Consider the following 144,179-nt stretch of genomic DNA (forward strand, 5'->3'; position numbering starts at 1 on the left):
TGCTAACCTCTTCATCTCAGAGTAGCACTTGCAACCTACGTCCTCAATTATTTGCTTGACATATTCCAATCTCTGTCTTCCTCTACAGTTTCTGCCCTCTACAGCTCCCTCTAGTACCATGGAAGTCATTCCCTCATGTCTTAGCAGATGTCCTATCATCCTGTCCCTTCTTCTTATCAGTGTTTCCCACATATTCCTTTCCTCTCCGATTCTGCGTAGAACCTCCTCATTCCTTACCTTATCAGTCCACCTAATTTTCAACATTCGTCTATAGCACCACATCTCAAATGCTTCGATTCTCTTCTGTTCCAGTTTTCCCACAGTCCATGTTTCACTACCATACAATGCTGTACTCCAGACGTCATCCTCAGAAATTTCTTCCTCAAATTAAGGCCGGTATTTGATATTAGTAGACTTCTCTTGGCCAGAAATGCCTTTTTTGCCATAGCGAGTCTGCTTTTGATGTACTCCTTGCTCCGTCCGTCATTGGTTATTTTACTGCCTAGGTATCAGAATTCCTCAACTTCATTGACTTCGTGACCATCAATCCTGATGTTAAGTTTCTCGCTGTTCACATTTCTACTACTTCTCATTACCTTCGTCTTTCTCCAATTTACTCTCAAACCATACTGTGTACTCATTAGACTGTTCATTCCGTTCAGCAGATCATTTAATTCTTCTTCACTTTCTCTCAGGATAGCAATGTCATCAGCGAATCGTATCATTGATATCCTTTCACCTTGTATTTTAATCCTACTCCTGAACCTTCTTTTTATTTCCATCATTGCTTCCTCGATGTACAGATTGAAGAGTAGGGGCGAAAGGCTACAGCTTTGACTTACACCCTTCTTAATACGAGCACTTCGTTCTTGATCGTCCACTCTTATTATTCCCTCTTGGTTGTTGTACATATTGTATATGACCCGTCTCTCCCTATAGCTCACCCCTACTTTTTTCAGAATCTCGAACAGCTTGCACCATTTTATATTGTCGAACTCTTTTTCCAGGTCGACAAATCCTATGAAAGTGTCTTGATTTTTCTTTAGCCTTGCTCCCATTATTAGCCGTAACGTCAGAATTGCGTCTCTCGTCCCTTTACTTTTCCTAAAGCCAAACTGATCGTCACCTAGCGCATTCTCAATTTTCTTTTCCATTCTTCTGTATATTATTCTTGTAAGCAGCTTCGATGCATGAGCTGTTAAGCTGATTGTGCGATAATTCTCGCACTTGTCAGCTCTTGCCGTCTTCGGAATTGTGTGGATGATGCTTTTCCGAAAGTCAGATGGTATGTCGCCAGACTCATATATTCTACACACCAACGTGAATAGTCGTTTTGTTGCCACTACCCCCAAAGAGTTACCGCCATATAACGCTTTGTTCAGGGATTAGTGCGAGTTCCAGTCTGCGTGTCGTATGGACCAGCTGGCGGTGAGGCAGCTGACAATGGTAATGGGGCCCAAGGAAGCATAGTGCAATCTTTTGGACACCGGAGCATAGTGCAGCCCAGCAAAGCGGTCGGGGCATGTGTGCACAATGCCCTGCAGTCAGTGCAAAAGTTTTTAACAGAATAATTATGTCTGGTGAGTTATGTCGATGTCGATTTCGCGATGGTATTCCTTGTGCGATCAGAAGAAAGCCATCTATTTAATTACTTCTTTTCGATGTATTTTACAAGATCTGCATCTTCCAAAACAGCAGACAATGATGGACAAGAGAGATCGAACTGCTGCAAATTGAATTTAATAAATAAACAGTATATCCTTTGCTATGCAATTCACATTGATCTGAATATCCTGTTGCGAGTTCCTTCCTCTCTATTACAGACTAAGAACATTTCCTACCAATTTCCAGATGGGAGAGGGGAGGGGGGTGGCTGGGGAGTTTCCCAGAGAGGCGTGAGAGGAGGAGGAGGTGGGGGAAGGGTGGGGGTGTTTCTCAGAAGGACAGATTATCCACAGAGGGTCATAAAGCAATCCCCAGGGGATCATAAACCACTTAGCAGAACAGTTGATTAAGGGAAGTAGAAGGGGTCATAAATCAGTCAAGTTTGCCCATGAATGTATGCAACCAGCACTAACAAAACGTGTTGACATTCCCTCTGCCCCACTACTTCCATCTTCCATAGCAACACAGGTATGCATACATTGTCATCTGCACTGACATCATCAAGAAAGACAGCTGTGGCATTCCCTTTCTGTCTAGCTGTTTCATACATGTCAGAGTTTAAAATATTTAAATTATCAGTTGGCCTCTTGGTTTTCAAAACCCATACTGACTTGACGGGAGGATTTGATATGATTCTAACCACCATTCCAAGCTATTTTTATCCACATGCTCTAAAGTTTTGCTGGTGGATGAAGAAAGAGAAATAGATCTATATGACTTCGCCCACTCATCATCTTTATGTGGTTTCAGTATAGGAATCACTACTTGAGTTGTCCAATCTTCTATTAGTGCATCGTTCTCCCAAGGTTGGTTAAATACCTGTAACAGTTTTTGGAGTGCTATGTCAGGGAGATTTTCTGTCATTTGTTAGTAGGTACTGTCCTTGCTATGTGAGGAATTTACTGGCCTCTTAATACTCCTCATTAGTTCTTCATACGAAAATGGGACCTCAAGAGGATGACTGTGATCCCTGTGTTCTGGGAGATGAAACAGCTGCTTGACTGCAGAAGCTGGCACTATTAAGTTCACAAATTCTTCTAGCCAGACATCCATTAATGGCTGACGGTTAGTCGAATTCTTATGTTTAAAAAACTTAATTTTTTCCTATACATCAGCAAAACTGACATTCTTAGTAAGAGAGTCACAACAAGTTTTCCAGCTGTTCTTTTTAATGTCTTTCAACTGTTGTAGAACTCTCGAAGCTATTTTCTGGTATGCTAGGGAGTTTTCTAATGTCTGTTTTTCCCAAAAGGTTCTGTGCACAAGTTATAGCTGTGCTACAGCCCTAGAGAACTCTGGTTTCCTACAAAGAGGCGTCATTGCTTCAAAACGATGATTTCTTTTCTTCCTTGGAATGGACATTGTTGCAGCTTCTTCAGTACCTGAAAGGAACTGCGGGTGCACTTTCTTGGACCTAATGTTGTAAAACTTCCCCTGGACTTTAGCAGTGTACAATGACCAGTCTGCTTTCTTAATATGACAGCTGCTGGTTGGATATACAAGATTAACTGTATTTATGGGGGAAGGTATCGCAATATCCATAGTGAAATGATGCAAGCCAAGAGACTTTTTTTGTCTGTCCACTCTGTTACACAGTGAAAGTTAGCATAGCACAATGTCAACTCACTCGCTGACTGTTGTCTGTGTGGGTCACGTAGCATGACAGGTGAGTCATTGTTGAGAAGTACGAAACTGAGATTGCTAAGAAGTGTAAGCAAATCTCTGCCATCTATGTCATCTATTTCACAGCCACATAGAGAGTGGTGTGTGTTGAAGACTGCACAAAGCAGAAATGGCGTTTAAATCCGGCCAAGAATCTGATCCAGAGCAAGATTTCGTAAAAAAAAATGAAATAAGCGTATGGCATCTTTGGCCAGGAGGCCCCATTAGGTTAAGTCTTATTTCAATCGACGCCACATTGGGCAACTTGCGCGCCGGTGATGATGATGAAATGATGATGACGACAACACAACACCCAGTCCCCAAGCGGAGAAAATCTCCAACCCGGCCAGGAATTGAACCCGGGCCCACTTGCATGGCAGGTGAGCACGTTACCACCCAGCTAAGTTGGCGGAGAAGGTTTCTTAATTAACACTGCTGAGGTTTGTATGTGGTGACAATGGTAAATGCTACATTAGGAGAGTAAATTACAACAGCCACTACATGGCAGTCCATCGTCCTAAGAGTGATATCAAGTTTTGTAAAGTGAATCGTATCCCTAATTAAAATGGTAACACCTCCATTTCCATCCTTTCTGTCGTGTTGAAGAACAGCATAGCTTTTGAAGTACATTTGCTGGGATGGCTTAAACCAAGGTTCACAAATACGAGTTACCGATATATGATTGCTGCCTAAGTTCTCTATAAAGTCTTTCACTGTTCGAAATAGCCAATTGTGCAGTACACTGGAGACCTTTTTAAAAACCATTGTCAGATTTGGAGAAGTTTCCACCATCATTCAGTGTAAGAACCTGTGTCGTTACCATGTCCATTCCATTGGGAAATAAAGATCTGCAATATTAAAAGGTGACCAGAGGACCAGGCAGGTATGGAGTGCTTCGTATTCAGCCCTGAGGACCTTGAAAGTTGTAAAACACATCAAAATAAGCATACTTGTGCAGAGTGCGAATGAAAGTCTCGGTTTTGTACGATCAGAGAGCTGGAACTGATAACTGTGTGCTTAGGTCCCATGTGGAGTCGGTTTTTTGTCATTTTTAAACCCTCTGGTTGCTCACATACTTTAGGCCAGTCACTAGGGGAGGGCGCTGGAGATGGAAGAATATCAGCAGCAACTTGTGCAAATGATGGACACTGTGAAAGAGTATCAAATCGTGTGAGTAACACCATAGGCTTCGTTGTGCCTGGCCTTCCATGTACTCCTGGTAAATTGGGCAACAACAGTCGGTAGCAGCGTGATTTCCATTGCAACACAAATATCTGAGCACTCCGCTATGGGAGCACTGTAAAGTATCTTGGGCTCCCACACATTTAGCACAACATACGCCACTACAACATTGTGTAGTTAAATAGAAATATTGAAGGCAATTGTGACCTTGCAAAACTGACTGGGCATACGTTGCAAATAACGCCCTACCCCTTTGTGAGAAAATTAGGGATGTATATCACTATACCTTTCTGCCGAAAGACATCAAGCAACCATAACTTATTTGATGACTGCCCAGATTTGGGTTTAATTTAATACCTGTTTCTGGCAATAGCGGAGATATTAAGAATTTTCCGTCTCAAATTGTTACTTCCTTTAAACAACATTCTGCCCAGGGCCAGGATGCGAGCAGCGACAAATCAGTAGTAGTGTAATACTGAGCCATCGCCGTCTAGTAGGGATTAGGGAGGATACTTCGCGGGTTGATGATTGGGCTCGCTGACAACGTCTCTGTACAACAATATCTCTGGAGTTCTCAAAAGTAATCTGTGTTGTGTTTACTGTCAAATGTTGGCAACACGTTTGTTTAGAAGTAGTAAGTGATCACTTGTCAACTGTTGGAACATTGTGTTTTGGTATTAGGGACTATCGTCATGATGGTAAGCTATCGTTATTGTTTATTGCTGCTTTATTACAGACATTATTGTATTTTTCACAAATAACCGAACATTTTTATTATGTAAAGTGTCTGTATAGCTGTTGCGAAACATGGAATTGTGACGACGGTTTATTGAGCCGTTATGTTTTCTTTGAGGAACTTTACAAAAACTGCAATCCTTATAAAACTGACAAATTCTCTGCTCTGTTTTACTTATTATAATACAGGCTCTAACTAAATGAGCAATGGATGTAGCTACCCATTTCAAAATTTAAGGTGATTTAATGCATTTTGCATTTCCATGTTTCACTTTAATTGTATTTCGTAAGCCCTTTCCACTATAAGATGCTTCTACTTTTATTATACTGTTACAGCAGTTTAACTCAGAATTAGCAGTAAGTTTTAATGTTACTATGGGTCTCTAGTAGATGCCGGAGAAAATGTATTTGTTTCATCCACTGCTAAAGGCTATATTTGTGATAGTATTTAAATGCCGCCTTGGTCATTATTTTGTGTAGTATTTGCATATTTCTTATTCACCATTTTGACCGGGCTTATACCACGAGTTCAGTGTAAAAATTTGAAATTTGTTTTTAGTGTCAAGTCGTAGTTGTTAAAAGTGGTTAGCGGTTTTGTGTAAGTAGTTCCCGTCATTGTGTGTATACAATTGAGCATATGTGTTCTGTATATTGACATTTCTCTGCTATGATAGTGCCGTGTTGGTGTATCTAAGAGATCCATTTTATTGGCCGTTGTGTAGGTACTTGCAGGCTTAAACGTTCTGTAAACTGACCGTCTAGCTCTGTTTGTGGCCAGTTGCAGATGTCTTCCCACGCAATGTCACCTAGATGATTCTGTCTTTGGTCAGCTTCCTCGTTGTCCAGTGGTTTTTGTCAGCGCCACAATTTCAAATTGTTTGGATTCGTCTCTCGAAACTGTAGACCAAAACAAAAATCTGTGTTTGCTTTGTGAGTGTATTCGCAGTATACAGTGTAAAGATCCTGAAGTTGCCTGAACAGATAGGGAATGGTCCAGATGATACAGCACTACCTGTTACCATAAAGCCAGAGAAGGTTGTGTGTGTCTACTGCATATTTGGGAATATAGTAACCCAGTGAAATGGATATCCTCTTATAGTGACTGTAGCAACTTATAGTGTGCCGACATCCATGACATAATATCTTGCAGTTGATGAACAGAGCTTTCGATCCAAAGATTTCCTCATTTCAATCATTGAAACAGAAGAAACTGGCCTCGACCTATCACCCTTAGAGCAGTGACTTCTAAAACATGGTTTTTTACTTCAGTGGGAAGATTCACATGTTGCTTATGACATGCATATTTTGGTACACAGTGTATATACCATATGGCATACAGGTTCTATCTTATTTACTTTCTTGTTTTCATTTCTCATGCCATTAAATGCTATGTTTTTGACCATACTTCAAAGTTGATATATGTAGCTGCTATACCATTAAACTATTACCTAACATAATAACAGTGACATTATTTTAATTTTAAAATTTGGGTTAAGGTTGCATAAATATTTCTTTATTTAAAACAATCAGTTTCAGCAGACTTTGCTATTATCTTCAGACCTTAAAAAATCTTTTTGTGATGAAGCATGTTCATTTCACATTGGCTCTTGTGTGGAGTAGTCATGTGGATAAAACTCAGCAGAAACCTTTTATAATGTGCTGATTTTTGTCCAGTGAACATATTTCATAACAAAAAGTTTTTTAATATGTGAAGATGACAGCAAAGTCTGTAAAAACCAGTTGATTTAAATAAAGAAATATTTATGTGATCTTAGCTGTTGAATGTTTTAGCATGTTGCATTTGGTAGGAAGGCATTCAGCTGACAGTTTTCACTGCCCATATATTTCAAAATGATGGTCTGAGTGTGATATCATCCTTCTGTTGAAATCTTGGTAGCATTGGCAGACAGATCTGTAGCATAGCCCGAGATCAGGTGTAATGTAACCTGACAAGTTGATTGCAAGTTGGAATCCAGTGAATATGAATAAGGAATAAAGATTTTGATAAATTGATGTGTTCCAGATCCTGAGGGCTATATTCACTCCATATGTAGCACATTTTTTGTTACAAGAAAATACGCAGAAAATCTGTATACTAGACAGATCTCTGGCAAGTATTACAGTTGTGACCAGAAACGACATAAAAACAAACTTACCCCTTACAGTCACTCATCAAGATGAGATTGTAGAATAGAAGAGATGCTCTTCCCCCTCCCTTAAAAGAATTCATCACCGCCCAATGACCCTCTATAGTTTTACAAACCGCCATTTATTATCTTTAATCTGTACACTATGATTTACCATTAAATGATGAAAAGGCCTGGAACCCAAATTCCTATATGAAGAAAAATAACCGGAAACTATAGGGGACACCCTGCTACACACTACTCTGTTGACGTTAACAAAACCCCTTTAGTGCCCCTTCTACCATAGAAACCAAATCATAACACCCTTCCCCCCCCCCCCCCCCCCCCCCACACACACACACACACACACAGGTCAATCATGCCTTCCATGCCTTGCCTTCCCAATTGCTACTCATCAATTCGTACAAGTACCACCCCCACCTCCCCTTTCCAGAAGACACCATGTACTAACTCCATGCACATCTCATGGCAAAAAGAACATGTGTGAAAAATACACCCATCATTTACAAATGCATCATATGCACGAAAGCATTTGACACAAGATGACACCAATGTTACAATAGCAAAGCAACGTCTTGAATGGCCAACCTAGATTATTCATACCAGATACCCCTCCTAATGGACCTCCAAATATTATGACAATGGCATCACCATGTGTACTGATTCCTGGTTCGAGAAGCATAAAATTTCGTCAGCTTCATCAGTTCACCACACTGAAGACACCTCGCACACTTTGTGATTAGGCCATGTAGCTGTAGAAATTTTGTAGTAGCAGCCATATCCTCGCTCATCACAGACACTAATGAACAACTGTTAAATTTAATCATTAGATCCATACCTAGCAATAAATGACAAACACACAAAATTAAATTCAAAGAACAAACCAATTTGAGATGACAAACCAACAGTTCCACGTCCGATAATAAATCGGTAGCCAGTAACTACCGAGATTAACATACATCACTAACAGGCCAGTAATAGCAACAACAACAACAACCACCACCACCACCACAACCTATACCTCCACCACCACCTCTGAAAACACCAAGTACTACACAGCGAAAAGTCCAGTGACACACTGACATCACTTACAAATAAATTAGGAACACAAGTATTGTATACTAGAGTGCGCCATCACGTCCTCCAACATGCTTTCTCCAAACACAATCCATTTCATTAATGCCATGCTTCGGTGATGACACACAACGCAGTTATGTCACGTGTCAAATCCGATGGGTAGTATTGCAATTATCGGCTGATGCAGCTCTTACTTTAAAGGTTAGCAAGAGAGGTGCAATAACTGGTAGTGCCATTTTGAACGTGGTCAGTCACTGATGGTTACATTTTGCAATTATTAAAAAAAAAAAAAAAACACTGTAATTATGAATGTTCAATATTGAAATGTTTTCATTTCAGAAAGCTGAAGATGGAGTTGTTGAGAACGTTAGAGTTGTTGTGCGAGTCCGACCAATGAATGAGAAAGAGAAAAGTTCTGGTTATCGACAAATTACTACTGTAGATTCTGTTAATGCAACAATTTCTGTTGTAAATCCTCAAGCGGATGAGCTAGAACCACCAAAAATTTTTACTTTTGATGTTGTATTTGATACCGATGCAACACAGGTAATTATTAATATTTTTGTTATTAATTATTGCAGAGAGTTAATGAAAGCTTTGTGTTTTTGTGTAGCATTACATTTCTTGGATGTTGCTTTGATACATTTATCAATTAATTTTTTGCAAACTGTCATAATATTATCAGTGTAGTAATAGTTGTTTAAAGGATTTAATAATATTTTTGTAAAAATTATGTAAACCTATTGTGGTTGTCTTTCAGCTTGATGTTTACAATGAAACTGCTAGGCCAATAGTAGACAAAGTAGTGTTGGGTTATAATGGAACAATTTTTGCATATGGGCAGACTGGAACCGGAAAAACATATACAATGGAAGGAAACTCCTCTGCTCCTGAACTAAAAGGCATAATTCCAAATTCTTTTGCACATATATTTGGTTACATTGCGAAAGCAAATGGAGACAGGAAGTAAGTTCCAATGAGAGAAACTTTAAACTTTCTACTTTTTTGTATATACTCAAGGAATGGATCCTAATTTGTGTTTCTTATTTAAACTGTATGTTTAGAAATTATGCAAAACAAGGGAGTTATTTACATTTTGTGTTTAGCGCATTACTGACAAGAACACTATATTGAAAGAGTGGACTGTTTCGATCAGGGGTAATGCAATGTTCACATGACTACCATCCCTGCAGTTCAGGCCAGAATGCCATTGCATTCCAGTCCAAGCTGCTGGAGGTGGTGATTTTTTTTTTTTTGTGTGTGTGTGTGTGTGTGTGTGTGTGTGTGTGTGTGTGTGTGTGTGTGTGTGTTTCCATTTCTGCATCTAGTGCTCAAAGGCTGGTGTGTAGGTGTCATTTCATTGTGCCTGTCTGCAACTTCATGTGTTACTTTTACAGTAAGTGACAATATGTCTTTTCCTTATCTTGTGGTTTTTCCAAACTGGATTTTCTGTTGTTTAAAAAACCCTCAAATATCTGTGATTACCAATCAGTGATGTAAATTAGAAAGGTCCACCACACTCCAATCTCCAGTGCAACCAAAAGAAAAGTTAAAACAGTTGTGGCTGGGAGGGATGTAATGTTAGTCTATCTGGTACTTGGTAACATAATTCCAAAATATGAAATGATAAAATTTTCACCATTATGTCATCTGTAAATGTATTTTTGTGTGAACAAATAATGATGGTATTTGTATCATATGCTGTAAGATCAGTAAATTCAATAATGCCGTATCTATCAGAATTGTGTGTTAGGACAAGTACAAACATCCAATGTCATAAGACATTTGCAATGCTGTTTCCTTTGTGTGAGATGTGCTTTCATTTCCTGGTGTTACAGACCATATGTATAAATTTTGTTTTTAATTGTTCTGAACATTGATGATCTGAGTTTTAAACTATTGGTCAGATCTCACTATTACAAAATATTGTGTGTCTGTTGCCAGTTCTGATATTCCTATTATCAGTTCACAGATGAGTGAAGCTATTATTATGGACCCACTTAGATTCTTAATGTATTTGTGTGGTGTGTTAATGAAAATGGTGTTACAGTTGGTAGGAAATATTTGAAATACATTCTTAGTTTTGAAACAAAACAAAAAAATTTAAAAGGCTAGTTGAACAGTATGATGCTGAGATTTGATTATTAGTCAGCTTGTCAAATGTTGGTTTCAATATAACCTACTGTGATTTGATTCTCAGTGGCCACAGAAATATGGCAAATAGCATAATGGAAACAATAGTATTAAAGACTTTGTAAACATTATGGAAAGATTTGCAAATTTTAATTTCTAAATCAAATAACTTTCTTGCATGTGCAGCTTATAGACAACTGTTGTTTCTGTTTCACCTACTGTTTATGACCTTATTAAGAACATGGGTTCTTTATATTTTCTTTTATGTCCTTTAGCATTGATCAGCTTAACTGCAGAATTATGAGCCTAACCATTTGAACAATTTTCCTGCAGGCTTCATTGAATGATAATGGCTGATATTTTATAATGACTAATGCACAGATGTGTGGCAGTGAGATCTGCTTGTCCTACGTATACAGTTTGAGACATAAATGAGGACATTATTTTAAAGACCTCATTGTTTGTCGGATGAGTTACGGACTGTGTTTAATGTTTAGTGATATTAAATCGTTATGAAGTGAAAATGTAACAATGGAAGGTCTAGGTTGAAATGAAAATGTATTGGAGAAACAAGTGAAACAGTGGATAATCCACAATTTAGCTATACAATGTTCCTAGAACTCCAGTATCAAAGGTGCCATTTTCATAATTTGCATTGGTTAGTAGGCAGAGTACATCTAAGAAAATGGCTGCAGTGCTGTAATCCATATGGCTCTGCATTTGTGCACAAAAGTACACTAATTTTGCAATGGAGCTGCTTCTCATTTCATGGTTTCCTGTATGGAACTGCAGCTAAGCTCCAAAGTACATTACTTATTTGTAGGTTTTTCAATGTACAGTTTTCACTGTTTATTGATGTTGATATACGGAAATAAGAATTTGAGTTTATGACTTAGCGAGAGACCATATGCAGGAATAGAGACCATATGCATGAATATTTCCCTATCTCTGATACTGTACTGATACTTCCATGTCGTGGTGTACTACTGCCGTTGTCATCACAAAATATTGAGATATTGACATAATATCTTTCTATATGTGAATACTCACAGGGGATAGGCAAAGTAACATGAACACTTGTACTTAATTTGGAATGGTTTATTAATAAGGGGTTGGACCCCATTTGCCCATAATACAGCTGTGATTCTTCTTGGAATACCGGCATATAATAATGTATAGTCTCCAGAGGAATGTTGTGCCACTCTTCGATCAGAACTTCTTCTAAACCCCTGTAGGACGAGGGAGATGGAAATCTGCTTCGGAGTCTGCACTCCAATACCGCCCACAAGGGTTTGATAATGTTCAAGTCTGGGCACTGTGCTGGCCACAGAAGACGCTGCAGTTCAGTTACATGCTCCTCATTTCACGATTGTACTGTCCTGGCTGTGTGAATGGGTCCATGATCGTCCTGAAATGTGACATCATTGCTGGGGGCAGCATTTGAATTGTGGGGTGCACCTGATCACCTGAAATGTTCACATAATAGTTGGCTGTAACACGGCCTTTGAGAGTAATGATGAGACCAGCAGAATACTATGATGTGGCTGCCCACACCATCACACTTCCACCTCCATGCTTAACCATTGGAATCAACCAATCAGGATTGTAAGCTTCTTTTTGCATTCTCCAGATGCAAACCTAGCCTGATGTTGACTCATTGCCCATATGACATGTTTCTACTGATCAGCTGTCCAGGATTTATGCCCCTGACACCATGTTTTATGCTGCTTTGCGTTGGTTGTTGTCACTAATGGTTTCGGTATAGCAGCTCGTCCATGAATATTAGCTTTATGGAGCTCTCGGCAGACAGTGTCGATAGATACAGGGCCTAGAAGATGGCTATTGAGCTCAGCAGTCACTTAAACTGCTGTAGTTTTGTGTTGTTCTGACACAATTCATGTTAGTGTAGGACGATCTCTGCCATTTAGTTTTGATTTGCGCCCACTGTTATGTTTACACGATGATGTCTTTCATATTTTGTGTAGGCTGTCATGACTGTTGAAACAGTTGCTCTTGAAACTTTGGCCTCTGTGTGCAAATAAGAAGTGTGCACTACTTGTAAACAACCTGCACTGATGCCTAGTCTGTACTGAACACGCACGACACGTGTCTTACTTGTGTTGTTGACCGTCAAACACACACATCCCATTATTACCACTGTTCACTTATTTTGCCTATCCCTTGTGTAAATACAAGATCAATTTGGATTAAAAATATAAAGGTTTATAAACTAACAAAGAGACCACACATCAGTTGGATTTTTGTATTTTTTATGCTTACAGTACGTGAAGTTTAGAACTCAAATATCAGTTAGCCAAAGCAGTTCCATGCAACTCCGAAGTCAGGTCGACTTTTTGGCAGGTTGCATGGTTCTGTGGTAAAATGCATGCCTGTTATTTGGGCAGCACGGGTTCAATTCCTGGCCGATGCACATTTTTAAACAAAGGTGCATGTTCTACAAGTATTTCCTTGATGTGTAAAATGCTTAAAAATGGGGAAGAAATCGGTACTGATCAAGATTGGTAATAGCTGGTTTGAGTCTAATTTTGTTCATTGTTGTTTTTCTTTTTTTTCCATTCACTTCGAATATCTACATCATTTAAATATAAATTCATCAACTATGTTCATACTTAACACATACGTCATTATAATTTTTATGAAAAATGAATATCTTATTTCTAGTTACATATTTCATGCAAAAATACAGTTTCATCGCAAATATAAATTCTTAATTACTTTTTATAAAACTTTGGTAATAAGGATTGTTAACATTAAACATGTACAATTTTTTCATCTTTATGTACTTTATGTATCACAAAAATTCTTGTGGAATATGCACCTTCGTTTAAAAATTTGCACCAGTTAGGAATCAAACTGTGCTCACCTGTGTGGCAGACGTTCATTCTGCACAGAGCCACGTGGGGTGTCGAATAAACTGATCCCGTACGTAAGGTATTAAAGATGCTTGAAAAACTCCAAACTCAATTTTCTTGAGAGCTTTTCAGAGTTGCAGGATATGCTTTGGGGAGTTAATAATTGAGTTCTGAGCTTCATGTACCATAAATATAAGTACACTCCTGGAAATTGAAATAAGAACACCGTGAATTCATTGTCCCAGGAAGGGGAAACTTTATTGACACATTCCTGGGGTCAGATACATCACATGATCACACTGACAGAACCACAGGCACATAGACACAGGCAACAGAGCATGCACAATGTCGGCACTAGTACAGTGTATATCCACCTTTCGCAGCAATGCAGGCTGCTATTCTCCCATGGAGACGATCGTAGAGATGCTGGATGTAGTCCTGTGGAACGGCTTGCCATGCCATTTCCACCTGGCGCCTCAGTTGGACCAGCGTTCGTGCTGGACGTGCAGACCGCGTGAGACGACGCTTCATCCAGTCCCAAACATGCTCAATGGGGGACAGATCCGGAGATCTTGCTGGCCAGGGTAGTTGACTTAAACCTTCTAGAGCACGTTGGGTGGCACGGGATACATGTGGACGTGCATTGTCCTGTTGGAACAGCAAGTTCCCTTGCCGGTCTAGGAATGGTAGAACGATGGGTTCGATGACAGTTTGGATGTACCGTGCACTATTCAGTGTCCCCTCGACGATCACCAGTGGTGTACGGCCAGTGTAGAAGATCGCTCCCCACACCATGATGCCGGGTGTTGGCCCTGTGTGCCTCGGTCGTATGCAGTCCTGATTGTGGCACTCACCTGCACGGCGCCAAACACGCATACGACCATCATTGGCAACAAGGCAGAAGCGACTCTCATCGCTGAAGATGACACGTCTCCATTCGTCCCTCCATTCACGCCTGTCGCGACACCACTGGAGGCGGGCTGCACGATGTTGGGGCGTGAGCGGAAGACGGCCTAACGGTGTGCGGGACCGTAGCCCAGCTACATGGAGACGGTTGCGAATGGTCCTCGCCGATACCCCAGGAGCAACAGTGTCCCTAATTTGCTGGGAAGTGGCGGTGCGGTCCCCTACGGCACTGCGTAGGATCCTACGGTCTTGGCGTGCATCCGTGCGTCGCTGCGGTCCGGTCCCAGGTCGACGGGCACGTGCACCTTCTGCCGACCACTGACGACAACATCGATGTACTGTGGAGACCTCACGCCCCACGTGTTGAGCAATTCGGCGGTACGTCCACCTGGCCTCCCGCATGCCCACTATATGCCCTCGCTCAAAGTCCGTCAACTGCACATACGGTTCACGTCCACGCTACCGCGGCATGCTACCAGTGTTAAAGACTGCGCTGGAGCTCCGTATGCCTCGGCAAACTGGCTGACACTGACGGCGGCGGTGCACAAATGCTGCGCAGCTAGCGCCGTTCGGCGGCCAACACCGCGGTTCCTGGTGTGTTCGCTGTGCCGTGCGTGTGATCATTGCTTGTACAGCCCTCTCGCAGTGTCCGGAGCAAGTATGGTGGGTCTGACACACCGGTGTCAATGTGTTCTTTTTTCCATTTCCAGGAGTGTATTATAAAAAACCTGATTTCCTTGTAGTCTCCTTGTCAGTACATACAAAAACTACTGATACAAACACGTTATGTAGATTGCAATGTTCATACACAAACAAACATATATCTCAAACTGGCCAATCTATATTACTAAAATGCTATACTGGAACCCATTACTGATTGCGGTGTAGCGGTAACAAAAGTTTGATTTTTAATACTCCACATATTTAATGACAAAATTTAAAATGCTGTTATACTCTGCTCAGTTAGAAGTATGCTCTTACATTAAAAAATAACACAGTAAGACATGTATTACAGCTAGAAACTGTGTATTTGTCTTGAGGCAACGTAACTCACAGCACAAATATACAGACTAAATTCATCCAGTATTTGAGAATGAAAGTGCTTGTTGTCTTCCGACAAAGATTACATGTAATTTCAAACACTTACGAAACTTTTTCTCGCTGGTACCAACCACAAAAATGATGGAAGAAAAGAAGTTTATCGTTTGCAGTATTTTTGCTGTTTTTGAAATAAAACTTCAGCATCAGACATGATGTTTTGATTTATTATTTCTTTACTACTAACTCTGTTCACAACACAGTTTACAGACAGTATCCATATATACCATTTAACTTTCATGCAAAATTATGTCATTGTACAACATGCAGTTCAGGAGATATGAAGTCTAAACATTTAGATTCATAAAAAAAAAGAAACAGTTTCTACTTAAATCTTCAGCATCAGGCATGACATTTTAACTTAGTACTTCTTTAGTGTGAACACTATTTGCAGACAATATCTACCTATTGTTTCTTGAAGTTTTCATGGGAAATCAAATACTTCCTCTTTTTCAGGAGCGCATGTAGGATATTATTAACTAGAGTATCATTATATTGACTGACAGCCTTTCAACCATTCTCAGTGTGAGTCATTTGTGTTAAAAGTTCTGCAAGAGACTCATCTCAGAAATGGCTGAAAGGTTATAAGCCGAAAAAATGGATACACCAGTTAAGGATATCAAGGATATCCCACGTGCACTCCCAAAAGGTGATGGACTGTAACATTATATCACTGAATGTACCAGAAAAATTATGTCATTGTACAACACATAGTACGGGAGATACGACATTGTAAACATTGAGTTGTGTGAAAACTAGTTTTGCAGCAATGGGGTGCTAATTACCCAGTTTATATTCATCTGATGTTTTGTAATGAGAACACTTAACAATGCCCGACAAACTTTAAGCACAATTTCAAACATTCTGTAAACTTTTTTTTTCACTTACATGCTTAAACGCAAATATTTAACACTTTTGTAAAGTAATCAGATGTTTGAAGCAGTTTTATGCATAGCAGCTAGGTTCTTCAAAGACAGGAGGGTGAATACTATTGTAGTACGCGAACACTAATATATTACAGTATTATTAAAATAACCACTTTTAGAATATAACGTGAACATAAGACTTCCTTTTTGTTTGTTTAATCACCTGATAGCTATAGACCGTAGGCATTGTTTGAGGCGCTTGCCTCCAAAGTTTCATAAAAATGAAAACCTCTGTATTAAAAATATGTAATAAAGTGAGAATATGAGTTCCAGCTTCATCAAATTTTTAACATGATTAAGTTTTGGAGACCACTGTAATAAATAAATTAAAGAAAGGACATTCCTCGCTTAGATAAGCTATAACAGGCATAATAAATAATATAATGTGCAGAAAGTTGGTGTGTGGAGTTTTCTTTGGGATGAACATGAAAATGCGCTGCTGGGGAAAAAACTAGGGTAAAATACTAAGTACACGTATTTGGTGTCACATGTTTGCTTGCAGTAAGCATTAAACTTTATAGTTGTTTCATTGTTATGTACATTAATGATTACTTTTTTTTACAGAAAAAGAAAACATGGTAAAGTTTATTAAAAAAAAGATTACTACTTAGCTGTGGCATTTTATTTTCTGTTTACATTTAAAATTTATGATCTGAATAAGAACATGAATTGTAAACATATCTGGAACAGTGTTTCAAAGAAGATGCACGTTCCTGTGACAAACAATAACATAATCTCATTCAGATTCATTATTACAGTATAAAATTTCATAGCAATTGATGACTTCATCTTTTAACATAACCCTCCCTCCTTCCCTATCAACGTCCCTATCGTCTGTGTGGACATGTAGGCTTAATGAAAAAGAAGTATTTTTGGCATAGGAACTTGGTTAAGGGAAACTGTTCTCTGATCAGTCAAGACTGTCTTAATTTTTATTGTTGGAAGCCTAAATGTGACAAGTTTTACAACAACTGTTACTTCTGTAGGATTTAGGTTCTGCTTTGGGTTTTATTCTGCAAGTTGTAGTGATGGTCGTTCTGAGAGTGTGACATACGAAACAGATAGTTCGTGTCCAGTGTGAGAGCAATGATTGTTTGACTTGGGAGGATTTTCTCTGAAGATTTCTATCATCTTGTTGGGGAGTGGTTTTTTTTGTGGCACAAATATAAAGCTGGTAGCCAGTAGACAAAAATTAATAAATTGGACTATAGACTGAAACATATTCTTTCCCTGAAAATGAAAAGTTCAATAGTATTTTAATGTGGCGATGTGCGAGTTGTTCAAGAATAATGGCTTCAATGTGCTAGGTCTTGGAAAAATGTGATATCACAGTGTAGGAGTGTCGTGCAGAGCAAGCAGAGATAGTTTGGGATTGCCTCTGCTATATTAATGTATCTCTGTAGAACTGTCTTGATAGGTGTAATTACTGTCTTTATGGTAGAAACTATCCTTCAATGACGAATCATAAATTCCTCACCCCTAGCTGTGCTTCACCTTATTCACGCAGATCCCTTTTTTATGACGCCAATCTCATTGTGATTGATAAAGCTATCATCTTCAGCATTGAAATAGGTCTCAACTAGCCATCCTCCTTGTAGACATAGGATTTACAATTGTCATAACGTCCACATTGAGTGAGTTTCTACCAACTTTGTCACCTCCACCTACAAGCTTTGCTGAATCCAATTTCACAAGTCCACCTTGACCTCCAGTGAATGCTTATATACCTTTCTGGCCACCCCTTAAATTAGCCATGTCAAATCAGTTAATAACTGTGCTGATGTGGGACAATGGCACAAGAAAAATAAGAATAATTCTACCTTGTAAAGGCTACAGACTAAGAAGCAAAACCAAAGTGTAAGTCAAATGGGGTTTTTGTTATCTACATCCTTTAAGGAATCCATCAAAAATGCTGGCATCAAACTGACAAGAATGCCATGTACTGCACATTGCAAACACTGTCTGTAGGTGTTAGAGCAAAGGATAAACTGTCACAAGAGTCCACCAGTGGTACTACATAAATTATAACAAACATATAATCACAATTTGACTCCTGTGGCAGCTTATCACAGTCAGAGGGTTCAAACAAATTCCAAGACAGTTACTGTAAAAAAATCAGGAGAGAATTCATTCCTCATTATTGCCAAATCCAGTTTGTGCCTCGTCTCTGATGACCTTGTCGTCAATGAGATTTTAAACTCTATCTTTCCAAGTGTCATCTTATTTTTCCCCTGAGATATGATATAAGAGAGTTCTTACTTAAGGATCTGAAAACTGTATAATATTACTAGTCTCATATTTGTATACATGGAACATGTACTTACAATGAAATGGAGTTGCAGTATTTGAAGAGGAAACTGTGATACATCCTTTTTCTGTCAACATTGAGTTTAAGAATTGACTGTCTGAGGAGACTTTTTTAGAATAACCCACAATCATAGCTCTGAAATTAATGTTTTGAGCTTATTTATTTTTTAACTATATGATTTATCCGAGGTAATATTTGAAGTTATGACACAATTTGTCACCATTTCATGTACGAAAAAGTATATTATACACTGATTTACATGAAGAATAACTACAGAAATTGCTTCAGAATTTGCAAGCATGATATCAGGATACAACTGACAGGAATTCAACCTGACACTATAACTCATTAATGAGCCATAGCATCAAGGTCCAAACATTTTTTTAAATTGATTTGAAATTAAACTGGTGCTTTTGTAACTCTATTCATTGTTAGTACATAAACAACAAGTAAGTAAATGGTAATTGAGATCTTCATTTTCAATTTTTATCAACTTAAGACTGATTGGTAAGTTGGCCTTGCTGTGCCATATATATATATATAAAAAAAAAATCAATAGTGTCATATCTCATAGGGGAACTTGAAACTTTAGCGCAGGGTAGGAGCATGTAGAGGAACTATGGCTCAACGAATAATTGACCATGCCCTGGATAATACGTACTCAGTAGAACAGTTCATAATGGGAGGGACCCTCACTGGTATACAGTCAGGTTTCAGTGACTACTGTAGCATAATATCGTCAAATGATCTTTCACAAAGCCCAGAGGAATTGTGGTTGTATGTAAAGGCTGCCAGTGGCCCCTAAGTTAGTGTCCAGTCCCTAGCGAATGAGACAGGAACTAAAATTGAGGATAGCAAAGCCAAAGCTGAAATCCTTAACTCTGTTTTCAAATGTTCCTTTAGAGAGGAAGACCCAGGGGAATTGCCCCAATTTAATCTTTGTACCACTGGAAAGATAACTGAAATCAGTATAAGTGTCATTGGTGTTGAGAAGCAACTGAAATCATTAAAATTGTACAAAACTCCAGGGCCCGATGGAATACCTATCATATTCTAAATTGAATTTGCAGTTGAGTTAGCCCCTCTTCTAACTATAGTATCATTGATCGCTTGAACAAAAAACTGTGCCCAGTAGGCAGAAGAAAGCACAGGTCACACCTGTCTACAAAAAATTAGTAAAAGTGGGCCACAAAACTACTACATTTGACAATCTCTTTGTTGTAGAATCTTAGAACATATTCTGGACTCAAACACATGAAGTATCGTGAACAGAATGACCTCTCAATCGATCATGTGAAACCCAACTTGTACCTTCCTCACATGACATCTGAAAGCTTTGGATCAATTTAGTCAGGTAGATGCGGTATTTCATGATTTGCGAAAAGCATTTCACTCATACTACACCTATGCTTATTGTCAAAAGTTCAATCATATGGGGTATCAAGTGAAATTTGTGACTGGATTAAGGACTTTTCAGTAGAAAGAGTGCAGCATGTTATTTTGGATGAAGAGTCATTGTTAGATGTAGAAGTAACTTTGTGTCTGCCCCAGGGAGGTGTGTTGGGACGCTTGCTGTTCATGTTGTATATTAATGACCTGGCAGACAATATTAATAGTAACCTGAGACTTTCTGCTGATGATGCAGCTATCTATAATGAAATACTCTCTGAAAGAAGCTGCATAAATATTCAGTAGATCTTGATAAGATTTAAAAGTTGTACAAAGATTGGCAACTTACTTTGAATGTTTAGAAATGTAAAATTGTGCACTTCACAAAACAAAAAAAACATAGTATCCTGTGACTACAATGTCAATGAGTCACAGTTGGAATTGGCCTACTCATACCTGGGTGCTGGGTGTACACTTTGTAGGGATATGAAATAGAATGATTACATAGGCTCTGCTGTGAGTAAACAGGTGGTACACGTCATTTTATTGCTAGAATACTGGGGAAAAGCAATCAGACTTCAAAGAAGATTGCTTACGAATCACTCATGTGACCCATTCTAGAATATTTCTCAGTTGTGTGGGACCTGTACCAAACAGGACTAACAGGATATTGAACATGTACAGAGAAGGGCAGCACGAATAGTCACATGTTTGTTTGACCTGTGGGAGAGGGTTAAGGTGGTGCTGAAAGAACTGAACTGGCATACTCTAGAAGATAGATGTAAACTATCCCAAGATAGCCTACTAACAAAGTTTCAAGCAGCTGCCTTAAATGATGACTCTAGCAATACACTACAACCCCCAATGTATCACTCACATAGGGATCATGAGGACAAGATTAGAATAATTACAGCATGCACAGAGGCATTCGAACATTCTCCCCATGCTCCATTCTTGAATGGAACAGGAAGAATCCCTGATAACTGGTACAATAGGACAGACCCTGTGCCATGCATTTCACAGTGATTTGCAGAGTATTAATATAGATGTAAATTCAGACCTGAGGACTTCTAAAGATTTACATTTCAGTGGGTCTGCCATTAACAAAACGGTAAGAAATGCTTTTGTAGAACATCCTTGGATTGTTTTTTCAATGAAATATTATATTTCATTCACTGTTTGCATTTTCTGCTTCTTTATAAGTCTATCTGTAGTTGTTTCATGCCAAGTCAACTGCATCAATCACTATCTGGACTGTGAGGTGTATTCTTGTGTTAAATCCTCTTGTTGTTACATCATATGTCACATATCAGTGTATCACTGCTAATCAGAATGGCAGAAGTATCTTTATCATTTTGTATTCATGCATTATATTTTCTTTGAAAAGATGCACTCAATATGAAATCTGCTCTGTTAGTCATTCTTTGGGAAGGCAAGAAACAAGATCATATTTTTGTGAATAATCTCCCATGCATAGTCTGGAAATGTGTCTTCTGTTCTTACTGCCAGATTTTTGTTGTTTTTCTGATGTCTTGTTGTAGGAAAATAATGACAGATATGCAATGGATCTATTTGCGCAACAGCTTTATTTAGTGCTCAACAAACAGTTGTGCTCTAAGTTGCCTTCAGCTGTCACCATGCTTTCATTGCCATTTCTCATTGCATGTGACAAATGTGCTACAATTCATTATTGATTAATTACGACATTCACTGTGATATAGTTTTTGGGTTGTGTATGTGAGACAGTGTATGATTTACAGATTTGTGAGAAATGTGGTTAAATAAATTTCAAGAATATATTGTGGAACAATGAGGGTTGAATCATCAGAAGTAGTGTTATGAAATGTTACAGAAATTTTTATTAGTCAAATTCTTCCACTTAGTCCTAAGACAAAAAAAACTTGTGTATGTGGAAATGCAGTATCCAACAGTAGTAGTCAGACTGAAAAATCGGGAAATGTAACTGGAAGATATTCCCAATATTAGTGAACAAGCCCTTGATGTGTTACATGCAAATTGAGCTTCATATACAAAATGTTATGAAAAGTGGAGTATACTGAAAAAAGGATTAATTCTTATGGAAAAATAAGCTACTTGTGAAATATTGGACTGTTTACCAAACCGCTTTGCTTTAGTGCTTGCCAAAAAGTTTGGTTTATAAACTTTTTATAAAAAAAAGAAAAGAAAAGAAAAAACGAATGCCCTGAGGCATCAACGAATGGACACAGTTCTCACAGATTAGAGTGCAAGAATGAAATGGAGAGAAGAATAGACTTCAAATAATTTTTGATTCTGAAAAGAGGGTTATAATACACCACATCAGATATGGATACTGGTTTGTTCAAAATGTTACTTTTATTAAGCAAAAAGGTGGTTGATATTGTGAGTCATTAAAGAATATGAGACACTACAAAGTGTTTCAAGAACATTATTGATAAATTATTCAACACATCTGGTTTTGTAATAGATCAAGCTCCACATTGCACAACTATAGCTCCATTATCATGAAATCCATCTATGGAATTCAGGGAGGGCTCTATAATTAGATAGTTGCAAACCAATAACTTTGAGATTCCATCAAATGCCATGTCTTGCAACAAATTTTCGAAGCTAGATCTATTGAAACAAGTGTAACCACAAACTTGTAATGTAGATTCAGCCCCATACAGTTTCTCAGGGCAGTTAACAATGCCAAAATGGTAAAGGAAGACATCATTTTTAAGTTAACTGACACACTGCAGCTGTTGGGCTGCCCTCTCTGAGATGTTTCCCAAGTATCTGGTAGAATTCTGTGACGCATGTGCATAAACTCAAAAAAGAAAGTGAAAACAAGCTTGTTCTGACATTAGTCACTGCTGACAGGTGGATAACTAACATAGTATCAGTGTTTCAGATAGTTGTGAAAGGTGTAGATGTTTAACTTGTAATTCTCCTCCGCAAAATTAATTAAAATTAATCACTAAATTTAGCAGCATCAAGTTTAAATTACTGTTACACATATCCACATTTCAATTTTCATACTGGCCAGTTGATTCCTCACCTTAATATTATTGTAGTACATAGTACCTACCCGAACATGATGCATGCGTTTCAGCCTCCATGTATTACTGCTTTCCTTGTATGAAAAGACAATAAGAACTGTGTTGCAGAGTGGCTTTATGAAGTCTGCTTGTTTTAAGTAACGATAAATTTCTTCAGTGTGTGGCAACTTCATATCTCAGGTAATTTGCATACCACTCGATAAAGAAGTGTCAGTTGAAAGTTTGTAGGTACCTGTCTTTTGCAATCCAACTTGAAGTGTTATTGGTTCACATGAAATAAATCTTTTCTTTTTTTTTAAATTATGTATACCATTAGTGCTGACTGATTCCTCTGTTACTTCGTGGTAGCACAACCTCACAAATATAATGAAATGCACAAAATTGTGGGTTTTTTAAATGTATTTAAAGTGTTTCAAAAGCAATGCTGGCCATTGCCATGAATTCCTTGGTATAATTGGGAAATGTATATGGAATATGTAGTGTCAATAAAAAATTTGTGTAAGACTGTGACTTTAATCCACATTTCCTGCAGTCACTTCAGACATCAGGCTCTCCGAGCCTTGACTATAACTGCCATTGTTCCATATGTTTCCAAACAATACTACCAGATATTTTCATTACCAGAAGTTTACTCATGGGTTTATGCAGGATAAGCATCAGCAGAGGAATGGAGTCTGAGGAAGTCCATTGCTTACCATGCCACAAGGGATGTACAGGGTGTCCCATTTATCTTGACAACCTCATATAATTTTTGTTCAGAAGCAAAATAAAAAGAAAACTGATTTTAACAGTGTCTGCTTGAACATTTACACACAACTTTCCTTGTGATTCTTTTCTTCCATTGTGGCCTGTGTCTTTCTGAACAGGAGTTAACCAAGACCTCCTGACAGAACACTTCTCTCAGATCTGTAAAAAAAGTTTACAAGAAAGGATACACAAACTTGATGATTAGAAGTACCCTTGATATCAGCAGTGGAAATCTCCATTAACTTGTTGCATTATTTTCTTGTTGAGAGGCCATAAAATATTATGCATGAGTGTACTAAATGTGAACATTTTAAATAATGATGTGTATTCATTACATGTCCCTGTAACTGACATAATTAGGGTATTTTAACAGTTCTCAGCTTCTTTTGTCCATTTAGTGATTACTTTAAGGGGAGTATACATAAATAGGAAGGGCATATGCAACTAGAAATGACAGTCATTAAAGAGTGTGGGCATAAGCACAAGTTATTCAAAGACTGCATGTAGAATGTTTAATTTTTATCATTTTTAATGTTTTTAGACCTTTGTTTCATTGAAATATGATTACAGAATCGGTCACTAAAATAACTCAGAAATGCCAAAGTAATAATAATAATATCACCAAATGCATGAGAATTTATTTCATTTTATGAAGTTTAATAATGGCCGAGAAAATGAGAAGGTGTAGGCATGACTATCAACAAGAAGCGATGTGGAACAATGTCAACAGTAAGTGTTACACAGCCTTGTGTTCATTGAATTGGTGCTGCTCTTTCTTTGAACTATTTCTTGTTGGTGGGCAGAAATCTCACAAACGAGTAGCTGCACATTCATGTCAGGATTTTAAATCCCAGCTTGTTAACAACTGGCCTAAACGAGCTTTGTAAATTAACACTGTGTGTGGGACTGATGGATTGCTCTAGACTGACAGTATATTTTGTGCCTCATAAGAGCTTCAACAAAATATTATTTGAAATTAATTAAACACAATAAAATGAAGTGAATGAATCAATGGGGATGCAATCAATGGAACTACTATTGCATGAAATGATACCTGAAAGCAGGAACCTGGATTTGAGTTCCAGCTCTGCACAAATATATGCTACATATTGAGCATGTTTCAGTGGTTTTCACAGATGTCATTCATATCATTGCATTTTCATTATTTCTCCCCAAACAGTCCATCATTTCATACTCTTTGCATTTAATTCAATTCATGTACAGGGTGTACCATTTATCTTCACCACCTAAATATTTTTTTGTCCAGAAATGAAATATGTGTGTAAAGCAACTGTTGTTTACCTACCCAGGGGATATTAACCAGCATGATTGTCTTTCTTGTAACTTCGTTCATTATGAATACATGAACAGTAGTACATTTTTTTTTTTTTTTTTAACAGTGCCTTATATTTTTTATTTGGTAATCCACTTCCTCTTCCAGGCCAGTTTCATGGGCTTTCCTTTCCATATATACTGCATTAAAGTGAGCAAGAAATAGACAAAAGAAGCTGACAAGTGTCAAAATATTGTAATAATGTTAGTAATGAACAGATCGCACATCATTATTCAAAATGACGACATTTAGTACACTCGTGCATATACCTTAATATTTTATGGCCTTTCAGCAAGTGAATAATCCAACAAGTCATTGGAGATTTCTACTGCTGCTATCAAAGAGTTCTTCAAATCACAAATCGTCAGTATTTGTGTATACCATTTTGCAAACCTGAGAGTAATGTTCTACTGTCAGAAACACTTGGATAAGCCCTGTTCGGAAAACCAAAGGCCACAATGAAAGAACTAAGTCACAAGAAAAGCTATGCGAAAATGATCTGGCACTATGAAAGAAATTCAGACATGGACATGAATGAGAACTTGAACAATTATTTCTTTTTTCAGGTTTTTAGTAAGAGTTTCATATATAGAAATATACAATGAAGAAATACGTGACCTTTTGGGAAAGGACCAGGCAGCACGTTTAGAAGTGAAAGAACGCCCTGATATAGGTGTATATGTCAAAGATTTATCTGGATATGTGGTGAATAATGCTGATGATATGGAGCGTGTAATGAAACTTGGAAACAAGAATCGTAAGTTGATTGATACTTTTCACTTTTTAAAGGGCTTATTAGTGTGCAACTAATGAGTAGTGCTCATCGTTTTTAATGTAACTACAGAAAGAACAATGCAGTTGTTTTTTCAAAGGTTGCACCTTCATAAAGTGAGTTGTAATGGAAAATTTGATTGTGTGACTTCCATTTTCCCAGCATATATAGATAAAGAAAAGACTGAGATAGTTGGTTGCATGTGAAAGAAATGCTTTCCCTTGTTTAACAAAGTGTGAATTTTGCATTCTTGAAGTACGATAAATTATTTTACTGTAACACATTTCCAGTTTGAGACAGATAATCGGCTACATTTTCCAGAGGATGTTGATATGAAAGCATTATGTACAGTTTGTTTTGTCACCTGCATGTTTAGACATAAACCTGATTTTCAAGACTAGTTGTGACACATTATCAGAGTCTAGTATTCCTGCCTATTTTGCAGATACGAATGAACAAAAGGGCAACAGGCCTGTTCCCTTCATTATATCATACTGAGTTAATGATTTATATGTATTCACAGAAGGCATTAATTATTGATCATCTAGCATAACAGAAACTAAGGCTATTTAACAGTATTCACTTGTAATTTATCACCATAATATCACTTTTTCATAGTTTCTTTCTTCCTACTAGCCATGTATAGTTGTTGTCACACGTTAACTGCAGCTTTTCTGGATGAAATGGCTGACCTGTGGCTGCTTCCTGTGTATGCCAAATAATTCCAATTCTTGATTTTTGTATGTTTATGGATTTTGTATCCTTTTATATATGGTTAAGAATGAAGAACTTAGAAAGTATATGGTCCAGGATGCTTTGTGCTGCATAATGAAATTCCATATCTGCTTTAGTTGCTGCCGAAGTTGTTGCTGTCTGTAGCCACCGTTCATCCATACGTCATTTTTGCAGGTGTCACAGTCATTTTATTTTGTGTTCTTGGATGTCCATTTCTCATTGTGGCAGCTTTAGGAATTCCAGATATGTGTAGTAGCCAAGAGGTGTCCGCATAATGAGCTCTAGTAAACTAACCAAATTCCATGAGGAAAAACAAAGTACCATTGCAAGATTCTTCATCATTGAACCTGTCTGGTAGCTAGCAAAGGCAAACAGAATAGATGTAGTCAACAGTGCTGGTGCTGGAGTGGTGCATCCTTCCCGCCCCCCCCCCCCCCCAATCACCGCCACCAACGTAACTATCTCTGACAGGTATGTAGTAATAGCACTACCAGATACTAAAGATAGCTATGGGTTTGATGTTCAAGACTGATAAATCCTAAGTTCAAAATATTGTACGTACTTCAAAACTTCTTATCGGTTTTCAGAGTGTGAAATGTTGTATTTGTCTCATTGAGATCTATAATACTTGTAGTAGGTATTCTTCATCTCAATCTGTACCCCACAAGCCACTGTGTGGTGTGTGGCAGGGGGCACCACAGACTAGTTGTTTCCTGTTCCACTCGCAGATAGATTGAGGGCAAAAACGACTGCCTATATGCCTCCGTATTAGCCCTAATTTCTCAAATGTTATCTTTGTCGTCCTTACGTGAAATGTATGTTGGTGGCAGTAGGATCATTCTGGAATCAGCTTCAAATACCAGTTCTCTAACTTTTCTCAATAGTATTCCTCAAAAAAATGTCGCCTTCCCTCCAGAGATTCTTAGAGTTCTGAAACCATCTTCTGAATCCATCTTCCGAATTGCTTTGCTGTCTTCCTTTAATCTGAGCTGGTGTGAATCCCAAACACTCAAGCAGTACTCAAGAATAAGTCACACTAGTTTTTTATGTGCGGTCTCCTTTACTTTCCCAAAATTCTCCCAATCGACCAAAGTCACCATTCATCTTCCATACAGCAATCCTCAGATGCTCGTTCCATTTCGTATTGCTTTGCATTATTATGCCCAGATATTTAAACAACATGACTGTCTCGAGCATTAACTTAAATTTTTCTGTGTTTAGAGCCAGCTGCCCTGTGTACCAGAGAATGGTCAGCAAACAGCCGCAGGTTGCCACCCACCCTGTTCACCAAATCTCATATGTATATATCATTTGAAAACATGAAGTTGATACTGATATCTGTGTAATTAATATAGCTGTAATGAGGAATTCTTGAAAGAAACAGATAGTTAGTTACATGTTCCATAGATAATTTGAAAGATTTTTTTATTGAAATGATGTAGAAAAAGTCCGTTTAGAAGGTATGTAAATATTATTAGTGTTAACATTAATGAACACATTATTTTTTAGTCATACTCCAACTACATTTAAAAACAAGTTTGTTTTTAAAAGCTGTTAGTTGTTAAATAGAAATTCGTCCATGGAATAGAAGGAGTTGTCCAGAAGAAATGATTTAGATTTAAAACTTGCTTTGCTACCCTTCAGACATTTAATGTTATGGGATAAATGTTCAAAAAAAATTTTTACTGCATATTGAGCTCCTTTCTGAACCACTGACATCTTTCATAATGGGTAATGAATTTCACTTTTTCCTCTAATGTTGTAGGTATGGACATCACTGTTCTTCTTAAATTGCGATGGATTATTTATAATGATAAACATGTCTGTAATATTAAAATTTTATTTATTATATTTATGTGGTATTGTCAAGCAATGTTGCAAGCTTGAAAGTTGTTAAATTGTTGTCATGGTTTCAACCTTCAGGCGTCATCGGTTCGACAGCGATGAACTCTGCGAGCTCCCGTTCTCATGCTATTTTCACAATTACTATAGAGAATGGTGATCTGGGGGAAGATGGAAGGCAACATATAAAAATGGGAAAGCTCCATCTTGTAGATCTTGCTGTAAGTTCCACTAATAATTAGTTGTAGATTAAGTTAATTATACTGTGTTATAAATGAAAGAATATTTACGTTATCTTTCATGTAAATGGTAAAGGTAACAATTTATTTTTTACGCGAGGCGAGACTTTTGGAAAATGTAGCTCTCTCTCTCTCTCTCTCTCTCTCTCTCTCTCTCTCTCTCGGGTGTGTGTGTGTGTGGGGGGGGGGGGGGGGGGGGGCGCGGCATGCGCGCGAGCTTGGTGGCTGAGACATTGTAGCCATGTACTAGTGAGCTCTGAAAAGTTTAGCAGAACATTGTATGTCTTCTTTATGTGCTTATCACCTCCTTAATGCTTCAGATCTGTATGGTGAGTTGTTACTTCTTCCATTACTCATTTGTTTTATAATTTATTTGAAAGCTAAAATTAGAATATTAATGTGGTACTTGTATGAAAAAGTGATGTAGTAACTTTGCAATGTAGTCAGGTAAGTTTGCTAGCTATTAAAATTAGTGTTAATGAAGTTAATTCCTGTTGTGACATCTTACAGTTTTGGAGCAATGCATGGATAGTATGTTACAGTCCTGAGTGAGAGGAGAATGCAGTTCATATGGTTTTCTTGTAAACTTACTTTGTAGGAAATTACATGTAAGTAGGTGACTGTTGAGTGAAAGTTGTGTCCGTGAATGTAGTTTCACGTGGGTTCAGGGCAAAAAGAATGCAAATAAAAGGAGATTATATTGTGAATAAAATAGTGCTCTCACAACCCTTTACCCTCAAAAATGTAAATGGATATAATTCATTGCAAGTCAAGAGTTATAAAGAAGTCTTTAGCGGATTTGAGTCACCCTGGAGTCTGCTGCTAATAGGCGTGCAGAGGTATTTAAAACAATCATATTTTCATCATTATTGTTTCAGGATTGCGTGAAGTCACACTCAATAATCACACAACGTGTTTGTGGCCCCTTACATCTCTGTCTACTGTTATAAGTGAATTGTATAATCACTTGTGTATCTTTGGGTAGGAAAAATCTTTTCTTATTTAGTCTAGGTTTCTGATCAGCCTTTTATCCTCACAGTTTATTTAATGCACTTGATGAGGGTTTCAAAATGTCAGACCATAAGACAATTCTGTTTATACAAAAACGTACTGCACTTCAATTTTTAATGTTTCTGTTCTGCCTCATTACAGAAGCAATACACAATTAAGGAAAATATTTCATCTGTACTGCCCTGTAAGAAATCAAAGAACAGTTTTCTCCCCCAGAAATGTTGTTTGAACTCTTATTATTTTCATGTTAATCCATAGCGTTACTTCATGTACATGTGCTGCCAACAGGTTGCTATACGCAACATATGTATATGAATTCCATGTAGGATTGTGAGTATCATCAGATTATAGTATTCCACATCAACTCTGTAGTGTTTGTCAGTGATGTGTCGTCCAGTTTCAAGATGTCTCAAGATGATTTTTCAAAGAAGTTTGCATAATATTCTGCTATCCTGCTCCTTTAACCTGCGTGTAAAACAATACGTTGTAGCTGAAACAGGTGTTGAAAATAACCCAAATTCTAACAGATCTTTCCTTGCCATACCCCTTTATAACACTTGATGGAAAATTAGTTAAGTCTGTAGAGAGATGTCGTCAGTTGTGATACTGGTGGATAATAGGTGAAGAAAGTATTCAGCAATGTCACGCCATGTTGTGGCAGAATTTTTATAGAAATACTGAAAAGATTGTTACTTGCAATTAATACATTACATATGTGTTAAGAGCCTTAATGATCAAATGGTGGAGGTCTCAAATTATGAGAAGAGGTTGTCAGTAACAGGATGTTGGTACAAATTCCTTTTGGGTGAAGGTCAGCATATTACACCATATTACTGCCCAGCTATTTTCACTAGTAGCTTGTTAAATTGTATTCAGACCAGTGCTGATCTTGTGCGGAATCTGTAAACTAATAGGCCTATTTATCCAAATTACTGTTTTACTTAAAAATATGTGTTGCTGTCTTGTGCAGGGTATTCCATCTCCCTCTTTCCCAGTACGTACAGAATTTGTCATACTACCTACCCAGTCAATCACCACTGTCATTTATGTAAAATGTTATTTGTCATTCATACACAAGACGCAAAGAACTATCTTCAAACTAGAATACTATTAAATAAGAAGATAAAACTATCAGTATCATATGAGAGTGCTTGTAACTTTATAGATCCATGTAAATGGCCTGACATACGTGCAGTTCGAAGCTTTGCATAGCTACGCTTATTGCCCATGCACAGTCCAATATAATAAGATTTAAAACAGTGTGTGATGTTTTATCCCTTATGTTGTGTACATAGTTCCGCGTAGTCAGCACGTACACAACTTTCCCACTAGAGTGCGCCCTGCTAAGCACAACAGCGCAGGCGCAGCGCTCGTCCATCTCCGCACTACAAGATGGTGCTGCCATAGAGACGGACCAAATTCTGCTTCCGCCAATCCGCGTATTAATATGTAACGCAGCCAATGAGATTGCTGCTAATGTAGAACCTTTTCTCCTCACGGATCACACTCGCGCAGTGATACATGAACGCGCGAGGTATTATAACGAGTGTACAGACCTCCGATTAGTCAGTCAGCATTAGTCTGCATTTGTCTGTACCAGTCTGCACGAGTTCTACATTTGTCTGTACCAGTCTATAGTCAAGTTTCCATCTGCGCCTAATAACATTACCATATTCCTGTACATAGCCATGAAGATAAATGTATAGACACTTTTGTCAAGTATCAGAGATATGTGAGAATAAGATTAACATACCAATACCAAGGGAACTTCAGATTGTCAATTGTCAGTAGCATCCAGAACCAAGTTAAGTAATTTTTATGCTTGTTATCATTTTAATAAATGTGTGTGAAAATTAATCAAGTTCTGTTTAAAGTTGGTCACTGTCAATCTGCTACTCTAAGCGTGCAATTGGCATTTCTATCGTCTGACCTAACAGCAGAAGATAAACACGCCACGATAAGACCACGAGACATAGTGCTGACACTCGCCTACTTCGTTAGAGCGACAAGTCGAATAATCTGATGGTGTGTGTACTGAAGGTCTTACAGTATGCACACTACACCTTAGAAGCTGCAAACAATGAAAATCATCTTATCTACCAGTGTTCACTTGCAGATAATGCTGGATGCAAAGGAAGTATGTAGCTTGCCCACTGCAGTGTGATGTTTCAGCAAAACCATCAACCGAGCAAGGTTGTGCAGTGGTTAGCACACTGAACTCGCATTCGGGAGGACGACGGTTCGGACCCGTGTCCGCCCATCCTGATTTAGGTTTTCTGTGATTTCTCTAAATTGCTTCAGGCAAATGCCAGGATGGTTCCATCAAAAGGGCATGGCTGACTTTCTTCCACATCCTTCCCCAACTGATGGGACTGATGACCTCAGTGTGTGGTCCCCTCCCTCAAATAAATCAGTCAACCAACCAACCAAAAACGATCAGTTACAGTTTCAGCGAGTACGGGCTATAGGCTAGTACCTGATACAACAACACAATTTGGAAAAAGAAGTTGGCTTTTGGACATAAAGACAGTAGTACATTTAAGTCTCTGATTCCAGCTTTCTCCCTGAAAAATGTCAAGGTTCAACTGATTCTGGCTCACTGATGAACATACTGTCCCTCTAAACAGACTTACAGTTGTGTCTGCCATCATTCTTGTATTTTTTGAAGTTATTTTTATTGTGCAGAGTCTGTTAGCAAACAGAAGAGCAAGAAGGTGAGTCCTCACACTCTCTACCCAGCTATGTCACAAACAACACCTACAGGCTGTTTCAAAAAGTTATACTGGCCCTTCTGTGGTACGCGTTTTAAATCAGTGGAAATGCAGAGTGCCTGGAGAGTGTGTATTTTTCATAAATGCATTAACAGTATTGGAATACAAAAATTCGTAACTGATTTAAGTAACACAAGAAACACACACAAACAGAATTTATGTGACTACAGTGGCATTCTTATTATTCCTGTATGACACTTACAGCATTATCCTAGGAAAGATTTAGCCCCCCTCTTCCCAAAAGTGCTGCTCACTCTTCAGTTTACAGTTGGACTATATCAGTATATTCACAAATCTCCACAACCCTGTATGTTGAAACTTTGTTTTATCTTGATACTGCTTACACCTGTAAAGCTAACTGCATCCATGAGATGTTAATGTGCCTGTGTCTGGGAGTTAACCCAGCCACCCATTGCATGTGTGTGGAATGCTCTGTCCCAGTGTCAACCATGTATACCCAGCCTGAAATATTCTTGTACGAGGTTTGTTCAAAAAATCCGGAACTTTGTCCACAAAATTTTTCTACATTTACCATTTACTTATTGTGTGTGGTCTTGTCTGAAATACTCTCCTTCACAATTGATAAGCTGTTCCCAATACTGTTTCCACTTGCAGAAGCTGTCTTGGTGTGCCTCTTGCTTGATCACATGAAATTCTGTTTGCAGATTTTCTTTTCTCTCATCTATTCTTGAGAATCTTCATCATTTCAACGGGGTTTTCAACTTTGAAAATAATAAAAGTCCGCAGAGGCCAGGTCTGGAGAGTATGGAGGATGAGGCACCACAGTGATTTAGTTTTTTGTACAATTGTCACACACCAACAGGGATGAATGTGCAGGTGCGTTATCATGATCCAAGAGCCACGGATTATCTCGCCACATTTCAGGCCGTTTCCTTGTAGGCATCGCAACATGTCCCAATAGTACCATCGATATGTCCCTATGGCACCAGTTCATAATGAACTAATCCTTCAAAGTTTAAGAAAACTATCAGCATGACTTTGACATTTGATCTGACCTCACGAGCTTTTTTTGGTCTTGAAGAAGATTTTCTGACCCATTGAGAAGACTGAACCTTCGCCTCAACACCATAACTATAAACTGCTGTCTCATCTACAGTTATGATTATCTTAAGGAACATCATATTCTCGTTTGTGCGATCCAAAAGCTCTTCGCAGATTGTGAGGCAAAGGTCTTTCTGGTCTTGACTCGTGAACCATGGGATGAACTTAACGGCAACATGATGCATTCCAAAATGCTGTGTCAGGATTTCATGACATGATCCAACTGAAATGTTACATTCTTCTGCAATCTCTTGGACAGTCAATCTTCAATTGGCACACACAATTTCTTTGACGTTCCTTACATGAGCGTCGTCAGTAGACTTCAAAGGGCCCCCTAAATGAGGGACATCTTTAACTTCCATCCAGCCTTTTTTAAACCGTGTGAACCTCTCATAACACTGAGTTTGGGTAAGCACTCGTTACCATAGGCTTCCTTCATCATCTGGTTTTCTTGAGTTTCATGCAAAATTTAATGTAGATGCTTGCTCCTCTAACTCTGCCATCTTGAAATTCGTGAACTATGCAACACAATGTGCTACTGATTACAGCACTGAACAATAACTAACAGACATACAACAATGAAACTTCCAACAGTTGCACATTAAACAGAGACTTGCAGAGGGATGCTCTAACACACCATTGCCACAAAATTACGAATGTTCCGGAATTTTTTGAACAGACCTCATATGCAGTTGTGCAAAGAGTGGTGGATGTACATGAGAGACTACTTGGACCCCTTGTGATGAAGCCTTTCATTGAATTGCTTTCTTTACAGATGCATATCTACAGTCTCATTAACGTTATTTGTAAGTTGACATCTGTCATTATAATGTTATTACTATGGCTGTCATTCATATGCTTCTCAGGTAAGGTCCATAAAATAGGTAGTAGATGGCCTGCACAGGTAGAGTATTCTATTGCCTGCTGCAACTTCAGAAACTTATACAAACCCTGGACAGTGCTTAACTTTCCAGTTGTTAAATAAGATTTGTTCCAAGTGTGTCAGATGCTGTACACTGTTCGAATGCAGCAAGTGAACTGATGCTTCGTCATGACAAAGTGGCAAGGTCAGCCTGTTGATGTTGAAAGTAGTAATTAATTTTGATCAGACCATATGTTTGTTTCATACTTGAAGACAAAACACTTCTAATTTTCTGTCAACATTGAAAGGAAGGCTACATTTTAATGTTATTGTTAGTGGGGCACAGATAGAGAAGAGAATCAACCATACCTTTGTTGAAGAAATTGTACTGTCATTTACACAAAGTGCATTAGAGGATACCATAAGGCACCTGTCTTTATAACTGAGTAGGCAGCATGTCTGACTGCAACGCAGTAGACCTAGGTTAAATCTCCAATACTGCCCTTGGTGCAAGGACTGGAGTAGAGCCCACTCAGTCTCATATCAAGAGCTGATGTTAGTGGCTGGGAGTAGGGTGCTGACCATATTCTCTCCTGGAACTACCATCCAATAAAATGAGCCTGTAGGCCTCGTGTCTTTCAAGGACAATTGTGTCATAGTATTTAATTTGGTTTGGATACTAGTGTCCTGAAATGCCTGTTTTTCTTATTCTTTTTCATTTGAATTTGAAATGGACAGGTCTGCTTATTTTTCCAACCTTGTTTGTGGAGGGGATGAGGTACAAAAATTGACTCATGATTAGAACTGTGGAACCCATTGTTAAAATAATTGTAAACAAATAATTTGTAATTTTTGTTCCAGTAAATATGTGATAATTTTGTATCGTTCTATGCAGAGAAGATGTACAATATTTGTTGTTCTTTCTAGGGCTCTGAGAGACAGAGTAAAACTGGAGCAACTGGCATACGTTTCAAGGAGGCAACTAAAATAAATCTTTCATTATCAACACTTGGAAATGTAATATCTGCCCTTGTAGATGGTAAATGCACACACATTCCCTACCGCAACTCAAAACTTACAAGACTGCTTCAAGATTCACTCGGTGGAAACTCAAAGACTGTTATGGTATGATTTCAACTTAAGGGTGTTTATTGTCAATGAAAAAGGCTAATTGAAATAAATTGATTCTGGAAATACTGCCTTCTATTTTTCACACTAATTTCTTTGCAACTCTTAATAAAATTTAGGCCTAGAGATTTGTAGAGAAACCACTGAATTGCAGTAGTTCATAAGTCAGTACAACTTCAAAAATGTGACCACAGTACCTGAGAAAATAACTATACAATATACGATAGATTTATTTGATGGGCACAAAATTACAACTCGCACTCTTTCTGTACATCACAGTTTTTTAATTTTTATTTGTGTTTGCTTCAGTGTGCCAATATTGGACCTGCAGACTACAACTATGATGAAACAATAAGTACTCTGCGGTATGCTAACAGAGCCAAAAACATAGAGAACAGAGCTAGAGTCAATGAGGATCCAAAAGATGCTCTTCTAAGACAGTTCCAGCTAGAAATTGAAGAGCTGCGTAGGCAGCTTGAAGAAACCAGTGGGATTCCAGGTCTGTGCACTTAACATATTTATTGTACTTTTTTACCTGTGTTGCAGTGTATTGCATGTATTACATGTTTTAGGGTATTGGACAGTGTTATGTATTTGGTTACTCTCTCTCTCTCTGGGTGTGGAGAGGGGGCAGAGGTGGGGGGGAGGCGGCAGGGTGGGTTAGAAAATGCGTCGTCCTTGTTTGTTCACTGTCTCTTGTCATACTGTTCACTAAAAAAGTTCTACCTACCTCAGTACGGCATCAGATCACCAGCCCGTTTCTATTCAGACCATGTTAAAAGCAGTGTTGAAGAAAAACACCGTCAATACTTACGTTTGCAAAGTCTACTTCAACTCTGGTGGCAAGCTATCCTGTAATATCTTATAACAAAATTTTCGGGTGGAGGGCGATTGCTTCAACTCTTTAAAAAAATGACAAAATTCTGTGAACTTCAGTAATGATTCCAAATTATACTAACAGACAAACTGTTATGAATCCTAACTGACTTTAATCTTACAAGTGTCAGTTTGGGGTGTTTTAAGTAATTTTCTCTAAATCTGAAAGTATGCCAGCTAGAAAGCGGAGATTTTTACACAATCTTCTTATTATTAACTAAGGGCAGTATATAGACTTTAATTAAATTGAATAATATTTAATATAGTTTATTCAAATTCTTAGGGGTTTGAATATACAGTTGCTCAAAGTGACTCAGATACCGCTTCCCATGGCTAGCGTAGTGACAGGTGCGAATGAGTCGCACTAAAATCCAAGTGGCTGTTTCTGTCACCCCCCAACAGCACCAAAGCTACGAGTCGTACTGCAAAGTAGTGCAATAAATGCTATTGCGTATGGACTTGCAACGTTACAGGGGAAGGGGGGGGGGGGGGGGGGGGAGTGTATGAGAGCATGGAGTTGAGCACAACTTCACATGCAGCAAAGGAGTGAGGCTGCAGACTTTAGTCACAAAAATTCTCTGCTTGGCCTGATTTTCCACACATACATGACACTGTGACATCATCTGTTCTATTTGGGTGTCCATACCCTGCCAAGTACAGTGTCAATGCACAAACTGTTTCGTACAAACAATCCCCCAGTGTCCTTGGTGAAGTAACTGCAACACTTCTTTGTGCAAAGCTTTAGGGATCAATACACTGTACTGTCCACTGTCTGTTTGAACACGAATTACACCTTTCTGTACGACAAGACTATGCCAATGTGCAAAGTATCGGCGCACTACAGACTTCTTTATGCTATTCGTTGAGTGAGGCCAAGATGTGTGAATATAGGACCAAATGTTCAAATCAGAATCAGCTTCTGTGGCCTGTGCAATTTTCTTGTAGTTCAGTAGAAAAGACTGAAGCACTTCAGAATCCTGAGCATCAATGTGACAACAAGATGCAGCAGAAGCATCAAAGTCTGTATCAGGACCAATCAGAAGACATGTAAGTGCGTCCGCATTACCGTGTTGAACTGTCGGATGATACACAATCTCGTACTGATATTGAGACAACAACAAAGCCCATCTTTTGCAATTTTTGGGCAGTTCTTGTCGGATGAAACAAGGATTGCAAAGGCTTGTGATCCGTTACTAAGTAGAATTTTCTGCTGTACAAATAGTGATGGAATTTGGTGTCACCATACACATAGCCAATGCCTCTTTTTCAATTTGTGAGTAGTTATGCTGAGCTTTGGACAACACTTTTGATGCAAAAGCAATAGGTCTGTCTTTACCACCAATTCTGTGTGAAAGCACTGCATCGATTCCGTAAGAGGAAGCGTCAACTTGCAATACCACTGGGTTGTCAGGATCAAAGTGAACTAGGCATCGATCACTGAGCAATGCATCTTTAAGTTTTAAAAGCTACTTGGCACTCATCTGTCCAGACAGAGGGAACATTCTTGCAATGCAAGGGATGCAAAGGAGCTGAATTTGTGGAGCATTCAGTGTGACATTTCGAGGAACAGGCAAATCTCGTACGGCTAACAAATGTGACTGAAGAGGATGTACACCTTGACTTTTTATGACATGACCAAGACCCTGCAAACCAGGTTTAAAATAATCACACTTGCTCCATGTACAGTTTAGTCCTGTGTCAGATAACGCACGAAAAAAAAAGAACATAAATTGGCAGTATGTTCTTCAGGTGTGTTACCTGCTACTACAATATTGTCCAAATAGTTTGAACAGTTTGGCACTTATGCAGTCAGCTGTTCCAAATACCGTGGAAAAATGGCAGGTGCGGAAGCACTGCCAAAAGGCAAATGCAAATATTTAAACAAGCCCAAATGAGTATTGACTACACACACTTTTTTAGATTCTTCATCATGCAAATCAATTTTTGAAAAGTAGTGTCCAGTGCCTAATTTGGATGAGATCTTCTGGGCGTGGCAATGGATAAGTATCAGTGACAGTTTGTGGGTTGACTGTGGGTCAACACAGAGGCGAATGTGACCTGAAGGTTTGGGGAGCAAACCCAGTGGACTTGCACATTGACTAACTGATATGGGCACAATAACTACGTTATCTTGCATTTCTTTAAGTTCAGCAGCGACTTGGACATGTAATGCAATGGGAACAGTTCTGGCCCAGCGAAATTTCGGTAGAGCATTGTCTTTCAGCGTAATATGTGCAAATAACTTGTTATCCTTTTCCTAAACCTTCAGAAAAGAGTTCTGGGAATTCTTTTAGCAAGCTAGCTACACTGTTTTTTGCATTGAATGCAGACACTGACAACACATTGTCCTGAATCTTCAAGCCAAACACTTCAAAAGAATCAAGACCAAATATGTTCTTACACTCGCATGATTGTAGCACTGTAAAAGTCACTGTCCACGGATGTGAGCGATATGTAGAAGGCAAAGTAAATGTTCCGAGAATGGGAATGTCTTGTGTGGTGTCACCGCCAGACACCACACTTGCTAGGTGGTAGCCTTTAAATCGGCCGCGGTCCATTAGTATATGTTGGACCCGCGTGTTGCCACTGTCAGTGATTGCAGACCGAGCGCCACCACACGGCAGGTCTAGAGAGACTTACTAGCACTCGCCCCAGTTGTACAGCCGACTTTGCTAGCGAAGCTACACTGACAACTACGCTCTCATTTGCCGAGACTATAGTTAGCATAGCCTTCAGCTACGACATAGCAAGGCGCCATAGCATTTGATAATTAATATTGAGAAGCTTGTACAGTAACGAGAGATGTTCACCAATTGTGGATTAAAGTTAAGTATTCCAACAGCTACGTACTTTATTTGCTAGACTCAAATCCTTTAACTGTTCCAGACCTCACGCCAATCTGTGTGAGCTTAAAAGCGTGCATTTCGGCCGCCTCTAGCAACACGGTGTTGGCTCTTCTGCCAACACTACATCTTGTCCATTATAAGCTGCCAGTTGTGCGCTAGTTTTAGACATGCATGGGGAGCCCAACAGTTTATATGTGGTACGATTCAGCAGTGTGACAGAGGCTCCTGTGTCCAACTGAAATTTCACACATTCCCCTCAAATAAGTAAATGTACAAAAAGTTTGTTTGACTGATGTATCACTTACGAAACTGCTTGCTTGCTAGTTGCAGGCCTTGAATATACTGCATTAATGACATGGGACTTTTGATGAGATTTTTGGTGTGGGCCGAATTCTGATGTTTGTTCCGTTGCAAACATATGGATTGTACATGTTCTTTCCTACCACAAGCATAACACTGAGCTTGTTGGGAGGAGCAGTCTTGGCGTTTGTGCCATGAATAACACCCAGGGCAAGACTTAATTCTGTTCGCCTGTGTAGCCACCTGTTTACCAAACTGCTTACGTGGCATGGAAAGTTGTTTACTCACAAGGGAACTTCCCCATCGCACCCTCGTCAGATTTAGTTATAAGTTGGCACAGTGGATAGGCCTTGAAAAACTGAACACAGATCAATCAAGAAAACAGGAAGAAGTTGTGTGGAACTATGAAAAAAATAAGCAAAATATACAAACTGAGTAGTTCATGCACAAGACAGGCAACATCAAGGTTACTCTGAGATCAGGAGCACCACGGTCTCGTGGTTAGCGTGAGCAGCTGCAGAGCGCGAGGTCCTTGGTTCAAGTCTTCCCTCGAGTGAAAACTTTACTTTTTTTTATTTTCGCAAAGTTATGGTCTGTCCGTTCGTTCATTGATGTCTCTGTTCACTGTAATAAGTTTAGTGTCTGTGTTTTGTGACTGCACCGCAAAACCGTGCGATTAGTAGACAAAAGGACGTACCTCTCCAATGGGAACCTAAAACATTTGATTGCAAGCTCATAGCTCAACCGATTCCTCCACAGGAAAACACGTCTGATATATTCTGTACGACACTGGTGACGGCATGTGCGTCGCATGACGGGAATATGTTGTCGACCCATCTAACTTGTACACTTGGCGAATGGGTAAAAAGATTCTTCTACCTTGCCCGATTTAGGTTTGCTTGTGGATGTGATAATCACTCCCAAAAAAAGAGATGAAAACATAAAGAGTTTGTCACATAAACTGCAACAAATGAATGCAACAGTTTCACAGTCGCACAGTTTTCCCTGTGCTCAGTCAAAACATATGTTTTTAGCGTTTTCAAATTTTTCCGTGTGTAGACCGTCAAATCCTGCATATGTCCAAGCAAATCTGAACATGTCCTGGGATTTTGGAGAGCGAAGTTGATTATGTGTGGGCGCCTGAACTTTGATAATTGACACACGATCACGTGAACAATACTGCTCTGTGTACCTGTGCAACTTCGCAAAATAATTGCCTGAAAATAAAAAATTAAACTTTTCACTCAAGGGAAGACTTGAACCAAGGATCTCTCTTTCCGTAGCAGCTCATGCTAACCACGGGACCACGGCACTCCTGAGCTTACATTCTCCTTTATGTTGCCTATCTTGCACATGGACTACTCAGTTTGTATATTTTGCTTATTTTTTTCATAGTTCCACACAACTTCTTCCTGTTTTCTCGATTGATCTGTGTTCAGTTTTTCAAGGCCTATCTGCTGTGCCAACTTATAACTAAATCTGAGGGGGGTGCAATGGGGAGGTTCCCTTGTCAGTGTGGCTAGTGTACACAGCTGGTGCAGAATGGGTGATCGTTACTAAGGGACTCAACCCGACAAATAGCTGGCTGCTCAAATTTATGAGCCAACAAGGCACCAGAATGCTACTGATCTAATACTTGCACTATCTGCTGAAATGATGGATCGGATTGTTCCAAAACCTGTTCTCTGATTTTGACAACAGGTACATTGTTCACGATCACATCATGCAACATAACATCTGAATATAAAGCACTGCAAGCACATTTGAATTTACATTTCCTTGTCATACCCTGCAAATCTGTTATCCAATCGCAATAAGTTTGTTCTGGTGGTTTTTCAATTAAAGAATTGATACCTAGCTGCTACCACAGTCAATTGTTGGTCATAATAGTTAGTTAGGGACTGTACTACTTCGTCGTATGACAGTTCGCTCAGAATGGTGTTAAGAAAAAGTTTTTGAATTAATGTGAACACTGTACTTCCTGCCTTTGATAATAGGTAGCGAAGTTTCATAGTACCTGGCACATTGTGGGCGATGACGTGGGTGTCAAACTGAGACAACCACTCGAGCCATTCCTCGTCTCGTTCACTAAACTGTCGAAAAGGTGGTGTAGCAGCTGTTGTAGGCTGTGCTTGTTCTGTCAGGCGTGGTGCGTTGGCCAGTAGCTGCTGCATCGTGTTGAGTAATGCAGAAATCTGCTGTGTCTGAAACTAAAACATCTACATTAACTGTGTGACATCTAACGCTTGCGCCTGTGGTGCCAGAGCAGGGAGTGGGACAGGATTGGTGGGCATGTCAGAAGACACAAATGCAACAAAAAGACAAAAATATGTACAAATAAATTTTCTGCAGTGCCCACCTGAAAACACAGATTAACAAAAACTACAAGAAACTGTTAAAGCAATGTGTGCCCCTACAAGGTAAAGACAAGAGAGAATTAAGGTGCCAGCACAAAAAAACACACAAATTTTTGTGGCTGTCAGCATGTAGTTTGTTTGTAACATCTCGTCACCAGTTGTTGGATCATGCCCACTCGTTTATAGGGTGCCTAAGGGATGCTGTGTTCTCAGAATGCTATAAAACAATTCAAGCAAATAACATTAGTAGTTTTATTTCTATAAATCAAATTTACAATACTTAACTTTGGATTTAGGACAAGTGTCGCAAACGATGGGTGACATGCAAACGGTAAATGATATTCTCTATAAACAAAGTCGAAGTAAGCACTTGATATGGGTCACTACAATCTGTTCTGCGAGTGCTGGTCTCCAACTGTCCATTGATGTCTGTATATGGAGCCGATCTGAGCGGCCGAGGCTGCCAGGAGCGGCGCTTATATTCACTTCGTCATGAGGGCACTCCTTTCGTAGTGCGGTCCTATTCCGTGCACCATTGGCCAACGTCGTTTCACTGCCTTCTCTGGTCTTCAATTCTTCTTCTTCATTCCGGTGCTTGTGTTTACACTTTTGGTCTGGAATGGTAAGACTCCCATCATTGAACTCATATAGAAGAACAGAGTATCTCAGGGATTGTTTTATGAGTGACAACCTTTTTGCAGTCATAATTAATGATATTGTGACCACTGTGGAATTCACAATCCCTTCATCAATATTTTTTGACACCTTTTGCCTATGTTACAGTTCCACACCATTTTGTGTAGCATCAAACACCAACTCCAAGGAGTTATGTGGAAGGTACAAAACTATGCCTGAACCGTGGGTATCAATTTTCTCGTATGAAAACTTGTGCATTTTAGCAGACTCAGGTCTGTGTGTCCAAATAGTTAAATTTAAGTAATTAATTACCTGTAGTAGTTGAACAATTCTGATTTTTTAGGCTTTTTTATTTGACAATTTGTAGTCTGGTGGTTGTGTTTTAGTTGAGGTGGTTGCCAGTAGATGTCATCTTTACTGTGTGCAGCTTTGGATACTTGCACAAAAAATGTGCACTTTCAGACTCTCTTCTGTATTGTAATTTAGGCAGTGCTTTCAAAAAAATGGCTACAGTGATCCTGAGTTTGGCATTGAATTTAGCAGCTCAGAAAGTTAAGAAGAATGTAATGTTACTTCATCAGAGACTGAAAGTGACGACATTTCTTCAGTTGAGTGACAAGTGCTCGGCAGTGGTATGAGAAAAATACACTCACTGTGCTCCAGCCAGCTCCTCCAAGAATTATGGTAACAGGAAACTTGTGAAATGCATGCTTTGACTTCACAGTGAAAAAGAAACTAACAAATGATGTCGGGTTTCAGGATATTTTAGTCAAAGTCCAGTGCGCAAGTATACTCGAGATTTTATTACTGGTGATCTTCAAAGTTTTGTAACTAATTGTTTTGAGCTTTAAAAGCTGTCTTTATATGTGCATATGTAATGTCATTCACTATAGGATGCTTCTTATTAATAAAAAAAATTGGAAAAATATCATTACAGTATTAATATCCTCCAATTCCTTAGCAACACCTCGTAGAGAGCATCTGAGATCTGAGTTTATAATAGATTTTAGCCTACCTGCACTATGGATTCACTTCTTATGGATCAGTGATACAATCAGTGCTAGGCTTATTAGAGAGAGAGACCAGCAACTGTGTTTTCAGAATTCATCTGATTCCAGACCGCTTTGGTTATTACATTCTGTTCCACAACCAACAGTTCAGACTTTTTATGTGAATTTCTCTAGACCATGTAGACCAGTCCAGTTGCCACTGGAAGCCATCCTTGGTATTTAACCTAACCTGTTCTGTGGCTCTAAGGAAAACTCTGACTTCACTCTTTCCTGGCACCTAGTTTGCTCAGTTCTCCACAAATGCACCAAATCAGATGATTCATAGTCAAGGCACCCCCCCCCCCCCTTTCCGTTTATTGGCATTTGCTGCTCATCAAGTCCATGTTGGTTAAGCTTTTGGATGCTATAAACAGCAACTTCAACCTAATGTCTGCAGCATGTAGAGTTGATGACTATCTATGTACAGCAAGTTGTTCCAGCTTGCCCAGCTAGAAGGCAGCTAGACACCCACAGGCTGAGATGTGCAGGGTTAAGCAAAAAGATGTGTTCAGTCAAGGATGTGGGCTGTAGCCTATGTGACTGTATGCCACCAAAGTACCAGCAGGCAGCGTTGGACAAATGACTGGCACTTGTGACAGAATGTGGTGCAGTAGGACTTCATGGGTACAACCTGATCTACACCATTGCAATACTTTGGAACTCCAGCAACTAAAAAATTCCCGTGTACAGCAACTACATGTCCTGTCTGCAAGTGATAGATCAATGTTATTCCCCTGAATATTTTGGTCTCTAACAACAAAGTGTTTTTATTCAGCCCCCACAATTAATGATCAACCATCAGATTCACTAGGACACTGAACCCCTTAAGCAGTTTGTGAAATGATCTTTCTGATATATTGGCTAAGAAAGCAACTACAGGGGTAATACTTGCACTTGCAGTACCATACAGTGACTTATTATCACAACTGAGGTACCAAGTAATTTGAAAGCTTGAGATATGGAATTGGAAGCTATCACAACATCCAACAAACTGAAGATAACCAAGGGATCATCTACGGCATGGCAGACTTCTATCAAAAAAACCACACACACACACACACACACACACACACACACACACACACACACACACACACATATATATGCACGCACCATAGTATCCCAATAGGTAAGCCAGATCATACTTACCCATGACATCATGTTATGGCAAAAAGTGGAGTGGCACTTACAGTAACTCCTATTCTCAATGAGTGTGACTCTTCCACTTAACTGAAGCGAGAATGAAACCTGTGCATTTCCCAACCTCCTGATACTCAGATGACAGAGAACAGTCAAGGAAGTTGTAAGTTTCATGAATGAAAGTAAAATTTATTGTCGTATGCAATTTGGCAGATTTAGGGGTGGATATGGAGGGGGCTCTTCTTGCCAGAAAACATATTCTGAGGGGCCTGCAGCTGTGGTCCACCCCAGTACTGACCTTCCCAATATAATTTTTAACTTTTTAAGTTAATAACCCATGTAATTTCTCCTACATGCATTAAGTTTCTCACCACAGTTGAGACAGAATAAATGTTTATTCCATTTAGATGGCTCTTTGTGTATATCCTGTATTGATGTTTATTTGGGATGGATACAGAGGATGCACATGTTACCACAGGTATCAGACCTTGTTGGGAGACCTTGATGGGAGGGGGAAGGTGGCAGCCTGGAGCTGTTTCCAAATTGAAGTCTTCCCTCCTTCCCCCTCCTTTAACTCCCTTAAACTGCTATTGGTTCTTATCAACTTGGTGCATTAGAGTAATTAAAAGTGAATGTTGTCAGTAAATCCGTAATGGTATTTACTGTCATGTAAACTTGGCAAATACTAAGCTGGTTTCTTCATTTTTCAACTTGGTAATTAGCTTCACATTTTAATTCCTTGAGTGGAAAATCTATTTAAAGTAGAAAGTTGCATTGCCAGTACTTTAAACTGCAACTTAAGTGCTCTTTTCACGAGCTCAGAAAAATAGAAACTGTAAAAGAATTCTGTCTCTCCTTAAGATGTTTCTGTTGAGTGAAAGTCCAACTTACTGGCATGGTGACAACTCCCCTTTTAATCATGTGTACTCATTGATTCACACTACCCAGATATTTACTGCTACAGGTCTGTTTCGCAGCTCATCATGTATCAGCAGCTACATTTTTTGATGTGGCTTTGTACTTTTTAATTACAATTGTAAAATTGAGTCCCGCATTAGCTCCAGATGTTCAGTCTGTCATTGTACTTATTGCCATTGTCCTTTATGGAACACTGCTAAATAGAAAATGATGTGTCAGTTACCACACAACTTTTTCAGCTTTTAGAAATACATTGACACAAAGCTGTCTCCATCTTGAGCAGATCTGACACCCTCTCTTCCATCTTCAAATTCACTAAATCATCGGCAAAGCATAGAGCTGATGTGATGAGCAACCTTTCTACACTGTTGACAGTTTGCTCAAACATTTCAGTGTAGAATGAATCTTCCAGTCTGCAGCAGGATGTGTGCTGTTGTTTACTTTGTGACAGATCAAAAATAGTTTTATTCTTCCAGGAAGTTTCACAGTAGTGTACATTCCACTGCAGAGTGGTAGAGTCATTCTGAAAACAGTTCCCGAAGTTCTATCCTAAATGATTTCCTTTATTCTAAGACTGCTAGCCCGCAAGGTATCCAGGAGAACATCTGTGAAATTTGGAAAATAGAGGATAAGTACTGGCAGAAGTAAGTAAAGCAGTGATGGTGGGTAATGAATCTTGCCTGGATAACTCAGTTGGTAAGAATATTGCCCACAAAAGAAAAGGTTCCAGATTTGAATCCCTGCCTGACACACAGTTTTGATCTGTCAGGCAGTTTCATCTCGGTGTGGTTTAGCTTTGTGTTCACCTGACCTTCCTGTCCACTGCAGTTGCACAGAAGTTAAGGCAATGACTTGTCTTCAGGAGGAGTGGAGCTCAACTCATCATTCAGTCATGCTTATTAGGTTTTCTGTGGTTTGCCTAGGACAGATTAGCTGAATTCTTTCACAATCCCTGCATTAAGGCAATGATGAGTTTCTTCGTCCTTTTTGCAGATGAACTGATGTTTCATCTCTGACTGAATAGTCTGTCTGGAGATTTTAATAGATTGTCAGTGTAATTGGCTCATCCATTTATTTCATTGTCATTTTTTTAGTAGCCAGTCAACCTTAAACTGTTATGTTAATTGTTTAGGATATTTCCATTACCTTTCCTGTTATTTCAGTAATATACTGTTTATTAACATTGTATTAATGACCTTAGAATTTTTGTAACAGATTTTCAGTGTGTAGGTGTTTGTGAGTGTTGGGCAGCAAGTGACATTTTGAACAAGGATATTACATAGCTATCAAAAAAATTTTAGATTTTATAATAACACGCATCTCTAGGTATTTTATTAGGATGCTGGTAACTTTGTCGCTGAGTATTCCTTTACAAAATTATTGTAATTTGATACTGCAGAGTGTGAAAATTCTAATATTACTCTGTCTGGCCATCATGTTCTGTCTGTTTTACAAACACTAATGCTTGTACAGACACCAAAAGTGTTTTAAGTCACAAAATCATTATTCTGAGTGTGGAATTTCTGATTAGTGTGTCATAATTAAAAAATCTTCAAGTGAAAAGTCCTTTGTCAGTAGAAATCCAAAACTGTGTTAGTCATATCTTGCTGAACTTAAAGAAAACCTTATACATCAAATGAAGAGCAGAACAGAAAGTTTGTAACACCAGTGCCTTGCTAACAACTTGCGCTTGAAATATTTTTGTTTGCTATATGTAAAAAGCATGGAGTGTGACTTTATCCCTTATGTAAAAATTGAAATGTCTGTTAGGAAACTGGAAGTATAACTAATGACTACAGCTGCAATACTATCTACATTCAGTGTATAGGCTTGTATTAAACGTTGCTATTTGCAAGAAGATCGGTTATCATACAGCCACATCACATACTTTGAGAGAGAGAGAGAGGGGGGGGGAAGAGCGTTTGTTTGCTTCCAGATAAATATCTATATCATCATCATCATCATCATCATCATCATCATCATCATAATCTTGGACAGTTTTCAGTCTCTGGCTGGGTCTGTATGGAACACAGGCTTCTCCATTGTCTTCTGTCTTGCCACCAACTCCCCGTCTTCACCTTGGTCCACTCTTCTCCCTTCTTTTGGACGCATTCCTCTACTCCTTTCAGCCATCTGTCTCTCGGTCTTCCTCTTGGTCGCATTCCTTTCAGTTTCATCTCGTGTATCGTCCTGAGTATCCTCTTCTCCTCCATTCTCTTAACGTGTCCATACCATCTCAGCCTTGATTTCTCTATCTCCTCTTGTAATGGTTTCACCTTCATTAACTCTCTGAGATGGATTAAAAGAGGAAGTGAAGAGAATAAGTGATAGGATGATGATGACCAAAACATCACTCAAGGGGATGACCATCGAGATAATACGAGTGTAAGCACCGCAGGTGGGTTGCACTTCTGAGGAGAAGCAAGAGTTTGAAGAGGAAATGCAGAAACAGATGGGAAGGAAGAATATGATAGTAATGGAGGATTTGAACGCACACATTGGAAGAGAAAGACAAGGCTGCAAAAGTGTGCTTGAACCAGAGCTCCCTAAATAAGGAAGGTGAAAGACTGTTGGAGTTCTGTCAAAGAAATAGCTTGCTTCCTTCTTGGTTCAGGAAAAGAGAGAGCCACAAGATCACCTGGTACAGTCAAGACTTAAAGAGAAAGTCAATAGTTGACTACTTCCTGTATGATAGTGAGATGAATAGGAACATCATTGACATCAGAGGCCTTGGATAGTGACCACCGTTTGCTGGTAATGAGAGGGACGAAGGATAATAAAGGGACAGAAAACCAGGAAAGACGCATAAGGGCATGGAAGTTGAAGGAGGAAGAAAGCAGGCTACAGTACCTACAAGTAGTAAAGGAAAGTATCCCAAAGGATGAACCAAAAACGGTAGAAGAGGAATGGTGGTAGATTCAAGGGAATGTTAGTAAGTGCGGTGGAAGCAATATGTGGGAGGACAAGCAATAAAAAGATATGGAAAGAAACACCCTGGTGGAATGATAAAGCAAAGGATATAGTACAGAAGAAGAATAGAGCCTTTAGGGTATGGTTCCAGAAGAGAACAGTAGAGACAAGAGAAGAGTATCAGGTGAGAAAGAAAGAAACAAAAAGAGTGGTGATGGAGGAAAGAAGAAAGTAGATGGAACAGTGGACCAGAATGATGGAGGAGGATAGTGAAGGTTAAAAAAGGTGAAAAGGTGTTATATGGGATGATTAAAAGTAAGGGGAAGAACGGTATGACAGATTATGCTCAAATGGTGAGCAAAAGTGGACAATATGTAAAGAATAAGGAGGAACTCAAGAATATGTGGAAGGAGTATTTTGAAGGGCTCCTGATCCCGAATGGAGAACTGGATGAGGAGGAACAAGCCGAGGAGAGAAAAAAAGAGGAGGAGCAGCAAATAGAAAAGGACCTTACATGGGGAGAAGTGGAAGAGGCATTGGGCAAGATGAAGGGAGGGAAGTCACCGGGTCTGGATGAGCTAAGTGCGGAGATGGTGAGAGCAGCAGGAGAAGTGGGGATACAATGGCTATATTGAGTAATAAAAATTGTGTGGAGACAGAAGATGATCCCAGAAGACTGGAAGAAGGGAATAATTGTCCTGATCTTTAAGAAGGGAAACAGAAAAGAGTGCAAGAACTATCGGGGGATAACATTGATGAGTCATTGTGCAAAGATTTTTGAGAACATTTTGGAAGCACGAATTCGGGCAAAATTAGAAGGAAGAATGAGAGAAGAGCAACATGGCTTCAAAACAGGAAGGTCCACAGTGGATCTAAGTTTTGCTGTGAGATAACTGCAGGAACAGCACTATGAATATGAAATAGACCTACTAATGACCTTTGTGGACATTGAAAAAGTGTATGATAGTGTACATAGAAGCAAAGTGTTGAAAGCCCTGGAGAACAGAGTAGTAGCAAAACAGATTATTTGGAGGATAAGGGAAATGTACCATGGAAGTGTGAGCACCATAAGTAAAATTCCTGTTTCACTGCCCTTCCTGGTGTTGCAAATTTAATGGCCAGAAGTGTATTATTGCTGTTCTACTAGGTGTACCGGTATGAAATGAGCGTTTTTTGTGAAAATGAAACACTAATTTTGAATTGAAAAGTAAAAACATTTTATTCAAAGTACTGACCGTTGCTTTCTATACATTTTGACCACCTTTCTTGCAATTTGTGGACACCACGCCAATAGAAATGTTCGTCTTTTGAAGCAAACCAATCAGACACCCAATCTTCAACTTCTTCGTAGGAATCAAAGTGTTCCTCAGCCAATGCGTGTCCCATTGATGAAAACAAATGGTAGTCGGAAGGGGCCAAGTCTGGTGAATACAGTGGGTGGGGTAGCAGCTCCCAGCCAAGTGTTTTGATTGTATCATGAACCAGTTTTGCTTTGTGTGCAGGTGCATTGCTGTTAAAAAAAATACTTTGCCATGTCTTCTGGCCCATTCTGGTCTTTTTTCGATCAATGCATAGTCCAAATTGATCATTTGTTGTCTGTAGTGATTAGTATTCACAGTTTCACCAGGTTTTAGAAGCTCATGACACACCACACCTTTCTGATCCCACCAGACACAGAGCATTGTCTTCTTGCCGAATCGATCTGGTTTTGCAGTCGATGTTGATGGTTGTCCCGGATTAACCCATGTTTTTTTCCCATTTAGGATTCTTAAAAGAAATCCATTTTTCATCTCCAGTAACAATTCGATGCAAAATTGATTTTCTTTTATGTCTTTGAAGCGAAATTTGACAAATGGTTTTTCGGTTTTCCATCTGTATTTCATTCAATTCATGTGACACCCATTTTCCACACTTTTGGATCTTTCCCATAGCTTTCAAATGGTCAGAAATTGTTTGTTGTGCAACATTTAGCATTGCTGCCATTTGCTTCTGACTCAAAGTATCATCTTCATCCAATATTGCTTGCAATTCGGCGTCTTCGAACTTTTTTGGTGGTCTTCCATGTTCCTTATTTCTTACATCAAAATCATTATTTCTGAACCGTTGAAACCATCTTTTGTGTGTTGCTTCTGATACAGCATGATCACCATATGCCTCGACAAGCATTCGATGCGAGTCTGCAGCACTTTTTTTCAAATGAAAACAAAAAATTAATGCTTTCCGCAAATCATCACTTTCTGGTACAAAATTCGACATTGTTAACATGATGAAAACATATGATGTTGTTTGTTCCTTGACTTGATGTATACTAAATATCTTTGACAGATGTCATACCAACCAAACAAAAAAAATTAAGGCTCGTTCACAGCAAGTTTTCCCTATCGACACATTTGTATCTTAACGCTCATTTCATACTGGTACACCTGGTACACCTGGTACATGCTAGCAATTGCTTGGTTTCCCAGCTTGTTGGTCCTGAGGTAACTTCTCCAGTGTAATTATTATTTGTAAGGGTGTCCTAAAGAAATTTACAACAGTTTACAAAAGGTGAGGAGATTCATTTTCTATCTCATCAGTTTTGCTGATGCACATTTGTAAGTTAGTAATTATGGGAACGCAGTGTGGTACAACTATCTGTGTAGTGATTGAATGGTTTTAGGGATTCTCAAGTCTTGTGGGAGCATGTAATAAGGAATTCAAAAACCATTAAGCACACTGATCATTTGATGTACATATTTTCCTTCTGATAAACTTTGTGGAGAAATACCTCCAACTTTTCATGTCTGTCTGTCTGTTTGGTATGAACTATAATTTTATTTTTTAGAATTTTTCTTTTGTAGTAATTATTTATGAAATAGAATTAATAATTTGTTGTCTTAACCTAAAACTTACTTATTGGTCTAGAAAAGATGTGCAGCTTTATTGCAATGGAAATGTTAGCTATTTTCACTATAACAGATAACACACATCACAGATATTCAGCTGTGTGGTGGTTATGAGGATCAGATGGTGGGAATGTACACTTCTGTACAAGTTATGTAATTAGCCTGAATGTGGAAATGCATTCTGTGGAGTATGTATCCACAAGAAGGTTATTAAAACATATACTGTTTTTTTGTAGACTTGTAAAAGCAATGTTGAATTAAAGCATGTAACTTTGTTTTTGTTATCGTATGTTGTTATGATAAAGTGGATAATCATAATAATATTAGACTTTCCCCCCATAGTGCAGAGTTTTTTGGGACACTACAAATTTATTTTTCTCTCCATAAGTATTCTAGTGTCAGACTTTCAATGATTCTGTAAATTCCACAGGAGACGTAGATGGCAATACAGGTGCAGTGAATGAGAAAGAGAGTGAGAAAAAACAGATGAAGAGATCTCGATCCAGCAAAAGGAAACCAAGTCAAATATCAGTCACAGAGCCTGCTGCTGATAAAATCGTAAGTAGTTTGTCCTGTAAGAAGGCTCAGTAAAGGTATCCTGATGAGTCCTAGGAATTTTGCATCAGGGCCAGTTTAGAGTACCAGATATTATTATTCTTTACTTTCTCAGACGTTAAGTCTGGTTAAAAATGGAAAGTGACGCGGACCTTGATCAAGCGTCACTTCCTTTTAACTGTATGGTATGTGTTATATTGCATTTAGGAACTTTCGGGTAATTGAACATGTATCAATAATTACTGATTTCTGTAGTTGTATATATAAGTTTGGATGTAGCTGTATTGCATTGATGTACTGGTTTATTATTATTATTATTATTATTATTATTAGAGGAAGGGAAAAGTGGCAATTCCCCTCACCTAAACACATCAGCCAGATATACTACTAATAAAAGGGACATGTCACTGATATAAAGGAAATTCATTAATTTGCAAATGCCATGGTCTTTAATATTCAGTGACAGTATTCATTTCAGTACTCATGAAGATAGTGTATTGTCTGTGATGTGAGTTAACAATCTGTGGAGTGGTGAGCCATTTCTAAGACAGAAGCTAGTTTTTAATAATGTGAGATAACAACTTCTATTAGAGTGTATCATTGTGTTATGTCAGAAATGTTTTGAAGTGGTATGAGGTGTTCAAAGACTTGAAGGAATTATTCCTAATCTGCAATAGTCACATATGATAATTAACTCTTGTGTACATACTGACAGAATAAGCATCAAAACACAACTCAGCTGCATTCAGCCTTGTAAGTAGATGCAGAAAGCAGGATATTAAACCAAATTTTCTGCATCCATCTCCATGAAGTTAGCTTTAATACACTTAGGCTCAGTGTGTTAGACTTAACAAAGATTGCAACCACATAATGCCAAAGACATTGGTCAGAGGAACAACGTGGATGGGTGTGTACTGCATGGAGTGTCATGTTCTTTGTTGCGTTGAATTTTGATGTTAAACATGACAAGGATGTGTGCATGTCTGATGAGGCAGTGAATGTGGTACAACTCCATATTTGCACTTCAGATGCCCCAATATTGCAGTGGTCAACATGTGTGTGGAACTCCATGCCACCCGAAATGATTCTTTGGCTGTGTGGAGTTTTGGAGAGAAAAATGTCATATTTTTTTCTCCTGTTGTGTAATGATGCTATTAATGACTCTTCCACTGGACCTCCTTTTGCGTGGCATGGCGCAGCAACTCGACATGGCATTTACTCAGAAAGTCGCTGGAACTTCCCTGCAGAAATATTGAACCATGCTGCCTGTATAGTCATCCATAATTGTTAAAGTGTTGTGGTGCAGGATTTTGTGCACGAACTGGCCTCTCAATTATGCCCCATAAATGTTTGATGGGATTCATGTCAGTCAATATGGGAGGCCAAACAATTCACTTGAATTGTCTAGGATGTTCTTCAAACTGTTCGCAAACAAATGTGGCCCAGTGACATGGTGCACTGTCATCCATAAAATGCCATTGTAGTCTTGGAACATGATGTCCATGAATGGCTGCAAGTGGTCTCAAAGTAGCCTAACATCCAGAGAACCCAGTTCATTCCATGTAAACACAACCCACACCATTATGGAGCCACCACCAACTTCCACAGTGCCTTGTTGATCACCTGGGTCCATGGCTTTGTGGGGATTGCACCATACTTGAACCCTACCATCAGCTCTTACCAACTAAAATTGGGAGTTACCTGACCAGGCCACAGTTTTCCAGTAGTCTAGGGTCCAACTGATATGGTCACAAACCCAGGAGAGGCACTGAGGTGATGTACTATTAGCAAAGACACTCGTGTCGGTTATCTGCCGCCGTAGCCAATTAAAGACAAATTTTGCGCAGTGTCCTAATGGATACGTTTGTTGTGTCCCACATTGGTTTCTGTGATCATTTCATGTGGTGTTGCTTGTCTGTTAGCACCAAAAACTACACAAACGCCACTGCCCTCGGTCAGTAAGTGAAGTCTCTTGGCTAGTGTGTTGTCTGTGGTGAGAGGTAATTTGTGAAATGTGGTATTCTGAGCATGCTCTTGACACTTTGGGTCATAGAATATTGAATTCCCTAATGATTTCCAAAATGGAATGTCCCATGTGTCTAGCTCTAACAACCATTGTGTGTTGAAAGTCTATTAATAACCATCGTGTGGCCATAATCACAGTGGAAACCTTTTCACACACGTCACCTGAGTACAAATGACAGGTCCATCAAGCACTGCCCTTTTGTACCTCATGTACACAATACGACCACCATCTGTATATATGCATATTGCTATTCAATAAGTTTCGTCACTCCATTGTATATTATTGTGACGAAAACAGTGCAGACATGCTGCTAATGAACAATTCCTCATTTTAGGCCAAGTCAATCATAAGACAGCAGTACATATTTCTTATGCAATTTGCGTAGTGTTTCTCATGTAAAAATAGTTATAATGGTAATAATTGTGCATTTGCCAATGTGAGCGGTTTTTAATATCTTGATCCACATTGCTGGTTGAGCTAAGTAATGTCTGTTGTAAATGATTACACGTTTAGCTTCCTTGATAACCAGTAGTGATGCTATATTCCAAAGTGCATGAGCTGCACACTTTTCTCTCATGACTACCCCTTGGTGCTGTTAGTGACCACCCAAATCCTTTCAGAATCTATGAAACAACTCTTGTATCTTGCACCATTTGCACCCTTCACTGATAGCAGTTACTTCTCAGGACTGACATGTTCAGATGACAAACATGTGGTCACATTTCTTGAACATTCCAGAACACATTAGCCTCACAGATCTCAGCAAGCTTCTGCTTGCTTGTTGCTGCATCTCTGAGAGTAGCTGTATTACTGTAGTGGCATCATAATTCCACATAGTAAGATATTAGGTATGTTAAGTGTTGTTTATATAGCTTTGAGATTGGAATATTCATACTTGTTTCCTTGCTATGGTTTTTTTGTCTTGCCACCATTAGCACTCCCTCACTGAATACAAGTAGCAATCATTTAAGTGGTGTTACGGTTTCAGAAAACTCTGTGAATTAGCTTTCATTAGTAATGCCTCATTGTTATATGTTGTTTCTCAAACAAAAATTGATGATTGAAAATGTAACATGAGTACCTACACTATTGCTCAAAAGTTTTTGAACGCCCTGGAAGTAAGATAAAAAAAGGCTAGTTATCAGATACAAATACAAATTAGCCATATTGTTTTCCCAGTGTCATGCTCAGTATAACGTTGAACACTAGTGTTCCAAGTTTTTAAAAATGAAATCGTTCAAAGCATAACTTTTCGTTGTTATGCTGTTCATGTTCCAAGCATTGCATGCCACTGATTTTGTATTATGCTTGCATAATATAATCTTTCCTCACTAGATGGCATTCATAGGACCTCAATAACTCTGTAAACACGTTTACAGGTAATAAAGGGACATATAGTTATGCACGAGATATCATGGAGTGATCTTCAGTGAGTGCTCAGTGTAAACGTCGATAATGGGATGAAGAAAGGAGCTTTCAACAGAAAACATTCTGCAGTTGTGTCTTCACATCCAGCCGGTCTTACTATGTGACAAATAGCACATCAAAAACATGTTTCCTGGGGATGTGTCCATTATACCTTGCAGAAGTGTCTGAATACGGGCCAGAATATAGACGCCCTCGAAAGGGTAGGCCAAAAGTCACATCAAAAAGTGATGATAAATATACAGTAGTCACAAGTAAACATGTTTGCTTCAAAACTGCCAGTTTTAGCAGCAGAACTAAACCATAATAGGGAAAAGCCGGTGAGTGTAAGTACTGTGAAAAGACGTCTTCAGGCAGTGAACCTAAGACACCATTACTGCCAGCTGTTAATAGGCAAAAGAGACTACACTGGGCAAGACAACATGAAAGTTGGGCAGTAAATCAGTGAAAAAGGTACTCTTCACTGATGAATCCAAATCTGAGGTCTTTTGCACAAAGTGACACAAGATTATTCACCGCTTGCCAGGTGAACGAATGTTACACCAATGTGTATCTCCAACATTTAAGCATGGATGGATCTCCCTCATGGTTTGGTATGTTTTGGAGGTGGTAAGACTGGTGATCTTGTACAAATAAATGGAACAGTGAAGAAAGAGGATTACCATCTCATTTTAAGTATCATGCAAAGCCTTGTAGAAGACACGTGATTGGCAAGGGATTCATTCTACAGCAATATAACAACCCTAAAGACTCTTCAAAGTTGGGTAAAGCATATTTGGCAAATTTAGAAAAAAGAGGAGGAACTGAAAAGTATGATATGGCCACCCCAATCCCCCGGCTCTAATGCTATTGGACTGCTTTGGAATCACTTGGATAGAGCAGTTAAATCAAGGCCTATTACCAACGTTCACCACCTCTGGATCCGAGTAAAAGAGGAATGGCAGCATATCACTGAGGAAACCCTGATGGAGCTGACAGCAAGAATGCCTTACGTAAGCAGAGCAGTGATTAAAACCAAAGGAGGCTGCTTTGAGAAGATTAAAATTTGATGCATATACAGGGTGACACAGAATGGTGGGAATGTTTGAAATGAGTAGTGGCTGCCATGGGCAGGTGGCAGCGCTGCGGGTTCGTGACAATTAGCGAGTAAACAGTCCGCCATTTCAGTAATCATGGCCCAGTGGAATGGACAACAGCATGCGTTAGCCATAAAAATGTTTTGTAACAGGGTGTATACGACCCGGGACAGCCGGGAGATCCAGAAAAAAACCGGGAATTTTTTTCATCCGGAGAAAACCGGGAAAAACCCGGGAATTTTTTAGAATTCCGGGAATTTTTTGTGTAGTTTTCAGTTAAATTTTTGTAATTTTGACTGGAGAGAATCAATACTCTAACAAAGGATATTACTGTATCGCAGAATAATACTGCAACAATAAAACGTGAACGAGGAAAAAAAAAACAAAAATAAAACATAAATTGCAAAGGAAATGTGCCATATACAACAACAAAACACAGTGCTCATACAAGCATTTGCCAACTAGCAAAATGTGTCAAAGGCTTTAGGATACCATGCAATGCTACATAACAACAAATTGCCTCCGATGAGCGTGATGTCACAACTGTTTACATTAGATTCATTTTAGCAGTTACGAGTGGTCTCATGCGCATGCGCAGTTGAGTGGCGTGTAGGTAGTACCTTCTCCCGTTTCTGGCTACAGAAATGTGACTGCTGCTGTGTAAGCAGTCACAGCAAGCAGCTAGATGCAACCGGAAAAAATTTTACTGCTGCGCCCAAGCTGCCAGATTCAAGCATGCGCAGTGGCTCGGGTGCCAAATTCATGTTCTTGAGGAGTAAAAAATGTAGTTTCACAAAGTGCCTAGCATCCAGCGCACGTTGTTCTATCGATTACTCATATGATTTTAATGCGCATCCGTGTTGGTTTTTGAACACACTCTGTAAATTGATTTCTGAATGAATCATAACCTGTGCGGGGTAGCCGTGCGGTCTCAGGCGACTTGTCACGGTTTGCGCGGCTCACCCCGTCGGAGGTTCGAATCCTCCCTTGGGCATGGGTGTATGTGTTATACTTAGCGCAAGTTAGATTAAGTAGTGCATAAGCCTAGGGACCGATGACATCATAATTTGATTTTTGAATGCGTGCATAGTGTACGTGATGTCTCTGTCAGGGGAATCCTCGTCACATCTAGAAATAAACTTTCCTGCAGGCAAAAGGGGACCGGACCATACAAGCTGAGCGGAGTAAAGCAGAACGAGTGAACGCCAAACGCTGTCGATTTATGTGGTTGATTGGGTTTGCGAATGATCAGCGTTGTTATAATTACTAGGGAAATCCATAGATTCAGACTACCAGACTGGAAATAAATGACTAACAGGAATAACAGGTAAGAAAGATTACGTATTATCATCTCGGTGTATCCAGGAAAATGAAATTTTTGCCCAGATCGCTACACTAGTAAGGGCCAGTTGTACAGTCCCCGCCTAGCAGCCGCTTAAGTTCTATTCTGGAAGTAGTGCGGAAAATGGTTTGTAGGAACTTTTCTGACAGCTATCCATTAATCGCCTTGTAGAACAATGAAGTTTTTTTGTCTGTTTGCTAAAGAAATTTGGCTTTTATTAATCTTTTATGCTGAGGCAGTCAACGTGTTTGAAACAAAGTGTTTAGTTCCACACTGTTGGCTAATTTCAACTGCTCACTGCATTTCAAGTGCACGTTTTGAACTTCTAGCACATATGGCATTATGCCATAATAAAGAACCAAACATGATATAATACAGTACTGGTGCTCCAAGAAAATTTACATCCCGAAAACCAAACTGAAAAGCTCAATATCAGGTCAAGGCCTACTTCATTGGGAATCAGGACATACGAATGTGCACTTTAAGCCAAATTATGCATTTTAGTATGGTTCACGAAATTCCGATGCCCTTGGAGTATCCTCTGATGTCTTTTTTTCTTTTCTGATATAATGTAAGAGCTCTTAATGTTTTACACATACAAACATACGGGCTTCCTGCGTCATAGCGGCTGCCAAAGTGCGGTGGCTCCTGTTATCTGGCGCACACAGAATAACATACTGCTAAGGGAGGGGGATAAGGTAATAAATGATCCACAACACGTAGCAAACAATGTAAACGAGCATTTTTCAAGTATTGCAGAGAAGTTACAGCAAAAATTCCCCAAAAGAAATATAACACCTGTAAATAATGTTGCACTAAATACAATGATGTTACTTCCAATCACAGAGAATGAAGTCAATAAAACTGTTCAAACACTAAAAAATAAGAAGTCAGTAGGCTTAGATGAAGTACCAATGTGTGTACTGAAACAGTGAATAGAGTTTAAACAAGGCCCCTTAACAAATATAATAAATGAATCCTTCACATCAGAGACATTTCCAGAACAGTTAAAACAGGCAAGAGTTGTACCTTTGCTTGAGAAAGGTAATGCAGAAGACATAGTAAATTATCAGCCCATTTCCCTGCTGTCACCATTCTCAAAAATAATAGAAGCAATTATGAAAGACAAATTAATGAATTACAATCTTTTAAGTGAATCACAGTTTGGTTTCTGAAGTGGCAAAAATACAGGTCAGCCATAGTATAATTCACATAGTTTGTACTTGATGCTCTTGACAAAGATGAGTGTGTCACAGGAACATTTTTGGATCTTTCTAAGGCCTTTGATAAGTTGAACACAAGATTCTATTAAATAAATTAGAAGCATTAGGAATAAGAGGGGTAGCTAATGACTGGCTTCGATCATACTTAGCAGATAGGGCACAAAGAGTAGAGATAACACATACTGCAAATAGATCTAAACATTTAGTAAAACACTTAGAACCAAAGGGGTTCTGCAACATAGCATATTATGACCAATACTATTCCTGATATACATCAATGACTTTCCCAGTAGTGTTACTCATGATGAAAAAATTCTCTTCGCTGATAACAGCAATATTATAGCCACTGAGAAAACATGAGAACTCCTTGCAGAGAAAGCAAATGAAGCTCGCAAGGAAGTTTACAATTCGTCAATAAGCAATAAAGTGACATTGAACATAAAGAAAACTTATGCCATAAATGTCAGTTTGAAGAGGGAAAATGACAATGTTAAATTAAATGTAGATGGCATCTCTGTAGACTGTGTTACAAATGCAGAATTTCTTGGAATGAATATTGATTCTCAGTTTAAGTGGTGTGAACACACACAAGTTCTTGCAAACAAAATGTCATCAGCATGTTATGCCTTTCAAATCCTATCATCAGTGTGTAACATGCAGTGTCTTTTAGTTACATACCATTCATATGTACACTCAGCTCTTAGCTATGGCATTCTTTTTTGGGGAACAAATGCACAAAATATGAACACAATGTTCAAACTCCAGAAAAGAGCCATAACCAAAAATGGTAGTCAAGCTCATTGTAAAGATCTGTTCAAAACACTGGGGATTTTAACTGCTCCATGTGAATACATTTACCAATCAGTTGTACACATCAAAAATAACATTGGTAATTACTGCACAAACAGTTCTGTCCATGACCATGGAACAAGAGCTAGACTCAACTTACATTTTCCATGAAAAAATAAACATAAAACTCAAAACAGCATTGTCTACCAAGGAATAAAACTGTACGATAAATTACCAAAAGAGATAAAAGAAATTTCAAAAATACACTTATTTAAAAAGGCAGCTAAAAGTACTTGTTATGCAATACATTTTATATTTTGAAGGATTGCTTAGATAAAACAGAGTAGGGGTTTGGTAAAAAAAAAGTTATACAAATAATTAATAATAATGACTATAAAACATCCAACATTCCACATAACACCTTCACACTGTGTTTTTTCCTTATTTTTTTTCTTTTATAGAAAAACTTACCACCAAGCTATGCATTGCACAGTACTAACACATCTTCCTCTTTCTGAGCTCAACATCTCACTCATTATAGAAGGATGCTGACTCAGTTTTTCAGGATAGCAAATGGGTAGTCGTGGTACAGAAAATGACCCAGAGATCACCACTTTGTGTGTGTGTGTGTGTGTGTGGTGAGTGAAGTGTTATGAAATAATGTGTGTATAGTGTGTGCAGTGACTGATAGTGAGATATGAGTGAACAGTGTGGCATTACATTATTTAATAAGTTATTTGTAAAAAAAGTATTGTATACCAGGAGTAAATCTAATGATTGTCTCTAACTAAAAGTCTGTAAATGTATGTGTATACGAATTAGCTTATTTTAAATTGGTCTAAACTTGTAAATACTTTGACATGTCCTATATCCCTGTAAAAAGAGATCCACAGATGAATAAAGCTGCTGCTACTACTACTACTACTACATACCCTGGCCCCCTAGATTACCAGATTTATGTGTTTGTGATTTTTTTCACTTGTTGGGCTACCTCAAAAGCAAAGTCTACATGACTGAACCAAGAACCCTGGATGAGTTAAAACAGAGAATTCAGGATGCAATTCACAGTATCCCAGCTGAGATGTTGCAGCGGCCAATGAGGAATCTCAACAGCAGATTTCAGGAAAGTATTCATACAAGGGGAGGCCATCTAAAGGATGTAATTCTTAAAAAATGATAAATGCCATCAGTGTTTCGTAAATGGCAAAGTTGTAAGATTTCAATTACTATGAATGCAATTTCTTTCCTTCATCACTTCTAGTTTTATTGGATTGTGCAAATGTTCCCGTTTTTCTGTGTCGCTCTGTATTTACTTTCAATAAAAGATTATTCCAAATGTGACTTATGAGTATTTCTAACATTTCTGGTTCCAGTTTGCATTTTTTCCTCAAAATCTCTAATGTCCAGAAACGTTCGAGCGATAGTCTATCTGTTGTATCACCTGAGTTTGAGTGTGAGTGATGAACAATTTGTGCATTTTAAAAGTGCAAAAAAAGTTTTCTTGTATCTGAGGTGCAGTATGTGAATTTATTTGTAAACAGAATTGAATATATAGTAAATAGTAAATGCTGAATTACATTTATGAATCATATGTACTTTATCATTACAGACAAGTGTTGAGACAGAAGTTAATGTACCAGAGGAGGTGGGAAATGTTGATAGAGACAAGTTGGCCGAGGAGGAAGAAAAACATGAACTGGAGTTGAAGAAAGCCCAGTAAGTAAACAAAATGTGTTTATCATATCATTTCCCTCTCACTCTAGGTTACAGTGAGAAATTGATTACAATACTTAATGACAGTCTTGAGCAGTTTATTTTTTATCTTCATAAGTGAAGGCACTTGATACAAGTGGTACTTTATGCACACCAGCTGCAATGAAAAATGTTTGTGACCTCATTAATACACAACGTTGTTTGATGGAAATCAATGGAACATTCAGGATGGGATTCAGTTACGTGCAATAAATAAATCACTATTCACCAAGTAAAAGAGACACTTATGAGCAAATATGCTTGTGCCTTTCTCTTGTTTTACTTATGTAAATCTATGTGCCCGCTTGATATAGTGGCCTCAAATTATTCTGATACAGTATACAATTAAAGGGTATTCTATTGACAGGGATAGCAAAACACATGTTTTGAGGTTACTTTGGATAAATATCCTTGAACTGTAAGTGACCCCACATTAATTAGAGGTCCCTCTATTGATTTGGAAAATAAAATAGCATTATAAATATAATTTTACTTTTAATGAGAACCCAAATGAGGTATTCAGTTGGCACTGGATGTTCATGAGATATTTCATGAATGGACGCTGTTTAGATTGATTCCACCTACATGTCATGAAAACAAAATAAAAAATTAAAAGCCACTAGTGACTTCTGAAGAGATGTTCAGTGCAAAATGGATGTTACAGTGATTTATTTCATAGGAAGTGCAAAGGATTCTGCTCTCGCCCTATATGGCACATGTCACAGTAGATGTGCAATTCCACCTTATTTATATATGTGAACACCCCATTTTGTGTAAGGGTGGGGGGGGGGGGGGATATTGTCGAGTACCCATCTGCTTTCATTCCCCTCTTGAAAACACATGCAACAATTATCCAAAAGTTATCCAAAAGAACTGCATTGGCTAGTTTTGTCATCTTGTTGGACTTAATGCCTAATAACACACTGGCCAGTTGTTGGTATAGACCTGTAGGAAACTTGAGTTACAGCAGACTACTCTCGTAGTCTCTGGCATTACGAAAGCTACTACAAAATTTGAGCTTACTCGGGGATGGAATAGCGTAGGGTTTGTATGCTGGTTCAGGAGACCAATTTTACTGAAGAGATACCTCTCTACACTCCCCTGGAAGCATTACCATATATATACTGACACTCTGATTTTACACTTTATAATACTTTTATACCTCCAGAGGAATATGTCACACACCGTGTGATCACTGATTTGATGTGTTGACTACCTCTACCCCCTTCATCATCTTGGAGGATTTTGATGTCCAAAACCCTTTGTGGGGTAGTTTCAAAATTTCTCAGTGAGGCTGTCTACTGGAACAAGTATTTCTTCTTTTTTAAATTTTGACAGTATTATAAAAAGGATAGATCGCTACTAACCAAATAGCAGAGATGTTGAGTCACAGATATGCACTTTAGAGGCCTTCTTGCAAATTACAGAACACCCAAACACACACTCAAGCAAATGCAATTCACACACACATGACCACTGTCTGGCTGCCGAGGCCAGACTGTGAGCAGCTGCATGTGATGGGAGGAGCAGTCTGGATGGTGAAGGCAAGGAGGAGGTGGGGGCAGGGAGGGGAAGGGATAGCAGGGTAGGCAGTGGGGACAGTAAAGTGTGCTTGAGCGAGCATACAGTGATGAGGTTGAGAGAGGATAGGTGCAGACGATTGGGGAGGGGGGGGGGCAGCATAAAAGGAGATAAGTAAAAGACTGTGTGTACATTGGTGGAATACAGAGCTGTGTCATGCTGGAGTAGGAACAGGGGATGCTGATGGACGACGACTAACAAAGATTGAAGCCAGGAGGGTTACAGGAATGTATGATATATTTCAGGGATAGCTCCCATAGGCACAATTCAGAAAAGCTGGTGTTGGTAGTTAGAATCCAGATGGCCCAGGTTGTGAAGCAGTCATTAAAATGAACAACAACCTGTGCCATCTGGGTCCTTCCTGCCAACACCACTCATTCTGAATTGCACAGGTGGGAACTCTCCTCGCTACATATCCTACAGTCCCGCAACCTTCCTTGCCTTAACCTTCATTAGCCATTGTCCTTCACCACCTGTCCCCTTCCATGTTCCAATTCCAGCAATACACAGCCCTCTGTTCCACCAACATTCTCCAGTCCTTTTACTTCTCTCCTTTTCCACTGCTGCAACAAAGAACTACTGTAAAGCAGCAACAGCAGGTAAAATCAAGTGGTAAACCATCCAATCATGTCAATGTGATTCTATCTGATGCTTCATCTGACTCTTTCCCAGAACTGATGGAATGTCAGATATGTGTGGGGCAATCATCTCCCCCACGACTGAATCCCCACCCACTGCAGTGAGACAGAATGAGGTGCTACCCCCGTGATAGTTGGCTCCCATATTTCAGTGGAACAACTTGCAGGGGTTCAGGAAGCATGTAGAGGACTTTTTCTACTGTCTCAGGATAGACCACTGTGTCTGTGTCTCCAGGTCACTAATTTCCACCAGTCGTATGCCCCTGAGCTTCAGTGTTATGTACTTCACAAAAGGGACAACCTGAGTGGAACGGGAGCTAGAGGAGGAGTAGGTATTTTCATCAGTACCGACTACCACTTCTCGCCTCTCCCCCTGACAATGAATTTACAAGCAGTTGCCATATCAGTGCACGTACGTCATCCGTTGACAATATGTTCCCTTTACCTGCTGCCACGTGATGCGCTCGATGAAGAGGCTATAATTGACCTTCTTACTCAGCTCCCCACCTGTTCATCTTCTGTGGTGATTTTAGTGCACACAGTGTGCTTTGTAGCTCTGCAACTACCTGTCTCAGGGTACAGCAATTGAGAGGCTCCTCGTGTCATCATGTGCATATTTGCTAAATACGGAACAGAGCATGCACTTCTGCACTGCAACTGGGGACCATTCTCTGCAATCGATCTCGTACTTTGCTCTCCAGCCCTCGATCACCCACGGCTCAATGGGAGTGATCAACGACTTGCATGGAACTGATCACTTCCCGATCTGGATTCACCTGCCAGATAGAGTATAACCCAAAAGGAAACTACTGTGTTGTGTGCTCAGTAGAGCAGACTGGAAACTTTACAGGTAGCCAACCCAGTTTGAACATCATGTCAATGCTGAGGAATGGGTCCACCGCACTGCTACAGCGTCCATTCCTTAGTCCTCAGGACAGTTGAAGAGGCAGCTCGTCCCTTGTTGGAGTGATGAATGGCACTCGGCAATCAGAACTAGGAATGTGGCTCTGCATAGGTTCAAATGCCAGCCAACTGCAGGGAATCCTGCAGCCTTTTGGGTGGTGAGAGCAAAGTGTCACCAGATTATTCAAGAGAGCAAGAATAGGTCACGACAATAGTTCCTGAACACCATTAATTGTTCCACGAAGAGTTCTGTTGTGTGGGAGACCACCAGGAGAATTTCTGGGAGAGGAGGGAGGTGCCCCATGGCTGTTGTAGTAGGGAACGGCACAGCACTCTCCAGACCTACCTGTGAGACATTACCCAGATGGTGGTCGCCTGTTTTGCCACAGTTACTTCAACCACTAGTTAGGATATAGGTTTCCAGTGCCATATTGTGGTTGCTGGTCCTTTCTGTCGCCACGGTATTTTTGATACAAGTCGGTGATATCTTGTCTCATCACTTTGAGCAGGAGAACTGTGTTCCTCAAGGTAGTGTTTTAAATGTGGCTGATTTTGCCATAGCTATTAATAACATTACGTCAGTAGTGAAAACTCCTGTCCAGTGTTCTTTGTTTGTGGATGACTTCTCTGTGTTTTGTTTGCTCTTCTTAAAGCCTTGCAATGACAAACGTGTCAGTTGCAAATAACTCTTCGAAGTTTGGATGAATGGGAGGAACACTGTTCTTAATTTTAAAGATGCAGTGAGGTTTCTGGGCCTCATATTTGACTGTAAACTTACATATTTGCCACATCTTAAGGACCTGAAAAAACTTGTCCCATAAGTCTCTAAGTATTTTAAAATGCCTTAGCCACAGTACATGGGGAGCAGACAGGACTTACAGCATTTGTGTGCTCTTGGCTAGATTATGGGTGCACAGTGTATGAGTCTGCAAGACCCTCTTATTTAAAGATGTTGGATATGGTGCACCATGAAGGGATTTGGTTGGCCACTGGGGCATTCAGAACAATGCCTATACCAAGCCTCTGTGTAGAGGCTGGTGAACTGCCACTTCCTATCAGGTGATGGCTACTTGCAGTACGCCAGGTATATAAAACACTGTCTGTACTGTACACACCCACACACCATACTGTTGCTTGACCTCCAACGGAAAGGCTTTTTTGCAATGGACAATGAGGCCCTATGGGATTCACACACAGGATTGCCTTTCAGAGATGGGTGTGGCTGGACATAATGTTTTACATCATGGTTGGAGATTATTTCTACCCTGTCTCCTCCGGACGTCCAGACTTATTTTAGACTTGACCAATTTTAAGAAAGATAGTACACCATATTTTACATTTCAGTGTCTGTGTTTTAACATTTTAGATACGCATCACAGTTTCACGGTAGTAGCTCCAAACAAGGGAATTCCCGCCTGTCGTGTTCCCTGACCAAGTCACCAGGATTAGCCTTCGTGCTGAGTATACTGTTTTCTCAGTGGAGCTCCATGCAACCCTGAAGGCACTGGAGCAGATGTGACATATTCAGGGCAAATGGTTTCTCATCTGCTCAGATTCTCTTAGTACCTTACAATTGTTTCAGAATCTGTACCCAGCTGAGGAGTTGGCCCAGCTGATAACTGACCAACTATACTTGCTCCAGTGGGAGGGAAAGCAGGTGTTATTCTGCTGGGTGCCAGGTCATGTAGGGATACAGGGCAATGAACAAACCAATGGGGCTGCCAAGGAGGTGTTGAGAGGACAGGATGTGGCACAATGTCATGTTCCCATGCAGGCTGTTGTTACTGCACTACACAGGAAGTTCATGTAGTAGTGGGATGAGGGATGGCTGGTATTAACAGATAATAAACTGCAGTTGGTGAAGTCAGCTATCCAGCTATGGCATTCCTCTTGCGAGTTGCTCAGGCTGTATGAAGTGTCCCCTCACATGTCTTTGAATTGGGCACTGCCCTCTTACACATGGCTTTTTACTACAGCGATAGGATGCCCTGTTTTGTGATGCGTGTGGTGTGCAAATCTCTGTATGCCATATTTTAACAGAGTCTATTTTATACTATGGTGCAGAGGCAGAAGCAAATATTGATGGGGATCTGCCCTCTATTTTAGCTGATGATAAGGTGAATGTGACTAAGGTTTTAAAGTTTTTTGACATGTCTGGAAAATGTACTAAGCTTTTGGGTTGGAGGTTTTAGTGTATTATATAGTGGCTGGCTCCTCCTTTTTTTATTCTTGCAATCAGCCAGCCACACCCATCTGCTATATTGTTTAACTCCTTATTTCACTTTCTTCCTGTTTAGTTAATGTTATAATATTGATGCGATATATCATTCCGTGCTTCTGTATGGGTACGCACATAGTTTTCCATCTTTTATTACCTTTATTGTATGTGCTTTTTTATACTCCTGTTTAGTGTATGTTACTGATACTCATCTCAGACAGTTTTTGCACGTGCGCTGAAGACCATGCTTCTGTGTGCCCATACCAACATATCTGTCCCACCTACCCCGACTGCATCTAGCTGCCATACCCTCTTTTCATCTCATACCCATATGCACCCACAAGCAATGCTTTATGGTTCCCCACCTCTACCCTGCTATCACTTCCCCTCCTCCTTGCCCCCACCACCCAGATTGCTTCAATGTGCAGCTTCTCACAGTCTGGCCTCGGCAACCAGAGACAGTAGTCGTGTGTGTGTGAGTTGTGTTTGCATGATTTTGTGTGTGTGTGTGTGTGTGTGTGTGTGTGTGTGTGTGTGTTGTCTAATTCGGAAGAAGGCCTTTTTGGCTGAAAGCTTACTTGTTTGACAGTCTTTTTGTTGTGCGTATCTGCAACTCAACATCTCCGCTGTATGGTGAGTAGCAATCTATTCTTTTCATAATGTTGTCATTATTCCATCCTGAATTTTCCATTTTTTAAAATTTTTTAACTTTGTTCTTTGTGTTTTAAACTGCAGATAGCATACTTATTTTAGCCCAATACAAAGTGCTTTCTCACTTACTGAACTGTTGATGTGTAGCACCGGTTGTCTCCTATCTACTTATTGGAAATTGTTTTTGTGACAGCAACTGCTTTACAATTATTATTCCCGTGCCACACCGGTACCCTTAAGAACACTTTCCTCATTGAAATATAAAAAACACCAAATGGAATGGCTTCACCATTTCTTTAAACCCTGGTTTCCCACTGCAGAAATGAAGTTATCCTCCAACAACATTACAAGCAACAGAAGTAATGATCCAGCTCTCTTCAGGTCCACACCACAGAAACTTGTAATGTGCTGGAACTGTGAAACAGCCATGGCCAGTAAATATTTCAGATGGACAGTTGAACAATATAAGGGTACACTGAGGGATACACTTATTGCCTTCAAAAGATTCTGTGAGTCCTGCTGTCTAAACACAAAAAAAGGAGTATTGAGAATGATTTGTGACCACTACTGGCACCTATTCCTCCACCTCTCAGGTACGAGTCAAACCGCGCAGTGTTTACAGGTACCAATCATCCTCTGGTATTCTGACATCTATCAGGATGGCATAATTCTATCTGACCCTTCCATTGTCACTGAACAACTAGCAACTCACCTTGCCCAATCCTCCGCACCTGAAATTTACCCTTCCACCTCCATAAAATGTGAGTAAAGAGTATTTATCGATCCTTAGATTCTCAACTCTCGGACGCGTCCAACAAAATGGAACTGCTCAGCACAGCACCTTGAGCAGTGCTGCAACACAGCACCAGACAGACCCTGATAGCATGTGTAACTAGGTACTACAGCGTTTAACTTTAGTATACAAACATCATATTCTTGCTCTGTTTTATCACATCTGATGTGAGGATGAGCTTCCACTCTATTGTTCATGTCGTGTAGGAAGGCGGCCCAATTTTCAGCCATTTCTGCGCATCCCCCTCCACTAGCCACTGGCAGCAAATAATATTCATTCTCTTTTCAAGCAGCCAGCAGCAATTTACAGCTAGAGAGCAAAAATCTCACTCCTGCATGCTGCACTGTTGCTGTCCTTTGCAACAACTGAATTATTCATTCAACTGTCCCTTCTCTCTCCCCCCCCCTCACCCCCACCCCCACCCCCACCCCCACCCCCACCCTTGCAGCAGAGAATTGTAAATGAAAGTGTCAGAGCTGTAGGAACTGTAGAAAAAGTTGGTTTCGTGTCACCTGGAAAGCACTGAAATCACGAGGAACCTGTAACAGAAATGGATGGTTTCAACAATGATGTTTTAAACTGCTCCATGTGAATGGTGAATGCCCGACATCACAGAAACGTGTTACAGTTATGCAGGAGAAAATTGTCTTCAATGGTAAGCATTTTGTCAATGTAAAGAATTTTAAAAGGCGTTGGTTCCAGACACGTTAAGAAGAGAGTTTTTAGTTCAAAGAAGTGACATAGGTGCAGCACAAACTACATCCCATATAAAGATTCATGATACAAGAGAAGGAGGTAGTTCAATTGTGTATTACTTTAATGAAACATGGGTCAGATAGAATCATTCCAGGAAGATCTGCTGGAAAATGAGTGATGGTACTGGCAGTTTTAAAGTTCTCATAGGAATTTGTTCTCAAATAATCATTCTACACGCTGACTCTTCTTCTGGTTTTGTTTCTGAGAATAAACTTTTATTTACGTGTAAGAAAAATGGCAGTGACTTTCATTCAGAAATGAACGCTGTCAGTTTCATGATGTGATTCACAATTCTTGTCATACCTTGCTTTGAAGTCGGTCATTGCCAGTTATAATTCAACTGTTACAGAGAAAACGTCAAGTACAAACACCAGAAAAATGGAATTTTTCCCTGGCTTCAGAATAAAAATATAAAGCACAGTATAAACCAGGCTCATGCTGATCTCCTGCAGCTCGTTAATTTGTACATGTCATGTGACAGAACATACAAACTTGGCTTCCTTGCACATGAATGGGGTCACACAGCTTTGCATTTATCCACATGTCACTGTCAGTGTAGCCCCATGGAATTAATTTGGGCAAAGTGTTAAGCCTATGTGGGAGAAAAAAATTAAACATTCAAGATAATCTACACTGAATCGATTGTGCATGAGGCAATAGACAACATCCCACCTCTAGCGTGGACACGGTCTGTGCAGGTTCAGAAAGAAGAATTTGACAGGGAAGTGATGGTGGATATAAGCCTTGAACTTATCATCGTAAATTTACAATCAGATTCTTCAGAAACAGACTCAAATAGAAGTGACAATGGTATTATGATGTAGACTTTGGGACAAAGTAATAATATTTCTTAGTTTTAAAGAATTGTACTTTAAAAAATTTGTTTGTCAACATATCAGTTGCATGCATAATAATGATAACTTTGTATCCTTTGAATTATGCAGACTACAATGTTCAACATATTGCCCAAGTAGAAGTTAAGCTTCTCCCGCCGTGTTGTATGCTCTAATAACATGCGAGAATGCAGCTGGATAAATTCTTCAGAAGTCCGATATTTCCACATGTAAATCCCTGTCATTTTCAAGGCATGAATTGGATAAGACACTAAAATGGCAGTAACTGTTACTTGCCAAGATATCAGTGGTTTTTGATGTCATCGGTCAGCATTCCCTTTAGTTATTTGCAGATGATGGTTAATTATTTGCTTGTTCAATGGATTATAAATACGGTCTCTCACTGTAAAATTGAACGAGTTAGTTTACATTCATAATGCCCATTAACAGCGAAAAATGTGACAACTTACTGACCATTTTTACGATAGTCTTTTGCATTAGTCTTTTCTATCACTAATTCTTTTTTACGCGCAGTGATTACACTTAACTATAGAGTCTCTCTCTCTCTCTCTCTCTCTCTCTCTCTCTCTCTCTCTCTCTTACACACACACACACACACACACACACACACACACACACACAAACCTTACACATTTTTAAAAATTTTATTGAGTAGGAGCAGTTGTCAAGCACATTTAATGATTTTGATTTGTGATTGAAGTTAATTTTGTTGTGAATTAAATTTTTACTTATAATACAGTTCAAATCACAATAAATGATCATTATTGCAAACAGTTTCAATGATCTTGTCATTAGACAATTGTCATTTGGAGAAAAATTATACTTCACGTATTCACAAAGCTGTGTCAACCGTTCTCAACTCCAGATGCCATGCAGAGTAAATCTGTGGAGCAGTGGACACATTGTCATCAAGATATGAATTAATATTTCTCTCATGATGATTGATTGAAATTGGTTTTAATATTTGCTATTCCCCTCATAGATTTGAACGTATAATAAGATGTATCGTAGGCAAACAAGCCTGACTGTTGGCCGCAGCAATGCAGTTCAGCAACATGGACTTCGTTTGTCCGTTCTCTGCTGCCATGCGTCCACATTTCTCATCCCCCCACACTTCCTTTCTGCTCCACTTCTATGCGTGAAAGTGCCGTTCTATATGATGTGGGCTGTAGCAAACTAAAAGCATAATCATCACAGTTTATAACACGAAAACAGATCTCACCAAGTAGCCTGCTAGTACCCCATTTTGCATACAAATATTTTGTGCAAGTAATGGTGAACATATGACTGATTCGGACTCTAGAGGTGAAGGGACTCCATTCCAAATTTCTGTGTGGATTTTTGAAGGGCAACTCTACCATCAACCACATGGGAAAATGGAACTGAGGGTTTGGCGTCATTGGCCGGGAGGCCCCTTATGGGGCAGGTCCGGCCGCCTTGGTGCATGTCTCATTACATTCGACGCCACATTGGGCGATCTGTGCACCAGATGGGGATGAAATGATGATGAAGACAACACAACACCCAGTCCCTGAGCGCGGAGAAAATCCCCAACCCAGTCGGGAATCGAACCTGGGCCCGTACGACGGCAATCCGTCACACTGACCACTCAGCTATCGGGGCAGACATCAACCACGTAGTTCACTTGGAGTGAATGTCCGTCACCCGCCACTACATCGAATTGTTGTTTTCTTTTCTCATGAAAAACCTGTGACGCTATATAACGTTGTCATATATGTACTGCTCTACATGGATGAGGCTGTAGAGGTACCCTCTCAGTATTTATCCAGAAGATATTATCTCGTCATTTCTTCCATTTTCCGGTAGGTGCTTCTCACAGTCTCTCCCATACAAATGAAAATGGAATCCCACAAGGTTCTGTTTTGAATGTAACCCATTCCCTAATTTCATTTCACAGGCTGATAGAGACCTCAGAACCTACAGTCTTATCTACCTTATATGTTGATGTTTTTTTATTCTAACACATGCCTTTGAACTTGAGTTAGCAGAATGCACCATAAGAAAAACCCAAGACTTCTAGTTCACTACTTCCAAAATATGTTTAATTCACTTCTGCCACTATCCACCAGCCCACCAACACCTGGACTGTAGTTTACATAAGGAGTTACTTTAGGTGAAAAGATATACTGTTTTGTAGAACTAGTGTATGATGCTGAATGAACATGGCTTCCTCATGTACACAAGCTTAAACAGAAGTATGGTGTAAAACTTGATCTTTAAAGTCAGTAGTTTCCATGCCTGTGTGTAGCTTACTGGTGGAAGTTTACACCGCGAACTTGTACAGGAAAGCAGCATCTTATTTAAACTGCTGTAGTAAAGGAATTGTGTTGAAAATTGATGGCATTTTCAGCATTGTTAACAATAGACCTTTATTATGTTTAAATACTATCAGGCACTTAAAAAGAACTTTCAATGCGGAATACTTTGAAACAAAATCCTTAATCCCCAGTCTCTTCACATGAGTTTTCAGCTGTTTTTTTAAGAGACACGGTCCAAAATATGTGTGTTCTTTCATGTCTTATCTGTGTCATGAAAAACGGTAAATGCATTGTGCACTGAAATATTTAGTTTCATTCTCAATATTTTCATGTACAACTTGAAACGCTCCTTTCGTCTGCCCAGAGATACTGTGGCATTGTGCAAGTTCACACTTGTGGCCAAATCCTGAATCCACATACACTTAGCAATGTGAGACATACAAGGTCAGCTGAGGACAATTTTCACAGAAATCAACAAACAAGAAACACATTTTACTTAAAAAAATGTAAAAATTATGAATTTTTTTCCAAAACTCAATGTCCACAAATTATTTTGTACCATTAGTGTTCTAGTTTAATTTAGGCTATTGAACAAATAATAATTTGATAAATTGGTTCATCAAGGTATTGAATTTTTTCCAAAACTGAATGTTTACAGATTATTTTATAGCAGTAGTATTCTACTTTAATTTAAACTAGTGAACAAATAATAATTTGATAAACTGATTCATCAAGGTACTGTATTTGATTATTTCCGTTGTCATGTTCATGGAAACACTATAGAGCCTGCTCGTAGAACTCTTGGGTAACTTCTGATAATGTGTCCAAATCTTTCCGTTGTATGATGGTTGACACAAGGTTTCTAGGTTTTATTACAGCTGATCGATCAATGTACTTGAAACTATCTACTTTAGTTTTCTTCCCTTCAGCAATGATTGGAGAGGAAAAGTGTGTTGTTTCAAGTTTGCAGATGTTTTTTTTTAAGAACTCTGGCTTCAGACATTTTAAATGGTAGCTTCGTTTTTGGTAATCTGTGAGCAGTGGTCTTGAAACTATACACATTTCAGTCCTTGGCCAGAACCATACAGGTGCCATTGTGGCTGAGAATCTTGTGATAGTGTAACGGTAAGGTTATGGTTTCAAGTTTTCTCAGTTCCTTTCCAATGGTACCAAATACCCCATCAGGGGGCATGTAACTGTGATCCCAGATCGGGGAGTATTGAGCTATTTTGTCGAAAACTAACAATAAATGTCTACCAGGAGCAGTAGATGTTTGCATTTGGCAAAACTAATTTTTTGTAGATCTTGAGTTTAGAAAAGTTTCACAGTTTTGTCTGCAAGATTAGACAGGCAAATAGTAAGTTTTATAAAATCCATGTATTGCAATGGATTCATCTTATTTAGAAGCACATGAATACTTATGTAACGCATTTTGCCAAATTTATAGTTGTATAGTTTTGTAAAACGGTCCTCAATTAAATGACATACTGCTCTGTGGATTTAATTGGAAATGTATATTTGCGAACTCTTATTAATTGTCGGCACTAGTGTTCTACCGAATCGGTACAAACAAGGGCCACCAGCCTTGAGGTACAAACAAGGGCCAGCAGCCTTGCTTTGATCCACAAGACAGGATTAAATTTTGCAACTCAAAGGTCAATAATTAAGCGCCCTGTAGCTACCGAACTACTCTCAGGAAAGGTTCTGAGAACTGACCATTGGACTGGAATGCGTTTGTCGTTAATTGTTCTGTAAACCCTATTCAACTAATTATTTGCAATTACTGTTGATAATTACCATAACAACAACTGGTCCAGATAGCTGTGTCTGTTAAATTGCTGCTTCCAGGATGGGGAGTTGTGCTGGTCCCAGAGAGAATCCTTCCAGCAGATTAAAGATGAGGGTTGGTGTGCCAGCCAGCCTGGATGTGGTTTTTTGGCAGTTTCCCACATTCCACTAGATGAATACCAAGCTGGTACACAAGTCCTTACTCAGTTACACAATTCATAGACATCTGGAAAACTTCCACTCACTCTGCATTAATAACATTACACACAGACAGTCGGGAGGTGCACATGTTCCATCCTGCGAGGGGGGGGGGGGGGGCAATAGTAGCGTGATCACAGGAAGCTGGCCATCCTTTAAATTAATCGTGCCCAGTCCCTTAATAACAATGCCAACCCTATGATGATGTGGGACAAAGACACAAGAAAGAAGAGGAATTATGATGACAAAATGGGAACACATTTCAAAGTCGGCTCAAATTTTCATGGAAATAAATGAAATTTATTGGTATCAGTTAATACTAGCCAAGTCCGAAGGCAATGTTTCCCTGCTCTGCTCTGAGGGCTTCTTTTACCAAACAGGTTTACTCTAATTAATCGACAACATTCACAGAGAGAAACAGAAAAGTGCCTTAGTAGAATTCAGTGCCCGCACATGAAAGTACTGTATTTACTCAATTATAAGATGAGGTTTTCTCCCAAACTTGTCATTTGAAAAATATTTGGTCATCTTATATTCACAGAGTAAACTATTGCTGCTCAGATAAACATTTGTACACTGTTTAATAGATTAATGTATGGGTCGTCTTACATTTACAGATGAAGCTTTCACTATTAAGGTTCCATACAAAATTATTTTTAAGAATTCATATGTGTAGAGCTTAGCAAATACTATCTTCATTCGAATAGGCTCAAGGTTTCCCAATGCGCAAAAGTGCTCGATACAGGATCGATCCTGTTCGATCAATCATGTGACATTTAACTCATGATGCTAGTTCAACAGATGGATATGTGAGAAACTGTGAACTAGGCACAACAACAATCTAATCATCTGCTTAAAAAATTGACAGTTTTGTGAAACACAGGAGGAAATAGCATTAAATTCTATCAACCCATTAACTTTTGTTGTATTTGAATAGTTTGCTATAGAAGTTCCCATATGTGTATGGGTACTGTATGCCTACATTTATGCTGCTTTTTAAGTGAAGTTAACATTCAAAGGCAAAGATCTTGTCCTTCAAACACCATTACACGATTCTGAACCCAATTCAGTATTTTATTTGGTTATGAAAACTAATGATTTGTGAAGTGGATTGCAAATGAAAATTTGGTAGCTATGAAAATTTGGTAGCTGATCATGTATTAGAATACTGGGAAAAATGATACCAGCTTTTAATCAGCTTTAGAACAAGATTGTGACATTCAGATGAAACGAGAAAGAAAATTAATCTATAATTAAATGTCTAACAAATAAACAAATCGCATTAAACTGATTGCAGTTGTTATCACAAGAATAAATTAGAATGAAAAGAACCATTGTGGGGATAGTACCAACAGTTGATATTAGTTCGCAGGATGAGTGACAGTTCGAGAGTTGGACTGAATCATGATTGCGATCTTTCATTCATGTATTAGTTACTGTTCTTACATAGGACCTACACCCTACAAGATATAGCTGTCCATGTTTCACTGTTGCTTAAACACACCACTACGGAAGGCTTGGAGAGGGAAATGTGACACAGACCTAGCTGACAACTATACTGAGAGTGTGGTGTTGGGGGGGGGGGGGGGGGGGTGAGTGGGCAGCAAATTTCATTTTGCTGCCAACCATGGGAATGTGTGCTGCGTACTTTGGCTTTTTATAGACATCTACAATGTATAAACTGCAGTTTGTCTGAACCCATTTGTACTTAGAGTGGAATTGACTTTAAAACTGGCCAAATACTCAACAATACATTTCTGCAGGAGATGCTAAAAGTCTATAGACTGTGGCCAGTGGTGTAGTTACATGTGTCATGCAGCAGTGATGTCTACACTCACCATGAGGTATTACCTAAACAGTAGGGTGTGTGTCAGCTGCTGATTCTACACAGCCAACAAGAGAGTGGTTGTCAGACAAAATGTTTTTGTAGCAAAAGACATTGTAACATTCTCACATCATTATACGAGAGTTGAATGAAAAGTAATGCCTCCACCTTCATTAATTGGGTTTGGATGGGAATATTTTAATAAATGAAATGCATAAATAATCCTTAGAATGTGATCTTTAATTACCAATATTCATTTTTCCACATAATCACCAGCCAATTGGGTACATTTCTGCCAATGATGAACAGGTTTTCTGGAGCCGTCAGGAAAAAAAGTCGACACCCTGTTTCCGCAACCACAGTCTCCAGTCTCACAGTTCTCTCAACGTCTTCATCAGAAGCATAAGGATGTCCCTGCAGATTGTCTTTCATTATTGGGAACAGATGGAAGTCAGGCGGTGCTAAATCTGGACTGTATGGAGGATTCCGTTGGTGGTGAGATTCAGTCTCTGAAGTTCTGCGTGGTGGCATGTGAAGTGTGTGGTTTGGCATAGTCATGCTGCAGGAATTATTGTTGTTCCAGGATCAGGGATATCAACATGGATAACACCATCTGCATCCCAGAACACTGTGGCCATGATTTTTCCATCTGAAGGCTGCGTCTTGAATTTCTTTTCCTGGGGCAGGTCTTTGTGTCAATATTCCATAGACTGACATTTCATCTCCGAGTTGTAATGGTGAACCCACGTTTCGTCTGCTGTCACAATTGAATGGAGAAAGGCATCACCTTCATTCTGATAACACAAGAGGAGTTCCTGGCAAATTTTAAGTCTGTGCACTTTCATTTCAGGAGTCAGCATCCAGGGTACCCATTGTGCTCAGATCTTCTGATATCCAAGCAAAGCAATAATGTGACCCACACATTCTTGTGAAATGCCAGTTGTGCTTGCAATTTCTCTCCGAGTGATAATACAATTGTCCTGAATCAATCTGTCAAAGTTTTGCTTGTAAAACTCGGTGGTTGCTGTCACAGACCATCCCACTCTTTGTTTGTCATGGAGGTCAGATGTTCCCATCTCAACATCGTTAAACTTACATCCTCAATGATGCACAGTAGTCACATCAACACAATCACCATAAACTGCTTTCATTCTCTGATGAATCTCCTTTGGGGTGACACTATCTGCTGTCAAGAATTCAATGACTGCATGTTGCTTAAATCGCATTGACCGACCATCTGTGCAGGGTTCCATACACTGTAACAACACAAACGTTAAATGCTAGGGCTTCTCACCAACTGGAGCTGTAGAGAAAAGGCTACGGAACAAGCCAGTACGTGTTGCATACCAATGCTGCCGAAAAAAAGACACAATATATTTCAGAGAAACAATCAGATGTTTGTAACAATGAGGATATAAGTTTCACAGCAGCCTTGTTAAGATGATGATGATTAAGATGAAAAATAGTGGTAGTACAGATGACAGGCTAAACAAAAGACACAGTGAAGATAAAAATTAATGTCAACAATTTCTTTTTGTTTATTTTAGTGCTCCTTGTATTATCAAAATATAGAAAACCAATAAATGGTATAAGGTTAGAATTGGTGTAATGGTGACTTTTGAGACATATTCCTTATGTCAATAAAAGTTTGTAATTTTGGTTAGTAATAATATGTAACAAAATAAATTTATCTCAAGGAGCCTCTTTAAAAAAAGGGGGGGGGGTGTCATCTTACATTCAGAATCATCTTATACTCGGGTAAATATGGTGCTTTGTTAGTTTTCCATACTGAAAAAGTAGCTCCATTGGACACAGAGGACCAATAACTACAAACTTGTGAACTGATAAGCACTTAAAACACAATAGTTGGTGGACATAATTGTTCAAGGTGGGGCTGTGCACTGGTGAGAAATTGAATTAGTTATATACCATATTTATGTTGGCATTGTTGTCAGTAACACAATACCCTGTTGCAGAGCATGTTCTACATCATGAGAGTTGTGACTTCAGTATCTATTTCAGTACACATACCATCTGGGTCCTTCCACTAACAGCAGTTTCTCAGAACTCTGCGGGTTGGAATTGGCATTGCAACATGTGCTTGGTTCTTGCCACCCACCTGGCCTAAATTTCTGTTAATGTCTTTCGTCTCAGTACTTCTTTTCAGTAACTATTCCTTTTCTTCGCTCACTTTTACCTCTCTGTATCATTTGCTTTCTGACCCACCCCCTGCGTGACCTGGGTACCATGTATAATGTATTTTAGCTTTCCACTCTTGCATGATGTTTTATCAGTAATCTCTGTATTGCTTATTACCCTATCTTCCACAGTTAAGCTCTCAGGTTTTCAAACTCTTTCAGTGTAGTCCCCAATAATCAATCTTTCCTTCTCAACCCATACAACAAGTCTCCCCTGACCTGGGGTTGTGGGTAACTTTTCCATACCTTCCCATTTTCTAAACCCCACCAGTCCTCTTCTCTTCCCTTCCCTTCAACCCTTCATCCAGAAAAATGATCCATTGGCTCCAAAAGCTTGCACATTTCCATAACTTTTGTATGTTTTTTCTCCTGCTGCCACTTAATGAGTAGGTTTTTTGTTCATCCAATTATATTACGTGTTTACATTGACTTGTTATGGCATGTACTGCTCAAAAGGGGCCAACAATTCTATAATATTGGTTGCACCCAGCTCTAAGGTGCCTATATCCTTTTCAGCAGCAGAGATGTTAGCAGTAATAAGGCATTTCTGAGGTTTGTATCCTCGGATGAGTGTCTCCGTTGGCATTTGTCAGGATTATTGTGGGCATTGGATCCGTGGGGTACAGAAATACGCAAATTAAAAGTTATTAGCCACTACCAATTTATTTCTATGAAGACATGTATAATAACATGCTCACTACGCCGACCCGTCATAACCATGTCTGATGTCCTACCACAAACAAATACGGATTTGTGAGTACTCCATTGAGAGCCAATAAAGGACATAGTTCCACATCATAACCACACGCATTGGAAACTGTTCGGCCCATGCAGGTGACCAGCGTCGTGTTGTGACTACTGTGTGTGTGAGGTGCTCTGCGGTCAGTGTATACTGACACCGCAGTTCTTCAGCATTCCACGATAATGCCAGCTCACACTTGTGCCCGCATGCTGCATCCAAGCCTCTGACCCTTACACCCCCCCCCCCTCCCACCCCCAAAGAAGATGACCTACCGAATGTGGCTCACCGCGCGGGATTAGCCGAGCGGTCTAAGGCACTGCAGTCATGGACTGTGCGGCTGGTCCTGGCGGAGGTTCGAGTCCTCTCTCGGGCATGGGTGTGTGTGTGTTTGTCCTTAGGGCAATTTAGGATAAGTAGTGTGTAAGCTTAGGGACTGATGACCTTAGAAGTTAAGTCCCATAAGATTTCACACACGTTTTTTGAATGTGGCTCAAGACCACCACCTGGGCGTCATGAATCTTTGTCGCCAGTTGTTGCAGCAGAAGCATTGCAATGTTTATCTCGTTTCCAGACACAGTAACAATTGGTACTGACTAGCGGGCTTTCAGCGTCACCAGTTGGTACATGATATTCGCTGTAGACACAAGACACATTAATAAAAGTAAGAAGAACACGATACTGACAATTAAGTATGGATTAACATTATTTGAAGATTCAGAAGACTTAATCCGATTTGCTACTTGAATGAAATTCAACTCATTGTTAGTAGTCATCATATCTTCTTGGATATCCATAATTAAATCATTATCCTTGGGAAAACTGAACAGGGAATGATTTGCATATGCTAGTATGTATGATACGATAAACTGGTAACATTCTCATTACTGGAAACTTTCCAGCTCTATGAAAAGTAGTTGGCAATACAGGAGGCATATCAAACAGGTCACATGATAAATCACAATGAGTGGCATTTAAAATTAATCCACTACCGTGTGATTTGAGTGTGAAAGGTTTATCCAGTGTACCAGAAGTTGTACATCTAAATGTGATATTGAGAGTTGAATTGAAAGAGTAAATTATACCTTCAGAACGTTGTTTAAGATCAAACTAGGCATCTTTGTGCTTAATCAAGATATTGTGTGACAAAAGGTTTAAGAAACAATCAGTGTCTTTTTCATAATTAGCAAATGTAGACTCTGCCTGCATTTTGGCGGCAATCTAATTGTTATACCAAGATGTTCCCATTTCCAAAACTATGTCATTATCTTTGACTGAATGAATCAAATCAATTTGCTTCTTAACAGAATTGAATTGTCGTCGAATCTCACTCAAATTGTATTTATATACAAGCATAGCATAATTTGTTGAAACTACCATATCTGATTGTGGTTCAAACAAAACACCTGTTGTCTGTGGTACTACTACTGTAGCATTAATGGAACACATTGTCATAGTAAAAATTAGAATTATAGTAAACATGGTTAATTATTTCTGAACACTAGAATTAAACAGTGAATATAATACAAATGTGTCTCTTGCGGTAACCTGTGGAATAAGATTTAGTTACACTTGCACACTTCATGTAATAGTTGCAATCTGTATTTGCACAACACATTCATATATGCACATGGCTGAGAAATAAACACGTTTTACACTCACTCCCACTGCACATGTCTACACAGATAGTAGTGGTGTCTGGGACTGGATCACTCAATGTATAGCGACACCTCAGAATCGAAGTCTGGACTGCAACCTCGCACTGCTTGTGTCATGGATTTAGGAACAGCTGGTCGGCCCATAGGCCAGTCCTCGTCGTCGTCTCATGATGCTACAGGAAGTATACCCAGAAATGGCATTACACGATTGATATGAATGACAGTCGAACAAAAAGGCAGTTGGAGCTTAAGAGTGACTGGTGGCAACACCTCCAAGATCAGATATGGTCATTTCCAAAACATCTTAAACTTTTTGACCTGATCTTCTTTAACACCACATTGCTTGGGTAGACAGAATCTCCGACTCGGTACTGTGGTTCAACTGCTTGCGAACGTGTTGTTTCGCTTGCTGCAGAAAAGATTGATGATTTCACTGTTTCACTCCCTTCCATGCCTCCTTTAGTTTGCGTGCTAATTCCTTCTCATATTCAGTGCCGATTCTAGTGGCCAATTGTGCAAAGTCCAAGGGGGAATGCATCTTTCTTCCATATACAATTCCGTATGGACTTAGGCCAGTGCATTTTTGCATTGTATGCGCTCATGATGTACAGAAGACTTACATCCCAATTGTCATGCTTGCTACCTATGTAGTGGCTAGCCATCTTAATGACTGTTCTGTGAACTCACTCAACGCGTCCGTTTCTTTCTGGGTGTGCTAGTGTAGTTCTTAGTTGTGTTATTTGCATTATATTACACGTCTGTTTAAGCAATTCCCTATGAAATTTGATCCTTGGTCACTGATTATACTTAAAGGTGATCCAAACTTCAGAATGCCCTATTTTACAAAAACCTTAGCCACAGTTTCAGCACTCTGATCACGTATTGGTATCATGAGATGATGTCTGGAGAAGTAATCTAACATGATCAATATGTATTTATTCCCAACTTTAGTGTTAGGCAAAGGTCCAACAACATCATATCCAACTCTTTTGAATAGTTCACTAATCTGTGGCAGTTCTTGTAATGGTGCCTTAATTTTTCCTGAGTTATTCCGTCTGTTGCAGGAATCACATTTTCAAACAAACTCAGAAACATCAGTTGTATGTGTTGACCACCAATATATCTCAGCTATTTTAATGTTTGTTGCTTTCTTACCATAATGTCCAGATAATAAAGAGTCATGTTGTTCTGTCATGATTTGCTCTCTCATGCTTTCTGGAATAACTAGGTGTTTTCCTTTAATAGTGATCTTGTACAGCAGCGCATCTATTTCAACAAAACATTGATCTTTTTCCATATTTTGCATTGTGAGTCCTTCTCGTGAGCCGCTTTTAACTCTTCCTTGCGACTTATTGCAAAACAGACACGTACCTTTTGGCTTGTTGCATCAGAATTTACGTGTAGTTTACCAGGTCAATGAATAACTTTAAACTGAAACTCCCTCTGTCTCAAAGCCCACCTTGTTAGTCCTAAGCTCAATAGCCATTTAAGCACGGCATGGTCTGTAATAACTGTGAATTCTCTGCCTGTCAAAAAACATATGTTATGTGTTATACCAAAAACCAAAGCGCAAAGCTCCTTTTCTATTGTAGTGTAATTACATTCTGCTTTGTTTAATTGTTGGAAATCAAATGACATTGGATGTTCACGGCCATCAATTTCTTGAGATAAAAGAGCATCGGCAGCGAAATTTGAAGCATCTGTTGAAATAGTGAAGGGCCTGCTGTAACCTGGATAGGCTAACACTGGAGCTGTGGTTAGGGCAGTTTTAAGTTCTTTCATTGCCTTTGTGCATTCTGTTGACTAATTGAATGTGATTCCCTTCTTTAGTAGCTGTGTCATTGGATGTGCTATATTTGCATAACCAGCTATGAAACACCTATAAAAATTTGCTAATCCCAAGAATGATTGCAATTCCTTTAAGTTCAATTGTTCCGGAAAATTCGTGACAACTTCAGTTAATTTTGGATCAGGACAGACACCTTCACTAGTTATAACATGTCCAAGGTAGTTCACTTGATTTTGTGCAAAGTGACATTTATCTATTGACAAGGACATATTTGCGCTTCTTATTCCCTTGAAAACTGCTTGAAGTTTCTCAGTATGCTGCTTCATGTTTTCACCGAAAATTATTATTTTGTTGAAGTGTGCAAGAGCTTGTGTTGGTGTGAGCCCTCGTAAAATGGAATCTATCAGGCGTTGAAAGGTGGCTGGCTCATTGCGAAGCTCAGATGCATATGCAAGTATTTATGCTCTCCTGTAGTTGTAACAAACAAAAAAGTTCTCACTGGATCATCTGGATGCACTGTCAGCTGATGGTATCCACTTGTTAGATCACAAACCAAAAAAATTTGACATCTGCCCAGGTAATCTAGGGTTTCTATCTGGTTTGGTAAGGGGTAAATATCTAGGGTGGTTACTGCATTCAGAGCAAGATAATCCACACAAAAACAGAAATGTGGTTCTCCAGAAACAGATTTCTTCTTAACAGTGACATCTGGTGAACACCATGGTTGATATGCAGGCTCTCTTGGTCCTATAATTCTGGTTTCCAATTGTTCTTTAACTGTTTCTTCTACCAGCTCTCTCTGACTAAATGGTATGCTGTAAGGTCTCTGAGTGATCGGTGCTGCATTTCTAGTATATATACGATACTGAACCAGATGAGTGACAGGTAAATATCAACGTTCTCGGAAAAGATCTGCTTACTCCAATAAAATAGGTGCTAAAATCTTGTGGTCTTCAACTGTCAAATGTTCTATCTTTTGCCAAATCTTGCTCTTTATTTCATTATTAATTTCGACTCCTGACAGCAATTTTTCAGTACTACTAGAAAAAATCTGTCTTTGTAACTGCAACTTTTGAAACTTCATTTGGAATCTGTACATCACTTTTACTTATGCTCGATACTTCAGCAACTTTTGTTCTTTGTGGCAATACAATATCTTCATTGCTCATGTTCGTTACTGTTATTGGGACTCTAGCTACATTCTGTCTCACCATTGTGGCTACTCCAACACTTCTGGCAACATAACAATGCATTTTGTCCAGTAACTCACATTTATCTGACTCTGCTGAATTTGCGGAGGCTGATCAATCTGTACATCGACTTGGAGGGTTTGAACTGATGTGTCGATTGGATTGATCAATTCCACAATGTCAGTGTTGCTGCTTCTTTGAGTATAATCTGAAGACTGATTTCCTAGGTTGTAGTTTCTACAGCCTTGTCTGATTCTTCTATCTGCGACAAATATTTCTGCCTCGTTAGCAGCCAAGAAATCAAATCCAAGTACACCGTCATAGTGCGTTTCATTATTTGTAACTACTTGCACCCTTGCCATGTATTTTTCTTAGCTTAAACATAATTTTATGCTAACCTCTCCTTGGTTATGTAAATTATCGCCATTTAACATGTGGACCTTTAGCTGTGGCAGTCTTAACTTATTCCTTTTGTCAATGTAACTCCACTTCAGTGAGGTCTGTGCTCCTGTGCCAATAAGTAGCTTGATCTGTCATCCACGATATACAGCACCTATCACAAAGTCATTGTCAATATGATTTTCAGTTGAGCTAACAAGAATAAAGTCTGCCCTGTCTCAGGCAGGGGGCAGACGATGTGGTGGCTCATATGTCCCCATCCTTATTTAATGATCTGCCAAGTTGTCTGTTCCTCGCATTACTATTTCTGTTATTGTGGCACTCTTTTGATACGTGGCCCTGTATCCCACAGTTGTAGCAAAGTAATTTTTTCTTACAATCTGTACGTTTATGACCAGGCTTGTTACATCTGCAACATTCTGCATGTCTGTTGAATACACGATGCTCTTCTTTTCATATATCATTTGGCCGTCTTTTAATTGCTTCCATGAAGCTAACAGCTGCTTTTACTGCTTCCTGAGAGGTCTTATGTTGCACCAATCTGACTGCTTTGCTTACTTCGTTGCCATACAACCTGTGAGGGACCGATGACCTTTTTAGTCTGGTCCGTTCAACCCCCACAAACCAACCAACAACCCGTGTATGAATGTGTCTAAAGCTCTCTGATCTGCTTCAAACAGCTGAATGCAATTCTTATTCTCATCGCACACTGGTCTCGCATTCGAGAGGACGACGGTTCAATCCCGTCTCCGGCCATCCTGATTTAGGTTTTCCGTGATTTCCTTAAATCGCTTCAAGCAAATGCCGGGATGGTTCCTTTGATAGGACACGGCTGATTTCCTTCCCCATTCTTCCCTCACCCGAGCTTGCGCTCCGTCTCTAATGACCTCATTGTCGACGGGACGTTAAACACTAATCTCCTCCTCCTCCTCTTATTCTCATCTTTGAGCAGCTCATATGTTTGAGCATTAGTGTTTCAAATTCTGTCAGCAAACTTCTCAATAGATTCATCCCGTCGCATCTGCAGGCTATGGAGTTGCTCTCTGCAGAATCTGATAGCATTTTTGCGTTTGAATATCTGAACAACTGTCTCTCTGAATTCATTTTAATCTTCTGATTTCACACAAGTGGGCTCTGCGCTGATGAAATCTTGTGCTGCGGCTCCCTGAATTCTTAATTTAGCAACTGCTAATGTATCTGAATCAGTTCACAAACCCAACAAGGCAGCTCCTTCAAGTTTATGGAAGAATACTTTTATGTCTTCCTCAGGTTTACTGCTAAACACTGGTACTCATGGCAATAATGAGAAATTCTTTATTGGGCCAGCACTGCAAGAGCTATCATTTGACAAGTCATGTGAAAGGCTGCACTCATTTCTGTCTGCTTTTAACCATTCAGTCTCTTTTCACAAATTATTTATAATGTTTTGGGGATTGACCGTGTCACCAGAATTAGATTCTGCCATACACCAGCAAAATCACTCTATTACAGCAAAAGTTTTATAAATCCATCACTGCCTTTTGTATTGTAGCCAAATTTGACTAGACTAACGTGAATTCTAGCGTTGGATAACCCCATGTCGTCGGATGACTTCCATGTTGCTGCTGTTGATTCGCCATGGAGATATGCCAGGAACTCGGGCATTTCCGGAAGAAGTTCACATATTGCTGCACCTCATCAGGACTGTAGGATTTCCATAATTGATCCCACTTCTGAAACCACTTCTATAAGGCGTGTATGAGGTTTGTATCCTTGGCTGAGTGTCTCCCTTGGTATTTGTCAGGATTATTGTGGGCATTGGGTCCATGAGGTACAGAAATACGTGAACTACGAGTTATTAGCCATCACCATTTTATTTCTATGAAGACATTTATAATAAAGTGCTCACTACACTGACCTGTCATAACTGTGTCTGACATCTTATCACGAACAAATACGAATTTGTCAATACTCCATTGTGAATCGGAAAAGACATAATTGTATGTCGGAACCACACGTGTTGGAAACTGTTCTGCCCGTGCAGGCAACCAGCGACACAACATGACTACTGTACATGTGGGGTACTCTGCAGCCAGCGTATGCTGACACCGCAGTTCACCAGCATTCAATGATAACATCAGCTCACAGTCGTACCCTCGCGTGGCGGCTGCGTCCAAGCCTGTGACCCTTACACTACTTATGTAACAAGTTTATTGTCACAGCCCATATACTATCATATTTTCATTCATGTGGGATTTTGAAAGGCACATTTTGGGATGCTCGTCCAATGAATGTGCCAAGAAAGAGCCTAAAACTGAATCACCCATATATCTTAATTCATCTTGTTGATTATCCATGTATTTTACCAAATTTAACCTTGTTCATTGAAGTAAATTAATTTTAATAGCACTTTCTGCTCACAGCAACAATTATACATTGCTGTTAGATTTAGAAGGTGATGTATGATCCACATCCTCAGCCATTTTGTACCTGGCTAACACACAGTGAACTACTTCCTGTAACTTTATTCACGATCAGCCACATTTGGCCGTACTCCTATTCTGAAATTAATTAACTTGTTTTTTAAATGCTGTGGTATATTATAATTATAAAACAGAAGAGCTTTTAAATAGGTTTTTCAGCTTTCCTTTTTGCAGCAACAAACCATCACATTAGACACAAATTTATATGTTTCTTGATGAATTCTGTTAGTTGATGTCCTATTGCCTGGCTCAGCCATTATTTTAAGTGTACGCAAGGGAATTGTAGCTGGCTACAGGTCACATTTGCATGATCTACTGAATTTGTCATGAGTGGGCCAGTGTATTGTAATTTACCCTCTTGGTAACTAAGCCTGATGTCACTTCTATTACCCAAGACCAAAAACTTATTTACGCATTACTCATGTAACGAAGATTACTCATGATAATGAAGATAACAGACATAGACAAAATTTAAGTGAAGGAAATTTTCGAGACACTGTTTTAATTGTTGTAGTATTTTTGTTTAATTTTTAATTCCATTCTTAATTAGGACACTGTTTTAATTGTTGTGGTATTTTTGTTTAATTTTTTACTCTGTTCTTAATTAGGAAGGAACATGAAGCCCTACGTGATAAATTGTATAAACTAGAAAAGAAAATACTTGTTGGAGGTGAAAATCTCTTGGAAAAGGCTGAACTTCAGCAGCAACTTTTAGAAGCTTCAGCACGTGAACTTGAAGAAAGGCGCCGTAAAGAGGAACATCTGAAACAGCAATTACAACAGAAAGAAGTTAGTATGCGTGCTTAATAATTTAATTCATAAATTTCTTGCGTGTTTGTATATTTATCAATCATAGTCATGTGTTTTAATAACTGTGTAGTGCAGAGTTCGGCTGTCTTTAGTATGTATAGGTACTGTGATTGCTATGTTCGGGTGCAGGCTGTGTTGGTGACCCTTTGCTCACAACTCCAGGTGTTGCTAGTTTCGGTCACACAGCTTGAGGATGTTGCCAATGGGCATCACTATGGAGCGTGAGTTGTAGTGATCCAAGGGACATCCAGCACATCCCATGTACCCACTGATTGGCCCACCCCATCACCGGTGGTCAAGTTGGAGGTCATTCTGAGGTGTGGAAGACAGTGAAAGACTCCTGAGAAAAGGCCTAGCCAGTTTGTCTGAACCAGGTGCAGTGTGTCCTATTCTGGAGGAAGTGCCTCGGCCTGCAAGTTACAGGCAGTCACAGAGGGTGGGATTATTGGTAGTTGGGACCTCCAGTGTTAGGCATGTAATGGAGCTCCTTAGAGATATGACTGCCAAGGAGGGGAAGAAGTCCAGTGTGCACGATGCGTGCATACTGCGAGGGGGGGGGGGGGGGGGGGGACCTGAGTAGTTCCACAGGTGAAGTTAATAGAAATTCATGTGTCCGTAAAAAGATTGATGTGCGAAGCTTACATAACTACCCCTGTCACACTTTAGCAGTAGATCTTGCTGAGATCCGAGAAAATTCTGAGCCTGCATAAAATTGCTAAGTGGGTCTAAGGCATCTATAAAGTCACTCATTGACCAGTCTGGTATGGCAGTAGAGACAGCAAAAGTAAAACCGAAGTTTTAAATCTTGCAGTTAAGAAATTGTTCATACAGGAGAATCGTATAGGCATACTATCATTTGACGATCACACAGACTCCCATGTGGAGGACACAGTAATAAGCATCCCTGGTGTAGAGAGAGAGAGAGAACTGAAAGAGTTGAAAGCAAATAAGGCACAAGTCCTGATGGAATCCCAATTCGGTTTTATGAAGAGTACTCGACAGCATTAGTCCCTTACTTAGATACCATTTATTGCAAATCTCTTTCCCAGCACAAAGTACTAAGCACGTGACTCCTGTACAAAGGAAGGCTAAAAGAACGGACCCACAAATTTACAGACCAATACCTTTAACATCAGTTTGCTGCAGAATCCTTGAACTTATTCTCAGTTTTAATATAATAAATTTCCTTGCGGGATCAAAACTTCTGTCCACAAATCATTACGATTTTAGAAATTGTCACTCGTGCGAAACTCAGCTTGCCTTTTCTCACACGAGATCCGGTGAACGATGGATGAAGAGTAACAGGCAGATTCCGTATTCTTAGATTTCCCAAAAGCATTTGACGCAGTGCCACAGTGCCAACTGTTAACAAAGGTACAAGCTTAAGGAATAGATTTCCAGGTTTGTGAGCAGCTCGAAGACTTCTTAAGTAACAGAACCCAGTATGTTGTCCTCAATGGCAAGTGTTCATCAGAGACAAGGGTATCATCAGGAGTGCCCCAGGGCAGTGTGAAAGGGGCATCTGTTATTGTTGATATACATAAATTATCTGGCAGACAGAGTAAGCTGTAGTCTGCAGCTGCTTGCATATGATGCTGTGCTGTATAGGAAGGTGTCGTCATTGAGTGACTGTAGGAGGATACTGTTATGTCTTCCTTGTATGGTATGTGTTGTCCGCCCATGGTAGCTGAATGGTCAGCATGACGGATTGTTAATCCTCTGGCCTGGGTTCGATTCCTGGCAGGGTCAGGGAATTTTCTCTGCCCAGGGACTGGGTGTTGTGCTGTCCTAATCATCATCCTATCATCCTCATCGACTGCAGGTCGCCGAAGTGGTGTCAAATTGAAAGACCGGCACCTGGCAAACGGCCTTCCCGATGGGCGGCCCTTGCCATACGATTAAATAAATAAATGGCATGTGCTTCTTTAGTTCATGCAGGAACGAGGAACAGATGATGTTCATGAACAGAGAATTCAGATATTAATTTATTTGACATCTAATGTCAAATAGTAAAAATAATACATTATTTTGTTGCTGTATTTGCAGCGTCAGTTAGTAACAGAAGATTGCAATGTGGAAATATATACTGATGGAAAAGATTTATAAATCTGTCACTCTTAAATACAATATCTATTCAGAATATGTCAAGCCCTGGCTACTATGAAAGTCTGTAAATGTTATTCATCCGGCAAACACACAGAAAGGGGCCAGTGCATGAATGGTCAAACTTAAGTACACCCGCAGCTGGAGCTCCAGCGAGGGGATGCATGTATGCATTTCATTGGCAGCAGCATAATCGTTCATGGCAGCATTCTCGTGCCACGGTGGTGGCTGTAGGAAATGCGGTGGCATAACTGGCGGCACTCATATTTGAAAGTGCAGCTGACTGGATGGTGCCAATAGTGCAGATACAAGATGACTTAGACAAAATTTCTAGTTGGTGTGATGAATGACAGCTAGTTATAAAGGTAGAAAAATGTTAGTTAATGCAGATGAGTAGGAAAAACTAACCTATAACATTAGATACAGCATTAGTAGTGTGCTGCTTGACACAGTTGCGCCAGTTGAATATCTAGGCATAATTTCGCTAAGCAGTATGAAATGGAATGGGCATGTAAGGATTGTAGTAGGGAAGGCAAACGTGCGATTTCAGTTTATTGGGATAATTTTAGGAAAGAGTAGTTCATTTACGAAGGAAATATCATATAAGACACTAGTGCGACACATTTTTGAGTGCTGCTAGTGTTTGGGATCAGCACCAGCCTGGATTAAAGGAAGATACCGAACCAATTATTGGTAGATTCGAACAACCCACAAGTATTACGAAGATGTTTTGGGAGCTCAAATGGGTGTCACTGGAGGGAAGGTGGTGGTGTTTTCTAGGAGCACTATTGAGAAAATTTAGAGAACCAGAATTTGAGGCTGACTGCAGAACAATTCTACTGCTGCCAATGTATATTTTGCACAAGGACCGCAAAGATAAGATTAGAGAGATTAGGGCTAGTACAGAGTCATATAGACAGTTGTTTTTCCCTTGCTCTATTTCTGTGTGGAACAGAAAAGGGAATGATTAATAGTAGTACAGGATACTGTCTGCCACACAGCATACGGTAGGTTGTGGTGTACATATGTAGATTTAGATGTCGTGGCCCATGTCGGTGGTGGCCCGTGTCGGTGGTGTGTGTTGCTTTGGATCTGAAGAGAAGATCTCTGGTTTCTGGCATATACCTGAATAGGTAAAGACTGCCAGTCTTACTTGTGAGATGAAGCAGAGCTCATCATCTGTAACATCATCAATAGGACTGATGGCGGATCTTTGGTACAAAGCTGAGTGGAGCGTCTGAATCAGGGGCTCAGATGGTTCTGCAACTGTGTAGCTTGCAGATTTCTTGACTTGCACCATAGGGTGGTGGGGTATCGAATTCTGCTTAATGGGTCAGGTGTCCATTACACAATGGAGGCAGCTGCATGGGTAGTGGGGGCTGTGTGAACTGGAGTGGGCAGTTTTTTAGGTTAGAGGTCCTCGGAAAAGAATAAAAAGGGCTTCAGTCTTAGAAGTTGCAGGTCAGATGCAGGACGACAGTAGACCAAGGAACAGTAGGTATTATAGTCATAAATTGTTGTGGCTGTCTTGGAAAACAACCAAAGTACTAAGCTCTAATAGAAAGCACTAAAGCTCAAATTGTAATGGGTATTGAAAGCTGGCTAATGTCAAAGATGAGTTCAGTTGACATTTTTACAGAGGATCGATGTTCAGAAAGGGTAAATTAAATACAGTTGTTCATGGCATGTTTATTGCTGTTAGAAGTAGTTTATCTTGTAACAAAATCAATGATGTAGATAGTTCTTAGGAGTTAGTATGAGCAGAGGTTATACATGAAAACCAGGATAAATTAATAATTGGTTCATTTTACTGACCCCATGACTCGGATGATACAGTTGCTGAAAAGTTCAAAGGAACAATGAGGATCATCTCAGATTGGTTAAGTACCTCTCTCATACAGTTATAGTTGGTTGTGACTTCAATCTGCCCTTGATATGTTGGTGATAAATACATTCTCCTAAAATTATATTGAGCAATTAGTTCACAAGCCCACTTAAAGTGTAAATGATTGTGAAAAATAAGGTATCTAGTGCAGTTTGCAGCAAGACTATATAAAGTTACCTCCAGATACATAAAAAATAAACACAAAATATATAAAATGTATCTGTTTAAAAAAGCACATAAAAATTTGTTTCATGCATTCCTTACAGTCTCCACTCCTTCTGAACTATGTATGTGTAGTCCAGATGCAGCTTAAATTCAAGGAAATGATATTGACAGAGTTGAGAGATTTATGTCAAATAAATTAGTAACAGGCAGAACTGATCCTTCATGGTATATAAAACAGGCCAGAACATTTTTACAGAAGTGATGATAAAAGCATGCCAAGTATAAAAGAACATAAAATGCACAAGATTAGCAATTTACAGAAGCTTGAATTTTGATGTGGACTTCAATGTGAGATAGTTTCCAAAACGAAACTCGTGTCTTGAAATCTGGCAGAAAATACAAAGAAATATTCTGGTTGCATGTAAAGTACACCAGTAACAAGAGACAATATGTAGCTTCAGTGTGAGATAGCGATTGTAATGTTACTGATGACACTGTAGAAGAGTTACTAAATATGGTTTTCCGAAATTCCTTCACTGAAGAAGATGAAGTACATGTTCCAGAATTTTAAATGAGAACAGCTGCCAACATGAGTAACTTAGAAGTAGATATCCTTGGTGTAGGAAAGCAACTCAAATCACTTAATAAGGACAAGTCTTCTGGTTCAGATTGTATACCAATTACATTCCTTTCAGAGCACACTAATATAATAACTCCATACTTAGCAATCATGTACAACTGCTTAAGTTGCTTGTCTATGGACTGTTGGACTGTCATCTCATTTGTGCAACTAAATTCCTGATTTCCGTCAGCAAGGCTACAGTTGGTAGTAATTAATGGAAAGTCATTGAGTAAAACAGACGTGATAGCTGGCATTCTCCAAGGAAGGGTTCAGATCCTCTGCTGTTCTTAATGTATATAAACAATTTAGGAGACAAGCTGAGCAACCATATTGGTTTGTTTGCAGATGACACTGTCATATACCACTTGTAAAGTCATCAGAAGATCAAAACCAATTGTAAACTGATTTAGACACGGTACCTGTATGGTGCAAAAAGTGGCTGTTGACCCTGAATAATGAAAAGTGTAAGGTCATGCACATGAGTGCTAAAAGAAAGTACTAAAAGAAATCCATTAAATTCCAATTACACCATAAACTACACAAATTTGAAGGCTGTCAGTTCAACTAAATACCTAGTGATAACAATTACAAGTAACTTAAACTGGAATAATCACACAGATAATTGTGTGGGGAAGACAAACCAAAAGACTATGTTTTATTGGCAGAACACTTAGAAGAGGCAACAACACAAAATAGTGTGTGTCATGGATATGATATGAGAGTTTGGGTGGCAATCATTAAAACAAAGGCATTTTTCATTATAGTGAGATCATTTTATGAAATTTCAGTCAGCAAATTTCTCTTCTGCATGCAGAAATATTTTGATGGCATCCATCCATCTACAAAAGGAAAAATGATCATCATTGTAAAATAAGAGAACTCAGAGATCACCTGAAAAGATATATGTTATCATTTTTCCCACTTTTTGTTCGAAAGTAGCACCGTAGGGAAATATTGTGAAGGTGATTTGATGAACCCTCCACCAGGCAGTTAAGCTTGAATTGCACATGTAGATGTAGACTACATCTACATAATGTAGGTGCAGAATGGCATGCCACACAAGTAAATTTTTGATAATGATTTGATTCAGAACAAGCAAATTCAGCTGTTTTATCTTGTCTCTCATGAGCAGTACAACTGTGTATTGTTATTTTCTGAAATAATTATTTTTCATTCTGGTACACCGGGTTGTAATATAAAATCTTGTCTAAATCTTATCTTTAATGATTCTTGTAGTTGACATGTGGAATAATCGGACCTACTGCCAGATGTTTGTGTCACTCTGGCACAATATTTTGGCCACGTAACTCGTTGCAAGGCAAGGCAAGGCAACGAGTTACGTGGCCGAAATATTGTGCCAGAGTGACACAAACATCCGGCAGTAGACCCGATTATTCCACATGTCAAGATCTCGCCGGAAAAGCCTGAAGAGTTACATCTTGTAGTTGCTTATTAAAGCATTCAATCGCACTAATGATTAATTGTCTGCACCAGATGAAAGAGCTGTGCTTTTGGCATGGCAAATTTTTCATAAAATTTATAAATTGTAACTGAGCGTTGGAATTGGAAAAAGAAATGGATGACATTTTGGTAGTTACTTACTATACCATCTGATATAGTGGGCTCTGAACCGTGAAGTTAAAATCCTGGTCCATTTGTTCTGATTTAGGTTTTCTGTGGTTCCCTGAACTTAGATTCCTGTCTGGTAGTATGTCCCTCAAACGAAATTTTAAATCATAAAAAAAAATATGTATGATGCATATTGAAATATACAAATCTCACTTGATGGTAGGCCCTAGAAATTATAACTTTGGGTAGCTCCTAATCTTAGGAATGAAATAATTAATTTTTCGTTTTACTCTCCAACGGAAAATGTCAAATTTACCATATGCATTTCCTATCACTGGTGAGGCCTTTGTCTTGATATGAAAATTACTGTGATTACTCCTGGGATATATCAAATGTAATGCAACTACTGCACTCTCAGTTAAGATTGCACAGTTAACACACAGCACTTGGTTGCAAAATGCGTTTCAGCATAATATTGGGGACCCATGATGTGTGATTCACCATGTAGGCTGTTTTTGTCTTCAAACAATAGAAAATTCGAACTACACAAAAGGGAACTTTTTCTACAGTATGTATGTAGTTTTTGTCACCTATTTCCTTTTTACATTTCTCTCTTCTGTTGTTGTCTACTTAGTCTTCCCCATTCACTCAACCATCCATCCCAAGTACAACAGGTTTGATTGTGTGGCATCTGATTCTTTTATTGCAAAGTACAGTTTAGCTTGTTAAACTACAACTGCTGAGGGTCCCTAAGGATATTTGGTATTATATGGTACTGGAATGACATGATATAAACCCAGCCCTATGTATGCTATATTGTCTAAGATGTAGGCAAGGAACATGGGATACCAAATGTTCCTTGGCCTCGACATTCAGCCGTAATGTTGCCAACTGAACTGGTGTGGAAGTTGGTTACCTGGAGCCTGGTCCCCATTGCCACAAAAGCAGTTTGGTAGTTCTTGCCACAAAGAGGCTATCTAGTGATCTGTGCATAAGTACGTGTAGCTCTGCATGGTCATTTCACTCATTATTGAGAGTAATTCATATAATAAATTTTACTTTTCTCCCAAGTTCCATTATTTCTTAATTCAAATACTTTTATTAATTTCTGGGTGTTTAATAAATCTCGCTTTGACTTCTAATAAAAACATGATTATTTTTATTTGTTTGTTAAAGTTATGATATAATTTCAGTGTGTATGCACACTTTGCAAAACCATGTAGAAGTTTCCGCCAGTTAGTTGGTAGGACAACATTCCACTTATTTTAGTGAAACCACTAGGAGTGTTCATTCATATTGTTAGTGACAAAAATTTCTTCCGACAGGCAGAATTAATTGACATGGAAGAACGTTATTCGAGTTTACAAGAGGAAGCTGCTGGAAAAACTAAAAAGTTGAAGAAAGTGTTTGCCATGTTGATGGCTGCAAAAGCAGAACTAAATGACTTGCGGCACGAACAACAGCGAGAAATGGAAGGACTTCTGGACAGTGTATTCAGCCTGACCAGGGAGCTGAAGCTTCAAGAAACTATTATCGATGCTTTCATCCCAAAACAGTATCAGGTTAGTTGAATGAATGTAAACAGATCATTATTATTTTTTATTTAGTTTATAGCTTAAGTAGTGTAAATTATGGCACAGGTGGTTTCCCTTTACCTTCATAGGTATACTTTTTAATGTACTGTATAAATGGCTTTACAGCTTTAATTTATCTGGAAACAATATTACAAACTGAAATGTAAAAAGAAAATAGAATTTTTAGCTTCAAAATAAAAATATAACAGCACTTGGATCACTGTTGAATTTATTTTGTTTAGTGAAATATCAAGCTAATAATAGTTGCAGTCCTTTTCAGTAAATTTTGAAATTCCCATTATTTCATATCTCAATAGCAAACCTGCCAACTTTTGTGGTTTATCTGAAATTTATGGAAATTGTAGAATTTTATGGTTTTATGGGTGGGCGGTGTCATTTTATGACTTCCCGGATAAAAATTTGAAATGTTAACATTCAGTAATCACCCCACATCTGCATAATCAATTGTTTGCATGTGTTAAAAGCAAGTCTACAATAGGCAATAACTCATTCTTTGATATGATTGATACTTTTAATCGTGTGATGTTTGTGTCATCATTGGATTTAAAGCCAGAATAACAGTTCTTTTATGCGAATCTTACATGTCAACAGAGTCTGCTCCACAAATTCTTTGTTCCGCTCCATTCACTTGTTGTGATTTAACCCTTATTCTTGGACCATGTGTGAACTAATGACATTCGTTCCATATGTGTGTGTTTTTTTACCATGTGCATATTCTTTGTTCACAAGGTTGGTACCATTTTCATTTAATGGTTTAAGACTTTTTGTGCATGTTTCCAATGAAGTGTTGACTGTCTTGAGTGTTTGTGTCAAAATTTTATGTGACATTCAGTGATCCAGTTCCTTTTGATGTTTCAGTACATATCGAGATATTCATTCTCACAAGGGAACCTCCCCATCGCACCCCCCTCAGATTTAGTTATAAGTTGGCACAGTGGATGACCTTGAAAAACTGAACACAGATCAATCGAGAAAACAAGAAGAAGTTGTGTGGAACTATGAAAAAAGTAAGCAAAATATACAAACTGAGTAGTCCATGTGTAAGATAGCCAACATCAAGGCCAATGTGAGCTATGGAGCGCAGTGGTCCTGTGGTTAGCGTGAGCTGCTGTGGAACTAGAGGACCGTGGTTCAAGTCTTCCCTCAAGTGGAAATTTTACTTTCTTTATTTTCGCAAAGTTATGATCTGTCCGTTCGTTCACTGACGTCTCTGTTCACTGTAATAAGTTTAGCGTCTGTGTTTTGCGAGCGCACTGCAAAACCGTGCGATTGTTATTGAAGTCGCGAGCTATATTTGCTGGATTCATATTGCCCACAGAATACATCTCACGTATTTAATGCACTCTCGTCCAAAGTAGTGAACAGTCTACTGCCAGTCAGGGAGCCTCGTTAGCAGGAATACTCTCTCTTCCGTGTGCTGTAGTCGACTGACAGTGTGTGTTTCGATGTTTGTTTAGGTGTAGCGTCCCCATACTACGGTGCAGTTACCTCGCATCGGACGGACAGACAGATAATAAGTGTCTGAAAATAAAAAATTAAACTTTTCAGTCGATGGACGACGTGAACCAAGGACCTCTCGTTCCGCAGCCGCTCACGCTAACCACGGGACCACGGCGCTCTAGAGCTCAGGTTGTCTTTGATGTTGCCTATGTTGCACATTGACTACTCAGTTTGTATATTTTGCTTATTTTTTCATAGTTCCACACAACTTCTTCCTGTTTTCTCGATTGATCTTGATTCAGTTTTTCAAGGCCTATCCACTGTGCCAACTTATAACTAAATCTGAGGGGGGTGCGATGGGGAGGTTCCCTTATTAGACATTTTCAGATGCTCTATTCCTATTGCAGAAACAATAAACAAGAAACAATACTTCTAGACATTTAAATAATCATATTCTGTTGATTTTCCGTGCATACTAAAATCAAGAAAGGAAAAAAAAATATGCCTTCTTCACAGTATGTGGATGTGATACTAATCTTGCACATGGTGGAAGATATGATTTAAGTAATCATGTGAAGAGCGATAAACACATAAGTTATGTCAAATCAAAGGAAGATAACAAGAAATCAACACCTTTTTTGCCAAGTCTGGAAACATTTACAGTGACTTAATTAGGGCCAAGGTCTGTTTAGTTCCCCTCTGGTTGGAACACAATGTGCCCTTAAGTGTGGCTGATCATGCTGGTGCTTTATTTAAAAAGATGTTTCCCACATCAGAATTTGCAGAGAAATATAGCTGTGGTCGCCCAAAAACTACATGCATTGTAAATAAGATAGCAAAAAATGCATCATCTGAAGTTGTTAAGTGGCTTCAGAGTGAACCATGTTATTTAGCAATGAATGGAAGCAGTGATGCGAATGCCAAGTTGTGCCCTGTTGTTTTTACATTCTATGATATTCCATGGGAAAAAGTAGTGAGCACTGTGCTATCCATACCAGCATTAGTTGGGGACTCAACAGGGTGAAACATAGGTAACCTGATGTTATCACGGCTGAATTCTCGTAACATACCAATTGAAAACTGTGTGGCTTTCGATAGGACACAAAAATGGGGTTTCAGTGATTCTGAAGGAAGTTCAACCAGGTATTGCCATCATAGGTTGCATTTGCCACCTGATTAATTCAGCAGCTGAAAAAGGTGCTGGAAGATTACCACTTAATATGAATGAGATCCTTGTTGATATTGTCACGTAGAAGAAGGTGTAATTAGATGAATGACGAACACTGGCTTCACTTAACGAAGGTTTATTCAGCACTTGCATGTATAAGAGTGCGGAGCAAACTGCCTCCGGCCAGAACACATACAGTATATGTACAGCTAAAGACCATTCCAGTATATTAATTCTTGACATTTGTGGATACTTCTAGAATGTACTCGAACCGAATATAGAAATTAAAATTGTACAGTCCAGGTGAGTTTTGAAGTCACGACCCTCCATGCAACAGTTTAGTATCATAACCACTACACTACGGCGCTACTCAGCTTCGTCTGTGACATTGCTCCCTCCTTAAGAGAACAGCGTCTCAGTGTTATGTCCTCCTAGTCTGGGCACAAGTCATCAGTCCTGCATACTCAACTCCTGATGACTGATTCTTGCACTGGCAGTGATTCTCTTAGAACTTCTTTTGCTGCCACACTCTTCGTCACCTTTCCACTTGTTGCCTTTTACTGGAGCTTTGAATTTACCCTGAGTTGCAGGATCCTTATAGGGCTTCATTTGAAGGACTTGGACCGTATCGCTGATCATTCGTTGTCTTGTGTCGGGATTGAAATCTTCAACTTCATAAGTAACATCAGACAACTGTCTTACAACCTTATAAGGTCCAAAGTAGTGCCTGAGGTCACCAGGCTGGTAGGCAACAGGGCTGTGGCTCATGTCATACCTTCGGCGATTGTTTTCTTGAGCATGCAGCGTGCGGAGTCGAGCTAACTGCCAAGCTTCCTCAGCTCTGGTTAACATCTGGCCAATACAGTCATCGTCCACATCATCAGGATGTAACGGGAACACAGTGTCCATCGTCGCAGTCGGCTCACTCCCATGCACGAGGACAAATGGCGTAAATCCTGTGTTGTCATGTTTATCAGTGTTGTAGGCAAACATCACTAAAGGTAGCACCTCATCCCAGTTGCTCTGCTCAACATTGACGAACATTGATAGCATGTTGGCCAAGGTGTTATTAAGGTGTTCAGTAAGCCCGTTAATTTGCAAATGGTAGGCAGTCGTCATGTGATGAGTAATGTTGCACCTACGGTTTACCTCTGTCACAAGATTCGATTGAAAAACTTTCCTTCTATCAGTAATTACCGACCTTGGGGCACCGTGTTTTAATACAATGTCTTTCACAGTGAATTTGGCTACCTCAGATGCTTCGGTTGTTTTCATGGCTTTTGTAATGGCATAGCGTGTCAGATAATCAGTGCAAACAATAATCCATCTATTGCCACTAGTAGACATTCGAAATGGTTCAAGGAGGTCCATCCCAACACGCCGGAAAGGTGTTTCGGCTGGTGGTCGGCCAGGTGGTTTCTGAGGAACTGCCTTTCTCCTCTGCCACTCTCGACAGTGCGACACACAGTGACGGACACTCCTAAATAAACCTGGCCACAAAAATCTGTTGCAGATTCTATTGTATGTCTGGCCTCAGGTGTGTCATGGAATTTCTGTAGAACATCTAAGCGCATGTGTTTAGGAATCACTGATAGCCACCTCTTTCCAAATGGATCAAAGTTTTTCTTGCAAAGTAATCCATTAACTGCCTTAAATTGTCCTTTCACACCCTCTGACCGATTTAAGGCAAGCGTAATTTGAGATATCGTGGCGTCCTTCTTCTGCTCAGCAGAGAGATCCTGGAGTGCAGCGAGACAGTCACTATCTTCATCAAAATCTCGATGGTCTTGCACAGGGATTCTTGAGAGACAGTCGGCATCTAGGTGTTTTCTTCCATTTTTGTACACTATGCTAATGTCATATTCTTGAAGATGTAGTGCCCACCTGGCGAGTCTTCCTGTTGGATCCTTAAGACCTGCCAACCATCAAAGTGAATGATGGTCTGTAACAACTGTGAATAGCCTTCCATAGAGATACTGTCAAAATTTGCATATGGCTCAGATCACAACAAGAAGTAGTTGAGTAGTATCTCTCAGCTTTTGTAAGTGTCCTAGAAGCATAGGCTATAACCTTCTCTTTTCCATCCGAAATTTGCACCAGAACAGCACTGATCCCATACCCACTGACATCTGTGTGTAGTTCTGTAGGTGCTCTCTCATCATACAGACCAAGTACAGGGTCAGTCGTCAGAGCTTTTGGCAGCACATCGAAAGAATCTTGTTGAGCACCACCCCAGACAAATGTAGCATCAGCTTTTAACAACTCTTGGAGTGGCCTGGCTTTGATACAAAAGTCTTTGATAAAACGACGGTAATAAGAACATAATCTGAGGAAGCTTCTCACATCTCTAATACTTTTAGGAATAGGAAATTCTGTTATAGATCTCACCTTTTCTGGGTCTGGCCAAACAGCTTTGTTTGACACATGGCGTCCAAGTATTTAGATTTCTTTTGATCCAAAGAGACACTTTCTTGGATTAAATTTCAGTAAGCCTTGTTGGAGACACATAAGAAAGGCCCTCAGTCTTTTTATATGTTCATCAAATGTCTCTTAGAACACTATAATGTCATCTAAATAACAAAGACACATCGTCCACTTCAGGTGACTTAGAAGATTATCCATCATCTATTCAAAACTTGCTGGTGCATTACACAAACCAAACGACATTACCTTAAACTCATACAGGCCCTCAGGGGTGACGAATGCAGTTTTCTCACGATCAGCTTCATCTGCTTTGATTTGCCAGTATGCCGAGTACATGTCCACGGTTGAGAAAAACTTAGCCACCTTTAGACAATCTAGAGTATCGTCAATTCGTGGAAGAGGATAAATGTCCTATTTAGTTATCTTTTTAAGCTTCTTGTAATCAACATAAAGCTCCAAGTGCCATCCTTCTTCCTGACGAGAACCACTGGTAATAACCGTGGGCTCTGCAAAGGCTGTATTATGTCATTCTTCATCATTTTCTCTACCTTGTCATGAATTATACTACATTCCGTTGCTGACACACGGTATGCTCTCTGTCTTATTGGTTGATGGTCTCCAATGCTAATCTGGGGCTTGACTGTCGATTTGTCTAATTTCCTCTTCATCTGTGGGTTGAAGCATTCAGAGTACTCTTGTAGAATGGCAAGTAGCTTCCTCTGTTGTTCCTTAGTGAAATCTGGTGATAGTCAAGCTAGAAGATCTTGTCTCGTAGTGGTAGCGCTAATTTCGCCCACAGACTCGGCATGGGAGGTTTCTATGACCCTCAGCTGTTCTTCAGTTAATGGCTCAGTGTTTGCTACGCACATGTGTCTTCGAAGGATCTGCCGTTCTTGGCGGCAGTTAACTATCCACAATTCACTGTATCCACTCTTAAACGGGACGGCAGAGGCTGGGATGACCAAGTTATTCTTCAGTGGTATGCTTCTCTTACATTCCACTACAAGATCCATGGGTTGATACATGGCATGACTCATGACAGTTACCTTTCTAGCACTGACCGCAGGAATGATCACTTCACCCAGCACACACAGTCTCCAGACACTCAGATGTTCATCTTCCTGTCCACAGTATCTCATCTCGTCTAGCATAATCTTCGAGTGACCACAATCTATAATTGCCTGAGAAGCTTTCAAAAAGTCCCATCCGAGAATGATGTCATGACTACACTCTTGTAAGACAATGAATTCTAAGGGCTGTGTATGGCCACTTATACCCACAAAAATGACACATCTTCCTGTAGGTTTTACATATTTCCCATTAGCCACCTTCAGCAGAGATGTCTTGTTGTTGATGAATACGGTTTTCTGCAACTGGCGATGGTACTTCTCTGAAACGACTGATTATGATGCTCCAGAGTCCACAAGAGCTTGGGCTGGCCGGCCATCCATGACGATGTCGACGTAGTTTCCTATCATTTTTGTAGTGATGGATGGCGAAGGATTTTGCTCTTCTGCGACCTCACCTCCTTTAGTTTTACAGATTGCGGCAGCTAGGTGATCGGCTGGAGCTTCTAAACGGCAATGGAGACCTCGATCAGCGTGTTGGGGAGCGTCCTCTCCAGCGGCTAGTTTGCGGTGATGATGACCTACGTCATCCTGCACCCACATCTTCTTATTCATCTTCGTCGTCCCGGAGTTGCCATTAGCTAAGATCAATCTACTGTCTTTTGGCGCGGGTATTGTCAAATATCCGACGCCTTTCTCGAGAGTAGCCCACCACATGTCCCGGTCATCCACAGTGGAAACATAAAACTAGTTCCTCATGCAGCATTGTAGGAACGTAACTCCGCCGAATGAGAGATTGGGTTCAATGTCTGTTCCATTTCCTCCCATATGACCTCTTGAAGCATCTCAGTTTTTTGCTCACTGTGCAATCCAAGTGCCTTCTGAACTTCCTCTGTCACTATGTGATGAAGAACACTTGTGAAATGAGTTGCTTCCTCCATGACAGACATTGATACAATGTTTGGAAGCCATTCAAACTACTTGAATTTAATTCTTCTTCTTCTTCTTCTTCTTCTTCTTCTTCTTTTTTTTTTTTACAATACATTGTCTCGATATACTTGCACCATTTTATGAAGTCGTCTGCTATCGAAACCTCCTTCAGGATTAGGGCTTGATACATGTCCTCAGCAAGACCCTTCATGAGATGTGCAACCTTATCTTCCTCCTTCATTCTAGGATCCACTATTTTACACAGCTCCAAGACATCTTGAATGTAGGATGCTGTAGTTTCTCCTGGACACTGTGCCCTGTACTTTAATTTATCTTCAGCCTTGCACTTCTGTCATTGTGTGTCGCTGAAATATTTGCGCAGTTCCGCCTAGAATACTTCCCAGCTTGTGAACTTCTCCTCGTTGTTCTCATACCATTGCTTGCCAGTGCCCTCCAAGTAGAAAAATACGTTAGCCAAACACACGGTGTCATCCAATTTGTGAAATTTGGCTATACGCTCATATACCTTCAGCCACTTGCTTGGATTGTGGCCAATTTCTTACAGAAGAGTGTCAAAAGAAAAGAATGCCTTCAGAAATTTGAGAAAATATATGGTAAAGAGCCAAAGAAAATTCTGAACCATGTATGTACTAGGTGGTTATCTTTAGGCAGATGTGGTATCTGCTCTTGTCTTCGAGGAGGAAGTAATATTATGTACCCAAAACATTTCCACAATCTTGACGTCTTTCAGAATACCTATAGTTGAACAAAGTGGATCCAAAGAGTATCAGAAGAAGAGAATTCTTGATTCTGCTACTACACATGCCCCTAAAAGAATAGCATATTCTTCCAAATGTGACAAACCCACCCTAAAAAGTAAGACTTCTGCTACAACACGTGAGGAAAAATTGTTTGTGTTCCTATCCTCAGACTTGAACAAGGCATTTTGCACTTTTCTTCATGTGACAATTCCTGTATTTGACAAATTGAATATTGCCCTTCAGACTTCTTCCCCACAAGTTTACTTTTTATTAGAACTCCTAATGGATTTGCTAAAGAAGATGTTCACCAAGTTTGTTAATTTCAAAATTGTCAAAAGCTCCTCATTGCTTGAAGTTGAGTACAACTTGGCTCAAAATCAAAGAAGTGATGATGGGTTAGTTACTGGCACTCAGGCTTCATAATTAACTATCTCCAGGATACCGATAAATCCCTTTTCTTTGCATCCATGAGAAACTACTTTCGTACTGCCTGTGACTGCATCATCAACAAGTTTCCACTCAAGGGTGACGTGTTAAGGCATGCTGAAGGTTAGACACTTGAAGATGCACAGTTTTCTTCCATTCGTTTTTTCTAGGAAATGTTTCCTGTCATGTTATGCGAGGAAGAGAATGAAACTAGAGATGAAGTGGTGAATAAGATTCAGAGGCAGTTCACAGCTCTTCAGGTAGATGACACTGGCTGCAAATCAAAATGCTGCAAGTGATTCCAGTTGGGTACAAATATCAAGAATTTGTGGAACTGATGAACTTCTTAAGTATAACCAAATTTCTAGAGTAATTCTCTCTATTCTATGACCATAGCAATGCTGAATGTGAACGTGTTCTCAACATTGTAAAGAAAAATAGAAGAGAATTCAGATCATCCTGTCCAATGAATCTCTGGAGTCTTTCTGTTTTGAAGACCAGGAGTTCTGATCCCTGTTATGACAAAACTTTTTCTGAATACTTTTGCAGGCAGCTAAAAAAGCCGTCACTATGACTTTAAAGTAGAACTAGCGTATGACTTCCAGTGTGTATTATACAGGGTGTAGCAAAAAGAATCATCCGATTCGGCATGTCTATATGTCAATGCAGTATTCAAATTGTTCTCACACTGCAGCGAGTATGCCTTGAGTTACAGCTTCCACACCTGCTGTTATACAATGTCTCAGTTCAGTCATTGTCACTGGTAATGGAGCCACATAAACAGAGTCTTTTATAAACCCCCACCAGAAATAATCATATATGGTCATGTCTGGTGACCTTGAAGGCCAGTAATGTGATGCTGAATCATTTGGTACAGTGTGACCGATTGATCATTCAGTAATCCTTTAATTTTAAAATTCCCACAGTTCCAGATGCCAGTGCGGCAGTGCCCCATCCTGTTGTTAAATAAAGTCATTCAAATCAGTCTCCAACTGTGGGAAAGAAGGTTCTCAAGCACATTGAGATATGTGCTCGTCACTAAACACTAAGTGTGGAAGAAAACTGTCATCCTCCAATTTGCCTACAATGAAATTACAGAACTCTACACATTGTTGTTTGTCACCTTCACAGAGAGCTTGCAGTAGCTGAATTTTGTATGGTTTCATGTGTAAACATCAATGCAGCACACACCAGATGGACATCAGGGGCATGTTGAGCTGTCGAGCTGCGTGGCGAATGGATTTCTGCAGACTTCTTGTGAAACTATGGCAGATGCGTTCGACGCCTGTGTCATACACTTGGGGGATGGCCCAGCAATGGGCCTTTACACAAACAACCTGTTTCTTTGAATTGTTCATGCCATCGTCTGATGCTCTGTGCTGTAGGAGGATGCGCACCATACCTAGTACGAAAGTCACGCTGAACCGTTATTGCTGACGTGCACTGTGCAAAACATAGAACACAAAATGCTTTCTGTTGACTCAACACCATATGTACTAGAACTGAAGTGGGTGGACAGTACTGCAACCTGGCAGGAACCATGTAAAGCTCGAGAGTTTGCTTTTTCCAACAGTTTGTTGTTCACACACAAATAACATAATAGTTACAATTTTTTAAGACTGGATGATTCTTTTTGATACACCATGTATTATTTCTTGCCTGTGTTATGTGAAACAAGTTTTATTGTGTAAAACATTTTTCAATTATCACATATCTTGCTTAATTTATCGAGGAAGTCCTGTTATGTATGCTTCAAACCAATATTCGCCATACCTGCTGCTGTTTAACATGGATTTCTTCTTGATTGCTATGTTCATCTACAAATAATTGGCCTATGATGTAAGTAGACGTGATTTCATGGAAATATCCTGTTTAAAGCACAAATTATTGTATTTTGTAGCCCAGAAGTATTATTATTTTCATCAAGCTGGGGGTCTATCGAAAACCGTTAGATTTTTTGTTGCACACGAGTTTTACTGATAGGCCTTTTCAAAAGTTCGCAGGTATGCAATTGCTACACACACTCCTAAATGAAATATATCTTAGAAATAATTACGCTAGAAGACTGGCATACATCACTATTTTTCTTTTACTTTTCAAAACTCATAGCAAATACTGTCTCTGAAGTATAATCACATGAATGTGCAATTCCCTCCCCCTTCATTCTCTTCCCTGTACACACACACACACACACACACACACACACACACACACACACACACACACAGTGTTCTGATTTAGTTATGATTTACTTTATTTTAAAGCTCCATGTGGGCTGTAATGTTGTTTCGTGTCCAGTAATAATTTATTCTGATCATTTAAAGTAGTTTTCATGTCACCCGTACTGCACTTTCATAGTCAGCATTTGATATTATAATGAAAAAGCAAACACATAATTAGCTTTTACTTTTTTATACAAATTTTCCATGTTTCACTTGTTAGGAACACAAATAAAAAATTAAACTGTTTAATCACTCCTTTTATCCAAACAGTTGCTGACCGTGTGTGCACCTCGGCTCTCCCTATTGTATTGCACTCTACGCACAACTTTTGTGCACCAAAAGTATAAAGAGGTTACTGTTATTCCATATTAATGTAAAGTTATCGATTCTATGATGCTGTATGCTATGAGATTTTGAAGGCAGTGAAAGACAAATATTTGTGTCTAGATGATACTGTTTATTCACTCCCTTCCCACTTATACACTGAAATATGAAAAACAGAACAGTGCAAAATCCGGTTCTATAAAAGTTATAGCTTCTCGAAACACCCAATATAAACTGAAAAAACATATAAATGAAAAAATAGTTACTCGCCATATATAAGCGATGTTGAGTCACAGACAGACACAACATAAAGACAGCTAAACAAGTAGCTTTCAGCCAAAGGGCTTCCTTCTGAATTAGACAACACACACACACACACACACACACACACACACACACACACACACACTCATTCATTCACGTAGACACAACTTGCACACACATGATGACCAGTGTCCAGTCTGGCTTCAGCAGTCAGAGACAGTGGTGTATGTTGTCTGATTCAGAAGAAGGACTTTTGGCTGAAAGCTTACTTATTTAGCAATCTTTTAGTTGTTCCTGTCTGTGACTCAGCATCTCCACTATATGTTGAGCAGCAATCTATTCTTTTCATAATATTGCAGTATTCCATCCTAGATTTTCCATTGTTTGAAATAAATGGAAAAACTTTAGATATGTTCAGATTCTTAGTTCCCTAACTTGTGCTTCACTATACAGGAAAATATAGATATTATAATTAATTCAGTCCTCTTACATGCTATTGCTACACAATCTAAGTCATCTGCTGTTGTGTAATGGCTGTAGTTGCCGGCTGACAATGAAATGCGAAGGAAAACTCGGACTTTCTTTCCAATCGTGGTGATCGTTGACCTTGTGCATACAAGTCATTGACCCAGTTCCCTGTACTATCAGTCTTACAGCTTGAGATCTGCACTCATAAAGAACAGGAAATGTAAAGCAGCAGAATCGCTAATGTTAAGTCACTGATCTGTATACTAGTTCATCTAACATCTAAATCCCAGTCTCCCTTTACAAGTCAGATTTTTTTTGTACTAATTATCAGTACAGATGCAAGAAGGGGCGAAGAGAGAGAGAAAATAAAAACAAATATCTAAAGAGTACCAAATAGGAGGAAGAGAAACATAAACATATGGGGGAATGTTCCAAAGAGAGAGCTAGAAATGGGGGGGGGGGGGGGGGGGGGGAGTTTGAGAAGCTGGTATGTGGAATGAAGAACAGGATGGGAGAGAAATGCAAACGACAGATAAGTCTTGCAGAGATTTATATTGGGGGTCATGTTTTCTTCAAATTATTCAAATTATATAGTTTTATTGAGCCATTGCCGGTAAGTAGCATTGATGTGTGTTTCTTCTTCCTTCGCTAAAGTCTCTCGGTATGGATTGATACTTCCCTTTAGCTCAAAATTCAAAAAGTGCATGTATTCTGTCTAGAAATTGATTCACAAACTTCATCTTTACTTCCCATCTGTACATATTACCACCAAAACATGACTTTTTCTCCATTTAACCAATATACAACTAACACATTATGAAATTATCAAAAATTCAACAAGGTACACGTGCTTCTTAAGATTGCATAAAATAATGTTTTACTTTCACGTATTGTTCAGTATTAATACATTGCAATTGTGCTTCCTGGGACTGTTTATTTACATCTACATTAATCAAATTTTTCCTCCACAAAAAATCTGGTATCATCACATTGTGTATGTACCATATACTTTGGCAGATAAGAAGCATGAAGCATGAAAAAAAGGCACCAAATATCAGGGTCGTCTAATAATTAGGACACTGTAAAATTCTTACAATCATCATCTAAGGAAAGCAGCTCCTCAGTTACATCCACACTTTCACTGTTGAGACGCTCATCGTATTCTGCACCTTGTGAATTGATTTCTGCTTTGTCATCAGTATCCAATAGCAAATCGTCCTCAGTGCCATCCAGAGTGTTGGAAATCCCACACTTTATGAAAGTTTGATCACTGATTCCACTATCACTTTTTCCCATGATCACACAAAACATCAATTGATGCAGCTGCATAGCTCCACCTTTCGTAAACGACTTTTTACCACTCATCTGATTGTTCCTTTGTTCATACATGTGTTCTTTGACTGTTTTATTCAGAGAGACATCTAAAAGTTGTAGCATCAAAGTCAAACCACCCGGTATAACAGCAATCTTACTATTGCTTCATGCTGTGTGATTTTTTGTATTCTTAGTTATGTGATTGTGAAACATATCCCACACCAACAAACTTGGTCGATTTTGTAGGGCACCTGGTCACCTCTACCACACGTTTTCCATCCACAATTTTACGCCATTCTCATCCATTCATCCCTTTTTATGAAAATGTACAAAAATGTCTAGTGGAAATTTTATTTTAGGAACAGTTTTCCGCTTGAAAATGACCATAACTTTTAACTTTGTTCCATCTGCCATGCATGTTAGTACTACTGTAAACCTGGTCTTTTCATGGCCTGTACTTTTGACTTTAACAGTGTTTATGCCTTTCATTTCCACAGTTCTTTTGTTTATCATATCAAAGTTTGTTGAGGTTTCATCCATATTTACAATATGAGATAGTGAAAAGTTGTATTTTTGCCTCATTGAATTAACAAACTTATAAAAACTCGTAACTTTATTGTCAAGATCTTTCAGTAATTTCTTGTGACAATATAACAATTCTGCTTCTGTTCTTGTACCCATTTTGCAATGCTATTTTTTAAATCTGGCCAGCAAGCTATTCCTCTCCTCATAGAACAAATTTTCATTGGCACTTTTTTAACAGCATCTTCTCTGTTATATCGAAAACCCTTGCTGCAGTATAGTTGTTTGATTCTTTAGCCTGTTTTATGAGCTTTAACTTGATTCTTGTGTTGTATTTCCTCCTTTTTGTTGGTTCCATCATTAGGCACACACTTCAAAAATTTTCTGCCAATGACACATGCAGTGCAAACTGTTTGAACATGCAACACAACTTACAACAATACTTGTTAGCTGTACATATGAGTTTGTTATTCGGCACATGCTTCTACAGGCAAAACTGTAACAGTGCTGAAGGAGGCTTTTGCTTTATTACATGTGCAACCATACCAGCTGTGTAGTAGAAGAGCAATTATGTCTGCAAAACTGAATAGTGAATAGCTAATACGACACTGTTATAAATACTCAAGATCATTACCTGAATCAGTGCATATATTATTATCCAGATGATCACTGTTCTAAAGTAACTTTATGGGTCATTGACAGTTTTGGGATCATCTTATAGGATGGGCATACGGTAAAATTATATGTCTTTGATGGAAATTTATATTTTGTCTTATCTGAAGGTCGTCTTACCCGCCGAAATATATGGAAAATTTTCTGTTTTACTGTCACAGTGATTAGCTACACCCTCCATCGTCATGGTCGTTTTTTCCAGTTGCCTATTTTTATCCGTACTTCTGCTCTAAGAATCATCCTGCTTCGGTGTATCGTTTCCTGACCAATTGGATTAATTTCCGAGTTCAGCTCATATTTGAGTGGCCCATAATCAGCTTTCAAATCAAATTTAATTACACCAGACTGTATGCTGGGATCCTTTCCTAATGTTTATGTGTTGTGCCCCAAATGTGAAAATATTACTGAATTGCATTTCCACTTTTTGAATCTGCATCTCCACTGTAACAGCTGGTGGGTGATATCACTTCCCCCTACAATGGCATCTATCCACCAGCTCATGGTACAGACACACCTCCTGCAAAATGTTCTACATTTCTTTGCAGCCATATGGCTCAGTAATGTTTTTGAAGTATGTGACACACTTTGGTATGTGTGATGTATTTTCATATGTTAAGAGGATTATTTTTGCCTGTTTGTTTAAAATATGGATAACACTGTTGTGTCGTCCATTTTGATGTGTATCAGTTGTAGTCTCATGACTTATTTATTGTTGTCGCAATAGCTCCTTTGGTGTTTAAATACTTGAGTGTTAATGCAATTTCAGGAAATGATAGATCAATACGTTCATTGGAATGAAGACATTGGTGAGTGGCAGTTAAAGTGTGTTGCATACACGGGCAATAACATGAGGAAACAGTTGCCTGCAAACACAGCAGCACAAGGTTCTGAGGTATGTGAAGTCAATATGAGTAGTATTAATTTGTAGTTCAGTGTGATTTATCAGTGCCCCAACACTCTCAAACAAGAAGCTCTTTGTACTTTTATTTTTAGATTTTTCTCTCTGTATTTCTTTATTACCCTGAGTAACTGAGTGATAATTCTGTGACCTGTATTGTATCCTTTTTCTTGGCTGACATGGAAGGTAAAGATATAGGGATCAGTTTCAGAACACTAATCAGAACTGACATTCCATAGCCTGTGTTTAATGAGTTAGTACATGTGTAGAGGCTTGCACTTTTGATTGTTTATGGCTCAGTAGTGATATCACCTTCAGCACTGTCTAAAAGACACCAGAGCTAATTTTTTTCCTTTTATGTATTTTGTGTATCATAATTTTAATAGTGTGAATTTATGCCACCTATTGCAGCACAGTTGGTCATTTGACCCCATGTTGCAGCCTGCTCATAGTACTTTTTTTGTGACTGAGCCATTGCAGTGCAACAACCCGATTTTGTCTTTTCTTTTTATGAAATCTGGTCAGTGGGGTGGTTACCTTCTTTACGAGCTGGCTTTTCTATAGGACCCCAATTATGGTTACTTAGTTTGCTTTTAACAGACTTCCGTTTTCATTATTCATTTTGAATAAAACATCCCAAGATTTTCACTTCCATGGCCACACCCTGAGAGGCAAGTAGATTTAAAAGAAACAGTCAGAAATACTGCACTAAGTAAATAATTCATATCCAAATAGATTATGAGTCCTTTCTTACCACAAAATTTTTTTTGTGGCATATTGAGGACAGATTTAGGGCAGTAACATGAAGTAGCAAAATTTAAAATGACTGTATGCTGATAAAAATGTTGACCTCTACTCACTCACTGACACTGCTCTTCTGTGAGAAGCTCTGTGACAGTCCCGTAACCATTACTCATCATGAGAGCCTAAAAATGGTCTAGAATGCAATTTTCCATTGCAGACATACGAAACCTGGAACTACAGTGTGTCCATTTTTTCCACCATATCCAATGGGAGCCAAAAGATAAAAATGTATACCGGTGCTTTATTTTGCATTATGTTGCCTTATTGAAAAGGTAAAAGTAATGGTATACTGCTGCAGTGTAAAGCCTCCCCCCCCCCCTCCCTCCCCCTTGCCCCTTCTCCCATGTGGTGTTCGCATTTTGGTCACAAATCTTCACAATACACAAATGACCCCTATTACTGGAGATGGATGATGCCAGCTGCACGAGAACACTCTGTGAGGCCAACTGTCAATCTGTATCACCTGCAGAGAACAACATTCCCATGGTCTTTGAATTGCTGCAAATATTTGACCAAGCACAAATCTGTAGCAAGAGTGAGGAATTTTTATCCCATCTGGAAAGCGGCACGTGGGTGTGCTCCTGAAAACTGAAGGGTAGGCCGAAGGTAGGAAGCTAGGAGGAGCCGGTGAGACAGAACACTCAGTACTGCAGTGTGAATTTAAATCACCTTTACTTTAGCAAGAAGATGAATACATAACTTTACACTGAGGAGCACGTAGGTGCGAAGCCGGATGTATCAAGCTCACAGAAGTTACACAGGCAAAATCTGTAGTGGTCCGCCCACTATGAAATAGAAACAATGTTGCTAGGTCGTCTACTTGGAATCAGATGGGTAGAATCGAGAGTGGCACTCGTAGAGCTGCACAACACCGGCTAGAGGGCGCTGTCGTCGGTGTCGTAGTGCCAACCTAGTAGAGAGCACCTACGTTGTGGCATTGTAGCTATTGATACAACAAGGACACTGTCATCTTCCTGGATGCTGGGCCCTGGGCTTCAATATACATGTTCGTGCAGGGGTTACAATCCCCTCTCCATCTGTTTCTACTGAACCCACATCTCGTTCCTCTTCCTTGGCTCTGGAGACGAATATGTGGATCACAGACGGGTGAGAATTAAGCAGCAGTGTATAATACACCTTACGCCTATACATGCCTTGCAAGGTTTTGAAGGATGAGAAAGACTGACTGTGATTCCCTAGTTGTGTTAAAAAGTTGCTACAAAAGCAGAGAGCTTTATTGCAGATTCAATCAAAGTAATACCCAATTGATAAACGAAAGCTGAATGGAGCCAAAATGAGTACTAGTAGAGAAGTGCGAGAAGCATTTAGTGAATTCAAAACTAAAATTTCGTCAACTGATCTGAACAAAAAGTCTAAGAAGTTTTGGTCCTACCTACAGTCAGTAAGTAAGGTCAGTCACTTATTCAACATACTGGCGCCGAAATTGAAGATAAGGGAGAGGAGGACAAGTTTCAATGCAGAAGATCTTAGCATAGTTCCACCTTTCAGTTGTTGCATGAATGCCAAAATGGGAAATATTGAAATTAGTGATTTGAATTGATTTTCTATTATACTCTCAATTAACAGTGAAAAGGCCTCTGGATATATGAGATGTCTGCAAGTTTCTGCACAGATTGTATGATAGAACTTGCTCCCTCTTGTAGCAGAAGTTTATTGTAGATCACTGGAGGAGTGGAGGGTACCAAATATTTGGAAATTTGCACAGATAATTCCCCTTTTCAAGACTGGATGGTAGACATGCACATAATTGTAGACCTAAATCACTGTCATTAATAGGTTCTTGAATTAGGGAATGTGTCTTATGCTTGCACATGTCAAGCATGGCATCCTGATTACATTTATACCAGGTGTGTAGAATTGTAGATGCATACAATAGTGATAACACAGAATAACTATCATGGTCGCTAACATTCGTGTGTTAACGGAAAGACAAAACTGATAGCGAAGAGAGATTGGGTGCAAGTCTTCTGCATAGTTGGTTTGGGATGATACCATGTAAGACATATACAAAGAATCTACATAATAGAAGAAAGCATAGTTTGTGCATACAGGGTGTTAATGGTTGGTTGTCTAAAAGCTGTTATGGAAAATCTTTGTGTCAATAAAAACAGTCTAGTTTTTACTCCTACTCAAGACTAAGGGAATCGTAAATTTACGTCCTTGAAATATCAAGACAATCCAATAAACACAATGTGATATTGAAAGAGGTAAGGACATGGAGCATCAGTGACCAGCTTAACTATCAGCATTCAGGTTTTCTTCCCATGTGACTATACTAAATTTTTGAACTGACACGGCAGGCTGAAATAAGCTGTGCATAGCATTGTAGAGGGAAGTATGAACATGCACAAATTTTTACCCAACAAATGTGAGAAAATCTTCACAACTACAGGAGACCTAAAGAAGTAAATCTAGAATAACATTGAAGCCTTGCTTCCTCTTTATTCAGAGGGAATTCTATTATTGCATGTGCATTTGGTGCATGTTCATCCTTAAATTTACCATATCTTTGTGATGGCCACACAATATCAATCAGAACGCAAAGCCAGGGATTTTTCTAGCCAAGAAAATTTACAGAATGCTGCACAAGCATACCTCCGCTCCCTCTCTCCAGCTTACCTAATTTGATGTAAAAGAATGCTTTGAGAATAACGTATTGAAAATGCTCATGTATTTACTGCAAATGTCCTAAAAGACATCTTGTGTTAAGCCTACCAGCACTGTTAGGAAGGTTGACAGTAACAATGAAACCACTACACTAACACTTGCAGATTTGATTTTGAATAAAAGGATTTTTATCCATTGTTACTCTTCAATCCTTAGGACAAAATTTGTACAACCCTGTAAAATATAAATTCTGAGGTGGCAATGCAGCTCACACAAATCCTGAATTTTAAAAATTCTGATGGTTGATAAGTCAATGTTTATACTGTGGATGTCTGTACATCTTATATTTGGATACATTTTGATTATTTCTTAATAGTGATTGAGAGGATAGACTACCACTTAAATTTAAGATTAAATTTTGAACTGAGAATATTTGTATAAAAGTAATAATAACTGCTTTCTTAAGCTTTTGGAACCTGATTCCTATTGCGTGCAGCATATCAGAAAGAATACAGATGTAGTTTGATGGGCTTCAGTTGTAATTTATGACGGGAGGGGACTAGAAGATGGGAAAAGATTGTGTACAGCAGGAACAGGACCAGGAACAGGCAAGTTGTATATGTAGTCACCTGAAAGTGAAAAAGATGTGGTTAAAACAGTGAAAAGTGAACTAGTAATAAAATTTTTAAAGAAATATGAACAAGGATGGAAAAGGCATAAGGATGACAGAATTAAAAAAAAAATAAAAATAAAAAGGCAGAGACGAAGAGTGAAAGACATCTAAACTAGTAAGAAATACGGAAGGGAGAGGAGATTGCAAATGGAACAAGCTACAACAGCATCACAGTACTCTTCTTATACCTGCGTAGGTGAGAACTTCTTATCCAGCATGTCGTACAGTACAGCAATGCCTTGCTCTAAATGTCAATTTTTTGTCTATTTTTAATTTATTTATCTACACATGAAGTTCCGCAGGACCAAATTGAGTAGCAAATCTCCAAGTTCATGGGACAGGTCAGTACATGAAATCACAACATAAAAGTAATAACAGATAAAAGTAAAATGTTTATCAGCCCAAAAAAGTCGAGCTATAAGTTTAAGTAGATGCAGTCAACATTATTACCTAAGAATCAGCTTAAATTTCAAGGAACTCCACAACAGAATACCCAGACTAGTGAACAGGGGTCGACGAGAAGTTCGCGAACTTACAGCACTTATTGCCTGAAGTGCCCGTTTCTGAGCCAAAAATATGCTTTTAGAATGGGAAGAGTTAACCCAAATATAATACCATACAACGTAAGAGAATGAAAATAAGCAAAGTAGACTAACTTTCGTGTTGAATAATCACTTACTTCAGATACCGTTTGAATAGTAAAAATGGCAGCATTAAGTCTTTGAACAAGATCCTGAATGTGGGCTTTCCACGACAATTTACTATCTATCTGAACAGCTAGAAATTTGAACTGTTCAGTTTCACTAATCATATGCTCATTCTGTGAAATTAAAATGTCGGGTTTTGTTTAATTGTGTGTTAGAAATTGTAAAAATTGAGTCTTACTGTGATTTAGTGTTAGCTTATTTTCTACAAGTCATGGACTGATGTCATGAACTGCACTATTTGAAACTGAGCCAATGTTGCACACCACATCCTTTACTACCAAGCTATTGTTGTCAGCAAACAGAAACATTTTAGAGTTACCCATAATACTATCATTACACATACTATCGTTACCCATAATACTATCATTTATATAAATAAGGAACAGGAGTGGCCCCAACACTGATCCCTGGGGTGCCCCCCCCCCCCCCCCATTTGACTGTACCCCACTCAGACCCCACATCACAGACATTCTCAGCACTGTGAATAATGACCTTTTACTGTCTGTCGTTAAAGTAAGAGGTGAAACAATTGTGAGCTACTCCCCATATTCCGTAGTGGTCCAACTATTGTGATCAACACAATCAAACGCCTTAGTTAATTCAAAAAATATGCCTAGCATTTGAAACCTTTTGTTTAACCCATCCAGTACCTCACAGAGAAAAGAGAATATAACATTTTCAGTTGTTAAACGACTTCTAAATCCGAACTGTACATTTGATAACAAATTGTACGATATAAAATGATCAATTATCCTTACATACACAGCCTTTTCAATAACTTTAGCAAACACTGACGGCATAGAAGTAGGTCTAAAATTGTCTACATTATCCCTTTCTTCCTTTTTATAAAGCAGCTTTACTACTGAGTACTTTAATTGTTCAGGAAACTGACCATTCTAAAGGAAAAATTACAAATATGGTTAAGTACAGGGCTAACATGTGCAGCACAGCACTTTAATATTCTGCTAGACACACCATCACATCCATGGGAGTCCTTAGTCTTCAGTGATTTAATTATTGACTCAATCTCCGCCTTGCCTGTATCACAAAGGAGTATTTCAGACATCTATCTCAGAAGGCATTTGCCAAGAGAGTTATATGATTCCCTGTAAAAACTAAATTTATTTAATTCACCAGCAATGCTCAGAAAATGATTGTTAAATACTGTACATGTATCTGATTAATGAGTAACAGAAATATTTTTACTACGAATTGACATATCGTGGACAGTGTGCTGCTGACCAGACACTTCCTTCACAACTGACCATCGGGTTTTAATTTTATCCTGTGAATTAGCTACTCTATTTGTGTATCACATACCCTTTGCCTTTCTAATAACATTTCTAAGCACCTTACAATACTGTTTGTAATTGGCTACTGTAGCTTGATTGTGACTGCTTCTAACATTTTGATATAGTTCCCGCTTTGTTCTACATGATATCCTTATCCCACTAATAAGCCACCCAGGCTGTCTTTTACTGTTAGTACCCCATTTAGAACGTTTTAATGGAAAGCAACTCTCAAAGAGCATGAGAAATGTGTGAAGGAAAGCGTTATATTTGTCATCTATGTTATCGGCACTATAAACATCCTGCCACTCTTCTTCCTTGCGAGGTTTAAAAAACCTTGTCATTGGATTAACTTTCCTACATAGTTTGTAATTATGTTACATTTGTTTGGGTACGAAAGCCTTTTAGTGTTAAATTTTATGCATCATGGTCTGAAAAGTCATTCACTCTTTTACTAACAGAATGCTCATCTAGTAATGAAGAATGAATAAAATTATTGTCTGTGTCTGTGCTGCTGTTTCTCTGCACCCTAATTGGAAAAAAAACACAGTCTGCATCAGATCATATGAGTTTAGGAGATCTACCAACATCCTTTTTCTTGCACAATTGTATACAAAATTAATATCGAAGTCACCACATATAACTAATTTCTGGTACTTCCTATAAAGTTAATCAACTCTAACTTGAGCACAAAAGCTCCGAAGTCAGAGTTAGGGGTCCTATAAAAAACAAAAATTTGAAGTTTAGTTTCACTAAATTCAACTTCCACTGCACAACATTCAAATATCTGTTCAGTGCAGTGCCATGATACATCTATGGACTGAAATGGAGTACTGTTTTTTACGTACATGGCCACTTCCCCACTCCGCAAGGAACTCCTTGAAAAACAGCCAGCTAATCTGTATCCCGGTAAAGAAAGCCTCTGAATTGTCAGATTATTTAAGTGCTGCTCTGATATACCAGTAATTTCAGAGTTAACATCTGTAAGCAGTTCACTAACTTTATCTCTAATACCTCTTATATTTTGATGAAATATGCTAATTCGTTCTCTACTTGGAAATGTGACAACCTCTGAAGGTAATTCCTTAGTTAGAGGGACTTTCTTTAAGCAGTATACCTATCATCTGACTTCAATCTAAAAAAGGTGCAGATCTAACACCAACTACAACAGGAATTTTTCCACGAGTGATCCCACCGTCACCCTCTACACTGTCACCTATAAGCTGTGCCAACCTCCCCTTCCCATACCTATTGAGTTCAGTCCATGCCTAGTGAAACCTGAACTACTGACAGACTCAACTAGCACCATTGCAATGTGACTCATGCCCTCTGCCATCAGTGCCTTCTCCAGCCCCATGTTAACGCGCCTTCACCTTGTTTCTGTTTCCCATTTGATTCCTCTCAATTTTGGTTTTATTACACTACACAATCTTAGTATCTTTCCCACCATCCTTCCTTGTTCACCAATCTCAATTAGTTCCTTTCTTTCTTCTTCCATTTTTCCCTGTACAACCATGAGTAGCTCAATTACAGATAGTAAGTTGTCATCTCTACTTTTTATGTGGTTGTCCAACACTCAGAATTTTATGTTAAAAGTGTGTTGTTTGTTGTACCAGTCATTAATGTAAAAAATTAGATTTCTAAAAGTTCTTTCTGGATACATAAAAAGTGAAGTGAAATCATAGATTTAAAACCTAGACATTGTGTCTGCATTTATTTCAGTATCAACAGCCTGATCTGTCACATGTATACTTGTCGTACTCGTCAGAACTTGCGGCAGCTTCAGGACGTGGAAAGTCAGCACGCCATGCACAAGCACAAAGTTTGTTACAAAGGAAGCAAAAGTCATCATCTGCAGTGCCCACATCTTACAGGCAACAGGATTGCCCTGCACAGCTCTGATGTTCATAATGAGTTCCTCCATTGATATTATTTGTTATTATTCATTGTACTTGAAGCTTCAGCATAGCTGATGCTTTTGATTTATTCAGTATTATTTGTTGTTTATTGTTTGCTGTTATTGTATGCTGTAGGGCATTAACAGAAGATGTTTTCATGATTTTGAGACAAGCTATGCATTGTTCACTCTGCAGATCATGAAATACTTGTCTGTCTGAGCAATATAAAAATATAAGAATGTTTATGCTCTGTGTTTTCAAGTATTCTAAGTTGCTGACTATATTTGTGAATATGAATAGTGAGAATACTACCATATCTACAGCTTTTTGCATTGCTTGTATAAAATGTGGAAACTTTTTAAATTTGACAGATTTTATTAGTGTGTGTCAGTGCCAATACAGATCAATCTGTTCTGTTTATGCAAATTTTCTTTGGTGAATTCAGAGGACGGTGCAGGATGTAACCTTACACCTCCCTAGAATCATGTTTCCAATCAGAGAAATGATATGCTTGAATCATCAACATAAAAAGTTGAAATAGCTTTATAAAGCAATAGATGTGTATGAAATTAGATAGTATTACATCAGACACTTAAAAAAATCTAAATTAAAAACGCCAAGACTGAGAATTGTTTATGTGGCTGCTGATGTACTGAAGTGTGTAGGTTAGTGATCTCTGGCATTTGTCTAAAATCATCTGCTCCATACTTCTTTATCATGAGAAATCTGGTGTGTGAACATCTTACTTAGACTGATTTGCATGCTGCAGTAGTCTTTTTTATTGAACAATGACATTATTTTTATATTTTGTAGTTGAGCTTCATATAAGAGAACCACTTTGGATTCAGTGTTAACACATAAGCATCCTCATTATTTTTACTATCCTTTAGCATGAGAAATCCAGGACATTCACATTCATTGGTCTGTACTTTAGTAGCATCCCATGTTAGTAATAGACAATTCTTTTCTAATTACTTGCTGCTGTTGAGTTTGGGTGTTTCCTTATTTATACACTTTTTGTGAAGAAATGTTCTTTCAATATTATTGTGACTCACAACAAAAATGATCCCTGTGCCTTTTATGAGTATTTCTAAGATACATCCTGTATGAACAGCAATAATGTTTGAAAATAAATAGGTTATGTGTTGACTAGAGCACCTTGAAACAAGCTGATAAAAAAAGAATCCACCATATTCAACCCTCCCATCGCAGGAATGTTATTATACTGTGTCAGCGCTTGACTGACCAACCATACACAAGCAGTTATTTTTTATACAATGTTTATACACTGAGGAATATATTTTCATATTACTTGAATAACTCCAAGTCTCTTCTTGAACTGCCACAGTAACTTACACCAACATAAAGTCCTGCCCTTTGAAATGAAGGTGTCTTAAGCAGCTGCTGTTATTATTTGAGCCAAGAAATAATTTTATAATGCATTTTTTGAGTAAGAGGAACCTGTTAGGAAAGAATAATCTCTCTGCTCTTCATGTGTAGATTTTCACTTTTCCCATTCCATTGATTTGTAATATTTAATAAATTAAGAAAAACTAGTAATATTTTTGGGATTTACGTTTTTCACATAAAAGTGTAATGCTTGTGTGCCTTTCTTTAACTACAAACTGTAATAAATATATCTAATCAATTTGTGGCATGGCCTGACTCAAAAACTGATTGAATTGTGATATTGAGTTGCTATTTGTTGAAGAATTTCAAGCAGGCATAGTTGAAGTAGTAACAGCGTATCAGACCATGGACAAAGCATACTGGTGGTACTCATCAGTAAGAATATGGAGAAAAGTAATGGCACATTTATCAGACTTATAACCCTTCTGAAGTATACTAGACCACATTTCTTCTTCTTTTGTTGATTTTAATGGATTAGGGTTTAACCTTATTCTGTGTTTAGAAATTATCTGTTCACCTTTACTTTTTTTTACATTTCCCTTCTACCACCTGGCTTATAAGCTAATACTACTTTTAGGAATGTTTCATATATGTGTTGATACCAGGTTTTGTGCTATTTAATCCTTAATTGGCAGGATTTGTTCTTTCACAGTTGGTGCAGTCTATGTGTTTTATGTTGATAAATATCACACTAAATGAAAGAGGTCTAAGATCCTTGAATACTGAAAATAAAGTCCCAAATACAGATAAATTTAAATTAATATTGCACATGATTTTCAGCTTTTAAGAATTTCTTATTTATTTGATAGCTAACACCATCGTTACACAAAAATAGTTTCAGAACAGCGTGATAACCAAAGCAAAATATAGTTAATAAATTATTCTTGATTATTAGCAGAACAATTCTTTTCAGAAATCCCTTTACTGCAAATTTAATTTTCCTAAAGCTCTTAATTTTAAAATATTTTACTTTCATACCTGGTGTGATCTTCGTTTTTTCTTGTGTGGGTAGGTGATTTCTATCAAGGCTCACATGCCATCCCAAATACTTTGTACCAAAATCTTATTATACACTATGACATTACTATGATCCAGGCATTGTCTGAAAATCATCATTTACAAAAACTAACAATGTATAAAATATCTTCTTTAAATACCTCCGATTTGGGATAATGCCATTAATTTAAGTATTAAAAAGAATAGGGTGTGTTAGACTCCTTTATTACCTTTCAGTCTTTATTTTACCAGTGTTTCATTTATTGCATACAATTTTTTGTCATGTTTATATAAATTGTCAGATGTATTTTTCTAAATCCATAAAAGGTAAATAAGTTAATAAGTTGAATTCTCATTTGTTCTTTATTACTTGTTGGAGAATATATTTTCTTTCTAAATACTGTTTGTTTTTCATGAATCAGAAGTTCTGAAATGATCTACATGTATGTAATTATTATAATCTTTGTGGTATCATTCTTGACTAAATATATTACTTATGCTGTTTTTCATGAACTGTACTAAGCTTGTTTGCCAATATAAAGTGTTACAGAATCTCTGATGTACTAGGATGCCTTTGTAATTTGAAGTATCCATTTGTGGCTTCTTTCATATCATTTCCTGTCATCAATGGAACATTGCATTAGATCTCCCTGAAAATGGGTATCAGTAACATTAGATGAGTGTATTCGTGAGACTTTCTATTTGCCTTTTTTTTCACATGTATTAAAACTTAATTGTAACAAAAATGTGTGGCCTGTGACATTAGTTTAAATATTTGTCAAAATGGATGTTTTGAAAATGTTTATCGAGTAATCCAACATAAGCAGCACAGCGAAATTAAATGTACATTTGATATGTACTATTACCCACCAAAGCTTTATAAAATACGTAGATTGTAAACAGTAATTTGTGAATAATCAATATTATGCTAGTCAGTACTTTGAGGTTTTATGTTAAATTTTTATTTTTTTGTTAATATACGGACTTAATACATGAGAAACCGCCAGAACATGTAAAAAATAGATCTTTGTTAATTTATTGAAAATGCAAATATACTTACATTAGTGTGGCTTACTGTTGTTATCGTGTAGATGGTGCTGAGTAAGAAGCATGTTAAAGTAGCTTTAATTTCAAGTTACACTATTGACTCAGAACACTGCTTCATACTACATGGAGTGGTGGTCTATGTGATATGACTTTACTAGTCACTCTTAATCTACATATATTGTTTTAATGTTTACTATTTTGTAATATGGATCAAATTGTTTTGTTAGTTAATTTATACATGGCAGTAAATTTTCTGGAACTAGTTGTCTAATATTAGCATTTTGTATATACTTTTCCTTTTATATTTTATAAATTTTCATGTCTGTTTTGTTATTTTTATGTAATCTGTTAAAAATATATATTGTAAAAAAAAACTAGATATTTTACATTCCAGTGCTTTCCTTTGGCAGATGATATAAATATCCAGTGATGAATATCACTGCTTGTAATCATTTGTTCAGGGTCTGTTTGCATGTATTGTAGGAGTTCCCAGCTATTTATTAACTTTTCCCAGTTTGTAGGAAGCTCTTGATTTCTTATGTCCCGTGCCTCTCTTCAAGGTACTGCCAGCTGTGGTCCCTGAACTATTGTATTTATGTCAGACAAAGAAAGGGATGGAGATAGCATCCCTCAACTATTATATTTTGATGTCACTAGTGGAGCATTGTCAGTCACGTGCTATACAATTATATTCCCACTTATTTAAATACATACTTGCAAACAGAATAGGAAATTTATCAGTTGTGACAGTTTAAAAGTTGTGCCAGATGGAGTCAAACCCAAATCTCTTACTTCCATGAGCAGTTACCATAACTACTTAGACCAGGTGCATGCACTGGTGCATCGCACAGTGCAGAGTGCAGAAGACGGCTGCGCTATGTTGATGACGGTGCAGATCCCCCACTCCTCGGCTTTGCGCAACAGTGCTGCCTCTCACTTCCTTAGCTTGTGTCACTCGCGCCGCCTGTCTCGACCTGTTTCAAAGCTTTTACCCTGTTGTCTTCATCATTGCCAAATACTAATGTACACTAGGTGGAGAGCTTAGTTTGGTGTACCGGTACAAAAGAGATTTATATAATAACTGTAATGGTATAAATTTTAAATTTGGTTTCAACACAAATGTATCTTCCTATCAGCTCTTTATTTTATTTGCAATTATGCTACTAAGATCTGGAACAAGAGAATGGCTGACAGCAATTCTGAGAGAATTTTTTAAATTACAATTAGAAATACTCGCACGCAATCTAGTTTTTGTACAAGACAAAACAGAAAAAAACCTTTCACATACACAAGTGGAACCAAACATACAAATAATCTTCGCTGCTTCTCTGTGTAACTTGGGAAATTCTTCCTTTGCCAAATTCTGGTAGAATTGGAGCAAACCTTTTGTATTGTAAAACACGTCCTTTCGGTGAACATCGCTTTGCAAATCAATTAGTTCGAAATGTAAATCTGAAGGCGCACTTTCAATATCCATCGAAAAAGGTTTCACAAAAACATCGAGAATTGGCTGCAGGTAGGTAATTTCCTGAAACAATAACAAAGCCAATGTTAATAAATGAAAGTAATGTAAGCCGTTGTTTCGAAGTACTAAAATGCGATAGATTTTAATAAACATGTAATGTGTACTATTGGTTTTAATGTAATGTTACACTTGCATATGTAACGCAATCTCCTTTATTTAGCTGTATGTCATATACCGGCACATTACCTGGAATCGGTCGTTAAACGCATTTTTAAGGGATTGTAGCACCTCGACGTATTTTTCAAAGCGCGCTCCTTCCTGCACAGATGCTGTCAAACAAAAACGTAGTACCGTTTTGATTAGAGCGGTTATAAAAATCAGGCTGTTTTAATAAAGGTACAATTTATATCTCGCTTACCTAGTTCAGGAAAGTGTTGAGTATTTTTCTCTGAAACTTTGTTTTTGAGGAGCTTCAGTTTATACTGGAAAGCATTTATTTTGCTGACCATATCGTTGATGAGATTGTTTTCTTTTTGGAGTTTCAGACTTAAATCATTTAGGAGAGCCATAATGTCTGCTAAAAATCCTAAATCAGCTACCCATTCAGGGTCATGAAAAAGTGGCTCCGGACGTCCTTTGCTCTCCAAAAACTGAGCCACAGTGCGGCGTACTCGAAAAATTCAGGAAAGCACTTTCCCTTTGCTCAGCCAGCGAACCTCAGCGTGGTAGGGAATATCTGGATACTCCTTTTCAAAGGAAATCAAAAATTCTTTGAATTTACGATGAGTGAGTCCATGAGAACGAATGTAGTTCACGATACGCACCACTACCTTCATCACATCTTGAAGACCGATAACTTTCGCACAAAGAGCCTCTTGGTGTGCAAAACAATGAACGGAAGGTAAATTCGCCATGTTAAGTTTTTTCCGCAGTAGGCCAATAAACCCTTTTGCTTTACCGCACATTGCTGGTGCCCCATCTGTGGTTACGGAAAACAGCTTTTCCCAAGGGAGTCCTATTCCTTCAGCTGCCATTTCAACAGCTGCTAAAATATCCGCCCCTGTAACAGTATCCTTCAACGAAATCATATCCAGGAGCTCTTCCGTTACATCTAGGTCGTCGTCCATGCCACGCAAAAATATTGCTAACTGAGCCGTGTCGTTAATATCCGTGGACTCATCAAGTGCGATGGAGTACGCTAGGAAGTTTTCAATTTTGACTGCCAGTTGTTCATGCAAATTCTCAGCAATGTCGTTGATTCTCCGATGTATTGTCATTCTGGAAAGTGGTATTCTGCTGTACGCGGGAGCTAATGTGGGATTCATTGTCTCTACTACGTCCAACATAATGTTTTTTATTAATGGCCTCCCAGCTCTTGCTAAACGTAGAGCAACTTTGTAACTAGCTCTGAGAGTCCTTTCGCAACACCCCTCATCTTCTTCACCCTAAAGTAGAGAAAAAAAGATACGGTAGAAATAATTTATGTGAAAATGAAAACTAAGGAATCTAAACAAATGTTATTTCGTTTAGCATGACCTTTTAACCAAAATATACATGCTAAAGTACTTACAACAAACATCATTTGTAGACACAGAATTCTCTTCTGCAAGAGTTTGCAACTTCCCTAATTCTTCCTCTCTGGCATCCCCTGTTATATCACTATACTTTTCTGAATGCAATTTGCTGTAGTGCCTTTCAATAGACAATTTTCTGACACACGTAATTAGTGTACCGCAGATTAGACATTTGGCTTTATCGTCACAACGCATAAAAAAGTAGGAGAGTTCTCATTCCGGTTTAAATTTACTTTCGGCAATTTTCCCTTTTTTTGGAGCAGATGGTTCCATTATTCCCGTAATTGTCTTGCGCTTATGTATTCCAATGTTGACTAAGCCGTCTGGCAGCGCATTCGGCAGCGCACAGCGTCGACCTCACCTAGCAAGCCGAGTTTATACGAAGTATGCCGAGTTGAACCGATGCACTGTGCAGGCACTCGCTGCACCTCGCTGTGCACGCGTGCCGTTTTCCGTGTTTGTGCGGCCCTGACTTAGACCATTCAAGCACACCTTTGGTACTGACTCAGGTCTTCAGTTTTACTGATATTTCGTGTCTATTTTCAAACAGTAGAACCAGAAGTTCTTTCATGCACCCTGTGAGCATATCACTGCAGATATATAATTTGTTGGTACTGGACTACAGCCGCAGAGTTTTAATGAAATGGAAATTGTGGTGTCAGCACAAGGCACGACACTTGCTAGGCTTCAAATTGGCCACGGTCCGTCAGAACACATCGGACCTGTGAGTCGCCACTGTTGACGCTAGCAGACCGAGGGTCGCCACTCGGCTGGTCTTACGAGACAAGCTAGCGCACTGGCCCAGTTCTACAGCTAACTTTAATAGGAATGGTTCACTTGTTATAGCTTCAGAGATCTCATTTGCAGAGATGCTAGTTAGCATAGCCTTCAGCTAAGTCAGTAACTACGACCTAGCCAGGCGCCACATACTGTTTAGGCATTAGCAATTGGTCTATATGTGAAACAATCAGAATTGTAAAGAAGTATTCGCAGTTCAGTCTATAACTGCACTTGTAAATATTATTGTACGAAGTCAAGATCGACGTTCACCGCTGATGCTGAATTAAAGCTAAGTATTTAATTGTTTTTCTGTCTACTAACTTTCTAATCACCTAAGCTGTTCCAGATACATCCCGTCAAGTAGAGTTCATTGATCTTCACGTCAGCCTATGTTATCAATGCTTGCAATTAATGGCCACAGCTTGTGACCAGACTAAGAGCCAAATTGCGTGACTCAGCCGGGTCACCCTTTTTCCATGAGGCCCTTAGTTCCGCCTCATACATAACAGAAATACTGATTTCAAAGAAGTCTATTAAATTACTTTTCTAATGCAGTCACCATCACTCCACCAAATCCATTCTCTCATTGGTGTTATTTGCACATACTCACAGAACAACAGCAGATCATGATGTTCTGAAATAATGGGAGGGGAAAAGTAAGTAACACTGAAGGTTTGAGTCTGTTGTAGAGTCATAATGAGATTGTCTAATAAGTCAAGATGAGTACTTATGATATGTAGGTCAGAATCAGTGTGTAACCAAATTTGTCAGTATAGATTAATAATATTGTGGAGACTGTGTAAGTGAATGAAAATAATAGCAACTGTGCATATTCTGTCTTTGCGTAGCACATCACAACATTTCTCTGACAATGTCAAGTCAATAGAATTAGCTTCCAGTGTGATGTCATGAGCCTCACCAACTGGCTATGAATCTTTTGATTTGTAAGATTTCAAAAGTGTTCTGTCAACTTTAGGGCTAGGATGTAAGGTTTTTCGATTCTGATATAAACTAGACACCTCATTCCCATGAATGGTAGCATGTGGAAACAGATCAAAACTAAGGCTATAGGCAAAAACTTAGTGCAGAGTGAAAGTTGTGACTGCCAGAAAAACAAGCTTAAATCAGTACCAATAAACAAAACCAGAATTGTCTTAAACAACGATTCAGTGCCCAAGTTCAAAACTAGAGGTAACAGTTATATTTTCAATCTGCACACAGAAGCTTCAATAACAAGATATGAACTGCTGACCTGGCTGCCTTACCAGACTTTTTTTTTCCTATAACAGGCCAACAGCAAATCACCATTAGTTAATTTGTTTTATGCTCCATGGATTATTTGCATGAGAAATCATAATGATGTGAAACAAGTCATTTTATATTCACATCACAAATTATTTTGTAAATATGGCTACAAGCTGATATAATTTTTGAGAAATAAAAAGACATACAGATGTGAGTTAGTAATTCCTACACACCACTTTTTACTAATTATAATAGTAGAAATTATTCAACGGAATAGAAGGCATTGTCAAGGAGAAACTTTTTCAGTTTGTTTTCGAATTTTACTGCTGTCAGATGTTTTATATCATTATCATGTTTTATATCATTATCAAAAATTTTGGTTGTTCCATTGTACACTTCTTTTTCTGCTAAAGACAACCTTACCATGGATTAGTGAATGTCATTTTTTCCTCTGATGTAATTATGAACATCATTGCTCTTCTTAAACTATAGTGGATAATTTACAACAAACTTAATGTGAGAATTTACGTACTGGTAGGCAGTAGTCAAAATGTGTAACTCCTTCAACAGATATCTACAAGATGATCATGGGTAAGTACTATTTCCTCGCCATGTATTACAGTTATCATTGGTGTAATACCCTTAGATGTGCAGAACTGAATATGATATGTTGTCTTTTTTTTTAATTCAGCGTGAGACCATTTGCAGGAAACCAGACACTGATGCTTTCAAGAATATTGTTTACCATTTCTTTTGTTACTGTATGTATGCTTGGATTGATTACAGTACTAGCGTTGTCTGCAAAAAGAACTAATTCTGTTTGTTGTATACTAGTGGAAGATTCTTTACAATAGCGGACATAAGACTGACCCCTAGGGACCTCATACATAATTTTTTCCCAGTCAGAATAATGCCCCTGATTACATTGATTGGATTACTAAATATGACTTTCTGCATTCTTTTGGTAAGATATGACATTATCTGTTGGTTGGCTATATCATCAATCCCATTAAATATCAGTTTATCTAGGAGAATATTGTGATTCACACAAATGCCTTAGATAGGTTGCAGAAAATATCAACTGGCACTATTTTGTTATTTAATGCTAGTAAAATTTGATGAGTGAACATGCAAATAGCATTTTCAGTAAAGTAACTCTTCTGAAATCCAAATTGTGATTTACTGAGATTATTATTGTTGCAAAGGTCATATACTATTCTAAAATACATCAAACTCTCAAACATTTTGGAAAAATGATGTCAGTAATGAAACAGGTCGATAGTTATCTCTCCTATAACGTTTCTTATATAGAGTTTTAATGACGACATATTTAAATCTCTCTGGAAAAATGCCTTGAGCTAGTGATGCATTACATATTTCAGATAAGATAAGGCTTATTGTATGGGAACAAATCTTTTGTACTCTATTGAAAACTCCATCAAGTCAAAATGAACTTTTATTTATGAGAGGATATATAATTTTCTTAATTTCGGAAGGAGAAGTTGGTGGTATATTAACATGGTAGTTGCTTTTTCATCATACTACTGTGATTTTTCAGTTGAACTGTGTGTTACTATGTTTTCTACTATATTTAAGAAATGACAATTAAACATATTTGCTACCTATGACTCATCATTTATAGCCCTTCCATGCAATTCAGTAGTGGTGTTATCCTGTTCTGTGGCTGGTTGTCCTGTCTTTGATTTCACTAACTTTCATTTAGCTTTAAGTCTGTTCTTGGAATTACTGATTTCTGACATGTGCATGTTCCTTGATTTTTAATAACTTTACTAAGTAATTCTGAGTAATTTTTGTAGTTTGCAACAACTGCAGAGTCTCAACTTGTTCTTTCCAACAGATACACTTCCCTTTTCCTGTAATAAAATACTTCAATCCCTTTAGTGGTCTGTTTAATGTCCTATTTTCATGTAATGATATTAATTTATCATGGAATAGACTAAATTTGTCAGTATTTGGTACATTATAAATATCATTCCAAGTTATCTTTTGTAAATTATTCTTAAAAACATTTGTTGTGAAGTCATTAATTATTCTAATTTCCACTGAGCAGTATCAATACTGTAAGGCACTGTCTTATTGAAACTTCCTGGCAGATTAAAACTGTGTGCCGGACCGAGACTCGAACTCCCGAGTTCAAGTCTCAGTCCGGCACACAGTTTTAATCTGCCAGGAAGTTTCATATCAGTGCACACTCCACTGTAGAGTGAAAATTTCATTCTACACTGTCTTATTTTTCCGAAGTGTGTATCATGGTTAGATAGTGTTTGGTGCTGGGTATACAGTTATTTTCTTGCTTTGAGTTTCCTGCTTTGAGCTTCAAAGAAAACATTATCAATTAGGGTCCTACTGTCTTTATGCACCCGTGTTGGAAAGTTAATTACTGAGAACAAATTGAAGGATCTAGGAAGGTTTTCAGATCATTTTTCTATCACAGTTCTCTAGAAAATCTACAATGAAATCACCAAAGACCATTAACTTCTTATTGCCATGTGGTAGGTAGCATAGTAAGGAATCCAAATTCATCTTAAACAGTTCAAAATTTCCCTGTGGGGATTCATATAAAATTACAATTGAAAGTGAACTATATTTCATTATTAACTCACAAGCACACACATCTATGTGGCGATCACTACAAAATCTACTTGTCTCAATGTTTTTGAACATTTTGTTTCTGTCTTAAGACATGTAACAACTCATTTTCCCATATTAGTTCCGTACAAGTAAGGTGCTAGAATGTAACACCTCAAACCCTGTGGGTATGTGATGCTCAGTTAGGTACAGGATGTCTGTCTCTTCAGAGCTCTCTAAATTTTCCAAACAAACAAGAAGCTCCTCCACATTATTACTCAGTCCTCCAGTAGTCTGCTGAAATAAGCTAACGTTAATTTTCTGTGCATTTGAAGCACTTTTTGGGGCTCTCCTGTTATTTTAACTTCTTTCTTATCAGGTTGACTGAATCCTAATTCTAATGTGTCCGTGTGATGCATTTGCTGTGGCAGCTGGAAGTGGAAGGTCCATAGGTATGGTAGTGCTTGTGGTGAGACATATCACCGATATAGGGAGGTGGGAGAGATGTGCAGCACTACCAATGGCTTGGAGACCATTTGCAGTCAATTGATGACTTGTTCTTTGGGTGGGGATGGTCTTCTGTAGCTGGGACAGAGGTTTGACCTTCATAGGCTGCTACTTATGTTGATCTTGGCATTGTGGACCTATCGTGTAGGTACAGGTGGAGTTTGTATCTTTGCCTCAAGGGTGGGGAGGGGGGGGGGGGGGTTGTTTGGAGGCAAAGGTTCAGTCGGTAGTGTGTTGAAGTATGGAAGGTGGTGGTCTGGACCAGAGATAGTTGTGAGGCATAACTAATAGCAGTAGTGGTCTTGGGTCATGTCAGGCCAGAATATCTTTCAGTTGTCATGTCCAGAACTAACTGTTATGTCATACAAGGTTCTCTTGACCCAACTGTTACTTCATAACAACTGACATGTTCCACACCCACGAGAATCATCTCAGTTTTTGGGTATATGGAACAAAACCTTAATCTAATCTATTACAATGGATGCCCAATATGACAAGTGATGATCCTGTAAGTCCACACAGATGTAAAACCATATGTGCAATACCAGACTATAGAGCCTGCAAAGATGTGCTGCTAGGACTGGGCTCTCTGAGTTGGGTGCAGGAGACCATAAAGGGTATGGTGCTTCTGCTCTTGCAACACCTTTAGTTAAATATGTCCTTATATGAAGGTGGATTTATATGTAGTGAAGAACCATTTCAGGGACCCTTGAACTATACAATCAAGTGGAGTTGCTGACCTTCAGAAGCAATGTGTGGGAAGATAGAGGGAGTGCTCATTACAAGTAACCCCCTTTGAATGTGGCAGCAAAGTTGATATGCATGTGGTCCCATGGCTGATCGGGAGTAGGTCATGTAGAGAAATGTTGTGCCACATCTGTCTTTTCTGTGCACGTTTCACAAGCTTGGGTCACAAGTGATACGTTACCATCAGTACCTGTGCTGTCAATGTACATTGGAAACATCGTAATCCTCAAAATGTCCCAGTATGTGTCTTCTGTAATACTTTGGAGATACGAAGACAGAGTATAGTTGGAATTGCAACCTGGTACTCTGATTATTCTGTGGTCCAGCAGAAGTATCTCCTGTGGTTAATTGAAAAATAGGTCTGTTCTTGTGGCTTTATAGCTTTGAGTAGGTGCTGCAGCCAATCAAAATATTTTTAACAAATTATGTTGCAGTGCATCAGGTTTTTACCTGAGTCTAAGAACCTTCCGGCCACCAAATGGAATTTTTAGAGTGTCTTCCTGATGTTTTCATCAGTCTGAATATGAAGTGCCTCTTGCTAATCAAAGTTGTAATAAGGACCCATCAATAGATGTGGCAGTGTTAGCATTGGTGTGCTGAATAGTGGACCAGTAGTGAATCTCACTATGATAATTGTTCCAAAGACAATGACCATAGCTGTATTATCTGGAAGATTCACACAGGGGTTGGGGGTTCTGTTAGTGATTTAGACACACATTAAGTCAGTTACTCTGTGATGTTGGATGTTGGAGAGGGGGGGGGGGGGGGATACTTATGTGACAGAACAGCACCCATGGTCAACTGCAAAACATCGGTCAGCAGGACTAAATCCTTTGCTGGTGTAAAAGGTGGGGGGCAGACTTCAAATTCTCTATTCCCCAATCCCCCACCCCGAACACTGCACGACAACTAACAGGCCTGAAATCAGACTTACTTAGTATGAAGCTCATTAAGGGAGTAGGATATGTACACAGCATTTGGCATGTACCCAAATTGTGCCATTAAGTGTATCAGTTACCACTGTAGGTGTCATCCGCTGGCAGTGGTATCAGAAAGACTGGAGGGAGAGAGTAGTTCTTTGCTGGATGTGGGTGGAGGTGAAATCAATGAAGGTAGCTAAATGTTGTTGAAGTTCTTCATTGTTAATCATAAAAAGATGTAGTGCAGCATGCCTGCAGTAGCAGATGACACACATGTAATCCTGCTCCCAGGCACTTTGGTGTGGATGCACCACTGTAAACGCTTCTCAAAAAGATACCCCAATAGTGGGCAGCCTCAGCTACTAATGTATTCCGAGCAACTGGCTGTCACTGAGTGACTGATGGCTAGGATTTTGTATCTGGCAGCCTCAGGCCCCAGCAGCAGCACAAAGGTGGGAGGACCTCAGTTTTGACCTTGTACCATGAAGTGGCTTCAGGATGCCCACTGGTGGTCTCGTGGAAGTGGTGGCAAAGTGAAGGCGACCTGATGGCTAGGGCCATCACTCACGCAATGGTCATTTGCTGCAGCCCAGCTTTGTCAATGATCCCACAGCAGTGAGCAACACACAGCAGGCACGGATGCATGGCCCAGTCATGCTGTTGACCTACTTGGCAGGCCCGGGGATGTGTATATGGCCAAAGGGGGCTCAGTGACGTGGAAGACCAGTACTGCTGCTTACTTCACCACTGTCAGAATTTCCTGGAAGCTGGACATTGCCCTGAGAATTGAGTTGCTGTTGGTATGGCAAAATGCTGTGCCAGCTGGCTGCAACTCACACCCTGAGTACAGCACTGGGTTCCTGTCTGGGCCTGTAGTGTTAGAGCTAGATGCAATTAGTGTCACAACACCTGATGCTTCTAAGTAAAGAGGTTCCTATTTACTACTGCCTTCACAGAAAAAGGCACAAGTGTAGCCAGAATAAGGAAGTCGCATTGGATTTTAATGATACGTACTTGCTTTTAAGTTTTGTGCACATTTCTCGATTTGATTCAAGTAAATCAAAGTGTTCCTTCCATAAAGTACCCATATCACTAAATGCTTGGCTGAGGATTTCCTTGTTTTCACCACACTTGGTGAACTGCCATTCAGGTCGTCACCACTACCTCTATCCCCATTTGAATTTCTAATGATATTCCTAATTGGCTTATATTTACACCTCTGTGTGATAACGCAACAGAATCTACAGGTTTTTGTCACACCTAAGTCAAATTTGTATGCATGTTGTGCCACTGCTGCAATTCCAAATAACTGAGGTATGTGAAGATCCTTTCTTAAACTATCATCTGATGTTCTAAGAGTGCTAGCCCAAACTTCCTGATCTGAAGATAGATGCACTATCACATCCCCAATTAAAGATTTGGCATGAGACATTTTACACTGTGAACACAGAAAACAGGACTAACAAAGCAGACTGAAGACGTGTATCAGAAATGCTACTAGCCATGCAAAACAGCAGAACTCATTGGAGATATTTATTCAAAGTTTGTTTCGGACCAGCAAATACCAGAATCATAGGTGCTGACAACACTGGTGTAAATATGAATGGTGTTGATGCTGTTTGAGGAACATTGTTCCACTCTGCTATGCAGGTCAGCAAATCAGTATACTATTTCTGCAGTATCTTGCTCTGTCTCAGAACTTTCTGCTGTAGTTCCTGTTGCTGCTGCAGCATCAGCTGCTGCCGCCAACACAATTCAATAAACTTTGTATCCATGATGCACAAATAACATGTATGGGTTTGAGTTCCTCATTGGCAGTTTTGTGTCGTAGCATGACACAAGTTAAGCATGTCACTGTCATTAACTATTAGTGTGTGAAGACGTAAAACTTAGTACAGGGTGAACATTAGAAGCTCCAATCAGTATCAGTGAACAAAGTCAGTGTCAACTTAAAGCCAACAGTACACACAATGAGGGCTCCATTGAGTGTCTTTGCAAATGAGGGTGTGGAGTCTTCAATAACAAGCTACAAACTGCCAATCCACACGATGCATCAGGTATGTATTTCTTGTACTGGAACACATGCCATACCCGTCCAATACGTTTGCCTCAACCTGCGGAGTTGCGGCAGCCTGAAAGTGAATTATTTGGCACACAGATAATAATGCTGCCACTGGCAAGGTGGTGTCTATATCGCTGAAGTGGTGGGATACTAGTTATGATCTCACTCACAGAACAACAAATCAATTTTCTTGCAAAATTTTATCTACCCAATTTTCAAGTGATCAACTTGTCACATATTCACCTGCTTACTGATCATTTGTAAGCCTAGGATGTATGTTCAACTGACACAGCATCACAGTACAGCTGAAAAAGACACAGCATTACCTCCTTTATGTAAAGACGTGTGTTAATGTTCTCGGCTTACTCTTTTTGACTTCTGTGCTACAGTCCTACACACTGATTACAACTTGGCTTGTAGGACAGATACCCTGTTGACAACCCATACTCTTTGTAGGACATCAATTATGACTTTACCAACATTATTTATTTTCTTTACACCACTTATTTTGGTTGAAGCTTGTTTGGTCCTCACATCTGGGTTTTATCTCCACATTTTCAAAATTTTTGCAGAAGTGTGGACCATGCAGGGAATGGTAGGCATTCCATGAGAGGGATAATCAGATACCTATATGGTGGTAGCCACGTGAATATGCAGTGAACACACTATTGATACCCGAGATGTTATCTCCCTGCACATGCAAAGGGGTGGTGCCTGCCTGTTTCTGGCACCAGGCCTCCATGCAAAGGCTACCATTCCAGGTGGCCATTGCTCTGACTGAAAGATACCCATGGGGAGAGCCCTTGTCTGGAGCAGGCAGATTCCTGGATCATATCTTGTGCAGTGAAAAAACCAAAATTTATCAGCCAGGGACCATGAGGCTCTGGCAGTTTCTTCAAGCAGAACTCAATTCTTCTGTGCAGATTTTTACAAGCCCAAGAATTTTCCCTTTTTTGCCACACCAGGAGAGAAAAGCAATATCAAGTGAACTGCAGAAGCTTACTCCCCTCAGTTCTTGGTTTGCAGGCGGACTGATGGATGGTCCTTTGTATCTACTAAGCCAATTTTCACTGTGGAGAATATTGCAAATGTATTTGGAGAAATCTCTTTCCTCGGTAAATTATGAAGTGATTCTGCCTTAATTAAAACAGTTACACCTACACAGTCTCAAGTGTTACTCCTCTGAAAAATACTTGGTGATGCACCCGTTACTGTAGCACCCCAAAGAGCCTGAATGTGATATAGGGTTTATCTTTTCACTCGATCTTAACACTGCAAATGAATTACCTGAAAACTTAGAGAAGAAAGAGGTTCTCTCCATATGTCGTGTATGCCATGGCCTGGAAGATGATTAGATTGACACCAGAGCATTCATTCTCAATTTCAAGGGGGATTCGCTTCCTGATATAGTCAAAATAATGGTCTAATATTGTGTTGCAAAGTCATATTACCCATCCCCAATGTGGTGCTTTAGATTCCAGTGCTTTGGACACGTGTCTTCCTGTTGTTTGAACAACCCAATTTCCCGATACTGGTGAGCCACTTCGTGAAAACTCATTCCATGGGCTGCCACCATTCTGTGTCAATTTTGGAGACAATCCCTGGAATGTGCTACCCTAATTAAGGAATGTAAAATCCAGTAACACAGGGCCTCAAATCACCTCTCATATTTTGAAGTATAGTAAAAGTGTGATCATTTTTATCCCACCCTATTGGTGTCAATTTTTGCCATTTCTGTGCGCAGCTCATTGGTAGTAACTTGAGTACTTATGCCATCCATTCACTTAATGTCAACCTCTGGTATTCTCACAAGTAAATTAGCCCATAAGGGAGATAGGTCCTTGCCTCTTGTTGTTCCTGCAGCATCATTATCAGGGACCTCAATTCCCCGTGCCCAGCCAGAGGAACATCATCCTCCTCTGACATCTACCAGAGACAGGTCTTCCTTTAGTGCACCCTGTTCACAGAAATCTACAGACCAGTGATCTGACACCAGCCAGTGCCTCAAGGAGCCATGAACAGCAGGTCAGGGTGCAGCTAACACCTCTTTGGTTCCTACCACCACAATGGATAAGTCTTTGCAAGAGTCCTAAGCCTGTAAAGTAGTTCAGGAGTGACAGAATAAATCTCTGGTGATGGCTACTCCAGTTATCCCAGAGGTGCTACATCCCCCCACATCATCAGTTTCAGAATATACATTTGTCAATGTCATTCAGCCTCCACTGGTAATACATAATAATACACTGGGCATGCTCTGCTTCTACCAGCTTTGTATTGTTCACCTCTAAATCCGTATGCACAGACATACATAACCTTAATCAGGGTTATGACCAGTTGATTTTCCACAAGCCATTGAGCTGTGACATTTGTAGAAATATATGTTTGTCTGTCAAGATGTTACACATTTTGGCCACTGTTCAGTTTTTTCATGTCATCTGCTTGAAAGTATTTTCTTCTCTTCATCTCCAACATGTACACACATCAAAAAAAGTTTTGCATCACCTCAGTTCTGAGAGTTCCAGAACCTGTACAGAAAATTGGAATAGAGATCAACATAATCATCATTTCTGCCCTTTTTATTGCTCATGAAAACCACACATTGCATGTTGTACCACCATACAGCAAGCCCTACAGGGTGGTGGTCCAGATTGCTGTACACACATGTACCTCTAATACCCAGTAGCATGTCCTCTTGCATTCATACATGTCTGTATTCATCATGGCATACTATCCACAAGTTCATCAAGGCACTGTTGGTCCAGATTATCTCACTGCTCAAAGGTGATTCAGCATAGATCCCTCAGAGTGGTTGGTGGGTCACGTCATCCATAAACAGCCCTTTTCAATCTATCCCAGGCATGTGCAATAGGGTTCATGTCTGGAGAACATGCTGGCCACTCTATTCAAGTGATATTGTTATCATGAAGCAAGTCGTTCACAAGATGGGCATGATGGAGGCATGAATTGCCATCCATGAAGACGAATGCCTTGACAATATGGTGCCAGTATGGTTGCACTATAGGTTGGAGGCTGGCATTCACATATTGTACAGCCATTACAGCGCCTTCCATGACCACTAGCGGCATATATCAGCCCCACATAATGCCACCCCAAATCAGCAGGGAACCTCCACCTTGCTGTACTCTCTGGACAGTGTGTCTAAGGCATTCAGCCTGACTGAGTTGCCTCCAAACACGTCTCCAGTGATTGTCTGGTTGAAGTCATATGCGGCACTCATCAGTGACGAGAATGTGATGCCAATCCTGAGTGGTCCATTTGGCATGTTGTTGGGCACATCTGTACCACGCTGCATGGTGTCGTGGTTGCAAAGATGGACCTTGCCATGCACACTGGGAGTGAATTTGCACATCATGCAGGCTATTGCACACAGTTTGAGTCTTAACATGACGTCCTGTGGCTGCACAAAAAGCATTATTCAATATAGTGGCATTGTTGTCAGGATTCCTCTGTGCCACAATCCATAGGTAGTGGTCATCTACTGCATTAGTAGCCCTTGGGGGCCCTGAGTGAGGCATGTCATCGACAGTTCCTGTCGCTTTGTATCTCTTCCATGTCCAAACAACATCACTTTGGTTCACTCAGAGATGCCTGGACACTTCACTTGTTGAGAGCACTTCCTGGCACAAAGTAACAATGCAGACATGATCGAACTACGGTATTGACTGTCTAGGCGTGGTTGAACTACAGACAACATGAGCCGTGTACCTCCTTTCTGGTGGAATGACTGGAACTGATCGGCTGTCGGACCCCCTCTGTCTAATAGGTGCTGCTCATGCATGGTTGTTTACATCTTTGGCTGGGTTTCTTGACATCTCTGAACAGTCAAAGGGACTGTGTCTGTGATACAATATCCACAGTCAATGTCTATCTTCAGGAGTTCTGGGAACCGGGGTGGTGCAAAACTTTTTTTGATGTGAGTATATCATTTACAAACAGATTAAACATCCATAACCCCATGGCACTCCATATTTGATGGCTCTGATTTCTGACTGGTATAAGTTCACTATTGATACATACTGTCCCCTGTTGCATACTGTTCTGTGTTGTACCTACTCTCATGCTTGCACTTGAATGCCACAGTTTACCAATTTTTTATCGGTATTTGTTGGATAGTGGTGTCAAATGCTTTGGAGTGACCTAGAAACATTCCTGATATAACTTTTGTTTTCATCTAAGGACAGTATAATGCATTCTGTCAGACCGGCAACTGGTGATTCCGAAGATTTACTCATCCTGAAACCACACAGTGATTATACAAGAATGTTATGTTTGTCCGCATAAATGATTCATTGCACATAAACATGTCCATGATTTTTTAGGAATCTGACTTCAGTGAAACTGGTCTCTAGTTGTTGGAGTCATCTTATTCCTTTTCTTGCACACTGGCACAACCCTGCTCATCTTCAGTTTTCTGGAAAAAATTAATTTCTGAAAGAGCTGTTTGCTATTCCCAGAAATGGTGTGATTATTTATTCTCTTACTAGCTTTATTATGTGATTTGATATTTCATCACCACCAGCTGATTTCTTGGGCTTCAGTTCCTGTGTACCTTTCCTCAGTTCATCTTCTGTGACTGGTTTCAAGAACACACTTCTTTTGTAATTGAGTTTTGGAGCTGGTTTTATACTGGAGGCATTCTGCTTTATGAAAGTTGACTACATCAGCAAACTTATCTTTTAAAACTCAATCACAATTCTGATCAAATGAGGGGAATGGGAGAGGCTTGTCTGCATCTGATTAGTTTATCAAATTATTTGTTTTGTTTCTGTTTACAGCATTGTTATTGCAAACTATAGTTTTGACTAAATCCATGTGACATTACAGTCTGCAAAATTGCTAGTGTTCTTTCATGTAATACAGGCCCAGGTGTGTTTTTCACTGGACAGAATGAACAACTTCCTACTTGCTGCAAAATGCAGATGCCACTAGAAAAGCCAGAAATGTTACAGCTTCTGTTGTGTTTTCCTTTTGTATATGCAGATTGAAAAAGAGAACAGTTGGTTAACACACTCAGTCAAAAAACCCAACTCTTCATTTAGTATTTAATGACACTTATCTTTAGAGAGTTCCACTCCTGTGATTGACAGGAACGTGTGTGGAATTATATATAAAAATATAGCTCTTGATTCCCAGAGTAAATGAAGAAGTATCCAAAGGCACTGAGGTGCATGATATGGCAAGTCTTTAGATCTCGCACTCTGAATGCAGTTACTACCAACACTGTCTCTTAGACACAACTAAAAACGGTCTGTATATACAAGTCTGACGTAAGCTTAACAGAGTGACAATGCAATGACTGTGTCACCTGGAAGCAGAAGTAGACTCAACCTGAGAATTTCAGACCAAAGTGCTGTGCTCATCCCTTGCAGTCATATTTCATAACTGCAGTGGGTCCGCAGTGTCTTGCAGCTCGTGCGAGGTGTGGCTCAAGCCTCATCCAGATTGTCACCACTGGTGATACTGCATGGACATGCAGCATCTTTCCAGTGACTGACTGCTGGTATGACATTTTCAATGATTGATAGCACTGCATTCCTCCCCCCACAAACTGCTGTATCAGGGAGGTGTGGAACAACAAAGACTGGAGCAATGAGTGGAAAAGCAAGTTTAATCTCTCAATTGAAGTTCTCACAAGATATGAATACAAACACTGTCAGATGAAAAAGAATACTGAGTCCCTATCAGAATCATACAATACTGTCACTTCAAGTCTGTAGTTATGGTGAGTCCAAACACTTTGCGAGACTGCAGCCTGATCTTGCACTGCCATCTGTGGCAGGCCGTACGCCTTTAACTAGTCTGGGCACATAGGAGTACACAGGCCAATGGTGAGCTCGCAGTGGTGTGGTATGGCATGATTGGCCCATAGTTTGCTATTTTCAATATGTACACTGGCTGGTGTTACAGGGGTTGCCGTGGAAGCAGCTTAAGGATGGTACATGCCTGCGTGTTAATCAGTAGTGGTGCTGCCGCCTATTGGCTATGATATCGGTTGTGACCTGAACACCTTCTGATTCCTGGCGGCAAAACACTGTGCACCACAATGCGGTCATTGATGATACTGCACAAACATCCACACAAGCGTTATGTAAAGGGGTGCAGCATGAGGGTTAGGAGGAGGATGGAACACCGACACTATTGCAGGCACAGCAGCTGAGCCTGTAGCCAGCACTAAGCACCCACCCACACCCTGGCATTTGCCCTGACCGTGACTGGAAATGCCAACTGGAAACTAGTCACAGGGTGTGTGCCAGTGTGTGTAGGCATAGACTCAGATGTTGACACAGATGGGGCACCAGAGACAGTGATGGAAACCTTTGGTGTGCCTGGTTGGATGGCTGGATGTGACTCCTTTGCTGGATGCAGCACAGGCAGGCATCATGGCTGCAATACAATACGCAGCTCCAGGTATCCCTGATGGAGGAGATGACTGAGCTGCAGGAGACAACTGCATCTGTGACAGTGGCTACTGCTCTGATGACAAACTGGGTCTGTGAACAAAGATCCTTTCAGGTGGATGCAAGAGGTGGAGCAATGTTGTATGAGAGCCATGAGGGTGTTCTATTGGCTACTTGCCATCCCTGGATGAGGAGTGGTAAGACGACAAAAACACACTGATGACCTGGACCTGTAACTTGTCCATCTGTACCTTGAAGGTTCTGGCAAAATGTTCCACACTCGTTTGACATGAACTGTGGCCCATTATCAGACACTATTACTTCCAGTAACACTTCAATACAAAAAACTGAAATCAGGACTGATGTAGTACTCATAGATGTAGTGGACATCATGGGAGTGATAAAAGGGAACTTACTATAAGCATCTACCACCAATAACCAGTGGGTATTCCTACATGGACCAGCAAAGTCTCCATGCAGCCACTGCCATTGTCCAGTTGGGTGTGGCCAATCAAAGTAATGCTGAGGGAGAGTTGCACACTGTGCTGTAATCACCTCTATCTGAGAGTTCATCCCAGGCCATGTACAATGGTCTGGCTAACTGTTTGGTTCGGACAACACTCAAATGACTCTGGTGTAACAGTATGAGTACTTCCCAATGAAGGGACTGAGGAGCCATTACTAGAGCATCGCTAGTTTTTGTATGAAGGAGGAGGATGCCCATTTGCACTGAGATGGCTTGAAATTGTGCAAAGAAGCAGTCTACCACAGGGTGATGGATTCCATTTATGCTATGAGGCCATCCATGGCAAACAAAGTCTGGAACCACACTCCAAAGCTGGGTCTGATGCTGTTTCACTTGCAAGTCAGCAAAACGTGGCCACAACAGGAGTCAGCATTGGAATGCTTAGTGTTAGGCCAATACATCAATTTTTATTGGTAATTAGACAACAGTCAGGCCCATAATTGTAGCTTCCGCACTGTCTGAGTGGGATGGGCTGGGAGGAACCAAACAGGGCCGTCAATGGCTTGTGGTCCATCATCAAGTGAAAGCATAGGAACTGAGTAGCCCTGTAAATCATAGCCAGAACCTCTTTTTGCAGCTGGTTGTAATTGTGTTGTGCTTTACCCAATGTGCTATGCACGTGTTGGTTTGAATTTCATCCTCATCACCACTACTGTGTTCTCCTTTCATATAAGCAGGTGAAAAAAGGGAACAGTCCATGAACACTCACAGTCAAATAACACAACTCTTTATTTAGTACTTAAGACAGTTATCTTTGGAGGTCTCCACTGCTGTGACTTACAGGAACATGCAGGGAATTATTTATACAAATGTAACCCTTGATTTCCACAGTAAACACAGAAGCAGCCAAAGATACTGAGTTGCATGATATGGCAAGTCTGTTGATCTGTCACTTTAAATGCAGTTACTACAAACACTGTCCATTAGACGCAACTAAACACTCTAAATATAAAAGTCTGACATAAGTTCAACAGAGCAACAACTGTGTCAACTGGAAGCAGAAGTAGACTCAGTGTGAACTCCAGACCGATCTAGGTAATGCAGTGCTTAGCACATTGGACTCACATTCAGGAGGGCGACAGTTCAAACTTGCATCTGGCTATCCTGATTTGGGTTTTCCATGAGTTCCCTAAATTGCTACAGGCACACGTCAGGATGGTTCCTTAGAAAGGGCATGGCCAGTTTCCTTCCTCATCCCTGAAACAATCTAAGCTTGTGCTCTGTCTACAATGACCTCAATGTCTACAGGATGTTAAACCCTAGTCTTTCTTCCTTCTGAACTTCAGAGAGCTGTTTTGCTTGACCCTTGTGGTAGTATTTCATAACTGCAGTGTGGCAGTGGCACCTGGCATCTCCTGGGAAGTGTGCCTGAGGCGGATTTCTGTTGATTCACAGACATGCAGCATCTTTGCTGTGGTTGATTGCTTGTGTGACATCATCAGTGATTGTGACACCACAGCTTTCATTCTAAATCATGATGCCCACAACCTGGAAATCTGGGAAAAACAGGGAATGGTTTAGAATTGTGGAAATTTTTCATTATTTTAGTTTTCAATAAAATTTTTGTAGTTTTGTCTGATAAGAACTGATACTCCTCAAAGAATTTTGCTTTAATCTCCTACTGCAGAATAATAAAAAAGAAAACTTTAGTTGCAAAGAAAATGCACCATTTACAACAACAAAACACAGAGCACACACAAGCATCTGCTGACAGCTAAATGTTTCAAAGGCTTTGGGACAAAGATTACGCAATACTTCATAACAACAAACTGTTTTCGATGAGCACGGTGTCCGATGTCACAAAAGTTTACGTTTCTAACAGGTCATGGGAGATTATTGCAAATGGTGGTCTGAGAAGCATTATTTTCCAATAAAATTTGGGCCCCAAAGTTCAGTCATTTATGCCATTATTTAAAATTTTTCCTGGCACATTTGTGTTTGATGTATCTTAAAGAGTGGCACACATTTAAAATAGCAATATTATATGTGATAGCCTACCTTTTCTTGTAGCTATACAGTATGTATATTAATCTGAACCATAAATTTTTCTTATTTGTATGTTTATGCTACTTAACAGTGATGTTATTATTGGCTGACTGCATGACGTGTCCTATGCTCTGAATATCTGCTGTCATTGGCTGGTGAAATCAAGTGACATGAGCTATGATTGGCTGATGAACGTGCACCGTGCAGCACAATCTCAGTTTTAGTGCTTTGGAAGCTACCATGCTGTATTTCATGGAATTCTTAATTATACTTTCACCATATAAAAATATGCAGTATACGCATTGCTGAGCATCAAAGATCTTTCCAAAATGCATTTTTTTCTGTGTTTCATCTCCTAATGTGCCAGGAAGTTACATGCTGCTGAATAAAACATTTACCATTTAAAAGATTCATGTTTTGCAGCTCTAAGGGAAAGTATATTGTCGCCCAATGCAGAAAAGGTGCATTTTCAGCCAGGAAAAATTATATTTTCACCCAGGGAAAAGTTATTTTTAACCAAGAAATCTGAGATCTTTTTTCTTTTACATGTATACTCCTTTCAGATGAATTCTCAGCAAGACCAGTTATAACACTTCACTTGGATTGAAAGGTTGGATTAATATGAATTTCATCCAGTAGTAAAATACATATTCTTTGCTCTTCAGGAAATCTTGTTGCTACAGTCTTAAGAAAATGACAGTAACTTGACTTATTTTTTGCTGATATATTTAAGGAACCAATAATATTTTGTATTTGGTTTGCACATGTTGGATATGGAAGACAGTTTAAAAAAAGAGAAATGTTTACTGCACTTGACAGTTCAAATATTATGAAAGGCTATACAACATATTGACAGAGTACCTATCTTCTTGATATAGTATAACATAATTTGTTCACTCAAGAAACTTATGTGGGGGCTGTTCCCCCTGTCTTCAGTAAAATTTTGCTCCAAATATGCAGCACACTTTTTTAGTTTTGTGACGCAATTATGATCATGACTTTCAGTGGGTGTTTTATGGGTTACATGCTTCTGCAAAATGTTCTCTAGCTGTGACTGTTGAGTTACTTTCAGGTTTAGAGGCAATATTCATAGCAGATCATGGGCACTTACAAAGTTACTGCCAGCACATACTTGATCACCCATGCAAGTATCAGTCTTTACATTAATTTGAATTTTTGGAATGCCTTCCACTGAGAACAACATAGCCATACCAAATCGTTAATTAGAATATGGCACCACTTGTTGCTTCACACAGTCCTACCTACATTTTCACACAAGTGTGTAAAACATTTTTACTCACAGTGTTTTCTCTTATGAAGATCTTCCTCTCATTTCAGCATTCTTTCATTTAGATTTTTTCTAGAGCCATGTTTAGATTGTCTGCTTTAATAATGAGACAGACTGGCGAAAATTCTTGGTATTGTATCATCTTGTATCTTTGTTCAAGTTCATGGCTATTTCTGCTCATTTTTAGCATGTCTTTAGACATATCAAGGTTTATTATATCCTGCTCTCCAAAACGCTTAGCACAGACCACAGGTAAACTAGTCTTTCCTTTGGACCACTTTCAACCATTCACAGTGCATATC

At 39.2% G+C, this 144,179-nt stretch overlaps 1 protein-coding gene across 1 annotated transcript; it reads left to right on the plus strand.

Annotated features, from left to right (window-relative positions):
• The first annotated feature begins 5,128 nt into the window (after positions 1–5,128).
• On the plus strand, positions 5,129–121,428 carry LOC124723005 (kinesin-like protein KIF3A). Its single transcript, XM_047248182.1, has 13 exons — positions 5,129–5,207; positions 8,808–9,014; positions 9,229–9,434; positions 25,789–25,979; positions 28,653–28,792; positions 35,444–35,641; positions 35,954–36,143; positions 51,992–52,119; positions 61,607–61,713; positions 87,277–87,457; positions 95,148–95,384; positions 110,186–110,311; positions 118,141–121,428. The coding sequence occupies exons 1-13, from the start codon at positions 5,202–5,204 to the stop codon at positions 118,318–118,320; spliced, it is 2,097 nt and encodes a 698-aa protein (XP_047104138.1). The 5' UTR covers positions 5,129–5,201; the 3' UTR covers positions 118,321–121,428.
• The last annotated feature ends 22,751 nt before the right edge of the window (positions 121,429–144,179 follow it).

The sequence above is a fragment of the Schistocerca piceifrons genome, chromosome X, assembly GCF_021461385.2.
Source record: "Schistocerca piceifrons isolate TAMUIC-IGC-003096 chromosome X, iqSchPice1.1, whole genome shotgun sequence".
NCBI classification, from domain to species: domain Eukaryota; kingdom Metazoa; phylum Arthropoda; class Insecta; order Orthoptera; family Acrididae; genus Schistocerca; species Schistocerca piceifrons.

Coding starts and splice junctions, on each gene's coding strand:
- LOC124723005 (XM_047248182.1), top strand. Junction 87,458..95,147: donor AGCAATTACAACAGAAAGAA/GTTAGTATGCGT, acceptor TTCTTCCGACAG/GCAGAATTAATTGACATGGA. Junction 110,312..118,140: donor CAGCAGCACAAGGTTCTGAG/GTATGTGAAGTC, acceptor CATTTATTTCAG/TATCAACAGCCTGATCTGTC.